This window comes from Sapajus apella, unplaced genomic scaffold (genome assembly GCF_009761245.1).
Source record: "Sapajus apella isolate SASKATOON/1434 unplaced genomic scaffold, GSC_monkey_1.0 scaffold22, whole genome shotgun sequence".
Classification (NCBI taxonomy): domain Eukaryota; kingdom Metazoa; phylum Chordata; class Mammalia; order Primates; family Cebidae; genus Sapajus; species Sapajus apella.
Genome location: NW_022436962.1, coordinates 8,171,584 through 8,295,053, shown reverse-complemented (window position 1 = coordinate 8,295,053; position 123,470 = coordinate 8,171,584). Strand labels below are relative to the sequence as shown.

Here is a 123,470-nt window from a genome sequence, read left to right as displayed (position 1 = left end):
CCTTCACTCCTCTGTCCCCCGTTACAGCATAGGACGCTCTCCCACCCGCAACGGTGGGGACCAGTTCTTGGGAGCCTGCAGTCTTAGAAGATAAACATGCATAGCTTTACTCCTTCCAGAGTGAGAAACAGGGATGGGGGTGGGGGGTTAGGGGGTAGGGGGTGGTGGAGGTTAAGTCCTACGGAAATTAGGAATAGTGCTAGGTAAGGGGCAGGAAGGAACTGGGAATTGAAGGGGGAGAGGGAGAGAGAGACACTACAACCATACCACCCTGTACACACCTGGCCTCCTCTGATCTGGGAAGCTAAGCAGGCCTGGGCCTGGTTAATGTTTGCATGGGGGAGAGGCAGAGGCTTTAGCCTATGAAAGGAGCAGAGTATGGGGTAGAGGAGAAAACAGGGGCAGCCCTCACTGTGGTCATGGCAACACAGATACATCCAACTGTGCCCATAAACTCCACTGTGTGTGAGTCTGTTCCTAAGCCAAGCCCCAGGACAGAAAGGAACAAACAGATCCCCAGGTGTGGGAATCACCTCCAGAGAGCCTACACCTCTCCTGACTGGGCACTGCCAGGGGCGGGAGTGGGGGATTCCTTTCAGAGGTCACCTCTCTCTTGGGGCAAACAGAGGGACGCTTTCCATGCCGAGCGCCTTCTTCTACAGAAAGGAATATAATGCTAGGCACGTGGTTTGTGCTTGAGGCATGGTCCGAGTCTCTGGGGTCGGGGGAGAGGTCTCCTATCAGGTGGGCACAGAGGGTGGCACAGCCCTACTCACACATCCCCGTGAAGCCCAGGAGCTCACCACCAGGACCATGCCACCAGGCAAGGCACATCCCTGCTTCCCTCTCCCCAGGTTGGGGAGCTCTCGGCTCCAGATGGATTTTAGGAAGGCAGATTCCTCAGTTGGCTGGAGGAGGAGTCTCTGCCAAGCACCCGCAAAGCTGAGCTTCCCCCACCCTCCTCTTCTTATCTCTCTCCTTTTTCATTTTCTTGCCCCCACTTCCTCTGCTTATCTCCTTTCAGCTCCCGTTTTCTTTTCTGCTCGCCTGGCCCCTCTCCCCGCCCACCAAGTCCCTCCTTCCTCTTCCTCTTCCCCTCTCCGCTGTCATCTGTCTCCAGTTCCTTTGGTCTCTCTCCTCTCTCCCCACCTGCCTTCTCTCTATTTAAATCGATACTGAAGCCAGAGGAGTAGGTGGAAAAATACTGCACTGGGGACAGCAGAGAGGAATGTTTTGGCTTTAGACCTTTTTCTTCCTGCCACAGTAGAACCAGAGCAGAGATCCCGAGAGCCATTACCACTCACCCACGCATCCCCCACACTCACAGCCCGCACCCCCAGCCGACACCACCACTGTCTGGTAGCAGGAGGCAAGAAGTCAGGGGAGGAGACAGCGGTCACACCCCAGCCCCTTCTTGTGTACCCTGCAGCCAATTGTGATTTTCAACCCATGAGGAAAGTGGAACTTTCCTGTCTGGTCCATCTTGGGGTCAAGCCTCATGGAAACCCTAGTATTCTGCCATTTGTAATTTGTCCAAAGCCAAAGTTAAGTCATCACCCCTCACCCACTTCACACTGAATTGTGTACTGATCACCATGGTGGCAGGAGGGCTGGGTGCCTGCCTGGTCCTGAGGAATACTGGAACGGCTGGAACACCTGCCCCAGGCCTGTGTGCTCGATGGTCCCAGAGCTGGGGCTGGGAGGACAAAGGTGGGCCTGAACATCTGGAGCTGGACAGGTTGGTTTAGAAGACTTTTCAGAACTGAAACCAAAGTTCAGAAATGAGGACAGTCTTTTAACTCCCATTTTGCTAACATGGAACTCCTTCATATGTTGTAAGCCCACCCAGTGAGATGGAGGCTTTTCCTAACGGTCCATAAACACATTTCCTGAAGCTCAGGGCCCTCCCTTGGGGGAGCAGTTACCCACCAAGGAGCCCCTCTCCTGTGGACAGCTATACTAGGAATAGGCTAGCCACAGGTTGCCCCAGGATGTCAGCCTAGTGCCCCAAAGGGAACTCTTGACCCAGGAAACTCCTTCAAATGCATGCAGATTGACATTCAGTCACCTGAACGGCTCCTGGGTCTGGGTGCAAGCTGAGGGTGGTAATGAATGGGGCTGTCAGCCCAAGAGCCTTCATTCATGCTCTGGGAACCCACACTGTAGAAAAAGATGGGTCTCTGGGTGCCACAGGCAGCAGGGGGCGGGGAAGCGGTCAGCCATCAGTCATCCGCTACCGGGGCTGCACGTGTGTACTTCACTCACGTACATTCTTGCCCTCACTGGCTTGCACGTGTTTGGGAGATTCTTTGTTTATCTGTGTGTGCATGTTCGTGAGTGTTTTTATCAGTGTGGAAAGGTGTAGCTATGCATATATCTTACATATCTGTGTTTCGGGAATCTATGTGGGTACAGAGGGATCTGGACAACTGTGTGTGTGTCTGTGTGTGTGTGTGTGTGTGTGTAAAATGAAACACACACACACTACACAGAGAAAGAGCCCTAGAGAAGAATGAGCGGGCCAGCACAAGTGGTGAAAGAAAGCACGGCCTACGTAAGGCCTGATGGAGTTCTTAGCTTCCTGCTAGTGTTCACCATGATCCAGCTCTGCCAATCTTAATGGTTGTTATAGAATCTTAATCATTCTAGGGCACTTTGACTTTTCAGAGCTGTTTCTTACCTCATTCGATCCTCATAACAATTTCACAGGGATCCCTTTCCTAACTTCCAAGATAAAAGCTCTGAACTCAGAGAGGTTAAGCGACTTGCCTAAAGTCACACAGCTCCTTAGATTTGACAAAGTACTTCCTAGACAGTTCCAGTAGGTGAGAAATGTCATCTATGTCAAAGAGAAATGGTATATTGCCTTGCAGCTCATTCATCTAATATACAGCAGGTCTAAAAATGGTCTAATACAGCCTGGAACTTGCCCCTCTAAGACCTCCTAAGCCTGGACTAGGGTCAGATGTGAGTGCAGCTGCCCTGCAGGATAAGGGAATAAGTAAAAAACTAAAATGCCTGGATAAAACCAGCCCCCGCTAGACTCGTGTCTACCCCTCAATGTCAATTTATTTGCATGCATGCACACACACACGCGGCCTGGGTACCATTTCCCTGTGCACCCCGGGTTTCCTCTCCCTGCCTATTGGCACCCTTGTGACCAGGCCTGCTCCCAGAGCAGAATCCCAGATCTAGAAGAGGGAGCAGTTCCACTTCCTGCTCTCCAAGCTGTCCTCATGTGGGCAGGATGCACATGCAAAATGACTTCACACCATCAGAGAAAACACACAAACAAATGCGGAGTAATAGCCCAGCTGTAGGAGCTTTATACAGCCATGCCAGGGGGTGGATGGATGAGCGGAGACACAGAACTGGGGGTGCTGAGTCAAAGCAGCTGTGTTCTGTGTTCAGGAACTGAACTCTAAGGGCAAGCTCTAGCTGGTACCTACACCTCGAGGCCTCTCGCATAGAGTCTGGCATGGAGCACTATTTATGGAGGCCTTAGACCCCATGGGCTCTGACCCAGGGTCTGAGGCACCTGTAGGGCCTGGAGCAGAAAGGTGAAATGGCAGGAGACCAGACAGACTGTACATGCCAAGGGGTAGAACAAAGCGCCTCCACACAGGCCTCAGGCCAGTCTCCTCCTGTAGTCACCGATGCAGTCGGTGGCTGTCAGAAGATCCGGCCTGCCCTGGCAGTGCCTCAAAGCTGCACCAGGACTCCATCCTCAGTTCTGCAGAGCTCCTCCATTAGATCAGCTGGTCTCCTGAGCAAGCTGGGAGAGAAGAGGCCACTGTACACCGGGGGAAGCTGAGCCCAGAGCAAAAAGGAACCGAGCATCGGGTCACGCTGGACTCTGGAGAGCCAGACCTGCCGATCTTCTTCCAGCACTTCCTCCTCCCCACTGGCCTCATTTAAGGTCTCCTGGAGGTTGATTTAAACGAGGCCTTTACAAAAAGTCTCTGCCTTGTATCCCTTGGTTTATCTTCCCTAGGCTCCAGTTCCCGGCTTGTAATTTGGATCACCCTGAAAAGATATAAACATCTCTGTTTAAAGAGCCTCTGAGGAGCCAACAGCTGCTGTCCGGCCCTTCTGTGATCAGAGAAAGCACTTGGGAGTGGGGAGACATGGGCCCTCCTGCCCCTGCCCCTCTCTGTGTCTGAGCCTCAGGACGGAGGCCTGGGGGTGCTAGAGAGGATGAGGCCTGATGGGTCTGAGGAACGTGCAGGGAGCTGGAGGGCAGGGAGCACTTCCGCTCCCTGCACAGTGACTGGTGCTGCAGTTTACAGCCAGGCACCTAATTTATAAGCTGTTTTTACTGCTGTTGTCAAACAGCCACAAACCAAAGAAATAAAGTAGCCAGAGGAACAATGTCTCGCCGCCACCGTGGCCCTCCCAGCCTGTCTGCTGTGTCAGGGCCTCTGTCTCCAGGGCCGGAGAGCTGAGGTCCTCTGGTGACAGATCTTCCAAAGTGATTCCTTGGAGCCCTGAGAGGGTAGGAGACACACTTAAGGAAGCTAGTGGGGAAACCAAAGTCAATTGCAGGGGACAGCCAGGTGGGAAGCTCCCAGGGTCCCTCCAGAGAAAGGGGCACAGGTTCAAACCTTGCTGCCTCCTGGTCAGGCATATCTGGAAACTGCTTTCGAGCCCGTGTGGCTACCTCACCAGCTTCTCCTGGTGCCAAGGGGTGAAAGGCCAGTGACGATGTCCTGCAGAAGGAAAGCAGTGATGTTCACCCTGGGGCTCCATCCCACCCAGGGGCAGCGCAGCCACTACCCCGCTCACCCACAGCCCCCATGCGCCACACCACACTGTCAGCACCTGATGGCCAGATGAGTGCTGTTCCCTTGTGGGAATGGTGTATGATACCTTCTATACCATGATACCTCAGGGCCCCTTGGTGTCCCGTTTCTCGTCACTGTGGGCCAGGTCCACAATAAGCAGGTGATCAATAGATACACAGGGAGTGAACTGAGTGATTCTGGAAAGAAAAGGGGAGCCAGAGCACTGCCCCTGAAGAAGGCAGCAGGCAGGCATGAAGGTGCTGAGTGTGGAGTGTGAGGCAACCCCCCAGTGAGGAGCTAGGAACCACCCCAGCTAGGAACCACCCCGCAGACACGGCCATCCACACTGCTGGGAAGAATTGGGCATTTTCAACAGTCACTCTTCTATATCCCACTTCTACGGTGGGCCTTGAATTCATGATGTGTTTGGTCAGGTGCTGAGAGCTCCAAAAGGTCTCTGCAGTGAGAAATGTCAAGCACAGCCTCCCATTAATCATGCTGGAGGAACACAGAGGAGAGTGGCGGCCTCTCCCAGGGCCTCCAGGAAGGCATCATGGAGGAGGCAACACTTTGAGCTGAGTATAGAAAACTGAGTTTCCTAGCTACAGACTAGGAGACAGCTATTCCAAACCATGAAAAGCAGGGTGGGTCATAGCCACTCAGCTGCTGAATCCTGCTTGCCCACTACAGATAACCAGCTCCAGCCACAGCTCAAGGTCAAGACCATTCTCTCTCCATAGCCACCCAAACCACAGGCTCACCTAGACCAGTTCAGAAATCCCTCTCCTTAGGACTGCCAGCCTAAGCAACTCTCCTCTCTGCCTTCTTTATCCCAGACACAGATCGATGACAGAACCCCCTCTTCTCTTTCCCCTTGTCCCAGCCTGGGTATCCCTCTGCTGATGGCAACTGGACTTGGTGTCACCCATCTCCCTTCATTCCAACCCTTCATGCTTAACCACAGAATGGTCAAGAGTGCAGCTCACTCATCAAATACACACCAGGTCTAACATTGGTCTAGTACAGCCAGGAGCTTGCCCCTCTAAGACCTCCTAAGCTTGGACTACGGTGAGATGTGAGCGCAGCTACCCTGCAGGATAAGGGAATAAGTAAAAAAACTAAAGTGCCTGGAAAAAAACAGCCTCCACTAGACTTGTGTCCTGTACCTCAGTGTCAATTTATTTGCATGCAATAAGTCTCCCACCCCTCTCCTATCCACCCACCACAGCCTCAGTCAGTCTAACATCCATTCAACAGACACGTAGGGGTCCACTCCATGTAAGGAGAATGAGAGATGCTAGGGAAGTAACCTGGACTGATATTTAGTCTCCACCTTGAGGAGCTCACAGTTGAGTAGAAAATCATGACATAATGGCTAAAAGTGACATCAAAAACCACCTATCAGAACCATCTCATTACAAGAAAACTGGGAAAGATTAAGTGACTTGCAACATTGGAAAACAACACTGCAGAGAAGAAGCTGGACCCAGGCGCTCTTCCCAGAATCATATTATAACGTGTATGGATTTGTTATCAGATGGACCTGGCCTTGACTCCTGGTACTGCCATTTTCTAGCTGTGTGACCTTTAGAATGTTACCCAGCCTGTCTGAGTCTCGGTTTCTTCCTCTGTAAAACAAGGAGAGCAAGGCCTTGCTTACAGGATTAGAATAAGGATCAGGGTGGCTGGGTGCGGTGGCTCACGCCTGTAATCCCAGCACTTTGGGAAGCCGAAGCAGGTGGATCACCTGAGGTCAGGAGTTTGAGACTAGCCAACATGGTGAAAACTAGTCTCTACTAAAAATACAAAAATTAGCCGGGTATGGTGGCACACTCCTGTAGTCCCAGCTACTTAGGAGGCTGATGCAGGAGAAGTGCTTGAACCCAGGAGGCGGAGGTTGCAGTGAGCTCAGATTGCACCACTGCACTCCAGCCTGGGAGACAGAGTGAAACTCTGTCTTGAGAATAAAAAAAAAGAAGAAGAAAGATCAGGGAAAGATGCTGGAAAGTGCCAGGCAACATAATGAATTCAGTAGGAGCAAGCCTACAGGAGTGGCTGTGGCAGAAGGAAGAGCAACGGTAACAGCTAACATGTTGTGTGTCAGGGGCCCCACGTGAACCTTCTCACATCACCCCTCTGAAGTAGGCATTTTTCATTTTTAGGACAGTTGAAGAAAATGAGTCGGAGAATGCAAGGAACTTGTCCAAGGTTACCAAGGTAAGAGGCGGGGAGAGGCACCACCATGGGTCCCACCCTGCAGTCCTACCCCTGTCTCTGCTGGCCTGCTCTGACTCTCAACCTATAAACATGTATGGAGTCCCTGAGGTTTACAAGCACTCTGGGGATATGGAGCAGAACACTGTAAAATCCTGGCCCTCGAGGCTCACAGAAAGTTGAAATAATCAGGGAAGCCCTCAGAGAGGAGGCAGGGACTCCACAGGGGCTTTGAAGAATGGAAGTATTATAGAAAAATGGGGAGATACAGAAAGACATTCCCACAGATAGAAATGGCATGAGCCAAGGCCCAGAGCAGGATTAGGACCAGTATAAAAAGGTTTGTTTTCTTTATTGTTGTTGTTGTTTTGTAGAAATGGAGTCTTACTATGTTGCCCAGGCTGGCCTCAAGGCATGGCCTCAAGTGATTCTCCTGCCTCAGCCTCCCAAAGTGCTAGGATTACAGCCATGAGCAAGCACGCCCAGTCAGGAGAGGGATTTTTTGGTTTTTGTTTTTGAGACAGAGTTTCACTCTGTTGCCCAGGCTGGAGTGCAGTGGCATGACCTTGGCTCACTGCAACCTTCGCCTCCCGGGCCCAAGCAATCCTCAACTTCACCCTCCCGAGTAGCTGGGACCACAAGTGTACACCTGGCTGATTTTTGTATTTTTCGTAGAGATGGGGCTTCACCACATTGCCCAGGCTAGTCTCCGTCTGCCTCGACCTCCCAAAGTGCTGGGATTACAGATTTGAGCAACTGTGCCCAGCCAGGAGAGGGGTTATTGAGTCCCACATTTATGTATCACCTTTTCATTCACTCATTCATCTCTTTACTCATTCATTCATTCAATGCATATCTCTTGAGCACCTGCTATTTGTCAGGCATTGTTCTAAGCCTTGGGAATAGATAAACAAGGATGCGGGTCTCAACTCAGTCCAGCTGGCAAAACAGTGCAAGGTGAAATGTTAGGGTAGACAATACAGGGTGGTAGGGGACCCAGAGGAAGCGCTCTTAATCTATCCCTGTGGAGTCTGGCAGGGTTTCCTAGAGGACGTGGTGTCTAAGCTGAAACATGAGGGATGCATATATGGAATGATTTCCGAATATTCATACTCACTATCATCATGATCAGCAGTGTCAAAATCACTTCCATTTATTGAAGCCTCGCTAAGTGCCAGGGACCAGATTAGGCACTTTATATACATTCTCTTCTAATGCTCATAACAACTCTATCAGGTGATGCATGTTATTCATTACCCCTATTTAAAGATAAAGAAATGGAAGTAAAGAGTGTTTACAAGACTTGCCCAAAGTCACATGGCCAGGAAGCGGCAGGGTCCGGGATCAGAGGAGGTCAGATGGGCCTTACCCTTTGTGTCCTTAGCCACTCGTCAGGCTAGATGGCAGAGAGAAGCATGCTCAGGCTCATAACATGTGAGAGAGAGAGAGAGAGAGAGAGAGAGTGTGTGTGTGTGTGTGTGTGTGTGTGCTGGAAAGGTGTTTAACCCATCAAGTGATGTTTCCAGTATGCTCACAATATTCCTGAGTGTCACACCAAGTGTCTGCATCCTCAGCAGCTCAGCCTTTCTGCCCCTGGCAGGGATAATCCTTCAGAGTCTAAACCCAGTGCTCCAAAATGCCAGAGCATCAAAAGGCAAAGCAGCTCCCAGAGGGCCAAGGACATCTCCTTTTTCTTGAGCTTCTCTTACCCCTCAGCCCCTCCTGAGGAATTGGTCCATGGGAAGCAGAGAGTGGGCATGGACTCTCTAAGTTTTTTCCAGGGAAGCTCAGGTAGAGTCCCACGTCCTGTTGTCACCAAACTCTCCCAGTGAACAAACCAGAACTGCCCACCAGAAGTAATCTTCTGGAATGTGTACTCCAAGAGAGACAGCATGAAGTAGCGTGCTCGGTTGCAGACCAGTTCTGCCCAGAATCACTGTGGGGTCTCAGTCTCCTCCCCACAGAATGAGGTGTTCTGTCCAGGTAAATGCAGTCTGTCTGAAAGGAGATAGGAAAAACAGTGAGACGCCGTCCTGGCTGATTGTCTACCTTCCTGGAGCCCCACAAGATCAGGATTCGAAAGATGGGAGTGGGTCTAGATGATGATGCTTGGGGCCACAGTGTGATGGAACAGGAGAAAGTCTATGTCTTTCCCTTCCAGACATTTGGGCAGAAGAGTGATAGTTCTGAGCTCCTAGGTTGTTCCTGGGATGTAGGGAGGGGATGAGGGTGATTAAATGAATCGAGCCTTGGAATGGCTCTTCCAGCGCCCAGGGCAGGGAGCATTATGTACTCCCTGCCAACTACAGGGCCAAGCCTGGTATCACCATGAGCATGTCATGGGTTCAAGGAATGCAGACTTGGCCCCAAAACAAAGCAGAAGGCAAATCCTGTAGTAATTGAATTCAGGATCCTCCTTAAACTTGAAGGTGAAGCTGATTAGGCTTAGGATAAACAAATAAGCAAAATAAGTTTATAGTTCTACTTCACAGGGTAGATAATCCACTTAGAATACAATATCTCAAGAGCTGGCAGGGGCTGGAAATATACAGGGCTCCCAAATGAGATTACGATGACTTGGGGAAAATGGATTCATTGTAGGTTAGAAGGAGAAGTGAAGCATTTTCATGATATTCTTAATATTTGAGAATGCCAGAAGAATCTGGCTTTTCTGAAACCACCCCGAACGTCACGCCAAGATCAAAGGCAGACTGGAGGCTGACAAACAGCGGGACTATCAAAGCTGAAGTTTCTTTTTTAAAAAACATTTTGTTTTGAAATGATTATGGATTCATAGGAAGTTGGAAAATAGTAGAGAGCACTCCCATGTACCCTACCCCAATTTCCCCCACAAGTAACTTCTTACATAACTATAGTACAATATATCAAATTATATTGAGAAATATAATTTACTTATTTTATTGGTGAAAATATCAAAACCAGCAAAGGGACATTTGAACTGAATCTGTCCTCACAGGTTAACAAGAATTCTGGGCAAAAACAGAGTTATAATTAAGCATTAATCAGGGTGCACTTTGATCCACTTCATTGTAAGCAAAAGGCATGCAACACGGGGTACTGACCACCTGCATCCCCACCGTTCCTAGAGATGGGATTTCTGATGTTAGGATCTCTCAGCTTTGGTTTAAGAATTGCTCAAGATGTTCTTCAGATCCCAAATTCCAGTGAAACAGCTGATGTCAGTCAATTTGAAGACCCCCACAGAGGAACAGACTCATCACAAGAACACAATTTCTTTATCTCTCTGTCTCATGACTTCACTCTGTATTCTTTGACCAGTCAACAATCTCCCCACTTTGGCTCACTCCAAAACCCTTAAAAACCCTAGCCCCAGACTCCCTGGGGAGATGGGTTTGAGGCTTCCTCCCATCTCCTCCTTCTGTGGCCCCAAGATTAAACCTATTTCTTCAGCTGTAGCTTGGTGTCTCAGCATATCGACTTGCCGCACACCGGGCCATGGATCTGTTACAGTTACAATACCATCCACAGATCTCATTCTGATTTTGCCAGTTTTAAAGGACTCATTTGTGTGTGTGTGTGTGTGTGTGATTGCATGCATGCGTGCATGTGTGTGTGTGTTTAGTTCTATGCAATTTTGCCACATGTGAACATTCATGTTATCATGCCATAATCAAGACACGGAACCGTTCCATTCACAAAGATCCCTCATGCTATCCTTTTACAGTTACATCATATCCTTCATCCCCAAGCCCTGGCGACCATTAATCTGTTCTCCATCTGTACAATTTCATCATTTTGAGAATGTCATATGAATGGAGTCATGTAGTACCTCTGAAGTTGCCTCCTTTTCTTTTCTTTTTTTTTTTTTTTGAGAAGGAGTTTCACTCTTCTTACCCAGGCTGGAGTGCAATGGCGCGATCTCGGCTCACCGCAACCTCCGCCTCCTGGGTTCAGGAAATTCTCCTGCCTCAGCCTCCTGAGTAGCTGGGATTACAGGCACGCGCCACCATGCCCAGCTAATTTTTTGTATTTTTAGTAGAGACGGGGTTTCACCATGTTGACCAGGATGGTCTCGATCTCTTGACCTCGTGATCCACCCGCCTCGGCCTCCCAAAGTGCTGGGATTACAGGCTTGAGCCACCGCACCCGGCTGAAGTTGCCTTTTCTTCACTCAACATAATGCCCTTGAGATCTTTCCAAGTTGTTGCATGTATCAATAGTTCGTTCCTTTTGTTGTTGATGTACAACTAAAGATTAGGCAAAATATACCACAGTTTGTCTAATCATTCAACCATTCAGTGACATTTGGGCTGTTTTCCATTTGGGGCTACTACAAAGAAAATTGCTGTGGACCATCATGTACAGATTTTGGTGCGGACACGGTTTCATTTCTTTGGACAAACGTTTAGTGAGATGATTGTTGAATCATATGATTAAGTATATGCTTAGTTTTTAAGAAACTGCAGTTGAGGGTAAACAGACAGATAAGAACATCTGGGAACCATTGCAGGGGGTCTCCATTGCAGGGTCAGAGGTGTCCACTAAGTCTCAGCTAGCGCCTGGCGGGGAAGGGATAATGATTGCCCTAGAAAGACTGAGACTGCAGCTGACACAGCTGGGACATGACCAAAGGCAATTGGAAGGAAGAGCTATCTGAACTCCAAAGCTATTCAAAGCCACCTACGGAGAACTCAGAAACAAATTTTAATCAGCAGAGTGATACTGGCCTCCCATAAACCTCTAACCACACTAGAAAGATAGGCTGCCCAGAATGATTTTCAAGCCATAATAGTGTACTGGTAAATCAGAGCCCTGTGCACCAAGAGCACAATGAAAGAGGCTTAATTGTTCACTAAGGAGTTCTGTGGTCCAGCTCCAGCCTCCCCCAGGTTCTGCCTCACGTGACCAGGGCGGCTGCCAAGTGGAGGACACCAGCTCATTCCCTTATTCCCTCAATAAACATTTGCTGAGACCCTCCTATGTGCACAGGCCTCAGACAAAACAAAAGAAGCTAGTATCTGGACAGGTGGTCACATTTAGAAGTGAGTGGTAAGTTGTGCCGACCAAGAGGATGCTGAGGGCTTTGGTCTTAAGAAGTCCTAGAATACCTTAGGAAAATTAGCATCTCACCAGCTAGAGGTTTTGTTTTTTTTTTTTTGAGATGGAGTTTCACTCTTATTGCCCAGGCTGGAGTATAATGGAACGATCTTGGCTCACTGCAACTTCCACCTCCCAAGTTCAAGTAATTCTCCTGCCTCAGCCTCCTGAGCAGCTGGGATTACAGGCGTGCACCACCACACCCAGCTAATTTTTGTACTTTTAGTAGAGACGGGGTTTCCCATGTTGACCAGGATGGTCTCCAACTCTTGACCTCGTGATCCACCCACCTCGGACTCCTAAAGTGCTGGGATTACAGGTGTGAGCCACCACACCCAGCCTAGAGTTTCTTAACACAGGGCAGGCTATAGGGCATGTGGATGAGGCAGGGTGTCAGGGCCTTAGGAACAATGGCTAACACTGAGCACCTTGTCAAGTGCCAGGTGCCTGGTCTTTGCCAGGCGTAGCATAGTAATTCAAAAGGGTAAAGTTTATGCAACACTTGTTTATTGAATTTCCTACTATATATGGGGATGCCACACTATCTCTGATATCTCAGAATAACCAAAGAAGATGCTGATTTCACAGAATGGGGAAAACTACTTGGACAAAAGACAAAATGGTGCATTAACAGTCCCAGCCTAACATGGCCAATGCTTTCTTGAGTTCCTGTGCTAGATTAAGGCAGCCATTTAGCAGTTCTCCAATGGGGAGAGGTAAGGGAGCTAAATCTCCAAATTGGGATTTAAGTAGAGTTCAAAAAAGCATATTCGACATGATATTATAATTCTATATTTGAAATTAATGTTAAAATAAAATTAAAAGTATGTTAATTTAATTTTTATATTAAAAACTAGAGTAAGTCAGCCTTGATAAAATGGTCTTAGCTAGCGCAGAGATATAGGAAAGAACTAACTCTCAATTGAAGACAAATTCTGGAGCAAAGTGCAGTAGAGTCCCCAAAAGTATGTGTAGTATTTTTGTTTATTACAAAGAAAGTTTGTGTGAAAAGAAAAAAATTTTAAAATATTGTATTGGGGGGTTATTGTAATACCCTGGCCCTACCCACTTTCTCAAATGGCAGGCCCTCTCTCATCCGAAGTCAGAAAGTGTAACCTTCGGAACACCAGTCAGGGGGCCTTAGATGCCTCTCTTCTCATCTCTCTTTGAAATACTGTCTCCTTCCTCCAAGAAGTCTTTTGTGAGTGTCCGGTTGTTCTGCTGTTCTCTGAAGGTCATGCTAGGGAGCGAGCTCCCCTTGTTTTGGAAACTTCCTGGGGCCAGACCTGGCTGAAAACTCCCCTGTGTTGGTGGATTTGTCAGGGGGTCGGCCTGGGAAATAGGGGTCCCGCAGCGTGAAGCATTCCCTTCATCAAACGTGGTAGGAGGAGAGCAGGAAGTATGTTGCAGGAGACCGCAAGGTCTCCATCCTGAAGCACCCGCCAAACAGCATCTGGCAGCCCCTAAAGCGTTCTAAACCTCAATCAGTGGAAAAGGAGCAAGATCAGCTTCTTCCCTTTGTCCTTAAGAAAAAAAAAAAGATACATTCCAGATAATTTCACCGTGATGAAAGAGGAAGAAGCGCTGAAGTGGCAAAGGAAATAAATTAACGCCATCTCAGCTAAAATCACACACAATTAAAACCTGGATCTGAATGTACTTTCCTGTTCAGAGAGAGCAGCTTGAAAATGACATGCATTAGTCATTCACTCCAGCCATCTGACTCAGTATATGGGGATGCCACACTATCTCTGATGGCAGGGCTGTGGGAAGGAGAGGGGAAGGGTTCCTGACCCTAGTCTTCAGCTTTCTGTTCTCTTGCCTGGAGTCTGAAAATCCCACTCCTCTGTGGCAGAGGCATCCAAGTGAGCCAGGTAAGCCAGTTGGGAAGAGACCTCTCTCCAGTGGCCTTTTCACCATCTTCGCTTCATGGTCGGCCCTGCCGAGGCAGAGGTACGGGTCTGGGGCCTGGGAAGGGATTTGGTCCAAGAGCCACTTATATGGACAGACCCAGCAATGGCCGGAGCTCCTGCATACTCTGTCCAGGGTCCTGGCCTGCACAGAAGCTGCCCAGCGTTTTGGGGGTCACCACCTCATCTCCTGCCTTCAGACAGTCAATCTCCCTCAGTTCAGGGAGATGGGAGTTTCTTTTTCTCTTTTCCTACTGTTTTTCTTCCTCTCCTGTTTTAATTTTTCTTCTTTTAGAAAAAAAAAAAAAAAGAACAATCTTCAGCAAAGGAGACGAGTTAACGTGCCTGAAAAAAAGAAGACAGAAAAGACTTCACGAACCAAAAGGTCCTCAGGTGCCCACACACCGAGGCCAGTGACCAGTGACGGGCTGTTCTTCATGTCCCCTGAGGGTAAAACAGAAAGGAATGTGGTTTGTGGCAGGAGAAGCAATAAGAATAAAATATAAGGATGAGCTTTCTGACAGTCAAGATTTTAATCCCTTTGACAAGTGGCTCTCGGGGATGTAGGATCTCTTTTCCATGAAAGGCAGAACAGTTGTGGAAGGAAAATGAAGGGAAAAAAAAACAAAAACAAAAACCAGTGGACTTAGCGTCAGAGGACATGAGGCTGAGGCTCGCTCTGGCCTCGTCCTGGCCGAGGGACTAGACACTGTGAGCCTCATCAGGACCGAATGAGGCGACACTGACCGCTCCCAACACAGACTCAGGGATTCAGGGCCAGTTTTACCCAAGCTGCTTATCATACAGGCCAGCTCCTACAGACAGGAGAATAGGACAAGCTGACCTCTGCCTGAAGAGCCGCTTCATCTAGGAACAAGACTGTCTCCAGGCCACACCTCCCTCAGCCCTCTCTCTTGGTTCATTGTCAGGATCCAGGTCTTAGGATGCTTACATTAGGCTGCCCACCGGGTCTGGGACTAGGGTGAGGCAGGGGAGGTGCCTAGGCCAAAAGTTAAGGAGGCATTCACCCTCAGGTCCTGCAAGTACAGGGTCAGCACTTCAAAGTGAGTGCCTCCTTAAATTTTGTGCCCTGGGCGTCTAGCTTGCCTTACTGAGTTTGAGTTACAGTTCAGCCCTCTGCCTTGGCTCCTATTAGATGTGTTTCTGGACACAAGAAAGAATATAATAGCCTTTGATGAAGCTACAGTCCCCAGGGATCCGATCATCTGGACTCATAGACCTTGATGAAGCCACAATCTCCAGGGGGTCATCTGGACTCAATAGTTAATACCGATTCCTAAGGAGGTGAGAGGAAGGGACAAAGTCAGAGCCAAAAGCACCCAATCAACATTGCTATTTGATCCAGGGAATAACACAGACTCCCCCTTCCCTGAGCACTCCTGGATGGGGATCCCCACTCAGCAGGTAGGGGATAAATGGGAGGCTTTTGTCCCGTGCAGAGAGAGTTTATGGCAAGTCTGCCATGAGCAAGGCCCTCCAGTGGGCACTCTAGGGAAATAGCAATGAATGATACAGTTCTTCGGAGGGAGTCTATCATTTAATAGGGAGACAGGATACCCAGAGAAAGTAACTTTTCAGGCAAAATGCAAATGATTGCAAATAAATATAAAGTGGCATAAACCAAGGCTGTTCGTGCAGAAGGGAAGTGGAATGGCATGACCAGAATCAGGAGTGAAAGGGGGAAAGCTTTCTGGAAGGAGCTGAATTTTCTCCATGGTTTACAGTGTTCATCCAAGTGGGGGCCTTGGACCACCTGCATCAGAATCACTTGGGGAGATGGTCGAGAGTGCAGTTCGTGAGCCCCACCTGAGACCTACTGGGTGAAACCCAGGAATCTGCATTTTAATCGATTCCCCAAGTGGGTCTTCTGCACGCACAGTTTCAGAAACGCTAGTTTAGACAGAAAAAAATAGACCGAGGCAGTAGCTGCTGGGATGGACCTTAGGAAGGATCTCTGGACATCCCGTGAGCTCTAAGATGTATGCTGGAATTCATTCAAATATTGGAAGTAAGACCACAAAGACTTCCTTCTCTGACAGAAAATAAGAAGGAAAATATAGAGGTCAGAGACAGTATAAAGAGAAAAGAACAGGATTAGCATACATGTGAAGTCCCAGTTTCTCTGTCCTGTGAACCATTTCTGAAGTGAAATGTTCAAAAATGAATAGAATCTGATTAGAAAAGAAGACAGTCAACAGAAATAAAAAGCCTGGATTTGGGTAAATATTTTATTCTTAACATGTGGGATACCCTGTGTGTGTTTTATTTGTAGGCTTTGGAAATAAATAACCAAGGCTTGATAGTGACTTTTGGAAAGATGTACATTGAACACCATGACTCAGCACACACACATATGATTACATGAAAAAAAGTATTCATGAAATATGTCCTGTTTCATTTTCATTTCATCAAAAAAAAAATTTTTTTTAAAGTGCTTGCCATAACCCACTGACGGGTCTCTACCTGCAGTCTGAAAACCAATAAAGTAGATGAGAGGTGTGGGTGATGAGCACTTGGGGACAAAGTCTTGCTCCTTTTTTTTTTTTTCTCCTGAGACAGAATTTCACTCTTATTGTCCAGGCTGGAGTGCAATGGTGCGATCTCGGCTCACCACAACCTCTACCTCCCAGATTCAAGCAATTCTTCTGCCTCAGCCTCTCGAGTAGCTGGGATTATAGGCATGAGCCACCACGCCCAGGTAATTTTTTTTTTTTTTTTTTTTTGTATTTTTAATAGAGACAGGGTTTCTTCCTGTTGGTTAGGCTGGTCTCGATCTCCCAACCTCAGGTGATCCACCCGCCTTGGCCTCCCAAACTGCTGGGATTACAGGCGTGAGCCACCGTGCCTGGCCTAGGACAAAGTCTTCTTGACAGCTTATGATGAGTCTCAGTGAGGTGGGTCAAAGTCAACTCAAAAGATGCTTGTGGGTCCCTGGGGACTGACCTCTCAGAAAGTCCTATTTTGTCCTGCCTTCAAGCATCTTCTCAAGAGTTTCCTCCTCCAGAAAGCCTATCTAGATCAGCATTCCAAATGGCATTCCAACTTCACTCTTAGAGCCCTCTCAAGTGTCCCCCAGTCTTGGTGTATGTGTGGCAGCCCTTTACTTAAAAGTCATCACTTTGGAGTAGGCCAGATAGATCCACAAATGGTGATGGCTGGCTGGTCTGTTTTCAGATGTGCCATGGGGCACAAACCCTTGTTCCCCAGCTTCAGACCTCTGAGGCTCCCTTTTCACCCATACACGTTCTGAATGGGGGAAGGGGGTCACTCTAGTCCTTCCCATGGTCCCTTCTCCCTAAGACAACATTTCCTTCTGGAATCTTCTGAATATGTTAAACAGAATAGGAGTTGCTTACCATATTGCCCAGTTAACTGTTTTAGATACTCAAATTCAATTTAAGAAATACAGAGTACACTTTGGGAGGCTGAGGTGGGTGGATCATGAGGTTGAGGCCAGCCTGGTCAACATGGTGAAAGCCTGTCTCTACTAAAAATACAAAAATTAGCCTGGCATGGTGGCGTGTGCCTATAATCCCAGCTACCAGGGAGGCTGAGGCAGGAGAATTGCTTGAGCCCAGGAGGTGGGGGTTGCAGTGAGCTGAGATTGCACCACTGCACTCCAGCCTGGGTGCCAGAGCAAGACTCTGTCTCGAAAAAAGAAAAAGAAATACAGGGCTGGGCATGGTGGCTCACGCCTGTAATCCCAGCACTTTGGGAGGCCAAGGTGGGTGGATCACTTGAGGTCAGGAGTTCGAGACCAGCCTGGCCAACACAGTGAAACCCTGTCTCTACTAAAATTGGCCAGATGTGATGGCACAAGCCTGTAGTCCCAGCTACTCAGAAGACTGAGACAGGAGAATCACTTGAAACTGGGAGATGGAGGTTACAGTGAGTAGAGATTGTGTCACTGCGCTCCAGCCTGGGCGATGGAGTGAGACTCCATCTCAAAAAAAAAAGAGAGAGAGAGAGAGAGAGTACATGTGTATCACTTACTGTTGATTAAATATGGTGTCTGTGGTGCTTGTGCTTATAAAAAGTTGGGCACCAGGACATTGGTGAGAAATGTAATTTTTATGATCACGTTGTTTCTGGGCAAAAACAGGTTCAACCTACATCGTTTTTACCTGCAGTGCCTTTTCCAGGAATATAACCCAAGATAAATTTGAGGACTTCCTGCAGTTCCACACAGCTCTGCCATCTGCAGTGTGTGTCTTTCTGCCTTTCTGGTTCTCTGTGTTCCAAGGGTGTCTTTGGATCCTGGGAGCTTCCTGAGGGCAGGGGTTGGAGAAGATCCCAGGTTTGTGGGTCTGTCTTAAGAAAAAACCCGCAGAATTCCAAATACAAAATTAGGTATAGTAGTGATACTTACAGCCAGCAAGAAGATAACAATTTGCATGAGCCTCAGACATTCAGGTCCCCTTCTTCTGACATCTCTTCATTCCATTGACCAGAAATGCTTATATAAAAATGCTTTCTGTTCATAAACTGGCTCCCCTTCTTCACCTCGAACACTCTACAAGTCCCAGCTCTCATAGCCCGCCCTCTCCCCACCATCCTGCAATTGGAGAAGCCCTAAAGCTTGAGCTCCATTCCCTTCACCTCTGCCTCTGCCTCTGCTTTCACTTGTGCTCTAATTGCCCAGAGAACAAGGCTCTGCGCATGGTGAGCCCGGGCAGGGAGCGGGCAGAGAGCCATGGGCACCCCCAGGCCGGTCTGTCTCACAGTGCAGTCCATCCAACCGCCTGAATCAGAATCCCCTGGATGGTTTATCCAAAATGCAGGCTCTGAGAACTACAGAATCTGACTCTGGGGTGGGACCTCAGCACCTGCATTGGCCCACACTCTCCAGGTGATTCCGAGGACCACTGCTTTAGCACCATACTCTCCGCCTAGTTGGGTCCCTTGTGGGACAACAGTCCTCAGTGACTCCCCAGGTCCCACCCCACATCTCCTAAGGAGACTGCACATGGCACACAGCAGTGGAGGGTCCACTGAGGAAACCTCAGTGACCCGCCACATCCCAGGCCTCCTTTCTCTGATTCGGCTCATCTGCCAGGCTCCAGGAGGAGCTATCCCCTCCTCACAGCCCCCACCACACAAACAGCATGCTCACCAGTTCCCGGTCCTGACCCCTGCATGAAAGAGCCACAAGGAATTGAGTTAAGGATAATTTCTAGGGGCGTATAACCCCTGCATCCCTCTTCCAAGACACTCTGATGTCACAGAGTCCCAGGCTTCCTGGCAGGAAATTATGCGTGGCCAAGCCCAGGAATTAAATTTGGAGGTTAAAAGGTCAATAACAGGGCCATTAAATCCTTTGGATAATTACCTAAGAGCTTCCAAAGGACTGTGAATAGGGTCAGCTTTTCCCAAGAAAGTATGTGACTCAGAATGGCAGCAAGGGGAGCAGGGTTGGAAGAAAGATGTCGACCACGTACCATGCACCAGCCACCGTGCTCCTGCCCGTCATGTAGTCCCTGTTACATCTCATGGCAACCTATGAGTATGAATCCATTCCATTACGGCTATCTTCATCCTAAAGAAGTGCTAGGGAGACTTGGCTTGGTGTTTGGACTCTACCTTCTAAGGACCCTGGGTTCCCATCTTATTTCTATTATGTACTGGTTAGGTAAACACTGAACCTTGTTTTTCTCCTATTGCTAGAGTCCTAGTACTGGTCGAAGTTTTGATGAGATGATGTATAAATGTGCTAGCACCTTGCCTTGCATGTAGTAGGTGCTCAATAAGCATTAACTGCTATTACTTTAATTAATATCTTTACCTAGAAAAGAATCAGAGCTAGGGAAGTTTGATACTTTTCCTGCAGCAAGACAGAGTAAATGGACAAATAGAGTTCCAAACCCAAATCATTCTGGCTCTAAAAGCTACGCTCTTTCTGCTATCTCATTGGGTTGTAAGACGTTTGGAGTCAGCTCGAGAGAAGCCTTCCCGTATTTTCTTCCCACAGCTGATGAAATTCCCTTGTGCCTCACCTAGTACATCTTACAGGCTTTGCCACTCAGGATCAGCCACTTAGCAAATGTTACTTGCATTTATCCCATCTATTATTTCAATAATCAGTTATTGGTCATCTACTATAAGGGGCTGGTCTTGTCTCATTAAGATGTGAGCCAGTCGTAGGCTCCAGAAGCTTACCCTCTGGTTAGGAGATAAGACACATGAGTATGCTTAATTATTGGGAGGCTGGGGTGCTGGCATGAGTGCTCTCTCAGATCGTGCCGTTGGTAAAGGATTGCTAAAATGTCCTCCTTTTCACCATCAGTCTGTCTACATTGACATTGGCTCTTAGACTGGAAAGGTGGCTCCAGTGACTTGACAAGGCTAAAAGCTTGGAGTCAAATTTCGACCCCTTTCAATCAGTCAGTCTCAAAAGTTCTGCCAAGTCTTCTTTACAAAGGCTCATGCATTGACGCTATTCTCACTGCTCCCCTCCCTCTAGATTCCTGCCACAGCTACCTCAATTGTCTATCATCTTCCTGCCTCTTTCCTTCCAAATCACCTGAGCACTTGGCCACAGCTAAACTGCTGACCCTGGCAATTCAGACCCTTCATCAGCTGTTCCCACTCTGTATACTCAATGTGGCATTGTCGCATTGTGAAAGTGAGGTCTCACATTCTGCCTACAGATTTTGGGCTACTGCCTTAAACTCTCTGAGCCTCCATTCCCCTGTCTGTTAAATGGGGATGTTAGTCAATTCAGAGGCTAAGATCAGAGAGATGAGAAAAGGCTGGCATCTAATAGAAGCTCTATGATTTTCCTCCCTTGCCCATACCCTCCAGACAACCCATTCTACTCTGCTTGTCCCCACTTTCCTGCCTTTGCTGGTCCCCATATTCTCTTCCAGTTCAAATCCTATCCCTCCAACTAGGCTCAGCTGGAAACTCACTCCTCCATTAAACCTTTCATGAATAATGCTAGTCCATTATGGTGGTTTTGTTTTGTATTTCTATGGCACTTCCATTGCCTTGAAATGTTAAAATTGGTTTCATATAGGTCCAGCCTGTCACTCTGAGCTCCTTGAGGCCATTATGCTCCGCAGCAGGTGTGGAGGGTGGGAACATAGGGGTAGTTTAGTGGGAACTTAATATGTGCTCATTCAATATCGGAAGGTGAGAATCCCGTCTGTGCCTACAGAGCTCACAGACCTTCAAGATAACTTCACAAAAGCCACCAGGCATGGCAGTCACTGATGGCTGTACCCTTGGAAAAGAAAGGGCCAGAAGCTCAAGCACTGGATGATGGCAGGCAGCCCAGGGAAGCCACTCCTCGCAGACTCTACATCCTGGGCTCCACCGCATCCGTTCCCCTGTTGTTGGTCCGGCAGGCTCTGGTCCAGGCCCATCAATGGGGTGTGGCCTGCCATGGAGCTGAGCTTGTGATGTCTGTTCTGAGTGGTCCAGGCTGAAAGCCCCATCAAGGCATGGGCGTTGGGCCTTGGGCCTTTGCCCCAGCAGGAGACCCAGTCTCCTAAGCCCCCACTAGTAGCAGGCACCCAGCTTTTCTAAGCCACCAGGCAGCAGCCAGCACCCACCTTCGGCACCTTCTTACTTTCCTTCCCCAGTCTTCATGATGTCCAGCTGGCAGAGTGGGGAACCCTGAAGCCAAACCCCTGACTGGGCCTGCCAGTTTCTGACTGAAATTGACCTCCTTCATTGAGAGCCAGGATGGAATCTTCCAGAATGCTAGAGCTGCGTGGCTCAGGATGCAATGCTGGAAAGGCATGACAACTCAAGAGGTCTTCCACTCCATTCTTTAGGGTGAGAGGTGCCTGGGCCCAATGACAAATTCTCACCCACCCCACTGCATTCCTTACTCTACTGTTAACTTCAGGAGGGTAGCACCATGCAAAGCAAAAATGTGATCTTAGGTGCACGCTGTGACTGTGAGCTGCACCTGTCCTCCCAAAGCTGCTGAATTTCCCATCTGTCGTCCCGGCCTTTGCAAAAGGGTCCGAGGTAGTATCAGAGAAGCCAACCCCTCTCTTCCCGGACCCAGGCGCTGTGCCCCTTCTCTCAGCCAAGCCTTGTGCCTCTAGCCACAAGGACAGCTCAAACGTTAGCGTCTGGCCCCACCCAACTCCTTCCTCCGGGTGTGTGTGCGTTAGGTAGAGGGGGCCTCTGGCCACTCAGGAGTTAAAATGGCAGCGGGACTGGAGGGGGTTGGCGTGGCATGCAGACTGGGAGGAGGCGACCGGAGTGGGCTGGGGAGGTTGGGAGAGCAGCGGAGAAGCGAGTGAGGAGGGCGAGCGCCAAGCCGGGAGGACGGGCGCGCGCGGAGGGGGTGCCGGGCGCCGCGAAGGCCTGCTCCGGGCGCCTGCAAACGCGCGGCGCGCAGAGGGAGCCCCCGGCTCTCGCCCGCCGGCCTCTGGCTACGACGCGCCCAGGGCGCAGAGAGGGGGTGGGGACGGATTGGGATTCTGCCATCGCCCTCACCGGTTGGGCCCCGGAGCCGCTCCCAGGATAACTCCACGTTGGGGAGGGCGCCCGCTGAGCCTCCCCGGCCTGTGCAGACGGCGCGAGGCAGGAGGGCGCGGACCAGCGTCCCCAGCCCGGCCCCGGGCGGAGGACTAGCGGAGCCAGGCGTTGCGGCCGGCGGACGGCGGACGGCGCCCGCGGGGTGAGTGTGCGGCTCCGGGGCTGACCTGGGCAGCGCCGCCGCGGCCGGGGAGTCGTGGACATCGAGGTCGCTGGCGTGGCCGAGGGGGATGCGGAGGGAGCGGCCGGAGCAGCTGCTTCGGGGCTCCAGGCTCCTGTCCGGGCGGCACCGCAGCTCCGCCTGACCCGGGTGGGGGCCGGGGCGGGGGGCGGCCGCTGCCTTCCGCCGAGACGCCTTCAGGGGAGCCGGCGACTTGGGAGAGGGAGGCGGCCGACGGGGAGAGGGACAGAGGACTGGAGAATGCCCAGAAGCGGCCGGGGAGGGGACGCCTGGGCCTGCGCCCGGAGAGGCCAGAACCTCCCCCAAACTGTTGCTGGGTAGAGCGGAGCCCTGGAGATGTCGAGGGGCCGGGAGGCGGCGGCGAGGTTAGGGAGGGCGTGACACGGGCGGACTGGCAGGCTGGAAGCGCTCCAGAGCCTGAGGACTTTCTCCTCCTTGGAGCTCGGATGTCTGGGCGGAGGGACAAGGTGGCCTTGGGTCTGTCTGAAGTATCTGGAACCAGGAGCCAGGTTCCTCCCGGGCCAGCCGGCTGGGGTCAGACCGCAGCCTGGGATGGGACACTGTGGGTGGGGGATGGGCCGGCCTGGGGCTCAGCCTGGGGGCTCTGGCAGGGAGAAGCGGAAACGGAAGGGAGGCTCTGAGCCCACCGCGGCATCCAGGAGACAGGATGGGCTGGCCAGCCACAGGTGGGCCGTCTGTCCTGCTGGCAAAGGGCGGCGCAGGCTCTGGCTGCCCAGCCGGCGGGGAGCCGCGGGGTGAGGGGGAACTGAGCTCCATCTGGGGCTGAGAAGAGACGCTGAAGAGGTGCAGGAGACCCAAACCCTGGGGAGAGGCCCTGGGGGTGGTACTGGGCTCCCTACCCTTCCTCCCCCACCAAACGAACAGGAAGGAAAATGTCAGCTGGGCTTTGTGCTCTGTTCCTCAGGCTGCCGCAGCTCCCATCTGTTGGAGCCAACGCAGCTTCTAATTGGGCGACTGGCAGGGTTGGAGGGGGTGGGCTGGGCACAGCGCTCAGTTGCCAGAGATGGACTGACAGGCCCTCTGCTTGAGAATCCCAGGAGGTGGTGGGGAGAACAGCCTCCCTAGGTCAGGGCAGTAGATAGAGGTGGGCCCCCACCAGTTTGGTCACTGTCATCCGGGAAGATCTAGGTCTCCCTATGCACCCAGGCTGATGGCAGGCTCCGTGCCCCCCTTTCCCCCCAGCCTGGGATGGGCTGTGGCCCAGCATTCTGTCGCTGAATAAGATGGCCAGGATCTCCTCCCATTGCCCATTGCTTTTGAAAGGTCCCTCCAAAAAAGAGCACTGAGCATGGGGGCGGGGGTGGGCTTTGTAGTGGGCACGGGAGCCTCCTTGCCTGCGAGCCCTGTTGCTACTAGAAAAAGTCACATGTGGGTGGCCTGACCCACTTTCCTGGCCAGTTGCCTATTGTGGTGAAACGATGGCAAGAGAAGGGCAGAGCTAGGGGTCTGAGTCTCCTAGGCCTCCTTCCTTCCCCTGGGCTGGCTCACACGTCTCCTTCTTGCGGAGCGCTCTCTCCGGACCTGGCATGGGACCTCATTATTTACAAGGGATGGAACTAAAGGCCTCAGTGCCTGCTAGATTGAGATCTGCCCGGGGTCTGGCACCTAGGAACACCCCCAAATCCACTCCCTCTACCTAATGCAGTCACCTCCCAGGGAGACACCGATTGGCAGTAAGAACTCAGAGACCTGCTCATTTCACCCAGGCTAGTACAGCAGGTTCCCTCTCTAATTCAACACAGGTCTTCCCCACTCCCCATTCTCTTTTCCCTGTGCCTCCCTCTCCCTCCTCCCCCTCCTCCTCCTCTCCTTCCTTCATTCTTCACTTTCCTCCTCTAACACTCTTCACTTCCCTTTTCCCCTTACACTGCTCTTTCCCTTCTCTCACCCTCCTCATTCTTCCCCAGCCATCTCCCTTCCTTCCTAGTCTAGCTCCACCTTTGCCCACTTCTCCTGTAAACTGCAGCTGAAATGGTAAGCCAGGCGTGCACACACTCCCGCTTACCCTGCCAGTGGGAGCACATGCACTGTCGGCTTTGCTGCATCCCCTTTGCAGAGGAGCCTGGGCTGGTGGGCCTGGCAGCTGCATTTGCCTGGCCCTGGTGTCCCTTTCGCCCTGCCATTTACACACCTGCCCCTCCTCCTCCCCACACCCTTATGTCATTTATTTGAAAGGAAAAGGAAACACAATTGCTTTTTAAAAAATGTATTCATTCAACAGCTATTTCTCGAGCACCTACTGTGTGCCTAGCATGATTTTAGAAGCTGAAGATACAGCAGTAAACAAACCTCCATGTCTCGGGCTGACCACACTTGTATCTGGACTTGCCAGCTATGCCCACCAGGCTCATTCAAAGACCCATAGCTTGAGGGGGCGGAAGTGAGGAACATAAACAATGCTAGTGAATTACCACACTGAGTGACCTCTAACATGCCAGGTACCACTTAAGTCATCCTGTCCTTTGGATACTTTTCTGAATGGAAAGAATGGACCAGGTCACATCTCACCATTTATCTGGCTGGCCAGGGCTGAGTAGAAGGCTGTGCTTCAGGCAGAGAAGGAGGAAGGAAACAAATTTATGATTGAATACCTACTATGCACCAGTCCATGTGAGGCACATCATAAAAGTCATTTTGCTCAGTCCTGCTGACAACCTTCTAATGTCTACATTGACATCCGCTGTTTTCTAGCCAAGGAAATTGGGGCCTGGAAAGGACAAACCACTTGCTCCAGGTCATGTAGATCTCCATTTTGAAATCACTGATTATCTGCAGTTCATTCAGTCCTATGATATCTGTGACATCTAGTAACTTGTACACTTATACTAAGGTTTACATTCTAAGCTAACTTTACATGGGGCCTTATCTCCCTGTTAAACTATTATATATAAGGATTTGCTGAATGGTTGCGTGAATAAGCTTTCTTAAGTGATCAAAGAAGGCTTCCTGGAGGAACTGGGACCCTCCAGGAAGGAGGGAGGAGGCAAGGAGGGCAATGACTCTTCTGTGTGATCCCACATAGGTATGTGACACGTTGTAGGCAGGCAGTCCCTCACTCCACACCACACCTGCATTCAGGTAGAATTGATTCGGGGTCAGGATATAGAAGCTTGGTCTATGGCCAGTCTAATGAGTTAGTGTCACCTGTGTTCTTAATCTATAAGCTTGGACTCTATAAAAGCTCCAAGACAAAGGATGAGGGCCAGAAGCTTTCAAGCCCACAAGGACTCCAGGGAAGGACAAGGACAATGGTTGAAGGCTGCAATGGGGCAAGAATGGGGATAGCGACCCAGGAACAGAAGAGAAGGAAGACAAAGGCAGAAGATAAACTGAGAAACAAAAAAACAAGTTTGACAAAATGAAGTAGCTAAAAAAGACAGCAAAACAAAACAGAAGACAAGAGATACGCAAAAAAGACAGACAGCAGCATGAGATTAGATTGCTGAGAGAGGACGAGTCAGAAAGATGCGTTTTTCTGTTAGTTTCCTGGGGCCTGGGTCTCCCTGGCCTGCAGCTCAGAGGCTGAAATTTCTCCAGGTTAGCCTCAAACAGGCATTTGCTTATTCAGTCAACCCATCTTTTCTAAGCACCTACTGTGTGCTTGGCTCTGTGCTAGCTGCAGGGGACAAAGAGACAGATCAGATATCCCTGCCTTCAAGGAGTTCACAGTAAGAGTGAACTAGAGCCACACAGCTGGAGTTCAAATCCAGGCTTCACCACTTCTAGCTGGCTGACATTGAGCAAATCATGTAGCCTCTCTTTGTCTCGGTTTCCTCATTAAATGGGATAATAACAGTATCTACTTCATAAAGTTGTCATGAGGATTACATGAGGTGATACATAGAACAAGCTCAGAACAGTATCTGGTATATAAAGTAAGTGCTATGTAAGTAATATTATTATTGCTATTATTATTAGTTGGGGGAGTCAGTCCCATAGACAGTAATGAAACAAGTGTTGAAATATAAGGATAAGCAGATAAAAAGGTGACTCTCAGCCAGGCGTGGTGGCTCACGCCTATAATCCTAGCACTTTGGGAGGCTGATTCGGATGGATCACTTGAGGTCAGGAGTTCAAGACCAGCCTGGCCAATATGGTGAAACCTCATCTCTGCTAAAAATATAAAGATTAGCTGGGCATGGTGACACGTGCCTGTAATCCCAGCTATTCGGGAGGCTGAGGCAGGAGAATTGCTTGAACCCAGGAAGCGGAGGTTGCAGTGAGCCAAGATCGCACCACTGCATTCCAGCCTGGGCGACAGAGTAAGACTCTGTCTCAAAAAAAAAAAAAAAAAAAAAAAGATTCTGTTTGCAGATTAGGAAGGAGTTGCCAAAAGATGTGATATTTGGGCCAAGGCTTGAAAAGGAGTCAACCAAGCAGAGGTGGTGGGTCTGGGGATGCTGGTGCTGAGGGTATTTGGGGCTCAGGCATTGTGTATGAAGATACTAAGGTGTGTATGTGTTGGCTGCCCTTTGTGGATGTCACCATCACCGCTGACAGGTCCCCCTCAGCCTCTTTGTCTCTAGTGCTGGGAGCTGGGCTTCCTGTGGGGCTGGCCCGTCGCCCAGAACATCCCCACATGTTTTGGTGCAGGGGACCTGGTGCATCCCTGCTGGGGTTCAGTCTCATGACCTTGCCCTCCTGAATGTTCTAAGCTTTCATCAGGCAGACTCTCCAAACCCAGAGCTGCTGGGCCTTGCACTCTGGCTTCTGGCACCTCCTAGGGACGTGGCAGACACCTTGGTCTGAGGGGACCGCCTTTTAGGAGATGTGTTTAGCCAGGTTTGGTTTGGAATTCAGTTTTTTTCTGCATGTTTCCTCCACCCACACCTTCCCTGCTGCTCAGCATTTAATGGACTTGAAGTGAGTTCCAAGATAAAGCGCAGGCAGAGGGCTCCTGGGGCAATAACTGTTTCTCAGCTTCTACCTCTCACATGGTAATGACACTAATTATGATAGCTACCATTTATTGAGCATTTACTATGTGCCAGGCACTGTACCAACTGCTGTACCTGCATAATCCCATTAAGCTTTCAAAAATACCCCTGTTAGATAGGTAGTTAACTCTCATTATCCCTAACTTAAAAGCCAAGAAACAGATTCAGACTTGCTCAAGGACATATAGCTGGGAAAGATTCAAGGGAGGGAGCTAGCCCTTCTCTCTGACTTTGAGACTCCTCCTGCTTCTTCGCCACCCCCGAATCAGGTGTTCCTTGGGCCTGGAGGGTGCTCTGGGTCATCCAGCCCATTCTCCTCCTTCCCTCCCTCCAGGAAGAAGCTCCCCAAGCCAGCTGTGTGCGAGCCAGTGGCTGCCTTTCTCCTTACTGGGATCTTCAGAGAGGGTCTCCATGACCTTTTTTTTCCTCTGGCTCCTGCAGGTTGTGACATTTAAGATCCAAGATTGTTTCCCTCTGTTTCAGCCAAGTGCCTCAGGGCCACATGGAGCCACTAGCCTCCGAGAAGCTGCACCTTAAGTGTCAGTGCCCATGGACGTACGGTGGGAACCAGGGCAAGGATGGCTCGCTGGGAGATGTGAGAATGGGACCCAGACCCCAGATAAGTTGGAGGGAGATGGGGAAGGCTTGAGATTTGCACTGTCAGTGGGATATCTCTAACAAGGCAGACTCTTGTGTTTCAGGAAGAACGGGTAAATTATTCCTATTTACAAACATCTCAAAAGGCAGGTTCTTCAGGGAAAAACATAAGGAAGAAGGGGGCAGGGCAGTGATTATTAGGTAACCAGCCTGGATTCCCCAGGAAGAGTGAGTCTGTCCTATCTGATCCTTTCAGAGGGAAGGAAAAAAGAAGAAGAGAAAAGACAGTCAGCAAAGGTTACTTTGCTCTCTAAAATGTTCTCAAAATAAGCATTCAAATGTGGTCGATGAAAGCATCTGTCTTTGGCCTGGGAGGGCAGAGGTGGTGATGCCCAGAAGGGGAATGACCACGGAGGGGCAGCTGGTGGGAAGTGAGACATTTAAAAGCTGTGTAGGAGGAAGGAGAGAATTTGACACTTTACCCTGCCTGGCTGTCACCACTCCTCTTCCCCTACCTTCTGCTGGGGCTCAGACAGCTTCAGGCCTCAAGCTTGAGAAAGTGCCTGCCTAGAATAGGGTCCAGGGGTTGAATGGCAGAGTCTACACATTGCTAGGGGACCTGCAGAATCATCCTATCCACTGCCCATCTCTGAGCACCACCATGCCTCAGCCATCTCAGACACGGGGTGGGGCTGGAATCTCTTCGTTCAGCAAGTATTTGTGAAGCCTGTAGCCAGTCACTGAGGGCAGACAGCAGTGAACAGCCAGACAGACCTCTGCCCTTCAGGAGCTTTTAGTGTATTGTCTGGGGATGCAGTCAAATAAACTCATAAAGGAAATGGCATATTAGAGGCTGGTAAGTGCTAAAGAGAAAAAACAGGGAAGGGAAATGGAAGAGTCATTTGGGAGAGGGGGAGTTTCTTACCCTGTGCAGGGTGGCTGCAGAGACCTGAGAAGGTGACATCTGAGGAGAGATGAGGGGGCAGCACAGCAGTCAGGGCAAGCCGGCCAGAGGGGACAGCAAGCGCAAGAGCTGGGAGGCAGGGCCGTGCCTGGAGAGTCAGAGGCAGTTTGGAGGCCGGCATGGCTGGAGTGTGGTGAGCACAGATAGCTGCAGGAGATAAAGTCAGAGGGTCAGGAGGAGGCTAGCTCTGGGAGAGTTCTGGAGCTGGTGAGGAGTGGGGTTTTTCCTCAGAGTAAGATGGGCTCCTGCAGGGTTGATTTAATTTTTTTTTTTTTTTTTTTGAGACAGAGTTTTGCTCTTATTGCCCAGACTGGAGTGCAATGGCATGATCTTGGCTCACTGAAACCTCCGCCTCCCAGGTTCAAGCAATCCTCCTGCCTCAGCCTCCTGAGTAGCTGGGCTTACAGGCATACACCATCATGCCTGGCTAATTTTGTAGTTTTAGTAGAGACGGGGTTTCTCCATGTTGGTCTGGCTGGTCTCGAACTCCCAACCTCAGGTGATCTGCCCGCCTCAGCCCCCCAAAGCGCTGGGATTACACGCGTGAGCCACTGTACCCGGCCATGATTTGACTTCTTAAAACCCCTGGGCATCGGCCATCCATTCTAGTGTTTCCCCCAGTAGCTAGTCAGGAAGTGCTGCCTGGTTAGCCTCTGCAGCCATTGGAGCTGTTTCAGCCAATCAGCACATCCCAACCAAGGATGCTGTGAGCACTGTCCTAGGCAGTGTGGGGTGTGAGATTGGGAGGACATAAAGAAGCATAGGACACTGTCTTTACTTGTAGGGAAACCTACAGATCAGCTGGGGAGGCAGAACTTATACTCACAAGAAATAATGAGGGAATAATACCAGACAGTATTTAAAACCAAGTGCTAAACTGTGTGATTTAGACTATAAATGTTATCAGAACTGTGAGCTCTGTGTGGGAGTTATATAGGGAACGCTTCCTCGGGGGGGCGCGGCTGATTTAGGCCTGGAAAACGGAGTGGGTTCGACGCTGCAGAGGGAAGGAGCTGGCAGGGTGAACTTGGAGAGAACTTGGAGCTGGCAGGGTGAGAGGAGATAAGGGTGGCGCTGCTGGAGGGGAGGGCACCAAGTGGGAGTAAGGCAGCCCAGTGGCAGCTCACAAGGGCAGGGTCTTCTGTCTCTGAGCAGTCCCTGCCTCCTACCTGGGTTTCTGATGCCTCCTGTACTCTCTCAAGAGACACAGAGAGCCACCCTTTCCAGAAGGAAATCCATTATCCAGTGTCCTTGCCCTCTTCTGCCCAAGACCAGATGATCTCTGCTCTTGGAAGTCCTCTGGCTTCAGGGAGTCCCATTTCCAACTCCGGCCATTGTCCCAGGTCTGCACGTTGGAAATCTTGGCCTCCTAGCTTGCTGGTGTCTGGAGCCATGTTTTCTGAAATTCCCTTAGGCTCCATGTGTTTATCCAGGCTGCAGGAGCTCCTCTTCTCCCTTCTTCTCACTGCCTGGGTGGGCTCCTGTTGGGTAGGTTACTCCTGTAACGTTCCCAGTCATTTCAGATATTGTGAACTGGAAATAAAATTGCACCAAAATGAACAAACTTCTCCCCCATGAGGGGTGAGTGTATCCTCTCCCTGAGTCTTGGAGGTGTGAGCTCACCTCTAAAGTATAGGGAGAGATCGCCAGAGTGGAGCAGACTAGGATCCATTGGTAGTGCCCTAACCCATCCAAGACGCAGGGGAATCACCTACTCACGACACTGGGGGATATCCTCTCCTCCCTGCCCCACCCCCCAGGCAAAGGGCAGGAGGCAAAAGGCCCGTAGGCAAAAGGCCCGTAGGCAAAGCAGTCCACTACTAGACAGACTTCTCCCTTCCCCTAGGTACTTGGAGCCTGAGAAAGGTGGGCACCCCCCCGGTACCCCAGCACAACCCCGTGGAAGACACAGAGGCTGAGCCTAAGGCTTTTGTCCTTATGGCTCACAATCAGGAGGAAATGGGATCAGGTGGCATTGGGTCAGAGTCCACAGTCCCTAGACACCTGCCCTTGGGCATCTTATTTAACCTCTCTGAGCCTCAGTTTCCTTACCTATAAATCTGGGTTAATAACATCTACTTCCTAGGGTTGTTAATAATAGTAAGAGCTAACGTTATTGAGTGCTTACGAGGTGCCGAAAGCTTCACTACGTTTATCTCATTTCATCCACGTAACGCTGTGAAGTAGGTATTATTTTCCCCCGTTCTGCAGTTGAGGAAACTAAAGCCTGGAGGCCACACACAACCAGCAAGTGACAGAGCCAGAGTTCAGCCCCCAAATCTTTCCGACTCCGGAGCCCTGGTTCTCAACGACCACATTAAATGGGCTAATCTGTGTAAAGTACCTGCTACAAAGCAGAAGCTCAATAAATGTTAGTTCCTTTTCTCATTTCCCCCAGGGCCACTCCTCTAGAGAATAGCATTCCCGACCACATCACATTTCTCTTCCGGGATCCCCTGGGACATATGATAAAGTGGGAATGGGAATGAGCTGCCAGTTTATACCAAAGGAAAAAAAAATAAGGCGGAGAGAGGTGAGCAATTTGCATAAAATAATAAAACACCAGGGCTGTGATTAATACCCAGGGCACCTTGCTCATAAGAGTTATTGAGCCCCACTGGGTCCTGAGCAGTTGGCAGAGGGTGTCTCAGAGATGAGAACAGGGGTTATGCTGTATGGAAGAATGAGAGGCCACTATCTCCCCTGGGGGTGAGAAAGAGCCTTTGTCACCTGCAGAGGCCAGAGTTGATCATTATGGGCCTGTAAAGTTGCTAGCAAAAATAGTACCTAAGCTCAGACAGGTCTAAGACCCTCTGCTTTCTGAGCTTAGCTACTGTTTCTAAAGTTTGTTCTAAACAATCTGGGACTATTCATGAATCTTGGAAGAGGACAGTGTTGAAGGTCAAAATGTGGAATGACAAGATGCTGTCTCACCTTTATGACAGTTAGATTGGCATGCCTTTTGCGACAGTTAAAGTGCATGGGTGGGTACACACACACACACACACACACACACACACGCACGCACGCACGCAGCTCCATGTAACCTTGACTGGAAATAAAAATGAGCAGACAGCTGGGCATGGTGGCTCATACCTGTAATCCCAGTACTTTGGGAGGCTAAGGCGGGCAGATCACCTGAGTTCAGGAGTTTGAGATCAGCCTGACCAACATGGAGAAACCCCATCTCTACTAAAAATACAAAATTACCCTTGTGTGGTGATAGGCAACTGTAATCCCAGCTACTCAGGAGGCTGAGGCAGGAGAATCGCTTGAACCCAGGAGGTGGAGGTTGTGGTGAGCTGAGATTGCACCATTGCACTCCACCCTGGGCAACAAGAGTGAAACTCTGTCTCAAAAAACAATGAGCAGACAACTGCAGGGTCATCTGAATTTAGGCGTACCTAGGGAACGGAGATGAAGGAGCTGAGACAGGGCCATTCCCCCAAAGTAGTCCTCGTTCTTTCCTCCCTAGAGACCTCTTTTCTGGTGAGCATAGAGACTCATCCCTCTGCACAGCCCATAGAACAGCCTGAGCCTGCCAACATTCACCTCTGATGGGCAGACCCAGAGCTCCTCTGCGTATCCCCCGGGAGAAAAGGGGAAGAGCCTTGGTCATAGTGCTTCAGAACTGATGGCAACAGAAGGCACTCTGGTCCTGTGGCTTTCAGACATTTATAGAAGTTAATCCATTTTTCAATGTATGGTAGGCAGAATAATGGGCCCCCTAAGATGTCTGTGTAATAACCCCTAGAACCTGGGAGTATGTTATAGTCCATGACAAGGGGGAATGAACATTGCTGATATCTGACTTTAGAATAAATTATCCTGGATTATCTGGGTGGGCCCAGTGTAATCACATGGGTCCTTTAAAGGTGGAAGAGGGAGGCAGATGTCAGCATCTGGGTAATGCCGTGTGTGAAAGGCTGGGCCTGCCAGTGCTGGTGTTGAAGACGGAAGGGGTCATAGGCCAGGGCCTGTGGGCAGCCTCGAGATCCCTGGCTGGGAAGCTGGGAAAGGCCAGGACATCGTCTGCCTTCCAGCCTCCAGAAAGAAACGCAACCCTACCGACACCCAGGTTGAAGCCAGGGAGGCCCATTTTGGACTTCTGGCCTCCAGAACTGTAAGAGAATGCATCTGTGTTGTTTGTAGCCACCAAGTTTGTGGTCCTTTGCTCACAGCAGCATCAGGAAACTAAATACAAGGCAAAAGCCAAGCGGTGGACCAGAACCCAGCTGACCTCCTGGCCTGCCAGCCACCCTGTAGGGATTGCTTCCTAACTCGGTGGCTCTGAGGAACCTGGTTCGAAATACACTGTGTCTGAAATACAACCTGCTTATTTTCCAGACAATGAAGTCGAGGCCCGGGAAGGAGTGGTTTTGTCTGAGGTCACGCTGATGAGACAGTGTGGATGAGCTGGGACTGCAACCCAGGGTCCATTCCTGTTTTGTCAGAAATCCCAGACGCTTACATGAATTCTCTCATGAACTCATTCGTTACATTTGTATGTGTATATTTTTACAGTTTCAACAAATGTGTGCATATAAAGGCCCAAGCACTGTGTTAAGAACTGGGCAGAGGCGATGCCAGCACTGGCACAGGAAAAGGAGCAGCCCTGAGTTCCAGTCCTGACCTCAGCCCCTCCCTGGGCCTCAGCTTTCTCCCAACATCCGCAACCGGCCCAAGTTGCACAGGCCTGTCTTCGTTTTTTGTCCTGGAATTGGTCCCAGGTGGGCTTTCTCACAGCCGCCTGCTGTGGGTAGACACACAGCTCTGGGAAGGGAGAGGACCCAGCCCACTGGCCAAGGCTGCACCTGCCCTTCAGAAGCCTGTGCAGCGTGTATCACCCATAACAAGCTGCAGGTGGGCAGGACCCAGGGCTGCGGGGAGGGGTGGGAGAAGAAAAGCAGGCAGAGGCGGAGCCTTGCCTAAAATCAGCACCCCAGTAGTGCATATACTCTCTGCCAGGCATTTTGACCTTCCCAGCTCTCCCTGAAGCACACCTGAGCCACAGACCGGCACCCAGGGCTGCCAGCTCCCCCGGTATTGGTCTCCATGGCAACCCCACATTTGCCGGTCTGGTTTCTAATGACTTATTGGCATGTGTGGTAATTTACAGAGCTTGGCAGGCAGAGCTAGGCGAGTAGTGATGGAGGTAGTGAGGGGGACTTGGCAGTCGGGGGCGGGGGCTTTGGGTTTCGGATGGAGACAGAGGCACACTTGTCCTGCCCCACCCTTCCTAGCTCCTGCTGAGTAACCTCCAAAGTAAGGGAGCTGCTTCAGGTCCAGGGCCTCCCCTCCCTGAGGGGTATTGGCTCTCTGCAGGCCCCTGAGAGGGAGACAGATGGACAGACAGATGTGGTGCACAGCTGCTCACCTGCCAGGCAGATTCCAGCAGGCATGGAGGGCTGACAGCTGCGTTCTATCGTGGCAGGTCAGACCACTCATGGTTGCCACCACTCTCCTCTCTGTTTCCTGGGCCCTGGGAACAATGGGGTACCTCCCAGACCCAGGAGTCGCTTGGCCCTGCGGGGAGAGGGGTGGGAGTAGAGTATCCAAGGAGAGATCCTGGCCGCTTCTAGGCCTCTTACACACTCAGAACCAAGCAGCACAGCCCTAAATGAAATGCCAGATCACATGGGTAGTCGGGGAAAGTGGGGAGGGGGGAGCCAGCCTAGTAATCACAGGGCCCAAGGGGAGCACCGACCACACCCCTGTCCACTCTTCTTCGACAAAGTTTAGCCAGCCTCAGAAAAGATTTCCCCAGGGCAAGGCAGTGGGAAGCCTCAAATGTGCTGTGTGGCTGCAGTCTTCCTGCACACAACTTCACTGTCTCTGTCTGCTTCCATCACTCTTGATGCTGTGATCTGTTTGTGCATTTGTGGGAGGCAGCCTGGTATGCTGAAAAGAGCACCCTCTTGAAAGTTGGATCTGGGTTAGAATTCTGTGACTTCTGCTTCCCAGCTCTGTGACCTTGGATGTGTCTCAATCTCTCGTTGAGCCTCAGTTCGCTTATCGATAAAATGGGTTTAACACATCCGGTTCACAGGGTTGTGAAAATGAAACCAGCTCATGCTTGTAAAATGCTTGGCACACAGTAGGTACCAATAAATATTAAAGAATTTAAAAAGTCATCTTTTAATCGCCCAAATAAACAACAACAATGTGATGGATAATTTAAAGAATTCTGATGGACTTGGTAGGGTATTCTTTTTTAAGTATTTGAGAATAGTCTTCATTTAGTTCAGTAGATGTTTACTGAACATCCACTGTGTGCAAAGTACTGGGCCCAGTGCTGAGTCTTTCCTGGTGTTTTATGATTAGGGTGAATTTAAGTTGCCAGTGCATTCTCTAAGCATATATCATATGACAGAGGGAGAGGGAGGGCCCCTAGGAGGGCTAGTAGCAGAGAGGGGGTGGCCCTCGGTCAACCATGTAGGTGGATCTTATATGGATTTCTGAGAAGTGGCTGGCCCTAAGAGAAAGATCTGCATTGTGACGGCTCTGTCTCGGTGCGGTGCAGTGAGACATGCTGCCCAGCTTCTCAGAAATGGTGAGTCTGTTTTTAGAGCTGGATGAAGTGGATGATGGATGGAACTAGTGGGTGGTCGCTCCTTCACTTTCACAAGCTGCTGCTGAAGCTTGAGGGGGCCGGTGACCACCCAAACTATCAGCTGGAAGAGGAGCAAGGTGCACCTGCTCTCACCTGGGCGTCTGAGCAGATCACAGCTCCCTCAGCTAGTGCTGGGAGGGAGGGGAGAGCGAGAGGGAGCTAGGAAACTTGGCTTCCATCTCTGCCAGCAGATGGACTTCTGCCTGCAGCAGGAGTCTGTCTGTTCTTCTATCAGCCTCCCTGCAGCCTCCTCCAAGACGGCGCGACAGAGATGAGCAAACAGAACGTCAGAGATAGCTGCGGCCCTGGACAGCGTCTGTCCTGTTGCTTTCTCACTGTCCTCATTCACATTGTAGCACAAAAACACAGTGAAAATGGCTCAGGGACCCCAGTTCACCCAAGAGCTAAGGGGTCACGATCTCAGCACACCTGTACCCATTTGTTGCTCCCTAACACTACTTGGGAAACTCTACCTTAGCCAGTTCTCCCAACCTATTTTTATCAATGAGAAACAAGCCTTGGGGAGGGGAAAGGACTTGAGATCACATAGCATACTAGTGCCCTTGGGACTAGACAGAAAGGTCCTAACTTCTGGCTTTGTTTTATATCTACTACCTCTTCTCAAGACTCCTTCTTCCATTGTTTTTCCTGATTTTTCACCCTGGAGGGCCTACTTCATCTGCAAGAGAATGTAATGTCTTTAAGACACCATTATTCTCCAAACCTCGCAAAATAAGGCAACGTCCTCCCCACCCACCTTTATCCTCAAGAGCCATCCTCTTCATTCCGGGAAGCCTTTGGCATGTCCGCATAGAGCTTCTGCCTTTCCAAGTCTGTGTCTGTCCATCATCCTGGGTGAGATTAGTGACTACATAGACAGCTTCTTCTACCCCAGACCCATCAGTCCCTTCATGGGCTCACCCATCTCAGCCACTCACTTGCAAGCTCTGTGTCCTCCCATCCCCTGGAAATTACCTCGCAGAGTACCCAGCTTCCTGGTCGCCACCTTCTACACCTTCTAGTCTCCCAGCTTGCTTGTCCAAGGACTCCCACACCACCACTTTTTTTTTTAGCCAGTCAAATTCAGCAGCTGAGGGAGGTTGTGTGGCATCCCCACTCTTTAACCTCTTTGGAACCTTTGCTCCATTGGCACGTCTGCTTTTTTTTTACCATGCATTATCTTCCTCTGCCTTCTCTTCTCTGAGTCCAGATAGAGTCCATGGTCCATCATTTTAAGAATCCTGCCAATATCCTAAACTCTCTTGAGCCTCTGTCTTTTTATTGTCCCAGTTTGGCCAAGTCCCAGTTCTGGATTAATTGCTCTATCTGCTTCTTTCTACCTGCATTCAGGAATCTGGACCCTGCTGACACACACACACACACACACGAAACAGACTCACCATCACCAACCCAACTTGCTCTTCAAAAGTGCCTGGTGTTCCTACCACGTTCCTCTGGTTCTCTCTCCCCTCACTGTCCACAATGACTATTTCACACCTTCCTCCCGAACCTCCACCTCCACCCTCATGCTCAGCTGAGGACCTCACCTCCCACTTCACACAGAGAGAGAAGTCACCCGGAAGAACTCCCCAACTTGTCCCCACCCAACCCCCAAACTACCTGCCCCTGGGCCAGTCCTCTCCTCCTTCCCTCCTGTGTCTGCACAGGCTCACATGGCCATCACAGGCCAGGTCTTCCACCACCCATGTTCTAGATCCTCTCCTCTGCCTTCTCAGAAACAGCCTTCTCACCATGCTCAAGTTTCTCATGTCTCCAGCAAACAAAACAACACAAGAAACCTTCCTGAAGCCCCACTCCACTTGCTGCCACCACGCTGTCTCTCTTCTCCGTCCAAGCCAAATGTCTGAAAGGGTTGGCTGCAGCAGCATTCTCCATCTCTGTGCCACCCACTCCTTCCCCAGCCCCGCTTCAGTCTGGCTTCCTCCCCCATCACTCTGCTGAAGCAGCTCTCCAGATTGCTAAAGCCAGGGAACATTTTTTAGTTCTCAGAAGCATTTTTCACCCTTTTTTTTTTTTGACACTTTCTTTTCCCTTGGCTTCCCTGACCCCACATTCTTGGTTTCTCTGATACTCCTGAGTCGTCTTTGCTGACTCATCCTTCCCTTCTTTATCTTTAAATGTTGCTGTCCCTTATGGTCTGGCTCAAGGTAGTGTCTTCTGATTGGATATTCTGTCCCTGGGCCATCTCAGCCACACGAACGGCTTCTGTCGTCCACATTCAGACAACACCCAGCTCCCTAGTCGGTCTCTTTTCTTCTGAGCCCCATATCCTTATATTCACCTGCCTAGTTGACTGATGCCTCCAGAAACCTCAGACTGGGACACACTGAAAGCCAGAGTCGTGATTCTCCTGCTTCATCTCCCACTGCCTTCTCACCCGCTGCCTGATCCTCCCCAGCATTGCCTATGTTGTGAATGGCGTCACCTCAAACCTCAGTTCTGCGTGCCATCAACTGGGAGTCACTGTCAGCTCTTCCCTTCTCTCCTCTCCCTTACATCCAGCCCCTCACCAGGCCCTGCCCACCTCGTAAACAGCACCTGGGTCCATCCACTGCACTCCTCCCCATCTCCACAGCCCCACTCTAGTTCAGGCTGACTTTGCCTCTTGCCCAGGCTGCTGGGATAACCTTCTCATTGGTGTGGCTGTATCCACTCTTGCACCTCCAATTGTCAGAGAAGCCAAGGGAGAAGAAAGTGTGAAAAAAAAAAAAAAAAAAGAGTGGAAACGCTTCTGAGAACTAAAATATGTTCCCTGGCGTTAGCAATTGGGTCTCTGAATTGCTGCTGGAATGACCTTTGAAGGACACAAATTTGACCTAGTCATATTCTGTCATACTCTCAAAACTCTTAAGTGATTCCTGTGCTCTTTAGGATGCCCAGTGGGCTGGCCTCCTGTGGCATCTGACCCGTGTCTGCACTGTGGCATCCCCACGCCCCTCCCTCACGCTCTGCACTCTGTACCCTGCACCTTGGCATTTTTCAGTTCTTTGACTGCTGAGCCCCGTTTGGCCTCACGGCCTTCACATGTGCTGTTTCCTGACCCTTAATCACTGTTTTCATCCCATGCTTCTCCCTAAATACTAGTTATCCTTCAGATCTCAGCTCAAGTAGCCCTTCCTTAGAAAAGCATCCCGGTACCTTCAGACTTTTACCAGGCCACTGTTAAACACTCTCACAATGTCCTGTATGCCTTCTTCATGACACACATGATGATGTCTAGTTATACAGTTAGGTGCTTATTAGAGAAATGTCCATCTCTGCCACCAGGCTGTGACCCAATGAGGGTAGAGACCCTATCTGTTGTATTATTGTATCGTTGGTGCCCGACACAGCTTTGACATCCAGAAAATCTCGGGAGAGTGAGTTCATCCATGGGAGGTCCTTAAATACAAAAAGGATCCGTGAAAAAGTCCAAAGGGAAAGCTATTCTTTGTGTGTGACCAGGAGATCATGCTCCTGCTCCCCTCCCTTCCCTGTCTTTCCCCAGCCGAAGATTCCAGAGTCATTCACTTTGAGTTTCCAGTGTAGGCGCCTCCCCACCAATAGATCTGTCAGAAACAATAGCATTAATCTTCCACATGCGAAAAGCTATTCACAGCCAGGCACAGTGTCCCATGCCTATGATACCAAAACTCTGAGGCAGTAGGATGACTTGAGGCTGGGAGTGCAGGACCAACCTGGACAACATAGTGAGACTCTGTCTCTACAAAAGATTTAAAAATTAGGCCGGATGAGGTGGCTCATGCCTATAATCCCAGCACTTTGAGAGGCCGAGGCTGGCAGATCACAAGGTCAGGAGCTCAAGACCAGCCTGGCCAACACGGTGAAACCCCGTCTCTACTAAAAATACAAAAATTAGCTGGGCATGGTGGCACGTTCCTGTAATCCCAGCTACTCAAGAGGTTGAGGCAGGAGAATTGCCTGAACCGGGACCCAGGAGGAGGAGGTTGCAGTGAGCTGAGGTCGCACCACTGCACCTCAGCGTGCGCAACAGAGCGAGAATCCGTCTAAAAAAAAAAAAAAAAAATTAGCCAGGTATGGTTGGTGGCCGCCTCCTGTAGTTCCATCTACTTGGGAGACTGAGGCAGGAGGTTCACTTGAGCCCTGGAGGTCAAGGCCGCAGTAAGCTAGGCTAGCACCCCTGCACTCCAGCCTGGGCAACAGAGTGAAACCCTGTCTCAAAAACAAGAAGAAAAACTATTTACAACCTACAAAACTCTTTCACATACATTATGGTGTTTGATTTTTTTCTTTTTCCTTAGAGCCACACCCATGAGGAAGCTGGGTTGTGTGTTATGATCACCTGTTTCACAGCAAAGCACACTGTAGCCCAGAGAGGAGTGGTGGCTTGCCCACAGTCACAGGGCTGATCAGTGAAGAGCTAGACTTGAGCCTGGTACTCAGGCCCCACTTCCATGCACTTTTTTTGAGACAGCGTCTCACTCTGTCACCCAGGCTGGAGTGCAATGGTGCAATCTCAGCTCACTGCAACCTCCGCCTCCCAGGTTCAAGCAATTCTCCTGGCTCAGCCTCCCAAGTAGCTGGGACTACAGGCATGCACCACCTTGCCTGGCTAATCTGTATTTTTAGTAGAGATGGGGTTTCACCATGTTGGCCAGGCTGGCCTTGAACTCTTGACCTCAAATTCTGCCTGCCTCAGCCTCCTAAAGTGCTGGGATTACAGGCATGAGCCACCATGCTTACCCTTCCATGCTCTCTCTACTGCTGCATATCCATGCTTCATAGAAAAGATGCTGCTGCAAGTTCAAATGATGCACAGTGGTGGAAGGAGGAGTGGCACCACAAACAAACACCACCACTCACAGGGGCTGGGAAGAAGCGGGGTTTGGAATGTCATGTGCAATTTAGTTTGGAGCAGACCAAGTTGGTTTGGTGGGGCCAGCATTGACCTCTTACTTTTCTCAGATCTTCATAGGTCTATGAGGATTATTTCCTTGCCAGGAATGAAGTACTCTGGAACAGGAATGCCCAGAGAGTCCACAGAGTGAGGAACAGGGATGGTCAAAGCTGATGGAAGACAGTGGCTCCCCACTCCAGGCTCTGGGAGAATAATGTGCGAGCTCTTGAGACATGCACGTCCTCCCTGGTGTGGCTTCTGCCTACTTTGCCAGCCGCTTCCCCTACTCCTCACTGCCTCCCAGATGCCCAACTTAAACCAGTTGCCCCCAGTTGCTCAGCCATCCCATGCAGCTTCACACCTCTGAGCTTTGCCCAGATCGTTCCTTCTGCCTGGGTGCCCATCATAGTCTCCTCTCAATACTCAGCTCTAGTGGCATCTTTTCCAGGAAACCCTCCCTAAAGCCTTGAGAACTCCTCCCATGAACTGAGCATATTCAGCACATTCTATTAAAAGTCTCTCTTTGCTGGGTCTTTCTCTTCTGCTGGATTAGCAACTCCTCAAAAACAGAGACTATGAGCTATTTATATGGGCACTCCCAGTGTCCCGCATGCAGTGGTAATAAAATCACAACATGCATTGAAGGTTTGCTGTGTACTAGATGCTATTTAAGTGCTTTATATTAACTCGTGGAATCCTCAAAATAACCATATGTTCTGTACCCTATTTTTTAAATTGTTTTTTAACTTTTTTTTAAAAAAGCATGGATTAACTGGAGATGCAAAGAAATGTACAGGGAAGTCCACAGTACTCTTCACCCAGCATTCGCCAGCACCAGCATCTTGCATAATTATAGTGTAGTGTCAAAACAAGGAAATTGACATTGGTATAACCCATAGAGTTTATCTGAATTTCACCAGTGACACACGCACTCCTTTGTGCATGCATGGTTTTGGATAAATCCACCACAATCAAGTTACTTAGCCGCACCATCACAGCACTCCCTTGTGCTGCCCCATCTCACACCCTGTCAGCCACTCAGCTATTCTTCATCTCTATAATTATGTTGTTTCACAGTTGTTACATAAATGGGAACATTGAGTCTATAATTTTTTGCTTTTGGCTTTTTTTTTTTTTTTTGAGACGGAGTTTCACTCTGGTGCCCAGGCTGGAGTGAAGTGGCATTATCTGGGCTTACTGCAACCTCCACCTCCCAGGTTCAAGCAATTCATCTGCCTCAGCCTCCCGAGTAGCTGGGATTACAGGTGCGCACCACCGTGTCTGGCTAACTTTTTTGTGTTTTTGAAGAGACAGGGTTTTACCATGTTGACCAGGCTGGTCTCAAACTCCTGACCTAAAATGATCCTCCTACCTCAGTCTCCCAAAGTGCTGGGATTACAGGCGTGAGCCTCCATGCCTGGAGGCTTTTCTTGTAGTCAGCATAATTTCCTTGAGGTTCATGCAAGTAGTTGCCTATATCAGTAGCTATTTCTTCTTTTTTGTCACCGTGCAGTATTTTATGATAGGGATGTGCCACAATTATTTAACCATCCACCCACTGAAGGACACTGGCATTACCTCGTTTTGCAAATGAGAAAGCTTACTGGCCCAGGGTCACATGACTAGTAAGTGGCATTTAATAAATGTTTAGCAATAAGTGCCTAATAGACATTTATTGTACGAGCTCAACTGAATGAGGGTACTTTATACAATTCACTTAGCACCTAGCATGGTGTTTTACACATAGTAGGTGCTCAACAAATGTTTGCCAGTGAGGATATAGAGGAGATGGCATTTATATTTACATAGCTAGTATTATGACCAACTTATTCCTATGCCTAGACATTTACAGGAGAGGAATATGTCCCACTCAATAGCCTACACTTTCCATTTTACTTAGAATATCAGGAAAGGAAAATTGGGGCAGTAAATATGATCACATACAGGGCTGGCATTTTATTGCCTAAAATGCCCAGAGCTTTTGGTTCCAAATTAATATATGCCATCTTTTCATAGTATTTTGCATCTAATTTGCAGGTTGCTCATTTTATCAAAATGCAAAGCAACCCTTCCGACTCCTGCTTCTTCCCGTACCACCACCTTCCAGCAGGTGCTGGGTCAGGTTGCGCCGATGCAGTCTGCGGAAACAATTGGTTGGGTCCCGAAAGTGTCCATGCTAAGCTGAAAAGTCTACTGGGCTGTTTTTGCTTGTGGAAACGGCAAGTTATTTTCACTCAGCGGGGGCCTCAGGAGGTTTAATTGCAGAGGATGTGTGGAGCTGTTGGAAGTCCTCAACCTCAGGTGTGAAGAGCCAAATGTGATTAAGTGATTAGAAAGGACACAAGTTATACTGGTCTCTGTCCCGGGCACAGTGCCCAGGAGATGGGCTTGCCCAAGCAGCTCCCGCGATCCCTCTCTTTGAATAGTGAGGTACGAGAGAGCCAACCTCAGACTCCAGGGGCATTGGAGATAAGTGGGGACTCCAGGGTGGGCCTTTCGTAGAGGGTGTCCTGTGGCCTCAAGGGAAACCCGTGGCTTTGACCAATCAAGGCCTTACCATGGGCCACAGGTAGGACGGACAAATGAAAAGGGTAAAACTGTGGGCCTTGCCATCAAGAAACTGCTAATGATGTTGACTCACCCCCGAAGAGCTTTTAAATGCTGGCTGTGGGGGTGCTCACACCTGTAATCCCAGTACTTTGGAAGGCGGAGGTGGGAGGATCATTTAAAGCCCAGGAGTTCAAGACCAGCCTGGGTGACAGAAGGAGAACCTGTCTCCAAAAAAATAAAAATGAAAAAGGAGACTTTAAAGTAGTTTTGGCCTTTTGGCCGGGCCATGTGGGTTTGTGCCCTCAGACTCCTGGGAATGCATGATCGCTGTGCTGTTAGGGGCAATTCTTTTAAAAATTTTTAAAATTTTTTTCTTTCATGTTCATCTCTGATCCAAGTTACGGGGCAATTCAAAGGAAGACTTGAAGCATCATCTTCCTAAAGAGAATGGAACCTCAGCTGCAAAGACAGAATGGACTGTTGGGGAGGATGGACTGGTGAGGAAGTGAGGCCACTATCAGGGTAGAGGGGGTGACGTGTGTGATTTAGAACACCGTTCTAAAGACTCACGGGGAACTCTGGTACTTTAGGGAACTGAATGGGATTTGATTAAAGAGCTGACCACCAGACTACTGCAGAGTCTAATGAGAGATCAGATGAGGCCATGAAGAGGGACTGTAACTGGGAGCGGAGGACGGGCTGCCGGCGGGCAGAGGACTGACTCCAGAGGGAGAATGGGCACAAGGCAGGTACGGAAGACGGGGAGGGAGTTCCAAGAAGGAAGTTTGTAGTGTGGTAGATGATCCCATCAAGAGCTCCCCAAGGCTGAAAGCTGCAAAAATGCTGTTGGATTGAGAAGAGCTGTGAAATTGAAAATTAACTCACAGGGGCTTAACAAGAAGGGTCTGTGCTTAGAAGCAATCACAGGCGAAAAGGGGGATTTTATTGTTATTTTTAAAGGTGGAGAGAGGGTAAGCAAATGAATGAGTTTCCTGAGGAGGTGGGAAGAGATGAGGTTGGCTTTTCAATTCCTCTTCCCTTAAATCAGAGTGAAGGGAGAGAGAATGAACGAGCTGTGCAGGGTTGTGGGAGGCACCACGGTGGAGGGCAAAGGGGTCACATCACCATCTCCATCTCCATTGGTCTCAGGAGCTCAGGCAAGGCAATCTGTTCTGACGACAGGGTGCAGATGGGGAGCACGGTGACGGGCAGATTCAGAAAGGGACTGTGCAGAGCTGCCGGGGCAGCTGCAGGAGGCGGATAAAGGGATTGCTGAGGAGAGGATTGTTGAGGCTGGAATCATGAATGCATAATAGGGCTGGTCTGGCGGCTTCCTTATTTTCTTCTACAGTGCTTTGGGAGGACAGGAACGGAGCTGGGTGGGGAGGGTTTCTAATTTTTTAACTGAGGCAGGGGCAGCAACGACCTCAGTAACCTTTGCCTCATTTTGTGGGGCCGAGGCTGCCCAGCCTTCAGCAGAGAGACTCCCTCCTACCCTCGCCAGCCTGGCCTCTTCCTGTGGACAGCCCAGTGGGAAAGCCCACTCACCTGGCTTTGCTGTCTGGGAGAGCTCTCCACTTCTCAGAGCTTGTGGTCATTTCTCCTTGGCCTGACACATCAATGGATCCGGTTCTAAAAGAGTCCCATTTGCCCTCCATTGCTCCCTGTGCACTGTTTTCATTTTTCTCCCCTCCTCAATCTTGCAATAGCAGCGTAATAGCCCCCGAGAGGGTCAGGCTGGGAAGATGAATGCTGGCCTGTGGGGGACTGCATCCTGCCTCTCCATTAGCGAGGTGATGGAAGGCAAGGAGCAGAGAATGGATAATCCGAGGAAACACAAACAGACACAACAAGCAGCTCACAGGATAACCCACACCGCGTTTCCTCTTGTGCTTGGAGTGTGCTATGATGACTTGAGTGCCACCGATTTGCTGGTCTAATTAGGTCTGACTTGGACAACGTGGGTTGCATTTCCCAGAGTAGAGACGGCAGTGAGGAGAAACCAGGATAAGCTAAAAGTGTTTGCTGTGGGGAAGCCCCCAAGTGCAGGATCCCCGTGTGCACGTACAAGCAGACAGGAGAGCCTGCGATGGCTGCCACTATTTGAAGACTTGGTGCATTAAGTGGACCCAGAGACCCACAGGTCACCCCAGAACACAACTTCCTTCTCAGTGTACTTCTTACATGTGTGTTGACTCCTTCCTGGCTAAGTCAACCCAGCGGAATGGCTGGGAGAGTTTCTCTGGGTGGTACCAGGCGGTGATCCTGTATGGTTTATCCCTGTTCCTACCTGGACCCTTGCTGATATGCTCCAGGTCCATGAGCTGATGCCTCCAGGTACTTTCTGCCAGAGGAGCCCTGAAAACTCCCAGGGGCCACTGCCCTGCCCTTCTGCCCAGCATCAGTTGATGCTTCCTTTGTGCCATTGGCATCAGTTCATGGTCCAAACGGGGGGTGGAGGGGAGAGCCCCTGAGGCAGAGGACAAAAGATAGAAGTAGCCTAAAAGGCCTCTGGAAATGAACTCTTAGTGGCCAGATAAGAGATTGTGGCAAATTTAGTCATCAAATGTGGATTTAGGCCCCAATTCACAGACACTTAGCAGCTATTTGACCTTGGACAAGTTTGTGTGTGTGTGTTTTGTTTTTGTTTGTGTTTTTTTGAGATGGAGTTTTGCTCTTGTTGCCCAGGCAGCTCACTGCAACCTCCCCAGGTTCAAGCAATTCTCCTGCCTCAGCCTCCTAAGTAACTGGGATTACAGGTGTCTGCCACCATGCCCAGCTAATTTTTTGTATTCTTAGTAGAGCTGGGGTTTCACCATGTTGGCCAGGCTGGTCTCAAACTCCAGATCTCAGGTGATCCACCCGCCTCATCCTCCCAAAGTGCTGAGATTACAGGCTTGAGCCACTGTGCCCAGCCAAGTTGTTCTTTATCTGAAGATCAGTTGTTCATCCATAGAACAGAACTTATACCTGACTCACACATGTTGGTGAAAATCAAATAAGATAATGTGCAAGAAAGCATTTTGCAAGTTCAGAAATGTCTGTGGGAGGCTGAGAGGAAGAGGTAGCAGGGAACATGGAAAGATCGTGGGGCTCGAGTCATATGGAGCCAAGCTGAGATTCCACTGTGAGCTGTGGCCTTGGACAAGTTGGTGAACTTCTCTTAGTCTTAGTTTCATCATCCGTAAAGTTGACATAAGTAAATTACGTCAGAGAATTACTGGAGGATTACATGGGCTGGTGTTTGTAAAGGGTCTGGCATATGGTAGATGCTCCCCTCGCTTTCCCCACACCCTGTATGTAGCTCCCCCCACTATATCATAGTCCTCCCAGGCCCCCAAGTCAAGGACAGCTCAAGTCATCATTTGCCCACATTTTCAGATGCTCAGACTACGCTGGCATTTATCTGTGGAAGTGCCGCTTTGTCTATACCCTCCCAAGGTCGCGCCTTCAGTTATGGGTCTTCAGTCTTGGGTTCCTTCTTCCTGTTGAACAGAAGGTGCCTGCTGAGGACACAGAACTGATCACATCTAGTCTCCAGACCCTGCAGAGGGATCAGGCCATTCGGTGAAACTCCACCTCTGCTGGGGGCCAGCTTTCCGCAGCGGCTACCCTTCCTGAGCCAAGGCCACTCCATGAGGTTTGCCCAGCCATCCTGGGGCAGGGTGCCCAGGGTGCAGGCATGCAGGAGAGCATTCTTTGCTCAGAGAGATTCTCATCCCTGATGAGAGGATCCACTCCCTGTCCTGATCCTTCTTCGCCCAGAGAACAGCCCCTCATTTCCTGCCACCGCTTTTGCCATCTTGATCATAGTTTCTCTATGCTGCAGTGTGGCCAAACTCTAACCTTCCCTACCAAGGTCAACTGGGAGCCCTCAGCCACCCAGCTGCCCCTCATGGCTCCCAGCAGGATGGCGCTTAGGCCAGCTCACCGGGCAGAGGTTCAAGCCCCTATGTGGTCTTTTCTGGTCTGTGGAACACCTGCCTCAAGCTCACCCTGGGGAGTGTGGGGCCCTGAGATGCAGATTCCCAGACAGCACTTCAGACCAACTAAATAGATTCCAGGCTGGCCAGAAATGTGCATTGTACATAAGCTCCCACAGGGTTCTTATGTACAGGAAAGTTTGAAAACCATTGGTGTGACTTTTCCCCCCGTTTTTATTGAGGTAGAACTCATAGAGGCAAGCAAACAAATCATGTGGGCAACTTGAGTTGGTATATGGGGCATACAATATCCCCATATTACCACCCCCGAATCAAGATATAAAATACGTAGAACATTTCCAGCCCCCTAAAAGTCTCTCTTACACGCAGAGTTCTAGCAATGTAAACTAGCCTGTTTCTGAATTTGATGTGAATGGAGAATTTTTCTTCTTTTGCTCCACATTATATCACTGCTGCCCACTCTTAAAAGTGAAAACAACTCCTCTTCTGGCTGAGCATAGTGGTATGGCTGGGCACGGTGGCTCACGCCTGTAATCCCAACACTTTGGGTGGCCGAGGCGGGCGGATCACGAGGTCAGGAGATCAAGACCACCCTGACCAGCACGGTGAAACCCTGTCTCTACTAAAAATACAAAAATTAGCTGGGTGTGGTGGCACATGCCTGTAATCCCAGATACTCGGGAGGCTGAGGCAGGGGAATCGCTTGAACCCGGGAGTCGGCGGTTGCAGTGAGCCCGGATCATGCCACTGCACTTCAGACTGACATCAGAGCAAGACTCTGTCTCAAAAAAAAGAAAGAAAGAAAGAAAAACTGCCAACAACTCCTCTTTCATCTCATGTACCTTACCCCCTTCTGATAGAGAGAGAGAAAAAAAAATCAATCAATCAATCAATCAACTAAATTTTCCAGGACCTAGCCCTAAGTCCCTCTCATTGCAGTTTCCTCCGTCCTCCCCTCCAGGCCTTGTGGAGATCACATTCAGCTGCCATCCTCCAAGCATTAGTGCCTCCACAGGCCCAGGAGCCATCACCAATGCTGCTGTAGGGGACCTGGGCTCACTCCCCTGCCAATCCCTCTGTAGACAGCTACTGGGACACTCATTTGTAGTATATGGCTTGCCAGAGAGTCCAGGCACATTCCAGAAGAAATTGGCCAATTTAAGCTACAAATGAAAGGACAAATGAGATGGAAATTGCACAGAACAAGCCTGCTTCTCATCAGGAGGTATCAGTCCTGACGTGCTGAGCTGTGCAACCTATTTAGGCCTCTCCCTGCCACTCAGGTCAGAAGGGCTTTCCCGCGGATGGGAAACACCACCTCCTTCACATGCACAGCCAGGCAAAGGAGCAACCCAGAGGCTCTAAGATGAAGTGAGAGAGAGTGTGTGTAAAGGGGAGGAGAAGGGGAAAAGTGGAGGACACAAGGCAGGTACCTCAGAAGCAAGGCAACACAGAGAGGGGATTTGTCATTCCAAAAAGGAAAAAACTATTTTGGACACCTGCTATTTACTAGCAGATGACAGGGCTGCTGGTACGTTACACAACACATCAAATCATTCACTGGACATAGCACATCCCAGGCAAAAATTTCCTCGTCAACGTGCATATCCCCTACCAAATTTTGGTCTCTTTTTTTTTTTTGGAGATGGAGTTTCGCTCTTGTCACCCAGGCTATAGTGCAATGGTGCCATCTTACCTCACCGCAACCTCCACCTCCTAGGTTCAAGCAATTTTCCTGCCTCAGCCTCTCAAGTAGCTGGAATTATAGGCATGTGCCACCACGCCCAATTTTGTATATTTATTATTTTTGTATTTATTTTTTTGGTGGGGGACGGAGTCTTGCTCTGTCACCCAGGCCAGAGTGCAGTGGCAAGATCTCAGCTCACTGAAACCTTCGCCTCCCAGCTACAAGTAATTCTCCTGCCTCAGCCTCCTGAGTAGCTGGGATTATAGGCACATGCCACCATGCCTGACTAATTTTTTGTATTTTTAGTAGAGATGGGGTTTTACCATGTTGGCCAGGCTGGTCTCAAACTCCTGACCTCGTGATCCACCCACCTCGTCCTCCTAAAGTGCTGGGATTACAGGCACATGCCACCACGCCTGGCTAATTTTTTGTATTTTTAGTAGGCATAGGGTTTCACCATGTTGGTCACGCTGGTCTCAAACTCCCAACCTCAGTTGATCCTCCTGCCTCGGCCTCCCAAAGTGCATGAACCGCCGCACCCGGCCAAATTTTGCTCTCTTAATTTACCAAATTTTTGACTGGGATGTGCTATGTCCAGTGATGATTTTATGTGCTGTGTAATGTACCAGCAGCCCTGTCATCTGCTAGTAAATAGCAGAGGTCCAAAAACCTCCAAGAAATCATCATCCTGCTTGGTGTTCAGAGCCCATTCTAGGTGTTCAGCCTGTGAAGATGAACAAGATCTGCCCTTAAGGAACTCTGAGCCTGGAGGAGGAAAAGAAAGAAAGTGAGATGATGGGCATGATGACAGACAATGCAAGGAGAGATGGAGGGACATCTATAAACAGGAGGAGGGGCAGCTGGAAGAAGAAGTGAGGGTGTACGGGAGACCTGGAGAGGAGCAGGAGCCCTGTGAGCAAGCCAAGGGTACGGGGCTTCACCTGCCTGTCGCCCCCTGGACCAGGGAGAAGCAGCCTTGACGGTCCTCTGGAAAGAGACAGCTCACAGATACCTTTAAAGGCATCAACTCATTGGTTCTTGGTAAAGTGTCAAGGAGTGGGACTGGCAGGGAGTGAGTTCACCAATCCAGTGAATGGGGCAAACCAATAAACAAAATATTTGGATGGCAGCTTATTCTCTATTATGTAACGAGGGGTCAGTGACCCAGGAGTTCTTAGTCCCTGGGTCTCTGTCTCATCTACTATTTTTTATTGAGTTTAGTGAGTTGCAAAGAGTCCAGGAATGCAAATTTGTCTTCATTTGGATCCAAGCTAAATACAGTTTTAGTAATAATAATAGCAAACACTTATAAGGCACTTACTATGAGCCAGGCTGTTCTAAACACTTCACACATATTTAACTCATTTGCACAGTAAATACGCTGGGGAAAAGAATCCTACAATGCATTTCAAAGCCAAACACAAGTCACTTTTGAACTATCTGTTACACACACACACACACACACACACACACCCCAACCAAAAGTGGATCACGAACTGTTGACCACCTTAACCCTCTCTCTCTTAGGTGGCCATAAGGCAGATGTCCTGGGAGGCTGGGTTCGGAAAGCCATTCCAGGAGCCCTTGAATGATTACAGATTTCAGTGGGCTACACAGGCTTACCCTCTCCTTCCTCCTCCTCTGAGCTGGGGCACTTCAGGCCAGGCTCCATTCAGGGTGCTCAGGCTGGACGGAGACCCTGGAGATTTTCATTAGGGTAGGTGTGGCTCTCTCTCCAGGGACTGCTCCCTGTCCATTACCAGAGCCAGAATCCACGTGCATTGCACCATTGTGGTTGTTGCTAAGCCTAATTGCTACCAGGGAACTCGTTTCCATAGTGACAGAGGTATAGTAGGCCCTTGACATTCTCAAGGGATACATCATAGCACTTCATGAATCCATGGATTAGAGACTACCCCATAATTTCCTCCATAAAACGTAGTAAAGTATGACTGAGAACTATAATGAGGATGGCTATTGAGGGCAAAGTCACTCAACGCTCAGCTTGCCAGGAGGTTTCCCTGCTTGGTCTCACAGCACTGGCAAGTCAGCATACACACTATTTCATGTCAGACTGAGGTTGGTCATAATGGTAGAATCCACCTTATGATAAACAGAGAATGCCAGTGACTGCCACTTTTGAATGACAATAGCAAGGAGGGACTTCTGGTTAAACATGATGGACTAACATCTGTGGTGCTCTGTGGCACCTCCCCAAACCACACTAAGAGTAAAGCAGTAAAAAAGATGCAGGCCTGCAGGGGCAGGGGAGAAGAGATCAAAGGGAATAATCAATGTCAGTACAATTTTGGAACTTGAGAAGGTAACTGACCTGGCTTGACAGAGCAAGAAAAACGTAGAGACTCCCAAAGAGGGGAGTCAATGAGAAATGGGCAGATTCCTGCTATAGAACCACAGAGAGGTGGAGAAATGGTTGGCATCTGAAGACAGGGCATGGAGTAGGGCCAGACACAGTAGACTGATACTCAGATCGCTTCTTCACCCCATTTCACCCCATGACTGTCCCTGCCTTACCCTAGAGCAGCCTGAAGAAAACTTTACTTTCCAAAGAGACTGAACCCAACGAGTGCTGACTTGGGGACATGGGTACAACTATGGGTAGAGATGAGGCAGTATGTTGGAAAAATGAGCATTTGCTCAAAGTTTCCAAGCCAAATGGGGAGGCCTTTTGCTTATTTCCTCCAGATGGCTCTAAAAATACTGATAGTTGGCCAGGCGCGGTGGCTCACGCCTGTAATCCCAGCACTTTGGGAGGCCGAGACAGGCAGATCATGAGGTCAAGAGATCGAGACCATCCGGGCCAACATAGTGAAACCCCGTCTCTACTAAAATATAAAAAAAAATTAGCTGGGCGTGGTGGCACGTGTCTGTAGTCCCAGCTACTCGGGAGACTGAGGCAGGAGAATTGCCTGAACCCGAGAGGTGGAGGTTGCAGTGAGCCAAGATCGCGCCACTGTACTCCAGCCTGGTGCCTGGCAACACAGCAAGACTCTGTCTCAAAAAAAAAAAAAACTGGTAGTTGAACAAATGATGACATTTGGGAGACTCTCTCCCTCTCAGTTAAGCCCTGCCCATTCCAATCAGCTTTAAATGCCTCATCTGTAAATGTGAACCATTGGCCAGGCACAGTGGCTCACACCTGTAATCCCAACACTTTGGGAGGCTGAGGCAGGCAGATCACTTGAGGTCAGGAATTTGAAAGAGAGGACATCATACCTACAAAACAAGATTATGTGGCCTTATTAAAAAATTGAGATATCATTCACATGCCATAAAATTCACCATTTGAAAGTGTACAATTTGGTGGTTTTTAATATATTCACCAGGTTTTACATCCATTGCCATTATCTAATTCTAAAACATTCTCATTATGGCCCCCCAAAAACCCATACCCGTCAGCAGCCATCCCTCATTCTCCCCTTCCCCCAGACCCTGGCAATCACTAGTCTCTATAGACTTGCTTATTCTGTGTGTGTCACATAAATGGAATCATACAATTCATAGCCTTTCTGTCTGGCATCTTCCACTTAGCATATTTTCAATGTTCGTCTAGGTTGTAGCATGTGTCATTGCTTTGTTCCTTTTTGTAGCTAAATATCATTGCATTTGTACGGATAGACCATATATATATAAATATATATATATATATATATATATTTTTTTTTTGAGATGGAGTCTCGCTGTGTCGCTGTGCTCATTGAAGTACTATGGCGTGATCTCAACTCACCGCAACCTCTGTCTCCCGAGTTCAAGCAATTCTTCTGCCTCAGCCTCCCGAGTAGCTGGGATTACAGGCCTGCATCACCATGCCTGGCTAATTTTTATACTTTTAGTAGAGACAGGGTTTCTCCATGTTGGCCATGGTCTCAAACTCCTTACCTCAGATGATCCACCTGCTTCAGCCTCCCAAAGTGCTAGGATTACAGATGTGAGCCACCATACCCGGCAGATATACCATTTTTTTAAATCCATCTATCAGTTGATAGACATTTGGGTGATTTTTATTTTTTAAGGAAGATGCAGAGAACAAGCTCTTGGAAACTTAAAGTACATTGTTTCCATCAGTAAAGATGATTACTTTCCAGATGGTGAGGGTCTGTTAGGTACCTAGCACAATTAATGCAAAAAAGACCCTCACAAAGACATAATATTTCAGAACGTCAGGTATAAAGTGAAGATTCCACAAGCCAGGAAGAAAAAGACAGGCTTTAGGATAGCAGCAGATTTCTCAACAGCAGCCCTGGAAGCAAATAGGTCATGGAACGGTGTCTTCCAACACATGCGGGAACGTTGTTTACAATCTGAAATTATATTTTCAGTCAAATGGTCAGGCATGGAGGCCCCATAAAGACATGCAAACATTTGCAAAAATGTTCATGCAAAAATTTTCAAACACGCAGATTTTCAAAAAACTTACCTCTTCTTGAAAAGCATCTCGAAAAAAGACATACTCTACCAAAACGAGGTGGAAAACAAGAAAAGTGACATGAACCCCAGGGGAGACAAATTGTCAGAGTATTTGCTATGATAAGAAAAAGCCTGACGAGATATGCATCAAAATGTTAACAGTGGTTAGCACTGGGAGGTAGAAAAGGGAATTGTTTAGATTTTCTCCATGTTTTTCTATATCTTCTAATTTTTCAATAAGAATGTCATGCTGTACCTACCAATTACTATATATTTGTCACACACGGATGCAGAGAGTCAGGGGCAGGCCAGAGATAGAGAAAAGACAGAGAAAGAACAGAGGGAAGGAAAGACATGGAGCTCTGACGGCCGCTGTACTGCTCTCAACACTTATCCTGCGTTGTGGCACCTGTGTTGTCGGCAGCCCTCAGGGCTAGTCATATCTGTGTCTGTCTGTCTGCCCTGCTAGGTACACAGCTTCCTCAGGACAGAGGCTGAATCTTGTTCATCTTGTATCTATTCCCAGTGCCTGGCAGAGAAAATGCATGGAATAGGTGCTTGAATGAATCTACAGAGAGGAAGAGAACAGAAGGAGGAGAAAAAAAAGGACAAAACCTCACCTGGCTGGGCATGGTGGCTAATGCCTATAATCCGAGCACTTTGGGAGACCAAGGATAGCAGATCACTTGAGCCCAGGGGTTCTAGATTTTCAAGATCAGCCTGGGAAATAAGTAAGACCCCTTCTTTAAGAAACAAAAACATCTTTTAAAAAATTAGCTGGGCTGGTGTCACATGCCTGTTAGTCCCAGCTACTCGGGAGGCTGAGGTGGGAGGATCACTTGAGCCTGGGAGATGGAGGCTGCAGTGACCCCAGATCTCACCACTGCACTCCAGACTGGGTGACAGAGTAAGATCCTGTCTCGAGTAAACAAAAAACAAAAACCCACCAAATATAGAGTATAAGCTGGGTGAGACCTGAAGTAGGGATGCCACAAAGGTTTTAGCATCACTAGCTGGGGTGCTCAGTTCCACTGTCAGAGACCTTGCGTCAGCTGGGTCCAGCCACCTGTGTCCCACTCCCACCTGGCTGCAGCTTCAGCCAAGGCCTGGGGGAGCTGGGAATGTCTACAGGGGCTAGAGAATGGAGAATGTCTTTTGCACACATTAAACTTTCAGAATAATACACTCAGACCACAGCTCCCAACTACTGGTAGCCCTGGAGCTCTTGTAAACTTCCTGGGGCCCACTGGAAAGGAACACTTTGGGTTCATGGCAGGGGTGTTATGCTGGTGTGGTGAGGAGGGAAGCCCTGATTTGTAGTGTTTGCCAATTTTCATAGCTTTCCGTATTTCCATCATAGCCAATGTCAATCTACTATGTAGTATTATTGAGGGTGGAGCTGGGAAGAAGTGAGCCCGGTCAGCTCTCATGGACTGGTGCATGCTGGTTCCAGCACGCACTGGTTAATGGCAATGATGGGTGTGACTACCAAAGTGCCACTTCCGCATGAGCACAAAGTTGGAAGACTTGAATGGTTGGATGGAATCAAAGGGCTTCTGGCCCAGGGAAGGATGCAAGTAGCCACATGTGCTGTTAGTACCGCCAGGGAGAGTTTGGTGGAGACTTTTTGATTGGGGGATGCAAAAAGAATGAAGACAGCCGGATGGGACCTGCTATATAAAGAACGAACTTTGTACAACTTCCTTATCAACTAAGGAAGCAGGCTTTCATTCTAATTGTTCTAATTTGCAGATGAAAAAACTAAGGCCTAACAAGCTAATAGTCACACAGCTAATAAATAGGCCACAACTGGGACAAACCCAAGCCTTCTGATTTTTCATTTAGATTAAACTTGTCTACAGTATTCAAACTCATAAATCTTAAGTGAACAGCTTGAACATTCCAGTACCCAGAAGGCTACTCATACCCCTTCTCGGGCAATTGGGCCTTCTAATTCTTAATCCAGTCCTCTTTACAGCAGTCCTTCGTGACTTTGGGTTGGCAGTATATCATGTGCTTGTAAGTATGGCGTCAAGGACAGTGTTTCTCGGTGGTTAAGCACACAGACTTTGGGGCCCGACTGCCGAGATTCAAATCCCAGCTTCAGCTGTATGACCCTGGGCAGATTACTTAATCTCTAAACCTTTTTTTTTTGGGGGGGGTCAGGGTCTCACAATGTCACCAACGAGGGAGTGCAATGGCACAATTATGGCTCACTGCAGCCTTGAACTCCTAGACTCCAGTCCTTCCACCTCAGCTTCCTGAGTAGCTGAGACTACAGGTGCATGCCACCATGCCAAACTAGTTTTTCTTTTCTTTTTCTTTTTTTTTTCTGAGATGGGGTCTCACTCTGTTGCCCATGCTGGAGTTCAGTGGGCACTACCCTGTGTCACTGTAGCCTTGACCTCCAGGGCTCAAGTGATCCTCCTGCCTCAGCCTCCCAAGTAGCTGGGACTACAGGCGCACACCACCACATCTGGCTAATTTTAAGAATCTTCTGTAGAGAAAAGCTCTCACTATGTTGCCCAGGTTGGTCTTGAACTCCTGGCCTCAAGTGATCCTCCTGCTTCTGCCTCCCAGAGCACTGGGATTACAGGCATGAGCCACTGCACCTGGGCCAATCTCTGTATTTTAGATTCCCATTTATAAATGAGGATAAAGGCATCACAGGGTTGTTGTGGGCTTACATGGGTTAATACAAATAAAGTGCTTAGAACAGTTCCTAGTTCATACCAAGTGTTCAGTAAGGGTCACCCTGTCGTTAATTGGCAAGGGAGGAGTAGCTGTCCTGGCCCAGAAATCAGAGAGGTGTGAAGAAAAAGTTAATTAGTCATCAAGAAGGCAATCAGCCTCAGCTTCCCTCACCCTGGGGCCAGTGGAGCCAACTCCTAGAGGAACTTAGAACTTTGAAGTTGAGAGGGACTAGCCATCCTGTAGCCATGAACTTGTATCTTGCATATGAGAATCATAAGCCCAGAGTTCAGTGTGTGCCCTCATATTAGTATTAGGCTGGTGCAAAAGCAATTGCGGTTTTTGCCATCGAAAGTAACAGCAAAAACCGCAATTGCTTTTCCGCCATTTAATGCTGGTCACTTCCCTGCTCTGGGACTCCGTTTCTTCCACTGAAAAACAAGGAAGCAAAATGAGGCGGATGCCGAGGTCCCTTCTGCAGAAGCTCTGATCAGAGGACCAACTCACTTTGCTTAGGTGTGGAAGCTGCCCTGGCACAGACCCCCACGTGAGGTAGTAGGTTGGTGGGAGAGGGAAGACCTCTCCTCCCTGCCAGCTGCCTCCATCCGTAGGGGAATGGCTTCTGAAATGGACCCAGGTGCAGGACTGCTGTGGGCCAGCTCTTTTTCCCAGGAGGCAGACCCAGCTGCCTGCATTGAAATCACCTGCTTGGAAGCTCTTCCATCTGCAGGTGCCTGGGCTCCACCCTGAGGAGTGGGATGGGCATTTGCATGTTAACAAGCTCCCTGGGTGATTCTTGGGCACTCTCTGAGTTTGAGAAATATTGTTTTGGAGGGCTGGGATCCAGGATGGGAGGTGCAAGCTCTCCTAGTAGGAATAGCTGCCGTTGGTCCAGCTCCTACTCCACGTGGGGCACTTCCTGACATCTCGAATCTTTACTACCACCACCCTGCAAAGTAGGCATTATTACTCTGATTGTATGGAAGAGAAGACTGAGAACCAGCGCAATTAACTTGCTAGGCATCACCCGGATAATGAGACAAGGAGCCAAAACTTCAGCTCTGGTCCTTCTTTGCTCTTCTGCCTCCTTGCTGAGCTTCTAAACAGCGGCCTCTTAGCTGACTCAAAACAGCGCTGGGAGGTGACCAGCTGAACTGGGAGGCGGGTGGGTTAATGTAAAGGTGGCTGCAGCCCGGGTTCAGGGAGGCAAGGAGGAGGGCAGGGGGCAGGGGGGAGAGGAGGGGGAAAAGGGGAGAAGGGAGGAGGTGGGGTCCCATGGCCCATCTCTGTTTTTCCCTCTCCCTTTCCCTCTCAGGCATTCTTCAGGCTCACAGCCGCTGTTTTGACAGGGCGTGAAGCCATCCGCAACCTTTGTCTTCTCTGCTTCCCAGCCTCCTATTGTCTCCCTAATTAAAGACATCTTGAAAAAGTCCCCCTGCTGTGTGCTGCTTGGCAGAACACCAGCATCCTGCTCGGGAAAGCCACAGCAGGCACCTGGTACCCGGGCACTGGGAGACACCTGGGCCCTGGCAGGGGCCGGCTGGGGAAGAAGGGAGTTGGGCCAGGGGAGAAAGGAAGCAGCCTGGGGCAGGGCAGGCAGGGGCTGGTCATTCTTAGGCCCTACAGCAGGAGGATGGGGTTCTGGAAGGAGGGTTGGGAGGTATCACCTATCCTCAGCTGGAGTTGCTCAGTCCCCATTCGGAAGAGTTTTCTGAGCGATTCTGCAGCAGCCCCCATCACCTGCTCCTCTGTCTGACAGAACTTCCCTTGGGATGCTTTCTGTGGCAACTCACCTGAAAGCTCCCACCCCCCAAGTCTTTGCCCAGGCCGTTCCCTCTGCCATATGGTGACCAGCCATCTGGTTTGCCTGGGGCTGAGGGGTTTTGGGGGAATGCAGGACTTAACTCCTAAAACTGGGAAATGGGGACAAGTCGGTCACCCTACTCTCTCTTTCCTTATCATCCAGGTATCAGTCCTTTCCTCAAAGAGGCCACCCATGTAACATAGCACCAAGTCACTCTCCTGTGACCCTATTTCGTTCCTGAAATAGCTTTCTATTGCTGCCTTAACAAATCACCACAAACGTAACAGCTTACACAAACACACGTTTGCTGTCTCACAGCTCTGTCGGCCAGAAGTCTGTCTGGGCTGGCTCCGCCTATTTCTCTGCTGCAGGTTTCAAAATGGCCCAAATCAAGGTGCCAGCCAGCCAGACTCTACCTAAAGACTGGAGGAGGATCCACTCCTGAGCTCATTCAGGTGGCTGTAGGACTGAGGTCCCTGTTCCCATGCGGGCTGGCCGCTGAGGGTGGCCCTCAGCTCCTAGACGGCGCCCTCCAGTCCTTGTGCACTGCTTCCCACATCTCAGAACCAGCAGCAGGATACCAGATCATCGCACGCTTGGAATCCCCTTCTGCCTGCCGCTGGAGAAAGCTGCTTTCACGACTCACGTGACTAGATTTGTCCCACCCAGATAATCCAAGACATTCTCTTAAAGTTCATAACTGTGATTACATCTGCAGGGTTCCTTCTGGCCTGGCAGGTGACCGATTCCACAGGCTCTGGAATCAGGGTGCGGGGTCTTTGGAGCCTCATCCTTCTTGCTGTCCGTCATTCCTTCCAAGCCCACCCCCACCACTCTCTGTTGTCTACTTACACATGTATTGTCCATCTACCCCCCCAAGTAAAATCCTTGTTTGGAGGGATTGTGTTTAAGTTGTTCAGTGCTGTGTCCCCAGCCCTCCTGAAGTAACACCTGGCACGCAGTGGGTTGTATATGTTTATTGAATGAGTGAGTGAACTTTACAGGGGCTTTTGGATGCACAGAGGAAGTGGGAAATTCCAGCAGGTCCAAGGAGGCTTCCTAGACCCACCCCTCCACAGAGCTGATGGCAGGTGGCATCAGGTAGACAAACCACCCCTCCCGGATGCCAGCCCCCAGCCTACCTCTCTGCCAATGTTCTCCCCTCTTTCCACCTGAGGGTAAGACTAGTAGGACCCCTACCCTTACCCCTGACCCTCAGTTTCTCCCTGCTTGAGAATCCTTTGGGATTCTCAGTGGCTTCAGCAGTGGCAGAAGCCACTGCTGATGTGTCCCTGAGGGGTGGTGACGAGGTAGAGGCAGTGCCTGTCTAGCCTGTGCTGGATTCAAAGCCAATCCACCTGGGACTTCAAACAATTAATTTCCCCAATCTGCAAAACGATCAGCTTCTGAGGGAAAACAATTAGCCCACTGCAAATTGTAATTGTCATCTCACTCCAGATTTTAATTTGGACTAATGAGGGCTAAGTGATTCCTGCTCCCTCCCCTTCCACTGCCCCTGAGCCCTGGGCCCTCACCTGTCAGCGGGCATTTAACCCTCAGCTTCCCACCTCGCAGCAGAGGTTGAGGAAGTTTGCGAGCTGGCACAGGGCCCAGGACTGGGCTGGGCAGGTGCTGGCAGGAAGGAGGGAGGGAAGAAGAGAGCACCTCCAGCCCACAGGGGAGCTGCCTGTTTACAAGGCTCATAGACAATCAAAGTTTTATTGAATGGAATTGACTACTGGCTCACTCCTTGTCACAGCCATTTACCTCTGGCAGCACAGTCTCTGGGGACCCTGCTTCCAGGAGTGTCTGTTTGCCTCCTTCGGGCCAGGGTGCCTCTACCTGGCCTTGCTCTCCCCATACCCGCTACTGCCGTGGTGGGGTGAGGACGTGATTATCTGCAACCAGAAGAGGGCTCACGTCCATGTCTGCCAGTCATGGGGGTCAGTGTGGGAAGTGAATCTTGGACCGTTAAGTCTAACCCCAGTTCCTCTAAACAAATTAAGGCCTAGAGAGGAGAAGGATCTGGGCAAGGTCACACAGGGATCAAGGCTCAGGAGGAACACACAGCCCTTCATGTTTCTTCTTATTGCTTGCCTAATTGTCTTCCTTCCTGGACACTGCTTTCCTCTCTCGCCTGCACAATGCCGGGCATGTTCAGAGATGCAGGAAAGAAGAAAGAATGCATCCCAAGGCATCCCCGTCCATGTTCTTCTACCCACCCCTACTTAGCCCGTTTCCAGTTGGGTTGGTTTGGTTCATTCATGTGCATATCCATTTGTTCATACACTGTAGCTGTGTGCTGAGAACCAGGCTGTGAGCTGGAGATACAGAGATAAATAAGACACATCCCTACCCTCCAGGACCTCACAGTCTAGTAGTTTCTGAATGTGGGGTCGTTCAGCCAAGAGCCCCCGACCCTCAGCAGGCTGCTCGTCAGTGAGAACCAACCCTGCATCCTAAGCAGCAGCAGGTGAGGGAGTCAGCTGTAGATCCTGGCTTCTGCCCCTGGCTGCAGACTGGCCCTGTGCTCATCCACCTCCTTAAGTTGCCACTGATTGAGGAGTTAAGTTTGAAGTCAGAAAGCCTGAGTTCTAAACAAAAGGAAAGAAAGAAAAGAAATCCTGAGTTCTTGTTCTGGATTTGATGCTGATTTGCCCTGTGGCCTTCCACAAATCCCTTAACCCGGTGTCTTTTCTGAAGCCAGGGTCTCGGCTCTGGCGTGTCCACCTAACTTTTGGTGACTCTAGCCTGACCTCATTCCGGCTCCATTCAGCTGCCTCCCCCTCCATGGGCCAGTGGAGGCAGCTCTGCTAATGGAAAGGCCTCTGCTCCAGCCAGGAGCTGTCTGTCTGGGCCTGCCACCACCACTGGGTAGCCTCAGTTAGCTGTAAGGTGGGGAAGGTCACCACCTTGTGGGCCAGGGGCTGTAGACTCAACAGCTCCACATTTGGAAACGACTAGACTGTGTGGTCCTGGAGGGCAGGTATGGGTCTCATTTATCTCTGTATCCCCAGCTCATGGCCTCGTTCTCAGCACACAGCTGCAGGGTATACATGGATGAATGAATCAAACCAACCTAACCAAAAAGTAGGCTGGGTGTGAGGCTAGAAGACCAACTGGGTGGTAACAAGTCCTTTAGGGTGAAGGCTCCCTTGAATAAAACTCTCAGCGCCATACAAGAGGATGCAGCAGTTACATCTTGGATACCATCCCTCAATTCAGTGGACATACTAACCGGAGGCGCTGCTGGGGAGGCAATGAAAAGCACATGGAAGGAATTTCCCTACTTTGGGCCTATTTTCCTGGGGCCCCTGGATTGAATCCTCTTTCAGGCTTCTTCTAACTCTTGACATGCTGGGATTCAGCATTGAGATGTAGTCAGTAGTGAGGGCAGCCTTGGGAGAGGCCACAGCTGCTTCCTGCACCCTGCCCAGGCCTTCTCTCACCATCTCCTGTGGGACAGTGCACACAGGAGAGGCTGCACCTCTCTGATATTTTTCTCTTCACATTTTCCCCACTGTCTGTTTCCACACATGCTGCCAACCCCAGCCCAACCTGTTCCAGCCCTGTGTTCTTTCCCTATGGCTTGGCCCATTTTGTCTTTGGTGGCTGTAGCTGGGTTCACCTGCTAAGTGTCCCTGAGTAAGTGGTGGAGGTGGGATTTGAACCTGTCTTTCTAATCTACGGTCTGTTAGAATATAGAAATATAGAGCCAGGCACGGTGGCTCACTCCTGTAATCCCAGCACTTTGGGAGGCTGAGGCGGGTGGATCACCTGAGGTTGAGAGTTTGAGACCAACCTGGCCAACATAGAGAAACCCCATCTCTACTAAAAATACAAAAAATTAGCTGTTCGTGGTGGCGGGCACCCAAAATCTCAGCTACTTGGGAGGCTGAGGCAAGAGAAGCGCTTGAAACTAGGAGGCTGAGGTTGTGGTGAGCCGAGAGGCACGCCATTGCACTCCAGCCTGGGCAAGGAAAGCGAAACTCCATCTCAAAAAAAAAAGAAAGAAATGTATGTTCAATAGAAATATAATGCACGCCACATTAAAAAGGCAAAAAGAAACAGGTGAAGTTAATAACATATTAACCCCAATATAGCAAAAATATCATTTCAAAATGCAATCACTAACAAATTCATGAATGAGATATTTCACATTGTTTTTTCATATTAAATCTTCGAAACTGGTGTACATGTACATGTCCAGCACATCTGCATTTGAACTGGCCACTTTGCAAATGCCCAGTGACCATTTGTGGGGCTACTACCTTGGACAGCTCTGGTCTTTGTTCTCGATACTGCGCCTTCCTGCTGAGTCATAGAGTGACTCAGCATAAAAATCAGAGCCATCCTTCCGGGCTTTGCTTCTCTTTGACTTCCTACTGCTCTCAGGGACCAGCCCTCCTCCTTTGGGCTCTCTTGGAGTTGGTGCTCTCTCCCCTTCTCTCTCACCTGCCCATCCTCCACCTTCTTTCCCCTCATTCCCTCTCTCCCTCTCCTTGTTGTCAGACAAGAAACCTTTAAATAGGTGAGACAAAGGTGACAAATGTTCCTCATTTACATTCGAGTTCTATCTGGTTTTTCTGGCCCTGTTGAATGGCACCTCTATCAAAACATCTCATCTGGAAATGTCAGAGTGGCTTTTGATAAGTCATCAGTCACTCTGATGGCGGCTGACAGATGTGGGTAACAGTGTGGTGGTATCTAATATACTGTGGAATGCATCTTTTGCAATTGTGTGGTATTTTATTTATTCAACGTGGCATGAAATCTCTATTGAAGGAAAGAAACGATTAACCCTGCCAGACCAGTCTCTTTAAGGCCTTCTTTTCCCCTTAACTTTCTAGCTTTTTTTTCTTCTTCTTTTTTAACCTCCTTGCTTCCTTTCCTGGAATCAGAATCTTGCAATCCCAGTCACTGCAGGCCAAGTTCTCAGGCACCCCTCGCCTATTCCAGCAAAAGTCAAGCCAGCCACCCTCATGGATGCTCTGCCACCTCTACAGAAGTGGGTAAAATCTTCTGGGTTGAGACAGAACCCTGGCTTGGAATCCAGTTGCTCTTTCCCTATGGCGGGGCTCATCTTGTCTTTGATGGCTATAGCTGGGCTCACTTGCCAAGTGTCCCTGAGCAAGTAGTGGAGGTGGGATTTGAACCTAAGTCTTTCTAATCCACGGTCAATGTTAGAATATAGCGATCTATGCCCAATAGAAATATAATGTAAGCCCCATTAAAAAGGCAAAAAGAAACAGGTGAAATTATTAACACATTAATCCAATATATCAAAAACATTATTTTAAAATACAATCAATAAAAAATTCATGGATGAGATATTTCACATTCTTTTTTCATATTGAATCTCCAAAAGCTGGTGTATATCGACATGTCCAGTACATCTCAGTTTGGACTGGCCCATGAATCTTGCCTGAGTTCTGGCTCCCAGGTTCTCATGAAGGGAGAAAATCCAACCTTAGCAGCCCTTGTTCCCTGGATATAACCGCTTCCTCCTCCACCCCAGCTCCTCCAGCTGTCCCAGAGTCTGCTACTGTAGCTGCCATCCCTGAGGGGCTGCACTGCTCCTGGGTTGTACTAGGGGACCCAGGTGCCTACTATTCCTGTTTCCCCATAATCTCAACTCAAAACAAAAGTAGTTTTTTTTAAAAGAACATTCACTAAAAACTAAAAGAAACACAACACACACACACACACACACACACACACACGCACGCACGCACGCACACCCTACCCCAAGAAAGCATGGAAACAAATCTCAAGTTTTTTCAGGTCATATATTTCTGATCTAAATTACAAGCAGTCAGGTCTGTAATGAGATGGGCTGGTTCGGTCCAGGCAATCTGGTCCCCTCCCTTTCACGATTTCACCTGTCTGGAGTCCCCTCTCCCCACCTGTTCTCACCATGGAGGTCTTCCTCCCCTGCTACCACTCCTTCTCCAGTCCTCCTCCCACTCTTTTGGGGTTGAGACCTTGGCCAGGTAGTGCAAGCAGCCAAGCATGGTGGGATGACAGGTCTCTAAAGGCCAGAAAGAAATTACTGTGCTAACACAGAGATGTGGTTTGGCTCTCTCTCCCCACCCAAATCTCACCTGGAATTGTAATCTCCATAATCCCCACATGTCACCAAAGGATGGAACCAGGTGGAGGTAATTGAATCATGGGCATGGTTTCCCCCATCCTGTTCTCATGATAATAATAAGTCTCACGAGATCTTATTATTATAATTTTATAAGCACCTGGCATTTCCCCTGCTTGCACTCACTCCATCCGGCTGCCCTGTGAGGAAGGTTCCTGCTTTTCCTTTTCCTTCCACCATGATTGTAAGTTTCCTGAGACCCCCATAGCCATGCACAACTATGAGTCAATTAAACCTCTTTTCTTTATAAATTACTCAGTCTTGGGTATTTCTTCATAGCAAGACAAGAATGGACTAATAGCCATTCTTAATTTTCCTCATCAGTATACGGAGATGGTAATACCTGCCTCAGAGAGTTGCCATGATGATTCCATGTACAATCAGACATGTGAAAAAGTGCCTTGTCAACCTAAACCCTACTGTGAAATCATTCTTTGACCCACGTCCAGACATGACAGAGGAAAGGCTGCCCAGTGCCACCTTAGCAACTGACCCAGCCCATTCTCCACCCATTCTTTAAGGAGAGATGTCAACACACACACACACATGTTTCAGCATGAGCCTTTCCCTGTTCCTGTTTCCTTGGGGTGCTTTTTGCAGAAGGCAGGATCTTATAAAGAAAAAAACTGTTCTGGCCAGGCGCGGTGGCTCAAGCCTGTAATCCCAGCACTTTGGGAGGCCGAGGCGGGTGGATCACGAGGTCAAGAGATCGAGACCATCCTGGTCAACACGGTGAAACCCCGTCTCTACTAAAACTACAAAAAATTAGCTGGGCATGGTGGCGCGTGCCTGTAATCCCAGCTACTCAGGAGGCTGAGGCAGGAGAATTGGCTGAACCCAGGAGGCGGAGGTTGCGGTGAGCCGAGATCGCGCCATTGCACTCCAGCCTGGGTAACAAGAGCGAAACTCCATCTCAAAAAAAAAAAAAAAAAAAGAAAGAAAGAAAAAGAAAAAACTGTCACTCTAGGGCCAGACCAACCTGGCTCCAGTTTTAGCTCAGTGCAACTTCTTGTATGGCTCTGGGCAAATAAACCACCTCAGTTTCCCTCTGTATGATTTAAGTATTCCAGTCGCACAAGAGTTGGACCTATAACACTGTCAGTGCTCACGACTATGAATTCCCTTCTTCATCCCCACTCCATCCTCACCCTCTCCCTCTCTGCACAGGTGTAAGGTGGAGAAAATACCTGGATGGTTGGCAAAAGCCCTCTACCCTGCCCTGTGGCTTGGAGTAGACAGGTGCAGAATCCTGATGGGATGAGCCTATCAGTCCTCTAACCGTCAACCTTCCACATACCTAGTCTACACACAGTTAGACCTGCTCCAGCAGGACCCAAGCTGGCCACCCTTGGGAAGGGACTGCCACCTTTACAGGAAGCTTCTTTTAAGGGGGTCCCACTGCCAGCCCTGGGAACCATGTTGTTTTTTATTTACCCCAAGCCGCATTTATTGAGCACTGATCATGTGCAGACCCTATGCCAGGTGAGGAGATGCTAGGGATGAGGGAGGCCCAGCCGGCCCCTGCTCTTGAGAAGCTCAGCCTGGGGAGGCAGATGGACTCCCCATGGCTCATGCTAAACTAGGGTAGGTGTTGTGAGAGCAAGAGGAGGGAAGCAAGTTGTCACAAAAGAGATGACAATTGAGCTGGCACTTGGAAGATAATTATGAGCTCCCTAAGCAGAGAATGGAAGGACATTCCAGAATAACAGGTTCAAAGACCTGAAATCACAAAAGGGAACAACCAGCTCCTGTCCAGGGCAGGGGAAAAAGAAGAGGAGGATCTGAAGAGGTGGGCAGGGATGGGGCTGTGGGGGGAGCTGCCAGGCCAGCCAAGGGGTCTACCCTTTGATAAAGGAGAGAAGACCTCCCCTATCATCAGGAGAGGAGAGATGGAGGGAGGCTGCATGGTACAGACGGAAAGCCCAAATGGCAACTGTGGAATGTCAGGGAAGAGCTCTGTAAGGATAGCTTCATGGCGGAGAAGGGGCCAGGTGTGAGGATTTGGTAGAATGTGGTCAAGTGTAGGGGGAATGTGGCTTCTGACCACCATTCCCATTTTACCAAGCAGCTCTTCCCCCTGGGAACCCTGATATTGCAGTGGTGCAGCAGATGGTTAGAGGTGTGCATGTCCCCGCCCATGCCTGCTGGGAAAGGGAACCCATGTATTGAGTGCCTGCTGTATGCCAGACACTATGCCAGGTTCTCCGCCAGCATTATCACATGTAATTCTTATGATAACTCTGTGATATGTTATTCTTATTTTACAATGTAGAAGCTGACACTCAGAGAGGTTGAGTAATTTGTTCAAGGTCACACTGGTGGGAAGAGGCCAGGGCAGGATTTGAACTCAGGTCTTTCACATTCTAAATGCTTTGTTCTTTCCACTCTGTGGTGCAGAGCATTTGGTTCCCAGCTTCCTGAACCTGATCTTCCTCTAGCCGCTGGGTTTCTGGAGGAATTTATATGACATCGTTGCTGCCTTCATCATTAGAAGGCTGTCACCAGGGTGACAGGGAACAGTAGATATGGAGCTGTCACAATGGGAAAAATGAGGTGATGAGGAAGGCACTCCATCACCACCTCTGAATTAGAGGCGGCCACGGCTCTGCCTGGCACATTCTCCTTGTCATGATTCTGCTTCAGCTGCACCCCAACTCATCCTCGCCCCTTCTTCAATGAAGGGGTGGAATCCAGGCCTCAAAATCCACCCCTGAATTCCAAAATATGGAGTCATCTTCATGGAAAGGGGCCAAGCCACCGTCTTCAGAACGAAGCAAGGAACTAAGCAGCACTTAACATTTCGGGAGGTCACAGACCTCGCTCAGAAGCTGAGAAAAGCTATGGACCTTCTTGCCGGAAAAATGCACCTGTGCACACACATTCACACACATATCTGTTTGCATGCAATTTCAGGTAGTTCCCGGACTCTGCAGTCAAACTGAGGACTTTAAATTTGGAAGCTTTCTCTCTGGAAATGCTGGGGGGATACATTTATAAAATACATAGTTTCTGACGATGTCTCCTTTTCTGACCCCTTCCCTATTCTTAAGCTCCTGGAGAAAACAAAGGAAATGTAACTCAAATGTGGTAACTGTTTTAGAAGAGTGTGTTGGCAACACCCTGTGTGGGCAGGTTGAAGCAGGGGCCACAGTGAGAGCTTTGGGTTATCTGTCTGTTTACATTGCTCAGAGTTCTTCATGTCCATCATGGTGCAGGTGGGCTGCCCAGACAATCAGGAATGGGCTCCGTGTCTGAAAATCAGTCTGTCAAGCTCTAAGACCCTCAGGGTGCTGGCTCGTGAAATGCTTAGGTGCTGCACCTTACAGGGGATGGGCTGGAAAATGCTTTGTAGAAGAGCCCGTTGCTGCAAGGCCCTGAGGTCGTCCTCCCTTTCACCCCCAGCTACCTCTGCAAGTTCCTGTTCCTCCCTCACAGGAAGCACGTGTGCTCTTAATAGAGCTGCCTAATCACTTGTTTAAACTAGACATTTTGTGGGTAATGACTCCTGGCTGGGTCCAGAGAAAGCCATCAGCTATCCCCTGTAGGGACGAGCCCTGCCGGACATTGGTCCCTGCTGGCTGCAGGGGCTGGGGCAGTCCTTGCTGAGGCAGAGCCAGCTGTGTGGTGGGGCATAGAGGGCTGATGAGGACTGTCTGGAAGTTTGGCAAAGAGAGCTGGCACCTCCCTCCCTCCCTTGCCTACCATGCTACTCCTGGGCACAGGATGAACCCAAATGTGAGGGCTGATGGGAGTGCAGAGCTGGGAGGCAGGGTGCCTGAGGTCGTTTCCCCCTCTGCCAGTGGCACTCAAAGGACAGCTCCTGGCGCAGGTCAGTCCCATGTACACCTGCACCTGTCTCTCAGCTGGAGAAGACAGAACATCTGGCAATACCTACGGTTTTCCAGTCCCAGGGGTGCGACTGCAGAGCCAGCAGATTCACTGTTTGCCCAAAGTTTTGAGGTCTGGGGAGAGAGGTGCTAGAGAAATATAAGTTACAGCCATGTTAATTATTATTATTTTTATCATCATTACAGGAGAGAATGTTCCCCCTGTTAATTCCCTGGGAAAATGACTGTGAAAATGAGCTGGTACCATCCGGGCCTTGTGCCCAGGAGAGCAAGAGCACTGGCTAATACAGCCTCCAAATCTGCTCCCCTCCAAGCTGCTTTTCTGGGTCCGCCACTACGCCCCTCTGCCTGCCACCTCCCCTAACACACACATGCACCCACGTGCACGATACACAACACCCACACTCTTACACACCTGCAGCCCCAGCTGCAGAGAGGAGCGTGCATAGCTCCTGTAGCATTAGAGAAGGGATTTGGCCCTTGTTCCTATTTCACTGGGCGAAAACTGACTGAGCTATAGTAGAACCATGTGAAGGGGTGGGGGAAGACCCCTGCTTTCGTTCTGGAGTTTTCCACTTACAAACACTTCCACATGCATCATCCCATAGGCTCTCTCAGCTTAGGCAGCACACAGCACTGAATTTACATGGTGACTTCTGTCAATACATGTACTAGCTGTGTGACCGTGAGTCCGTTGCTTAACTTCTTCAAGTCTCTGTTTCACTGTCAATAAATATAATACTACTCTCATAGGGTTGTTGCGTGTATTAAAATCTTTTTAAAGCCTTGTGAGGGGTCCAACAGATAGTTAGCATTCAATAAATGGTGCCTATTAAAATTCAAGGCAGATATTTTTTATCCCCATTTTATAGATGAGAAGAAACTGGGGTCAGTGAGATCGTCCTACAGCTGGTGTCAACCTAAGTAATAAACAGGCTCTCCAAAAGAAAAAGATGTTTCTTTGGGAATAGAGCATGCAATGGGAATTTGCATGCCATGGTAAACTATGTGTGTGTGTTCAGGAAGGTAAAAGAAGACAAAGATTTTTAAAAGAAAAGATGAGGAGGAGTACATAATTGTTTTGAAATAATTATCCTTGGCTACAAAGATCAATAAGAAGGGTGACACCTGTCTGAGGTTGGATAACCAGCTGTGGACAGATGTCCTTGCAGAAACATTTTTTGTGTAAGGTTTCGATGGCCTTTGTGCAAGATTGTGGTTTGTGCAATCTTTTTGTTAGTTTTTATCAGGCATCCAAGCATGAGAACCCTCTGTTCATGGCCTTCCCTGGCTCTATTTGTCAGGGTGGTATTTTTAACCCTGGTAAGTGCTAGAGCTGTTATTACAACTCCTGGATTTCGATCCAGATTAACTCTCTTAATGCCAAGCCCTCAAATGCCGCTGTTTTCCTGGGGGACTTGGGTGGTAATGGTGTGGAACTGCATGGTCGCTGTTAGCCTTTTGGCTTCCCCTGAAGCCAGCTCTGTCCTCCCTAGCCTGCCCCACACACATGACCATCCATCTGGGGGCTTCTGAAGGTGTCACCTGGTGGCTGCAGCTGTTGCTCAGTCTCTGCCAGGTGGGGCAAGGGAGTGGAGTTGGTTAGAGGAGCTCCCAGAACCCCGAGGAAACCTCAGGGCCTCATGGGGTGAGAAAAGGTGGTGATGGATGGAAAGCAAGGAAAGGGAAGGGGTAGAGAAGAGACAGGAGAGTCAAGAAAAGAGGTGGGGCAGGGAGAGAGGAGCCAGGCCTCACAGTCTCCTGGGAAGGAGCTGCACGCCTGTCCCACAGTCTGCATTTGCTACAGGCCGGGAATGCCCTTCCAGGAGGGGGCAAAGTCCCACATTCAGAAACCTGTTTCTCTCTGATAATAACACATCCTTATGTTTGGTGGCCACTATGGTCTGAATGTTTGTGTCTCCCCAAAGTTTCTATGTTGAATCTTAAGCCCCAGTGTGATGGTGTTACAAGGCAGGGCCCTTGGGAGCTGAGATCATGAGGGTGGAGCCCACCCGAGTGGGATCAGTGTCCTTGTAAGAGACCCCAGAGAGCTCCCTCTCTCTTTCTGCTGTGTGAGGGCACAGTGAGAAGATGGCCCCCATCTATAAACCGAGAAGGGGGCCTTCACCAGACAGCAAATCTGTAGCTCCTCGATCTTGGGTTTCCCAGCCTCCAGAACTGTGAACAATAAATTTCTGTTGTTTATAAACTACATAGTTTATAATATTTTGTTACAGCAGTCCAAATGGACTAAGATCATGGCAAATCCAGCTATTTAATTTACTTTTCAAATATGATCTGCTTGTGAACTTATATGAATTATATTTCAAAGCTATTGTGAACATATATAATATATACATATGTGTATGTCTGTGTATAAAATCATAATATGATTTGTTAAGAGCATAGATTCTTGCTTCCTACTAGCTGTATGATCTTGGGCAGGAGACTTACCTTTTTTTAACCTCAGTTTTCTCATCTGCACAATGGGGATAATAACATAATAGAGTTTTATGAGGATTGAAAGAGATAGTGAATGGCCTGGAAGAGAGATAGTGAATGGCCTGGAAGAGAGATAGTGAATGGCCTGGAAGAGAGTCAGCCCTTAATGAAATGAGTGGATTTTATTGCATCCCTTTTAGCTACACAAGGCATATGTCATTACCTAAATTTTATTTGTTTATTTACTTACTTTAGAGACAGTGCCTTATGTCTCCCAAACTTGAAGTGCAGTAGTGCAATCATAGCTGACCACAGCCTCACCTCCTGGACTCAAGCAATCCTCCTGCCTTAGCCTCTCGAGTAGCTAGGACTACGGGTATGCACCACCACAACAGGCTAACTTAAAAACAAATTGTTATAGAGATGGGGTCTCACTATGTTGCCCAGGCTGGTCTTGAACTCCTGGCCTTAAGTGACCCTCCCAACTCGGCCTCCCAAAGTGCTGGGATTACAGGCATGAGCCATCATGCCTGGCCATTACCCCTATTTTAGAATTGAGGAAACTGAGCTCAGGAGGATGTTTCTCCGTACAGGTCTGGAGGGCAGGCACCGTGTCTTATTCATCTCTGTGATCCTGTGCACAGGGTTGGGCTCAGTGACTCTTTGTAGAGTAAAAGACATTTCCCCCCTTGCTCAGTGGGGAACTGGCACTGGAATGCCAGGTTCTGGCTCCTAAGCCCAGGTTCTCCCCATCAAGCCCAGGTTCCTAAGCCCAGGTTCTCCCCATCAAGCCAGGCTGATCAGCTAGGGAGGTTGAGAAGGCCCTACAGCGCAGGAGACTCCTGGAGGCCTGTGGGCCTCTCCAGAGCTACCCAGGGGACCATGCCATTACATGCTAGCAGGGGAAGGACTTCCAAAGGTAGGAGCTGAGGATGCTCTGCCAGGGGATAGCCGCCTCAGGGCAGGGTCATTCGGCAGGCTCACAAAGCCCCCAAAAACCCTTACCCAGCCTGGGAGCAGGAGCCTGGGGGGTGGCGTCCCACTAGACAGGCAGATAGACAGCTTCTTCAGCCTGGGATTCCGCTGAAAGCCCCCCAGCCCTGAAGCCCTGCTTCATGTAGCACAGATTAGGCATCATGGGGTCCTAAAAATCTCCGCATGGCCTCTTGGCAAGTCTGGGATTGCTTCCTCGCTTTGCACTACTTAGAAGACCTTGGGCAAGTTACTTCACCTCTGCAGGCCTCAGTTTCCTTATCCGTAAAATAGGGGTGCCAGTGGTCTAACTCCAAGGGTGTGGGGGATTCAGTGAAATGGTGCACGGAAGTGCAGAGCTGAGCCCTGTTGTGAATAACGAAGCAGGTCAGAGGCCTGGCCCTGAGATCACAGAGATCACCACGACTGCACTCTGGCTATGCCAGCAGTAATGGGTGAGATCATCGCTGGTGATTGTGTTCCCCAGGCCTCTGCCTACAGGCCTCATGCCAAGGCCTGATGCTGGGGGCGGGTTACAGGGGTGAGCAGGCAATCACTGTTGTGGTCCCCCTATGCTCAGTGAATGCTTTCACGAAGCAGGAGGGAGACCAGAAGAAAAGCAAGGAAAGGAAAAGAAAACCCTAGCACATTCTCCTCTGTCCTCCCCCAGCTCGGCAGCTCCTGGGGGAACTGAGCTGCATAATACAATGGGATTTAATAAAATGCCTTTAACTCACAAAGTTTGTCTGCTGCCAGCTCCTTAATTAAATTGCCTAATGCAGCTTTGCAATGGCAGCACAAACTCCTGTGTTTAAAGAGCACGGTGTTGCCATGGCACTCCCCCACAGGGTGAGCGGGGTGTGGAGGAGCATACAGATGAGGCCCAGGGGTCGGGGCCTTCCTGCAGAGTCCTTTCTACCACCCGCTCACCGACTGCCCCCAGACACACGCACGCACACACATACATACACACACGTCACATGCTGCAATGGGCAGATTCTGGTCTGGTCTGGTCTGGGAAAGGATTTAATCCTTGCTAAGGACGCTGAGCTGCAGTTTAGAACTGGGAGACTCCGAGGCATCCACACAGAGCAGAGCTGGTCAGCTGATCTGGCTGTGGACAGTGGGCTCCAGCCACAGCCCTTGGCACTCAGGGCAGCCCTGTAGGGCCTGGGGCAGCCAAGTGTCTCCCCAAGCCACTCCTTCTGGCTGCCAACAGCCACCACCCTCTTCCCTGGTGCACTGTACAAATACACTCATCTATGTGTGCCCCGATGAGAAGGGCTGGGAAGCACTGGGCTAGATCTGATTGGTTTGATGAGAAGGTAGGGATGTTCTTTCACATGTGGACGGTAGAGGAAGGAGAAGCTCATTTGCTTTATGGATATTTTTCTTCAGAAGTAATGGTTCTCAGTCCTAGCTTCACATTCAAACCAGTTGGGGATTTTCCCCCCAATATTTTATTATGAAAAATTCCAACAGACAGCAAAGTCGAGGGAATTTTACAGTGAGCAACCATCTACCTACCACTTAGACTCTGCCATTAACCTTTTATTAGATTTTCCCTACCCGGCTCTCTCCGTCTATCCACGTCTCTATCAATCCGTCTTACTTTTGGTGCATTTCAAAGTAAATTACAGCCATCCATACACTTTTCCCTAAATATTTCAGTATCAACAACTATGGGGTTTAATTTTTGCTTATAATATTTTTCTTTTGATATAAAATTTACAAAGAAATTCTGGAAAGTTTTTTGTAATACGATGTGTGGATCCAACACCTCAGAGGTTGGTTTAATTGGTCTAGAGTGGGAGGTAGGCATCAATATATTTTATTTTATTTTGTTTTATTTTTTCTAAAGGACAGAGTCTCCCTGTGTCTCCCAGGCTGAAGTGCAGTTGTGCAATCATGGCTTAATTCAGCCTTGACCTCATGGGCTCAAGGGATCCTCCTGTCAGCCTCCTGAGTAGCTAGGACTACAGGCATGCACCTTGTAGCCCAGTGTCCATCACAAGACCAGCTGGCCAGCTCTGCTCTGTGCGGATGACCGTAAGTCCTCCAGATCACCGTGTTGTCCAGGATGGTCTCAAACTCCTGGGCTCAAGCAGTCCTTTCACCTTGGCCTTCCAAAGTGCTGGGATTACAGGCATGAGCCACTGTGCCTGGCCAGCATTAGTATATTTTAAAAGATCCCCATATAATTCTTTGGCGCAGCCAGAGTTGAAAAACAGAGATAACAGGAAGCAAATGATTGTCATTTTTATGTCCATGATCATCTTTCCTTTCATGTGCCCCTCTGTGTGCCTGTGAATCCGCTTATTCTCACATTAGCATTGTTGGGGGTCTCATTTTCCAATGTGTATTTCCCAGTGACAGAAGCCGCGTCTGTTTCAGGTTCTGTACACATCATAGCAATGAGGCGATATGCATGTTCTGATGGTGATCAGGGCAGCTATAATGACCAGGATTGTGACAGTGGATGGAGGAGATGATGATGCTCACGGAAGGTGTTAAATGAGTGTGGTCATGGCAGCGAGCAGGGGATTCATAAGGCAAAGATGGGCTGGTGACATTAACAGAGAAGGCAGGCTGCAGGTGGACTGACCATGGTGATGGTGGAGGTAAATCTCACGATGGCATTGTGATAATGAGATGGTCGTCTTGGTGATGCTGCTGCTGTGGCCTGTCCCTGTGAGGGCGATGTGCCAACAGATGCTCATTCCCTGCAGTGATTCTCGTCCGGGAAGAATGTTGGTCGTTGCATGGCAGGAAGGTTGGTCCTTCCATTTGGGATTCTCACTGCTGCAAGGTGCAGCTCCTTCCAAAATTCTGAGGCCACCTGAGAACCTTCTACCCCTGGAGCCAAGGAAGAGGCTCGGCAGAGCTGCAGCAGCTCCTTGCTCAGCTGCCCCTTTCTACTACACTTTAAGACAGCTCCGGTGTTAAGTACGAGTGAGTCATTAGGAACATTTATTTAAGATGAACTGTTCTGGGAGCCAGCCGGGCTTGGGATGCCAGCCATCTCGTGATCGATAGTGATTTTATTTGCTGCCTGAACAGTTTCCTGTTCCCTTCGTGCCTGGTACTCTCAAGGGAGGACTGAAAAACTGCTGTGGTTCCCCCTCCCTTAATCCATGCAGCAGGGGGCAGAGGTGAGGAAAGCCCCAGAGTAATCCTGACCTCTCTCTAGGGACTGGGATGATACCCTCTCTGAATTGTACTGGGCTGCGCAGAGAGGGTTAAGGATGAGAACAAGGTTGGGGCTGCCAAGACGCATTACGTTTAAAATATTTATATATTAATATTTACTTATATGTAAATATGTATAAGCCCAGGGAATAATGCTGGAAAATACCTTTAAAATAATATTGTCCAACGCTTTTATTTTACAGATGAGAAAACCAGAGTTAAGTGGTCAGCAAATAGGATCGTTGTTAAGAACAATAAAAACATACTTTATGCAAATATCTCTAAGGAAGCAGAGTGAACTCACACCTGTGATCTGATCAGATCTTTAGAATGGTCCTGTGAGTTGGCAGGAAACTTCCTGCCCATCTTCCCAGATTTTTTCCACTATGCAGTGAGCCTAGGTCACATCTGTATAGCACTTCTCAGCTCACCATGCATATTTCATGTCATGTTTTCATTTGATCTGTACATCTCTAAAAAAGAGATGGCACTAGTCTTATTCCTATTTTTCAGTGGAGAAAACTGAGGCTCATGGAGATGAAGCATCTTGCCCAAGCTTGCACAGTTAGTGAGCAGCAAAGTGGGAACTAGAACTCAGGGTGCCGATGTTACTGGATGGCTTAAAACAACATAAATGTATTGGCTCACAGATTTGGAGGCTGGAAGTTCAAAATCAAGTTGTCGGCAGGGCCACCCTGGCTCTGAAACTTGTAGAGAGGGATTCTTCCTTGCCTCTTCCTGCTTTCTGGTGGTGGCCATCAGTTGGTGGTGTTCCTTGGCTCACAGCTACAGTGCACATGGCATCTTCCTGTGTGTCTCTGTCTTCACATGGCTTTTTTTTTCGTATAAGGCTACCAGTCATATTGAATTAGGGCCTTCTATAATAGCCTCATCGTCAGGTGATTACATCTGCAAAGCCCTTATTTCCAAATAAGGTCATGTTTACAGGTACTGGGGCTTAGGGCTTTAATATATCTTTTTGAGGAACACGATTCAACCCATAACAGTCCCTGACCTCCAAGCCAAGGGCCTTTTCCAACATGCTGTTTGCATACTGGGCTCCATCCCATTCATTCTCTCCTCTGTGTCTTCTATTCCCAAGGACCAGGTGCTCCCCTCCCCTGCAATGCAGGATGTAGGGCTGGCTGAGAGCCCTTTTCATTTTCTGCTCTTCCCAAATTATTACAAGCTAATAAAGTAAAATCATGAAATATAGGTGGGCTTTTTGTCTTTTTTATTCCCAGACAGTAAAAATCATTAACGCTTGCTCTTAATTAGTTTAATTTCAAAGCTTCTAAATATTGATTTAACCTACACTCTTTTGTACTTGCTGCAGTCACTGAATTATGCCTGTTATTGATCGCAGATGGAAGCATTTCCTTCCACAGTCTTGGGGGCCCTGGGAGCCGCTGGACCTGCAGCGAGTGCACTGGGCTCGGAAGGCGTGGATGGGTGTGGAGGAGAGGAAGCCTCTGCCAGATTGGAAAGGGCCTTCTCTTGAAGAAGGACTGCTGAGCTTAGGCCAGGGGCCAGTTTCTTTCTCTTGGGTTGGCCCACGCCCAGTGGAGCTTGAATAAGAAGTCAACTGGGAATCTCATTCTATTCCAGCCTTGAGGAAGTCGGAGGAGAGCTGGGCAGTGGGGGCTGGAGGAGGGGGCTGAAGGAGGGTGATGTGGGGTCAGGGTTTAGAGCACAGGTGTTAGGGCCAGCCAGGAGCAAGTCTGAGCCCTGGCTTTACAGCTGAATGTTCTGGGCAGGGTACCTTACCTCTTACGTCTGGGAAGTGAGGCTAGTCATTTCCACATTATGGTGTTATTGTGAGCATTTAACACCATCGCTCTTTGTCAGGCACCTAGCCCAAGGCCTGGCTCATAATCAGTGTCCAGTCAATGGCTACCATCATCATCATTGCCCTCTCACTGGAAAAACAAAGACTGGACTTGGAAGCATACTGTGGCTTCTAGCCTCAGCGTCCTTACTTGTTTAGGTGTGATCTTGAACAAGTCACTTATCTCCTTTCCACTAAAATGAAGATAATGGACCCTACGGCTTCAGAGGGCTACTGTGAGAATCACATACTTCGCAGTCCGTTTTTGCTGCTGTAACAGAATACCCCAGAATGGGTAATTTATAAAGAACAGAAATTTATTTCTTATGGTTCTGGAGGCTGGGCCAAGACAAGGTGCCAGCATCTGGTGAGGGCTGCTCTGTGCTTTCAAGATGATGCCTCAAAATGTTGCGCCCTCATGTGGCAGAAGGTAGACAGGCAAAAAAAAATAATAATTCCCGCTGACAAGCCCTTTTGTAATAGTGATTTATCCCTTCATGACCTGAACACCACCCAAAGGCCCCACCTCCCAACACTGTTGCATTGGGGAATAAGTTTCCAACACATGAATTTTTGGGGATATAGACCATAGCAACATAGGATTGTGGATATGGAAGATTTAATTTTTTTTTTTTTTTTTAAGACAGAGTCTCACTCTGTCACCCAGGCTGGAGTGCAGTGCCACAATCTCAGCTAACTGCAACCTCCACCCTCCGGGTTCAAGCAGTTCTGCCTCAGCCTCCCAAGAAGCTGGCATTATAAGTGCATGCCACCACGCCCAGCTAATTTTTGTATTTTTAATAGAGTCAGGGTTTCACCCTGTTGCCAGGCTGGTCTCGAACCCCTGACCTCAAGTTATCCACCCACCTTGACCTCCCAAAGTGCAGGGATTACAGATGTGAGCCAGCATACCTGGCCAATATGGAAAAATTTTAATTGCAAGGTGTGTTTGGTCTGAACAGATTTTATTATTGATGGCTGTTGTAGTTATTCCCTTTTTTTTGTTTGGGTTTGGGTTTATTTTTATCGTTAGAAACAGGGTCTTGCTCTGTTGTCCAGGCTGTAGTACTGTTGTATAGTCAGAGCTCACTGCAGCCTTGAACTCTGGGCCTCACGTGATCCTCCCACCTCAGCCTCCAAAGTAGCTAGAACTATAGGTATGAACCACCACACCCAGATAGATTTTGTTTTGGTTTTGGTTTTGGTAAAGACAGGGTTTTACTGTGTGGGCCAGGCTGGTCTCAAACTCCTGCGCTCTAATGAGCCTCTCCTGGCCTCCCAAAGCACTGAGATTATAGGTGTGAGCCACTGCACCCAGCTGGCTCCTGCGTTATGTACTTCCTTCGGCTGGTCTCTGCCTGAGTATTGCGTGCAGACTGTTCTGCCTCTGGCTTGCTGCTCCTACGTCTTCATCACATCACTCACACTCTCAGGACCCAAGGGGAGCCGCTCACTGCTTGGAATTCACTTCATATGTTTTAATCTTGGGACCTTTCCTCCTAGTGTCTCCTATCTGTGCATCTACTGGCCTACGGATTCTGGCAACATTCCCATGTGAATTTTTCAATGGTTTTATTGAAGTATAATTTGCATACCATCAAATTCAGCCATTTTCAGTGTACAGTGATTTTTAGTAAATTCCCCTGAATGTTTGTCTAGCTTCCTATAGGAGGGAGAATCAATGCTCTTTCCCCTAGTTGTGCCCTGCTGCCCTCACTCTGTAACAACTTTTATCATCCTCTAGTAGACTGATTTAGTTTTCTTTTTAACCTGTGAATTCCCACCTGTCTTCCTCATAACTTCACATATATACGGTGCCTGGGAGAAGGTCAGGGCTCTATTTCATGCTCACAAGTTCCCTTGTGGCCAGGACAGAGGCAGTGAGGGGGGTCTTGAATACCTAGCCTAATCTGTCAGGGTATAAGCAGATCATCATACACACACACACACACACACACACACACACACATACACACATATATATCATATACATATGTGTGTGTGTGTGTGTGTGTGTGTGTGTATACATATTACATTGAGCATTCTAGGTGTCACTGTTCTTGGTGTGTAGAATTCTGATCTCAGCTGGAGAGGAGGTTAGAGATGAGCTAGCCAGCAATCCTCAAACTTAAGGATGCATCAGAGCCACCTGCAGGGCTTGTGCAAACACAGGTGACTAGGGCCCACCCTCAGGGTTTCTGATTCTGCAGGTCTGGGGTGGGCCACGGGACCCGCATTTCTAGCAAGTTTCCAGGTGATGCAGATACTACGGGTCCAGGGACTACAGTATGAGAACCACTGCTGTAGCCCAGCCCCCTCATTTGGCAGAGGAGAAACCCAAGACCTAGGGCAGGAAGAAGACACCATCCAAAGTCTGTCCCCAGGCCAGGAGTACAGCCAGCCCTGTCCCCTGCTGCGTCTCGCAGCACTGCTTCCCCCACCTGGCTTTGGAGGTGGGTACGGAGTGGGAGGTGGGAAGCAGCCTCTGACGAACACTGTCCACCGGTCTGCCCTGGCAAGGGATGCAGAGGGACTGCTCGGGGAGAGGCCGGTGGGGTTGGGGAGGGGCCGGGGAGAGGGCCTGGGGGAGGGAATGGCCAGGACACTGGAGGAGGTGGCCAGGAGGGACAGACCATTGTCTTGCAGTTATCGGGGAGGAAAGACAAACCCCACCGCTGGGCCTCAGCTGCAGCCATTTATCTCCCCGCTGCCTGAGACAGCTGACATAGGGAGCAGGCAGCCCGGGAGACTCCTTCCTCGGCGTGATTTATCTGGAGCTTCGTCTGGCAAACCTGCTGATGAAATGAGGCTCCTTTTCTCTCCGCCTCATCAATTTTCATTCTGATTTCCTTTTCCTTTTCCGTTAGAAGGGGCTTCGCCTTTCTCCGTGTTTAACTGGGCTGCTCCCCATTCTCTGCCTCCCTTTCTCCTTGGCCACCAGGGCCCAGGCCCTCTGACCAGGCCTCACCCACCCCCACCCAGCCCTGCCCTGAGGGTCCTTCCCTCAGTACCACTGACACTGGGGGCAGGAAAGCCAAATCTCCTTACCTCAGGCCTCATTCACCTTGAAAGCAGTGGTGCTTCCCGCTAGTCATCCAGGTCCTAAAGCCACTGTCCCTGCCCTTGAGCAGCCCGCAGTCTGAGAGAGAGAAGGTGAGCATCATATTCGATGTGGATTTTTTTTATTTCAACTTTTATATACAGGGGTCCATGTGCAGAGTTGTTACTCTGGAATACTGCATGATGCTGGGGTCTGTAGTATGGCTCCTGTCGCCCTGGTAGCGAGCGTATACCTGATATGTAGGTTTTTAAACCCCACACACACCCTCTAGTAGTCCACAGTGTCTGCTGTTCCTATATTTATGTCCATGTGTGCTCAATACTTAACTCCCATTTATAAATGAGACCATGTGATACTTGGTTTTCTGTTCCTGTGTGAATTTGCTTAGGACGATGGCCTCCAGCTCCATCCCACTGCTGCAAAGGCCATGATTTCGTTCTTTTGATCTTGTTCTTCTGATGGCTGTGTGGTAGTCCACGGTGTATGTATGAGTCTGTTTTCGCACTGCTGATAAAGACACACCCCAGACTGGGAAGAAAAAGAGGTTTAATTGGACTTACAGTTCCACGTGGCTAGGGAGGCCTCAGAATCATGGTGGGAGGTGAAAGGCACTTTTTACATGGTGGTGGCAAGAGAAAATGAGCAAGGTGCCAAAGTGGAAGCCCCTGATAAAACCATCAGATCTCATGAGAATTACTCACCACCATGAGAACAGTATGGGGAAAATCACCCCAGGATTCAAATTATCTCCCATGGGTTCCTTTCACAACACGTGGAAATTATGGGAGTACAATTCAAGAAGAGATTTGGGTGGAGACACGCCAAACCATATCAGTGTATACACAGGACATTTTCTTTGTGGATGTGGATCCTTGAGGGTGGAGGAAGGAGCAAGGGATTGATTATTTTGAGTGGGTGGTGGAGCCTGGCTGTCAGGGAAGACCACAAAGGGGTACAATATAAACTGTGACTTCAGAGATGAAAAGGAAGGTCCCAGATACACAGGTGAGGAGGGGGACTTGTGGGCAAGATCCCTGCGTGTGCAGAGTCATGGGACAGGAGAGACAATCGCTTGTATCACTCTTAGAGTTTTCCCTCCCCTTCCCCCTGCCCTTGCGTCTGTCCCAGGGATCCACTGGGGCTAAAGGGATGTGCTGGGGCCCAGGCTGCTGGAGGAGCCTTTGAAGAATGCTGCGGGGTCTGTTCAGTGCCCCCACCTGACTCCTGACGCAGAGAGGCGGAGAAGCTCGTGGGTCAGCACTGGGCTTGGCTGCCCATCTGAGGCTCGCAACTGTGGCCAGCGTGGAACATCTGTGGGAGGCCAACAGCTGCGACATTTAGAATGCTTCTGGGAGGGGCACTTTTGACCCTTCTGGAGAGCATGTGGGGAAGCAGAGGAGCTGCTCCCCTAAGCCAGGAGGAGCTGGAGCTGAGTTGTTTATTGGGTGAGAGTTGTGTCTAACACCAGTGATCTTTAAATGAACTGAGTCCTAGGGCTGTCCTGAAGACCAGAACTACACCCCCGGTTGAAGACTCCAGGGAGTGCTTATAGCTGACATCGGGCAGGGCAGCTCCATTAGGAAGGAGTGTTGCCTGCACCAGGAAGGTGCCAAGGAAGAGGCTGCCCACCTTAGAGACTGAGTTCCCTGATAGCCGGCCTGATGCTGGCCTGGTCCAAAGGTGGTCTTGAAGCGCAGCCAGGGAAATATGCCTCCAACAAATGGAAGTGGATAAAAAGGGAAAGAGACTCTAATGAGTGCCAGGCACTCTCTAGACATCTTTTCCAGATTCCCCTTCTCTATGAGGCAGGTCTCTCTCCATCTTGCAGATGAGAATCTCAGTGAAGGGGCTCAGGACCACACAGCAGTGCAGGTCTCTTGTACTGCACCGTCCCCAAAGCCTGCAGTTCAACCACTCACCCACACCCACGCTCTCAGAGAGGTCGGTGGAACCTGCGGGCTTTCCGGAGGGGGAGCCTGAGAGAGCTTCAAAAGGCTGAAGGCTGTCACAGGAGCACGGCAAATCCAGAGGCAAGAACCTGAGTCAGAGAAAAGTGCCCTCTTCACCCGGGGCCAGTGACCAAGGAAGGGCTAAAGAGGCCATGCCTGGAGTGGCCGGGGTATTGCCCAGGGAAGGCAGGCTCTGGGGTGATGCTTGTCTCCTTCCTGTCAGGAAGAAAGGAGGCAGGGGATCTGAGCCCAGACACTGCCCACCTGGTAGGCAGTGGAGCCGCCTGAGCTCTGAGACAGCCAGCCCCCTCCCTCTCCACTTGCTTTGCCTGCCTTGCCTTTCTTTTCTTCCCTCCCTCCCTCTTTCTTTCTCCCAATATTCTCTGAGCTACCACTGTGTCCAGACTGTTGGAAGAACTGGCAACTTGGAGCACAGCTCCTGCCCTAGAGGAGCTCACAGTCTGGTCAGGGAGACAGCCAGCCAGCCAATTTAGGATGGAGGCACACTAGGGCACCATGGGAGCCCAGGAAATGGGTGCAGGGGATCAGCAGAAGCCTGGCAGCGAGCGGCATGAGGCGCAGCCTGGAGCTGCCTCCTTGCCCCCGGCCGGCTGGCTCTCTCCCCTGCAGCCTTTTGGTGCAGTGCAAGCAGACAGCAAGGACTCTGTGCGCTACCTACTGGTACCCTCTACTCCTAATTAAGAAATAATGAGGCAGGCTCCCTTCCAGGCAGCAGAGCTCTAACACTCTCTGCCTGGGCCAGCCAGGAGACCTGGGAAGACAGAGATTCCTGCCTGGGGACAGTCCCCTTGTCGTGGCCTCTCCTCCCAGGCCCAGCAAGCGGGGTTTCCTGGAACCCTGACCCCTCTCATTCCAGAGAGGAGGGGAGGGTGAGTGTGAACAAAGAAGCCTCACCTTTGCCCAGCAGATGCCCTCCAGTCTCTTCATGCCATGACAGCCCTGGAGGTCAGGTGAGTGCTGGCACCAGAATCATGGAACTGGCAAGGGCTGGCGATGGGGTTCAGATCCTGGCTCCTCCACACGCTCACTGTGGGACTTCAGTCCCGACTCTCAGCTTCACGAAGCTTAGGCTTCTCATCTGAAAAGTGCCTCCCTCACAGAAGGCTGGGAGGAGGAATGCCACGTGGCTAGCAAATAGAAGTGCTGGCACGTGGAAGACACTCAGGAACGCCACATCTTTCCTCTGAGACTTTGCTTTCTGTTATCATCCCAGTGGCATCAACCAGAGTTGAAGGGACTCATTTTCCCAAAAGAGAGATTCTCAGAGTAATGGTTTTCAAGCTTTTATAGCTATAGCCAAAGGCCAAAAAAAAAAAAAAAAAAAAGCCTTGTATCACATCCCAGTGCCCAAATGGGTATATATAAAATGGGTAGGGGGTGAAACCATCTCAAAACAATGCTTAGTCTGGCTGCACACAATGCAGTCTGATATTTTTGATTTTGTATTTTTTTTTCTTTTTTTTGAGACTGAGTCTTGCTCTTGTTGCCCAGGCTGAAGTGCAATGGCGTGATCTCGGCTCACCACAACCTCTGCCTCCCAGGTTCAAGCAATTATCTTGCCTCAGCTTCCTGAGGCATGTACCACCACGCCAGGCTAATTTTGTATTTTTAGTAGAGACAGGGTTTTTCCATGTTGGTCTGGTTGGTCTAGAACTCCCGACCTCAGGTGACCTACCTGCCTCAGCCTCCCAAAGTGCTGGGATTACAGATGTGAGCCACTGCGCCTTGCCTCTATCCTTTTTTTTTTTTTTTTTTTTTGGAGACGGAGTCTCGCTCTGTCGCCAGGCTGGAGTGCAATGGTGCGATCTCAGCTCACTGCAACCTCTGCCTCCAGAGTTCAAGCGATTCTCTTGCCTCAGCCTCCCAAGTAGCTGGGACTACAGACACACACCACCACGCCCAGCTAAATTTTGTGTTTTTTGTTTTGTAGATACAGGGTTTCACCATGTTGGCCAGGATGGTCTTGATCTCCTGACCTTGTGATTCACCCACCTCGGCCTCCCAGAGTGCTGGGATTACAGGCGTGAGCCACCGTGCTGGCCTCTATTCATTTTTTTAATGTAGATCATGGCCCACATTAGTTTTCATGACCTACTAATGGGTTGTGATTGATAGTTCACAGCAGAGCACCCCTCAGGCCTGCAAGGGAAAGTGCACAGTACTAGGCTGTAGGGACACAAAACTCCATAACCATCCTTTCCTTAAGGAGCTTTCTGCCTGGTTGGGAAGACAGACTCACGGCCTAACAGTGAGGAAGCTGCCACTGTGGTTTGTTCAGAGTCTCCGGGGCAGCTGTGGGAGGAACCATCCTTCTCTAAGGGAAAGCGTCACAGATGAGAGGGCATCTGGGATGGGTTTTCACTGCTGAAGAGGAGTTGCATGGTTGAATTTGGGGAAGGGCATGGCAGGCAGAGTGAGAGGCCCAAGGTGTGGAAGGAAAACGGCGTGTCTGGGAATGAGAGGCAGTGAGGGGAAGTGAGGCTCTCTCAGGTGAGCAGGAGAGCCCAAAAGAGGCCATTGTACACGACAAGGCCAGAAGTGAAAGGAGAAGTGAAAGCGGTGTGAGCGTTTTTCGGGGGTGTGAGGTGGGAGAGGGCAGATGAAGAGGGCGGGCATTCCCAGCCTTTGGTGGACCGTGATGCTGACAGCAGTAGGACCAGCGCAGCACGGCCAGGGGGTGGGAGGAGACGTGCCGGGCAGGACAAGCAGAATGGCAGGAGCCTCTGAGACTGCCCAGTACAATGGCCCAGGGGCTGGACGGTTAGGAGTGCAGGTCGGGCTGCTCCCTGGCCACCCCCAATCCATCCTCTTGCCTATGCCCCAGAACTCTGTGATGAGAAGGCCTAGGGGGCAGGGGGGCCAGGAGGTCACCCGCATCATCCTCCCTTGAGGCAGCATGGCACTCCCAGGCCCCGGCCACAAGGGTGCTGGCCAGAGCTGGGCCCCAAGGCTTAGAACCATTTTTAGATATGGGAACTCTGAAACGAGAGAGAAGAATCAGTCTTTCTTCCTGGAGATCACTGGTTAAACATGAGACTCTGAGAAGCTATAGCCCCCTTTGAAGTAGGAGGAGGAATGAAGTGGATTTAAAGTTCCCTCACACCAGAGTAACCTAATTCCAAAGACCCGGGTCTCAACTTGTCATGGAAAAGGAAGGGGAATTCTGGGTTTTCAAAAGGAAACTGCTTGGAGGCAATAGGAGTCTGGACAGTGGCCAGCTCCAGGTGGGGGCTGGATATTGAGTGGGAGGGGGCACACAGGAACCTTCTGGAGTGCTGGGAATGTGTATGTATTGATCTGGGTGGTGGTTGTACTTGTATCTACGCATGTTGGGATCAGGGACCTTCATGTACTCTCCTGTACATACAATATACCTCAACAGTTTTTTTAAAGTTTATTACAAAAGTTGAGAGATGAGAAGTATTAGGTTGGCACCAAAGTAATTGAGGTTTTGGCCACACTTTTAATGGTCAAAACCACAATCACTCTTGCACCACCCCAATATATTATAAGATGGAAGGAGAGGCCACAGTGCCGGGAGGAGTGGAGGGAAGTAGCAGGCACTTCCTGCGCCTTCCGTCCCGCCCTCCTCACTGCCATTCCAGGAGTGCAGGCATTATCCCCATTTCCCAGCTCAGGCATTTGAGGCTCGAAAGGTTAAGTACTTTGCCCGAGGTCACACAGTGAGCAGCAGAGCCAGGCTCACGCTCCACCACTCCTCCTTCACATAAGTTATTCATGGAATTCAGACTCTGGAAGAGCAGATAAAGGCTAAGGCTGAGGTCCCCTTCAGCTCTGAGGTTCTGGTTGTGTGTGATTAAATGGGAGGTGGGAGTGAGGGGCCGGGCTCACCTCCCAGGAGGAACTGGAGGCCAGGTATGCAGATGGAGGACTGGCCTTCCTTGCCCTCAGCATCCCTCCCACCCAGCGCTTATCTGCTGGTGAGGAGGCTGGAGTTTATCAATGCTACACTCAATTACGCCGCGCATCTGTCTCCGCAGCTTTGTGGGGAGAGGGGGGTCCTGGCACTGAAGCAGCCAAGGCCAGGCAATCGATCACCACCTGCCACCCTCCCTCCAGGCCCTCGGCTCCCGGGGTGGAGCAGGGAACCGCCAGGGAGAGGCGGGAGGAGGAGAGGAGAAGACAGAGAGAGAGACTCTGTGTCCACCAATACCAGGCAGGAGCACTGGGGCTGTGCTGGGGCCGGGGCCCGAGAAGGAGGGAAGGGAGAAAGCAGCGACAGCATCTCCAAACTCTTCCTTCAGAGCTTTGCCAAAGGTCTTAGTTCGATGAGGGGTGTAGCGGATTAATTCCAGTTTCTGCTAAATCCAGAGAAACAGGCTGGAGGACATAGGCCTGACGGCGTTTGCAGCACCAGCCCTTCCAAGAGGAAAACTTGCCCTTGGAATGGGCAACCAACCCAGCTTCTTGGAATATCGCTCTGGGGCGTTTTGTCTCCCGTCCCTGAACCCCACCGCTGGCCAGCAGTCACTGCACAAAAAGGAGCCCCCAGCCCCCCTTCAGAGGGCAGGCTGAGGTCTGTGTGCAGCGGCTGGCTCTGTTTGTCCCTGTGGTTCCAGGCCCAGCCACACTCACACAGAAACAGTGTCCTTCCCCACACTGTCCCCCAAGGGGGTAGTTCTAGGCAGGAGTCAAGGAACTGGAGCTGAGGGGCCCAGCAGGCGGCAGGTGGGGCAGAGGCGCTGAGGACCCGGGCTGTCTCTGAAGGGATTTGTACCTGAGGCAGCCTTGACCTCTGCTCCTTTACAACAGGCGCTGATCCACGTTGGCTGGGCTGGTGACTCTTCAAAGACCCTGGGTTTGAATCCTGACCCCACTCCATAGAAGCTGTGCAACCTCTGATGAATCACTTAACGTTTCTGACTCTCAGCTGCCTCCCTGGCAAAATGGGGCTAAATAATCCCTTCTTGGCCGACACACAGGGTTGTTGGGGGGATCAAATGCAACGCATGTTCTCTACACATTTCACTATAGCCACTCACAAGCACCCGCTACAGGTTCAGTCCTAAACTTGGTGCTCTGGGAACACAAAAGGCATGTAAGACATGGCCCCTGCCTCAAGCAGCTTGAAATCCAGTTGGGGAAAGTATACACTGACAGTCTGAACTCCTGATCACCTCTGGAGATTACGAATGAAAGACAATTAGCTTTCTCTGCAGCTCCCCAGTAGAAACTGCTAATCAGCCTGCATGAGCAGGCCATGTGCAAGGCAGCCTTAGATGGTGATGGCAGGTGAGTGGGCAGCTCTGAGCTCCGTCCTGGAAAGGGCTGCGTGCTCAGCAGTGAGGGGGTGGACTTGTCTGGGCCTTTGCCAAGCCTTGGGGTCAGAGGTACAGTGTGAACATGAGTCATCAAGTCACTGCCTCTCTGGATCCTAAGACCCAGACCCGGGCTCTTGGCCCAGAAGCCACAAGCTCTGCCTCATCCACCCAGCCCAATCAGGGGAGGGCAGGAGGGGGCAGCAGGCTGGGGTGGAGGGGAAAGGTAAGTGCCTGGAGGGTTTCCATTAAGTTCTAAATGGTTCTTTAAGCAGTTGAGCACTGACACAGCGCTTAGGTGTTGATGGAGAAGGGAACCTGGACTCAGACAGGATCTGAAGGTCAGGGAGATGCTGGGGCCCAGCTGAAGACCCCTCTCCACCTCCCCCAGCCCTCACCTTCTCTCCACTTGTGAAATGTCTTGGGCTCTCCTAGTAGTTTTTTGTTTTTGAAACTGCCTCCCCAGCTAGCATGGCACTTGCTAACTTCTCGAGTCCTAGGAACCAACTTCTGCTGTCTCCGAGGAAGTCCTAGAGCTGGAGCGCCTCCTAGCCCTGAGAGATGACTCGAGCTGGAAGGGAGTTAACATCCCATTCTTTCTGCGTGCAACACACTTGTTTAATTCTAATGACAATATCATGTAACACAGAAGGAAATGGCTGCTCAGAGAAGTCAAGCAGCTTTGCCTAGGATGCCCGGGTAGTGAGTGGTAGGGCCGAGATTTGGGTCCTGATCTATTTGCTGGTGGGTCTGCTCTCTCACAGCAGGTCTAGGTGGGAGTCAGGGGTCTCTGGTCTGCAAGTGTGGCGGGACTACTGGCCAGAGATCCAGTTCCACAGGGACCTCTCGGAGACTCAGCTTGTTCCCTACTTCCTTTCCACCCACATAGAACACCACAAAATTCCCTCCCTGCTTTCTGATCCCCAAACACTGGCTTGGATGGCTGAGTTCCCCTTGCACATGTATGCAGGCGTGCATGTATGTGTGCACGTGTGTTTGTTTACCCTGAGTTTTACGTGTCAGTGCACACACGCCCCGACACAAAACCTCTGTGTCTTTTAAGTCACGGTTGTTTTTCCCACCTTCAGAAATAGCTGCAGAGAAAAGTGGGAAGTAGTCAAATGTAAATAGGCTTGCTGTGTTCCTGCTCAGGGAAGGGTACCCTGCCTCCAACTGCTCCCCTCCCAAGCCCTAGCATCCTGGAAGCAGGATGAGGTAGGCGAAGCGCCCCTCTGGCCCACTCAGAGACAGCTGCCAGGATGGCTGCAGGAGACATGGCTCCAAGCTTTCTGTGGCTGCCTGGTAAGGAGTCATCACCCCAGGGGACAAGAACGGGCATGCAGCCTGCTGCTGTGGCAGTCAGTATATCTCAGACCCTCCAGGGGCCCAGGGTAGGCTTGGGCCAGACAGACCTGGGAGCAGAGATGGGAAGTGTGGACGGCACACAGCCCCTGGACTTGGGTTCATTCCTGTATCTTGCTGCTCACCAGCTATGTGACTTGAGCCCAGTTCTTTAACCTCTTCAGGATCTCAGTCTCTTCATCTGCAAACTGGTGGTACTAATGCTTATCTCACATACCTGTTATGAGGGTGATGTGAAATAAGACTTCAGAATCTTTGAAGAGTCCTGAGCAATTGTAGGTGCTCAGTGTTTGTGCATTTCTTTGACACTTGTAGCTAAAAACCTACCTGGAATCAGACTTCCACTCAGGAGTCAGACCAGGCTCAAGAAGGGGACACGGTCTGGCCCCTTTTCATTTCCATCTTTGGTTCTTGGCCAAGACTGGACTTGCCCCCACGGCCCTGGGATCTGAAAGAGAAACTGGGTAGGTTCCTCACGCCGGATAGAGGAAACAGCTGTGGCTTGGATTCTCAATTGTAGGGGTGATGTCCAGGCTCCTGGGGAAAAGGGCTCTGGAGTCAAAGAGACTGAGTCATACAATCAACACTCACTGGGCACCCATCCTGTACTACAGGCATGAGGCAAGACAGGTCTCTAGTTGGAGACTTTTTCCCACAGTGTGGTCAGAACTGTGACAGTAGGAAGTGTGAGTACTGTAAGAGCATAAGGCCAGCCCCTTAGCCAGGCAGGGAGGTTTTAGAGAAGCTTTCTTCTGCAGGAGATGACTGAACTTAAAGCTGAGCATTGAAGAACAAGTAGGAGTTTTCTGGAAGACAATGAGAAGGAGATATTAGAATGGGTGGCATGTCACAGTAACTTCAACCCAAAAGGTTTGTGTGGAATGGGTAAGTGGGGTGGTGACAAGAGAAGCCAGGTGAAGGGGCCAAGCCAGGTCATAGAAGGTCTTACCTGCACAGCTAAGGAGCTCAGACCCAGGCTTCTTAACTCCACTACCTTGTCCTGGGCAACTCTGCCAGGCTGTTGGGAAAGGGGAAGAACTCCTGCCTCCATGATGGGGAAGCTGGCAAACACCAAAGCAATACCCCCACCCAGAAACGCCAAGGCAGCAGAACACCCGCTTCCCCAGCCCGCCTGTATATGGACCAGACCTGCTGCCTTTCACCTCTAGAGTCCTGGGGAGTCCATCCCAGATTTTAGAAGCTGTACTTATTCCACCAACCCTCACCCACCTCCCACATACACTGCCAGAGGAAGTTCTGGAAACTCATTTTATCTTTCATTTACCCAGTGAGCCAAGCAGGTAGGGAGGAAAGAGGTAAGAAAAGTTAGAGAACCTACCTCACATCTCTCTAGGCTCTGAAGGACTCTGAAGATGACAATAATTTCAGCCCATCCACTCTCCTTCCCTCCCAAAACACACACACACACACACACACACACACACACACACCCCTACACCTTCCTCTCTTTCACTGAAGACTCACAGACACTCACTCTGTGAGCAGATCTTAGAAACCAACACTAAAGCCTTAAGGACAGGCCGGGCCATGACCTGTGCAGCTTCTTTGGCTTGTTGAGTCAAAAACATGGGAGGGGCTGGGCACGGTGGCTCACGCCTGTAATCCCAGCACTTTGGGAGACCAAGGTGGGCAGATCCCTTGAGGTCAGGACTTCAAGACCAGCCTGGCCAACATGGAGAAATCCCATCTCTACTAAAAATACAAAAATTAGCTGGGGATGGTGGCACATACCTGTAATCACAGCTACTCAGGAGGCTGAAGCAGGAAAATTGCTTGAACCTGGGATGCGGAGGATGCAGTGAGCTGAGATCGCATCATTGTATTCCAGCCTGGGCAACAGAGTGAGACTGTCTCGAACAAACAAACAAGCAAACAAACACAGGAGTGGGGGTAGATACTGTTTCTCTGCAACCTCCTTAACTCTGCATCCTCTTCTTCCAGGGCTGCCCCTGATGGGGCCGGGCAATGAGTGAGCAGGCCCCGCCCCAGTGGACAAGGAGGAGGAGCTGTATCCAGGAGGGCGAGAAGTGAAGCCCGGTGTCGAATGACTGCCCTGGCAGGGTGGTTCCTCGGACCCTGGCAGGGTTGCTGACCCTCACCCTGCAAAACACGAAGAGCAGGACTCCAGACTGTTCTTGTGAATGGTCCCCTGCCCTGCAGCTCCACCATGAGGCTCCTCGTGGCCCCCCTCTTGCTAGCTTGGGTGGCTGGTGCCACTGCTGCTGTGCCCGTGGTACCCTGGCGTGTGCCCTGCCCGCCTCAGTGTGCCTGCCAGATCCGGCCCTGGTATACGCCCCGCTCATCCTACCGCGAGGCCACCACTGTGGACTGCAATGACCTATTCCTGACGGCAGTGCCCCCTGTGCTCCCCGTGGGCACGCAGACCCTGCTTCTGCAGAGCAACAGCATTGCCCGTGTGGACCAGAGTGAGCTGGGCTACCTGGCCAACCTCACAGAGCTGGACCTGTCCCAGAACAGCTTTTCAGATGCCCGAGACTGTGATTTCCACGCCCTGCCCCAGCTGCTAAGCCTGCACCTGGAGGAGAACCAGCTGACCCGGCTGGAGGACCACAGCTTTGCAGGGCTGGCCAGCCTACAGGAACTGTATCTCAACCACAACCAGCTCTACCGCATCGCCCCCAGGGCCTTTGCGGGCCTCAGCAACTTGCTACGGCTGCACCTCAATTCCAACCTGCTGAGGGCCATTGACAGCCGCTGGTTCGAAATGCTGCCCAACTTGGAGATACTCATGATTGGCGGCAACAAGGTAGATGCCATCCTGGATATGAACTTCCGGCCCTTGGCCAACCTGCGCAGCCTGGTGCTAGCAGGCATGAACCTGCGGGAGATCTCTGACTATGCCCTGGAGGGGCTGCAGAGCCTGGAGAGCCTCTCCTTCTATGACAACCAGCTGGCTCGAGTGCCCAGGCGGGCACTGGAACAGGTGCCCGGGCTCAAGTTCCTAGACCTGAACAAGAACCCGCTCCAGCGGGTTGGGCCGGGGGACTTTGCCAACATGCTGCACCTCAAGGAGCTGGGGCTGAACAACATGGAGGAGCTGGTCTCCATCGACAAGTTCGCCCTGGTAAACCTCCCCGAGCTGACCAAGCTGGACATCACCAACAACCCACGGCTGTCTTTCATCCACCCCCGCGCCTTCCACCACCTGCCCCAGATGGAGACCCTCATGCTCAACAACAACGCTCTTAGTGCCTTGCACCAGCAGACGGTGGAGTCCCTGCCCAACCTGCAGGAGGTAGGTCTCCACGGCAACCCCATCCGCTGTGACTGTGTCATCCGCTGGGCCAATGCCACGGGCACCCGTGTCCGCTTCATCGAGCCGCAGTCCACCCTGTGCGCAGAGCCTCCGGACCTCCAGCGCCTCCCAGTTCGCGAGGTGCCCTTCCGGGAGATGACGGACCACTGTTTGCCCCTCATCTCCCCCCGCAGCTTCCCCCCCAGCCTCCAGGTGGCCAGTGGGGAGAGCATGGTGCTGCATTGCCGGGCACTGGCCGAACCCGAACCCGAGATCTACTGGGTCACTCCAGCGGGGCTTCGACTGACACCTGCTCATGCAGGCAGGAGGTACCGGGTGTACCCCGAGGGGACCTTGGAGCTGCGGAGGGTGACGGCGGAAGAGGCAGGGCTGTACACCTGTGTGGCCCAGAACCTGGTGGGGGCTGACACTAAGACAGTTAGTGTGGTTGTGGGCCGTGCTCTCCTCCAGCCAGGCAGGGACGAAGGACGGGGGCTGGAGCTCCAGGTGCTGGAGACCCACCCCTATCATATCCTGCTATCTTGGGTCCCCCCACCCAACACAGTGTCCACCAACCTCACCTGGTCTAGTGCCTCCTCTCTCCGGGGTCAGGGGGCCACGGCTCTGGCCCGCCTGCCTCGGGGCACCCACAGCTACAACATTACCCGCCTCCTTCAGGCCACGGAGTACTGGGCCTGCCTGCAAGTGGCCTTTGCTGATGCCCACACCCAGTTGGCTTGTGTATGGGCCAGGACCAAAGAGGCCACTTCTTGCCACAGAGCCTTAGGGGACCGACCTGGGCTCATCGCCATCCTGGCTCTCGCTGTCCTCCTCCTGGCAGCTGGGCTAGCGGCCCACCTTGGCACCGGCCAACCCAGGCAGGGGGTGGGTGGGCGGCGGCCTCTCCCTCTAGCCTGGGCTTTCTGGGGCTGGAGTGCCCCTTCTGTCCGGGTTGTGTCTGCTCCCCTCGTCCTGCCCTGGAATCCAGGGAGGAAGCTGTCCAGATCCTCAGTAGGGGAGACACTGTCGCCACCATTGTCTCAAAATTCTTGAAGCTCGACCTGTTCTCAGCAGTAAGGAAATCACTAGGACTACTTTTTACCAAAAGGGAAGCAGGCTGGGCCAGATGCCCTGCCCAGGAAGGGGACATGGACCCACGTGCTTGAGGCCTGGCAGCTGGGCCAAGACAGATGGGGCTTTGTGGCCCTGGGGGTGCTTCTGTGGCCTCCAAAAAGTTGCCCTTACCTTCCAGGGCCACCTCTGCTGCCATTCTGAGGAACATCTCCAAGGAACAGGAGGGACTCTGGCTAGAGCCTCCCGCCTCCCCATTTTCTCCCTGCCCAGAGGCTCCTGGGCCTGGCTTGGCTGTCCCCTGCCTGTGTCCCCAGGCTGCACCCCTTCCTCTTCTCTTTCTCTGTACAGTCTCAGTCGCTTGCTCTTGTGCTTCCTGGGCAAGGGCTAAAGGAGGCCTCTCCATCTCACCTCGGAGGGCAGCCCTCAACATGGGAGTGACCCCAGCCAGATCCGAAGGACATTTGGGAGAGGGACGCCCAGGAACGCCTCATCTCAGCAGCCCGGGCTTGGCATTCGCAGCTGACTTTCTATAGGCAATTTTGTACCTTTGTGGAGAAATGTGTCACCTCCCCCAACCCGATTCACTCTTTTCTCCTGTTTTGTAAAAAATAAAAATAAATAATAACAATCATACGGGGGAAAGGAATGAGAGGAAAATCATCCTCTGAGGATTGAGTGTAGTTAAGGAGCTCTGCTCTGGACTCTCCTCGGAGCCTGGAGGGTGATGGGCGTGGGGGGCCGCCTGGGATATGAGAACAGGGACAAGAAAAGGGACAGGGTGAAAGAGAGGACAGTTTTTCCTTTTCAGTTTGAATTCTGGCTCCGGGGCCTGCTCCTGGCCCCCAAGAGTCTCTGTGGCTATGACAATGACCAGAGCGAGGAAGGGAAGGAGGCAGAGTGCAGGAGGCAAGGAGATGGGTGGGAGAGAACCATCAAGACATACCCCAAGATGGAGAGAGCGGAAATTTCCATCACCAAATGCTGTCACCCCTTCTCCTTCTCTGATAAGCAATTACCATGCCAGAGCATAGGAAGCACTTCCCAGCCTATTTCTAATTAAACAAACCCAAGAGGCAGAGTCATGCAGAGAACTGCAAATCATCAAGACAGCAAGAACTGGCTCACTGGGGCAGGAGCGGGACGTGGGGTGATAGAGGATTTAGGGAGGTGAGGGCTATGGGATAAGGAGGTGACTGCATTTTATCTTTCTGTTCCATTTCGGTATAATTTGCAATGAGCATGGTTTGCTTTTGTAGTTTTTTTTTTTTTTTCTTTTGAAACTGATTGAGTTCTTAGGACTCCATGTGAAGAGGAACATCTGTTGGGAAGCCATTAGAGCCAAGGGCAGAGGGGCACTGTGGGCCCATCAAGGGGCCGTGCCAGAGCCCGTTGCCACTGGGCCACTGCTCTCCATTTCTGAGCTACGCTGGGAAAGGAATGGGTTTCCTGAGACTGACAGCAATGCACAAGCCCCGAGGGTCCCCCTGTGTTACACAGCACATTTGGCAGACTTGGTGGAAGCAGATCCTGAGCCGCCATCAAGACTGCAGGTGCATACATGGGCGGAAGCCAGACCAGTGACAGAGCACCAGGCCCCATGGACCTGAAGCACTCACCTAAACCAGAGGGTAGTGTCCCTCCCTCAGGAAGCTCAAAGACAGCAGGCTCTGCGAAGACCATCAGCAAATAGCCACGGTAGGAGACTTCTTCTTTTGGCCCAGGTCCTCACTCAAGGCTACATCAGAGTCACCTGTGGGGCTTGCTAAACACAGATGGCTGGTCCCGCCCCCAGAGTTTCCCATCTAGTAGAGCTGGGTGGTGACTGAGAACCTGGATGTCTAACAAGTTTTCAGGTGACACTGATGCTGCTAGACTGGGGACAACACTTTGAGAACCATTGGGCGCAGGCTTGCTGTGGCTGGGATTTTTCACTCCTTCTGCTCCAGGCCTCGGCTTTTTAATAGACAGTGTTGTGGCCTATGGCTCCAAAAGAGAATTGGGAAGGGGCTGGAAGATGGTCCCCCCTCCCCACTCTTCTGACAGGTTACTCAGCCCCCATTTCAATGACACACTGCCCTGAGGTCAGCTGCTACTTTCATGACTGCTTTTTTACATGGGCACGTTCTACATTATTTAGGGGAGGAGAAGGCAGAGATGCTTTCTACATCTACACACGTTCCCCTTTCCTTTCCCTGCGGCACCCTGGCAGACATTCCTAGCACCCCACACGGTTCTCTTCTGATGAGTTTTGGGATCATCACAGCCATGTTCTAGGCAGCCCTTCCAACGGACTGGAGCTGGCCTGTGCAGTTTAGCCTATTCTCCATTCTCAGGATCCAGAAGCTCTGTAGGGAGGAGGTGGGACAGAGCCTGTGCTGATCATGGAAAACTGGAGTCAGAAATCAACTCCTCAGGCCAGGCGCAGGGGCTCACGCCTATAATCCCAGCACTTTGGGAGGCTGAGGCGGGCGAATAACCTGAGGTCAGAAGGTCAAGTTCATCCTGGGCAACACAGTGAAACCCCCTCTCTACAAAAAACACAAAAATTAGCTGGGCATTGTGATGGGTACCTGTAATCCCAGCTACTTGGGAGGCTGAGGCAGGAGAATTGCTTGAACCCAGGAGGCGGAGGTTGCAGTGAGCTGAGATCGCACCATTGCACTCCAGCCTGGGAGACGAGCAAAACTCTGTCTCCATAAACAAAAAAGAAAGAAACACCTCTTCTTTCCTCCCAGAAGATCCACAGTGCTGCCTGAGACATGGAGAATCAAGGTGTTCCCTTAAATAAGCTCCTGACCCCTGTCAGAGCCTGTGGAGCCCTGTAACACCCTGTCACCACCTCCACTGCCACCCCAGAACTTACTGAGCTATCAAAACAGGAGTACCTGCAGATACAGAGGTCCCAAGGCTTTAGATCCCTCAGGCTCAAAAGACATGCACATGCGCCTGCAGTTGGAAGGTAGGAAGAGGGAGTGTTCCCAGCCCTGGAGGAACACTTGCCTGCTCTGATCTCTTTGCTACCCCCATTTCCACCAGACTCCTCAGTTACAGAATGATTGGAAGCTATGAGCCCCTGGGGAAAGGCAGAAATCATCCAACCCAGAGGATGCAGCTCTGGTTCCCAGGCTCCAGGTGCCTGTACTTGATGCCCTGTGGCATCTCAGCTACTGTGGGGCTCACAGCTGCTCAAGCCCTTGAATGTGAATGCTTTCTTCTCAGAAGAAAGTGTCAGTTATGAGCGATTAATCTGTGTCTCACCTGAATCCCCAGGTCCTGAACTGTTTGTCTGCACCAGAGAAGTTAGATGAGGTGGGAAAAGGAAAGCAGCTCATGACATCTCTTCTGTAAAGAGAGACGACACTGCAGGGACACTCCCCAGTTGGAGAGAGGGAGGACAAGGCGCTCTGTGGGTTGCTGTGTCCTGGAATAGCCAGATATGGAGAAGCTGAACATAAGCAGCCTCTCCCCTGGTACAGAGCTGGACATGTGGCCCTGGTGTGTTTCGAGCAAGAGGAAGGACAGTAGGACCATCCCCTGCCCTCCTCTGGCTCTGTGTGTCCATTAACACAGCCTAACAGGTGACATCTGAAGTGTTAGCTTCAACACTAGACCAAACATGTGGGCAAATAAATGTACTGGGTTTAAAACAAAACAGCTATTAAGCCTGGTGTCTTCTGTACATTTCAGATTGCTTTTCTTTTAATCCTAAATAGAAATAATACTTACCACCAGGTGCAGTGGCTCATGCCTGTAATTCCAGCATTTTGGGAGGCCAAGGCGGGTGGATCACCTGAGTTCAGGAATTCAAGACCAGCCTGGCCAAGATAGTGAAACCCCATCTCTACTAAAAATACAGAAAAATTTAGCCAGGCATGGTGGTGGGCACCTGTGGTCCCAGCTACTCAGAAGGCTGAGGCAGGAGAATCGCTTGAATCCAGGAGGTGGAGATTGCAGTGAGCTAAGACTGTGCCACTGCACTCCAGCCTGGGCAACACAGTGAGACTCTGTCAAAGAAAAAAGAAAAGAAAAGAAAGGGAAGGAGGGAAGAAGGGAGGGAGGGAGGGAGGAGGGGAAGGGGAAGGGGAAGAGGAAGGAGAAGTGGAAGAGGAAGGAAAGAGGAAAGGAAGGAAGGAAGGAAGGAGAAAGAAAAAGAAAAAAGAGAGAGAGAGAGAAAGGGAGGGAGGGAGGGAAGGAAGGAAACTTGCTTCTGTTTAAAATTTTAAGCTTAGGGCCTATCATTTCTTTCTCTTGAAATGACTTCAAAGCCTAACCCAATTTGTTGAGGGTATTAGTTTTCCCTCCCTAGTGCACTGGCAAATTCAGTCCTGCCTTCTGTGTCCTCATACATGGCTCAGATAGGTCACAGAGCAGAACTGGGCCAGGACAGTTCTGCGGCTCACCACTGCAGCCTTCCCGCCAGCCTGACATGGGTCCATTAATCAACGTGTCTGGTGTGGCCGCTCAGCTAGCTGCAAACCACCCAAATACACCGTCTCGCAGCCTGCATTTCTGCATCTCATCTGTAGGGTTGTCAAGACAAACTCTGGGAGAGGCTGAGCTGAAATCAGGATGTAATGAGTGTGTGGCGTTCCTAGGAACCATCAGTCTAATCACCGTATCACAGAAGTAGAGAAGTGGTGTCAGGGACCAGGTGGGACTCTCCTGATCTTAGCACTGAAAGTCCCATGTTTCAGGAAACTCTCTCAGTCCTGGGGAAACTGAGATGGTTGGTCACCTTGTCTAGTGAATGCTAAGTCTACCCAAGCCATCTTCCTCCCTCCCTTCCAATCAATAAATATTGAGTGAAGATGACCATGTGATAGGTGCCATTCTATGGACTAAGGGTACAAACAAAAGTCGCAGAGGCTGTAGACCCCGCATTTTAGTAAGGGGAGAAAGCTGATGGACGGGAGAAGTAAGTTAAAGTATCTAATATGTTGAACGGGGATGAGTACTAGGGAGAAAAAAACGTCAGGAAAGACGCGTGGGGCCTCGATAGGGTGGTCATAAAAGGCCTCACTGAGAAGGTAGCATTTCAGCAAAGAGATGGGAAAGTGAACCAAGCAGCTTTTGAAGGAAGTGTGATCCAGGCACGGAGAATAGCAAGGGTGACGGCCAAGAGCAAGGAGGCTGGCGTGGCCCGAGCAAGAGGGGGTGGAGGAAAAGTACCCGTGAGACCTCCTGTCAGAGAAGCAGCAGCTGGCGGTGTGGGCCCTGCAGACCACGAGAAGGACTGTGGCTTTTCCTTTCAGTAAGAGGGGGAGCCCCTGGAGACTTCTGAGCAGACATGATTTGACTTACATGGATCCCTCTGGTTGCCAGACGGAGAACAGAGCATGTGGGTCTGGGGTGCACAAGGGCAGAGGTGAAGAGGCCAGGTAAGAGGCTACCAGGACTGTCACCTCGGCTGAATAATTTCCTCTAGAACTTTGCCAGGATGGACATGAAATGCACCTTTGTACTTTCTAAATCTATCCTTTCCCTTATTTTAGAAAATTGAAGCCACATTTGCTCTTTTGCAGGCTTCGGACTTCTTTCCATTTCCACATGATTCTTCCAAGTACTTATGCAAAGTAGTTCATGTAGATGAAGCCTCCAATATCACATCTGTAAGCTCTATCAGTGCCCTGCAGTGAGAATGACACTCACTTAAGATGGTGAGGAATGATCTTGATTGGCCTTCAACTCCATCTTAATCGTGTTTGTTGTTAAAGCACATCATTCCAAGGGAGACAACAGTGACACGCACAAGTCACCATCCTGCTGTTCCATCAGCCATCAACAACGCCTTGACAGGTCCAGGCATGATGGCTGCCTTCCTTGTGATTTTACCCAAAGAACTCTTGTGTGTCCTTCACAAGTATCACAAGTGTCACAGCAACCTGTCCTTTAACCCAGCCAGTATGATTCTTACCCATTTACACTATTTTTTTGCAGTTACCCTTTAAGAACATCTCCCATATTTTGTAGAATGGCAATAATGGCTAATATTGATGAAGCATTTACTACATGCAAGTCACTGTAGTAGGCATTTCACAGGTGCCATTTCATTTTATTCACAGCTACCTTATTCAAGTGGGTACAATTATCCCCATTTTACAGATTTAGATATTAGAGCTCAGAAAAGTTAAATGATTCATTCATCCAAGGTCGCACAGCTAGTAGGTGGCAGAACCAGAATTCAAATGCTGTCTGATTCCAAAGGCCGGGTCTTCACCACTCCACCCTACTGTATTCAAATTTACATACTTTCGGCCAGGCGTGGTGGCTTATGCCTGGCGGGAGGATCACCTAAGGTCAGGAGTTCGAGACCAGCCTGGCCAACATGGCAAAACTCCATCTTTACTAAAATACAAAGATTAGCTGGTCGTGTGGCGGATGCCTGTAATCCCAGATATGTGGGAGACTGAGGCAGTAGAATCACTTGAACGCAGGAGGTGAAGGTTGCAGTGAGCTGAGATTGAACCACTGCACTCCAGCCTCAGCAACAGAGCAAGACTCTGTCTCAAAAAAAGAAATGTACATACTTTCAAAGTATGTCAAAAGTTTTGGGAGAGCAGAAGGACTTCTAAGATCTGTGTGCGCTGGAGAGCTCCCTGTGCGGCCACTTTTATTTTTAGAGCCTGCCCTCTTTTTTTTTTTTTTTTAAACTCAGGATAATTTGCGACTTTATTGTAAGGACTTCAGTTTTAAAACCTCTTGAACTATTTTCTCTTGAGAACCACAGCTGATGATTCCTTTCTCCGAAGTTTTGAAGCATCCTTTGTAGAAGTCTGACTCTATATTCTCACCTTTTCATTCCCTGGATCCTATCAACTCTAAAATTCTGTAGTGGCTTCCTCTGGAGGCTCTGATCACTCCCCTCAGTAATCAGTTCTTTTGTGTTGGTCAGAATTAAGTCCAGAACAGCTTTTGCCCATGGGCCTCCTTTGCTTTTGAGCGTAGATGTCAGCTGGGCAATTCAGGAACTCATCAGAGGCTTAACGCTGAACTCAGCCCTGCACCAAGCAAGCGTCTAGATGGCAGGAGTCGCCCCTCACTGCCTCCTAATCTGCATGCCTATTTTACAGCATTGATGAGAAAACGTGGTCCCCATGGTCTCCTTCTAGCCAAGTGGCCCGTGTAATTCTCATAGACAATGTCCTCCCAAGCCATTCTCCTTTATCCTCATCCAAAGGCTGGTTCTGCCTATTATTGACCTTCTGTGGCCCTGTTACAGACATGAATCAGTACCCCCGCCCTCCACATCCACCACATACTAACTCCAAATCTTTCTGTTTCTCTAGGCTGCTTTATCTACAGCCCCCAGCCAAAGAAATTCTGCTTGGTTAGAGAAATTTCCAGTCACCGTAGCTTCCTACCCCCACCTTCAGCACCACTGCACACTTAAAGAGACCTTATTTGTGTTGCTTCTGGATGTGTTAGAGCTCTGAAAGAGCCATTGTTTGAAAATGGCAACTTCCGAGCTGAGCGTGGTGGCTCGCACCTGTAATCCTAACACTTTGGGAGGCCGAGACAGGCTGATCACTTGAGGTCAGGAGTTCGAGACCAGTCTGGCCAACATGGTGAAACCCATCTCTACTAAAAAAACAAAAATTAGCTGGGTGTGGTAGTACATGCCTGTAATCCCAGCTACTTGGGAGACTGAGGCAGGAGAATCACTTGAACCTGGGAAATGAAGGTTGCAGTGAGCTGAGGTTGCACCATTACACTCTAGCCTGGGCAACAGGGAGAGACTCTGTCTCAAAAAAAAAAAAAAAGAAAAAGAAAATGGCAATTTCCTTCACACAGAACACTAGTAGGTTGGGAGAACGCTAAGGAGCTATTCCTTAACTTTTAGTTGCCACCCTTACAAATCAAAAGGACCAGGCTGCCAGCCTGCAAGGGAGGAAGAAAGGCCTAGACGCAACCTATGTGAAAAGGATCCTGTGTGGTCTATTTTGGAGGACTACTAAGCTCACTGATCTCGACCTTCTCACTTGCTCTTAGTATAGCTCAATAAATAAGGCCCAACAGATATTATCATCCCCATTTTATAGGTAAAGAGGCTGAGGCTTGGAATATTTAAATAACTTACCCAAGGTCACACAACTAATAAGGTTACAGCTGGAGTTTGAACCCAGATCCTCTAATTTGGAATTCCCTTGCCCTGTTCAGTTACCACGACACCTTCTACATAAAGAACAAGGATGTGGATGGCGGGTGCTCCTCTCAGGGGCATGTAACACTAGACAGAAACAATCAGGGCTAACTACAGAGGACAAAGAAGAGATGGTGTCACTTACGCCGATGGGGATTATAGGGCTGTGTGTGTGGTAAGCAGGAGCAAGAGCATACAGGGTGGTCCCAGGAGGCATGGGGGTGGCACTGAGCTAGGCAGAGCCATAGCTCAGTGTGTGCTTCACCATCCCAGAGCTCTAAGACCATTGATCAGTAAAATCCCAACTCTCACAGCTGAAGCCAGCCTCAAGGAGTCATCTGGTTTAGGCCCCTACCTTCTAATGGCTCAAATACCATTATCTCTATTCATTTTACAGTGAGTGATGAAGGAGGAACTAGAACCCGGGTCTCCTGACTCAGGGAAGGGCTACATTAAGGACCACTGGAAGACGGGTGGTCATTTTTCTCAGGCTCCTCCACTAGAGTCAGTGGGTCAAAGATGGACTTCCATGGATTGCTGAAAAATTTTCCTATGTACATGTAGAGGTAAAATGTCTGGAGAGAGGGCACCTTAGATTTAATAAGATTCTGAAACAGGTCCAAAATCCAGAAAGGTCAAGAACTACTGCTTTAAAGGGCACAAGAATCAGACTCACAGCTGCGGGACTCGAGACCACCGCTGGGAGTTGCCAAGGGAAACAGAGCCACCCACAACAATCTGAGCGTCTGCCAGTGAGTTTTAGATTGATGAACATTCACCATCTCTACACCTAAATGGGACCCAGATTTCCGTATAAAGACATTTCCTTTAAAACAAGGAAAATGAAGTGAATTCCCAGTGTTTTCATTTGCAAAGCAAAGGCTCTTAGGTCGGCTCTTAACCTCCAAGCTTTCGGGAATTTTACTGCAATCCCCCACATCATCCATGGGTCTCTGACTCCTGAGAGCCACATTAGAGCTCACTCAGCCAGTGAACAATACCTGTCCCACCACCATGTGCCCAGTGAGGGCAGTGGCTTCAGCCAAGTGCCATGAGAAACCTAGACTAAAGCTCTTCTCTTCTTTAATCTTGGGTAGATTAGAATCACCCATCCTGTTCTGTTTCTCCTTTTTGCCCCTGCCCCAATTCCTCAACCTCTCTGACCCCACCCTGCACACATGCAAATATATGGGCTGTGTTCACACGTGCCTGTACATGTGCTCGCACAAACACACACAACTTTGTAAATGTCATGTACAGCTCTGCTCCAGTACCCCATTCTACACACCATCTGCCAGAAGCTATTTTAAGCACGTAATAAAACTGTTTTAGAGTGAATCCTGGGGTGTTCTGCCCTTTGCTTCTCCAGGGCAAGAGCAACCGAGCTCCAGATAGAGCTAAATTTTGCTACCAAGTGAAGAGGAGGACAAAGAATCAACCAAGGGCTATGGAGAGACCCCAGTGACCTCCCCACAAGCAGTATGGTGTGTCTCCGCTTTGTACTGACTGTCCCTTGCTGTAACACCCTTGGCTGATAACCAAACCTCCCCACCTCATCCATAGGCGGCTACCACCTTACTCAGTGGTTCTGAAGCCTGAGCACGCATCAGAAGCACCTGGAGGGTGGCGAAAACACAGGTTGCTGGGCCTCATCTCAGAGTTTCCAATTCCCTAAGGCTGGAGTGGGGCTTGGAAATTTGCATTTCTAACACAAGTTCCCAAATGATTGCCGGTTCAGGGACTACACCAAGAGCCAGTAACCTAACTCATGAGCTTGTTGTGAAGATTAAATGAGAAAACATGTAAAGCACCTGGCACACAGTAAGGCAGTGGGTCTCAACCTTGGCTGTGCATTAGAATCACCTAGCGAGCTTTAAAACATCCGGATGCTCAGCACTGCAGACCAATTAAATCCAGGTCTCTAGGGGTGAGATATGTAAATTATCACTTTTTTAAAAGCTCCCAGGTGACTTCATTATGCAGCCAAGGTTGAGAGTCGCTGAATTAAGTGCTCGATAAATTTACAATGCCCTTTATAAGCTACGCAGCCACCCCCATCCTAAGAGACTCCCTCTCCTCCTCCTTCCTCTGGCTCCCACTGGAAGACCTGAGTGAAGCTTAACCTTGGCTTTGGCTTCTAGAATGGATGCTGAGGACCACGTGGAAGATGAGTGCTGGTTCATCCACTCAGCGGCTCATCCACTCAGTCATCATCAGCGCAGCTGCCATTATGCACCCACGAGGTGCTCGGGGGATGCAGGCATCAAATCCAGTGTTGTCCTCAGGAGTTGGTAACATAGAACAAAAGATGTAGAATAATAGACTCTCAGATCCTGAAGGGTCCTCCAGCCCCACCTCCCACCCACCATAGAAGTTGTCTTTACAACTTACCCATTATCTCTTCCCAGCATCAATACTTTAAGTGACAGAAAGCTCATCATTTCACAAGGCAGCCCATCCAGCTTAACAATGCTTCTCGTTAGAAAGTTCTTCCTTAGAAAACTGAAACACACTGCCCCATAACTCCCATCCGTTAGCTCTGAACTCTGGAAGCTCCTCATCCCAGGCTTCCCCTCCCACATGACTAGACTGCAGCTATCAGATTCCTTCCATGGTCAAGAGAAAATACAGCCTAAAAGTCAAGGGTGCATTAATCCCATCAAAGTACAGAGTTCCTCGTTATGAAAATTTACTGCCAGGCACGGTGGCTCACGTCTGTAATCCTAGCACTTTGGGAGACCAAGGTGGGCAGATCACCTGAGGTCAGAAGTTCAATACCAGCCTGGTCAACATGGTGAAACCCTGTCTCTACTAAAAGTACAAAAATTATCAGGGCATGAGTGGTGGGCACCTGTAATCCCAGCTACTTGGGAGGCTGAGGGAGGAGAATCACTTGAACCCTGGAGGCGGAGGTTGCAGTGAGCCAAGACTGTGCCATTGCACTCCAGCCTGGGCAACAAAAAAAGAAACTGTCTCCAAAAAAAGAAAGAAAAGAAAAGAAAAGAAAGGCCGGGCGCGGTGGCTCACGCCTGTAATCCCAGCACTTTGGGAGGCCAAGGCGGGTGGATCACAAGGTCAAGAGATCAAGACCATCCTGGTCAACATGGTGAAACCCCATCTCTACTAAAAGTACAAAAATTAGCTGGGCATGGTGGTGCGCGCCTGTAGTCCCAGCTACTCAGGAGGCCGAGGCAGGAGAATTGCTTGAACCCAGGAGGCGGAGGTTGCGGTGAGCCAAAATTGTGCCATTGCACTCCAGCCTGGGTAACAACAGTGAAACTCCATCTCAAAAAAAAAAAAGAAAGAGAATATTTACTTTCTGGCTCTCACAGATTGTGCTGGGAAGCTAAATTCAACATAACACAAAAATATTCACTAATGAACCAACCACAATTTACCCTTAACCCCTCACTAATAGATTCTTTCAGTTTAACTCCAGCCTCAGCCTGACCCAACCTATTGTGTCAAAGGTCTTTGTTGGTCTCTGCTGGTCACAGGTGGCTACCACTGCACAAACAAATATACAAACCAATTGCAAAGTGAAATTGCATATCCCGTCTCCCAAAATGCAGATTTTAATTATGTTGATGAAATCAATGTTAGAGAATTTTTTCTGCATCATCCACAAAGCCACTGAAAAAATAAGGAGCTGGGGGCAACCAACTAAACTGACGAAGAGAAAACCTGCAGGGATCATGACAACACAGTTACCTCCAAGTCAATGACCTGCGTATCAGAAACTGAGAGGCCTTTGGAAAATGAATGAAGCATTGCAATATTTTTGCAAAAACAGAGACCCTCTTTAAGATCCTGCTGCAAAAAATCAAACAGGCAACGAAGACTCCCTCCAGGAGTCTGCCACTTGGTTAAGGAGTCTAGTATTATCAGGGAAAGAGTTTCTATACTATATCAAGTACAAGTCAGCGATGATCAAGAGTTAGATTAAGGGGGACGTAGTAGATTAATGATTCAGAAGGGGAGGTCCAAGAAGACTCGAATGGTTGGTGAAGGCTCTGCTGAGGAGGAGGAAGTGGGCTTGTTTTTGAAGGAGGATGTACATCCACCATCACCACCACCTGTCGGCCTCCTGTGTGGATACCCACCACACTCCAGTCAAGAGAGGCCCAAAAATCTACATCTAACATGCCAGGCACATTGAGGAATTAAATTGTGATGTGTATGGTCAAGATCTCAGGAACACAGACATGCAATGGACCAGGATGCGTGGCAGGGGAGGCCAAGGGCTAGAAGCACCCCTGGAGGTAGAGGAGGCGGGCACATCTGAGAAACCACTCGAGCCCCTGGCTGCCCTGTGTCCAACCCATGTGGGTGTGTTGCCAGCAGGCCGGTACTGAGGGTCCCCCATAGGTCTGGACACTTCAGCCAGGAGGAGGACGGAGAAGAGCAAAGTCACGTTTTGCTCAGTGAAAGGGAAATTGACAGCAATTAGCCGCCTTTCCCTCCATGCTGACGTTCCCCTGTATGGTCAGGGATGCTTCCCAGCTTTCATCCCGTACGTCCTCTGACTCCAGTGGGACCCCAGAGAGCAGAACAGGTCACAGGAATAGGAAGGCAGAGATTCCCTTCATGGGTGTGGGACCCAAAGCAACATCGTGTTTCCCACCTCTCAGCCTCCCCACTATTTTTATAGAGAAGAAATAGGCTAAGGTGAATGCCAAGGGGAAAGTAACTTACAAATACATGCAGCGAGGAGAGAAGTGGGGTATGCGCAGGAGGTGCAGTCAGGGAAAACGGCAGTTGTGATTCCTGGCCATTTTGGTTCCAGTTAAGCCCCCGGGGCCTTCTCCTCCAGCTACCTCTCTGGGTCCCCACCATCCTCAGGCAGGGGAAAGAGTGCCTGGGAATCCAATGCTACTCAAATAAGGAGAGTCTGAGTCAGGACCGACCTCTCACTTCCTACTGCCCCCAGGAAAGGAGAGCTGTCCATACCTCAGCCCCACCCTTACCTTCACTTTGCTTTTTTTTTTTTTTTTTTTTAATTTTAAAAAAGCAAGGGTAGGTTCTATGTTTGGTTTTTGTGCATGTGTGTGGTTTGTGCGTGTTTTAGTTTTTTGTTTTGTCTTATTGTTGTTTGAGACGGAGTCTCACTCTCTTGCCCAGGCTCACTGCACGAGGTTCAAGTGATTCTCCTGCCGTAGCCTCCCAAGTAGCTGGGACAACAGACACATACCACCATGCCTGGCTAATTTTTACATTTTTAGCAGAGATGGGGTTTTGCTATGTTGGTCAGGCTGGCCTCGAAATCCTGACCTCAAGTAATCTGGCCACCTCAGCCTCCCAAAGCGCTGGGATGATAGGCATGAACCACCACACCTGGCCTTGTTTTTATTTTTGGAGACAGGGGCTCACACCGTCACCCAGGCTGGCGTGCAGTGGCACGACCATAGCTTACTACGGCCTCAATCTCCTGAGCTCAAGCAATCCTCCCACCCCAGACTCCTGAGTAGCTGGGACTTATAGGTGAGCATCACCATGCTTGGCTAATTTTTGTATTTTTTGTAGAGATGGGTTTTTACCATGTTACCCGGGCTGCTCTCAAACTCCTAGGCTCAAGCGATCCTCCCTCCTTGGCCTCCCAAAGTGCTAGGACTACAGACATGAGCCACCACTCCCAACCCTGCTTTGCTTTTTAAAAAAATGTAAATCATCTAATTTCTTTTTATTTTTAATGGTGGTAAAAAGCACATAACAAAGTTTATCTTTCTAACCTTTTATAAGTGCTCAGTGGTATTCAGTATGTTCACGTTGTTGTAAACCAACAGCCTGAACTCTTTACTTTGCAAAACTGAACTCCGTACCCATGAAACAAACACTCCCCATACCCCCAAGCCCCAACCTCTGACAACCACCATTCTACTTTCTGTCTCTATGAATCTGGCTGCTTTAGACACTTCATGTAAGTGGAATCACACAGTATTTGTCTTTTATTTCACTTAGCTTCAGGTCCTCAAGGTTCCCCCATGTTGTAGAACATGTCAGACTTTCCTTCCTTTTCAAGGCTCAGTAATATTCCCTGGTATCTATGTACCGCATCTTGTTTATCCATTTATCTATTGATGAGCATTTGGGTTGCTTCTACCTCTTGTCTGCTGTGAATAATGTTGCTATCAACATGGATATGCAAACGTGTCTCTTCAAGACTCTGTTTTCAATTTGTTTGGATGTATACCCAGAAGCAGGATTGTTGGATCATATGGTCATTCTATTTTTAATTTTTTCAAGATGGCCATATTGTTTTCCACAGCAGCTGCATCATTTTACATTCCCACCAGCAGTGCACGACAGTTCCATTTCTCCACCCTGCTTTGCTTTTGAGTATTTGAGAACTAGGGGCTGCCCCAGCACCTCTGGACTTGAAATGAGAACCCAGGACCTGAGTTGGGTTTGGCAAGCAATCTTAGTCCTTCTCTGCCTTCTCTTCAGAGCCCCCTCTTTTCATTTCTGGAGAAATGTCATTATCCAGCCTGAGGGGTCATGCGCTCCAGCAGGCCTGAGAGGAACAAAGAAAACCAGGGCTTCCAAGGCAATGAGTAAAACAAACACCCAAGAGCAGTGGCCTCAGACGGCAGCTCCCACAGCAATGAGACAGATTTGGGGTGAGACATAGTGGGTCACCACCTCCTCCTGAGCTGGCTGCGTGGTCCACAGCAAGGGCGAGGAGATGAAAGGAGAGGCTGGACTTGGGGGAACAGGTGTGGAAGTGTGATGCCACTGTCACCTCTCCCCCATCCACCATGGCATCCTCCAACCCAGCCTCTCTGCTGTGTGTGGAGTCAGCAGCCAATGGTCTTATTCTAAAATCCAAATCTGGTGCCACCACGTCCTGGCTTCGAATGTTTCTGCGGCTTCTTACTGCCCTCAGACTGAAGTCCAAATGCCTTGCACGATTACAGCCCTGCATGACCTGGCCTTGGTATCTCATGCTGACTCTTTCCCGTCACTCTGAGGTCCAGCCACATCAAATGTGTTTCAGTTGCTAGAGCCAACCACACTCGCTGTCTCCTTTGGGCCTTCATACACAGTGTCCTCTCAGCTTGGGACATTCTCTTCCACACCACCCTCCTTCTCTCCTTTTCCTCTGTTTAGTTCTACTCATCCTTTAGGTTTCAGCATAGATGGCACTTCCTCCAGGAAGCTTTCCATGACGTCCTCCAATTCTGAGTCAGGGCCTCTTCTCAGTACGGCCACAGAACTTATTAAACTGAGGGTGCAGTCTGTTGACTTGGCTTTCTTAAAATACTCAGTTCCATGAGGAGACCAGAGTCTTGTTCACTTTTTTCCCTAGCACTCAGAATACAGCCTGGTTCAGTGTAGGTGTTTATTAAAAGCTTTTTGAAGTGTCAGTGAATGAGTGAATACGTGAAGGACTGAACCATGAGGATGATGAGACCTGGCAGTGGTGGGTGGGCATCAGACTTCCACCTCCCCTCCCACCCACATGACCACAGAGGGCTCTAACTTGCCACCAAGTCAAGTGAAAAATTAACCAGACCTTTTGATTTCTTTCTTGGCTTTTGGTGTCTCCCCAAAATTATGAAAAATAGGGGTAGGCAAAAAAGGGGCGGGGACCACATAAATGAAACACAAACCCTTGAGTTCCTTTGGAGAGCTACTCCAAAGCTCTGGGTCTGAGCAGATTTAAATTTACCTGGCTTTCCCCTGCCGCGAGGCACTTAGTAATGAAGAATGCACAGTTTCTTCAAGCCCCTCCCTGACTTTCCAGCTTCTGACCAAAGATCACCTTCTGCCCCCTCCAGCCCTCACCACCTCCCACCACCCCACCCGCCACCTCCTCTTCCTCTTGCCAGGAGATGGCTGTGATCTCTGGATGTCTCCCTGGGAGTCGGCCCACCCCTGAGGCCCAAGGAGCCAGGTGTGACAGTGATGTATGGGTCCGGGCTGGACTCTAATTGGCCATTCCCTGTGGTGCATGGAGACTTAGCAAGACAAAAATCTCCCCTATAGCACTCTGAATCTTTTCCTGTGGCTGATAAACAGCAAGTCCCTGAACTGGGAACATTCAGAAAGGAAAAGCAATGATTCAGGGGAGAAGAGGGAAGGAAAGCTTCCATCCAGAAGTGCTCATGCTCGCCCCAGGGCACTAGAGCTTCATGTTCTAGGGACACAAAGGATTGGAACATTTTATGTAAGTACTATTGTCATGTCATTTGAACTAAAAACAGCATGCAGAATCCCAAAGAACTTCCACACCTGTTAGCCTTTTCACTCCCCTGCCGTCCAGGAGTGGGCAGGGGTCTCTGTACAATCAGAGCTACTATTATGGCTTATTATTATTATTGCCCCCTGTTATTACATTATTTATTACACTTTATCTTCAATCCTCCCAACAATCCCAGCAGGTAGGGAGTTGTCTGTGTCATCTAAAGCTGTATACAAACTTAACTTTTTAATAAGAAGAATAATTCTGGCCGGGCGCGGTGGCTCACGCTTGTAATCCCAGCACTTTGGGAGGCCGAGGCAGGTGGATCACGAGGTCAAGAGATCGAGACCATCCTGGTCAACATGGTGAAACCCCGTCTCTACTAAAACTACAAAACATTAGCTGGGCATGGTGGTGCGTGCCTGTAATCCCAGCGACTCAGGAGGCTGAGGCAGGAGAATTGCCTGAACCCAGGAGGCGGAGGTTGCGGTGAGCCGAGATCGCGCCATTGCACTCCAGCCTGGGCAACAAGAGCGAAACTCCGTCTCAAAAAAAAAAAAAAAAAAAGAAGAATAATTCTGAATTAGTGATTCACGAATAATTCATGCTCTTGTTTTATTTTGCTTTGTGTTTGTTTTCTAATGGACTTAATTTTTTAGAGCAGTTTTAGGCTCAGGGCGAAATTGAACAGATGGTACGGAGAGTTCCCCCCAGCCCTGCCCTTGTGCGCACAGCCTCCCCCGTGCCCCACCAGAGTGACCCGTTTGTTACAGTCAACGACCTACATGGGCACATTGCTGTTACGCAAAGTCTACAGTCCACATTAGGGCTGCTCTTGATGTTGTACATTCTGTGAGTTTGGATAAACGTACAATGACATGTATCCACCATTACAGTGTCCTACAGAGTACTTTCGCTGCCCAAAACATCCTCTGTGCTGAGGTCAAGAGTTTTAACCTCACATCTAGACAAAGAAACAGAGGTCCAGGAAGTTTTGTGACTTACCCAATGCCCGGTCCAGGATTCAAACCAGAGTCTATTACATTCCCGACCCCAGGCCCTTTCTCCCCTCTAGCACCAACGTCTCCCATGGCAGGTGGGTGAACTGTGGACCCTCATTACCCAGCTAGCCAGGGGCAATGTTGGAATGGAAGCCCAAGATGCTTGCCCTCGTCCCAGACGTCTGCTGGGTCCCTCCCTGGCCTGGTGGTCAACCTCAGACATTACCCATGACCAGGCATGATCCCAATGATAGACTGGGATCATTGGATCAGATCCCAGAACATGAAGCGGACCTTTCAGTTCAGAGAGAAAACCTTGCCATCCAGTGTCCTCTTGGGCTGGAGCCAGGCTTGGAAGTTCAAGTCCATCCTTCTCTTGACTCCCAGGCCTTGCAGTCCCACTATGGCAGAGCAGAGCAAATCCTCTCTGTGCCATTGAGAAGAAGGGAGTGAGGTGGTTACACATTTAATAGTAACCATGTATGTCAAGGTTCTCTGACGCCAAAGGGCCCAGACTAGAGGTAGCCAGGTGGCCTGGCCAGGGCTGGAGTCTGGCCAGATTTGTCTAGCATCAAAGGTACCCCCAGCCCACCCCCCTCAAAAACATGCAGGGGTGCACATATACATGCTCTTAATTACTGCTGACCTGGTACCAGCCGCATTGTTGTGTCCTTTTCTAAGGGACTCTGCCTCCCACAATAGCCATTAAAACTGACAATTCTGAATGCAAGCTGTGGCCAAAAAAAAAAAAAAAAGGTAAGCTCCCAGCCCACCATTTGCTGGCAAACTGGCATGTCAGTGCTAACACCCTCATCACCACCGCTGCAGTCACCCTCATCCCTACAGCCCCTACAGTTGGAAGGCCAGTCACAAAGCCTTTTCCCATCCACACCACAATCCCATGAGGTGAACAGAGCAGTATTTGTCTCCCCAGTTGGCAGATGCAAAACATAAGACTCAGAGAGGTTAGGTGATTTACCCATGGTCACACAGCTGAGACTGGAATCTCAGCCTCTTTCTACTACCACACATAAAATTGCTTTGCTGTTGACAAAGCAGCAAGCATTTCTCCAGTTGCAGGCAAAACACCAGGCTGCCAAGCTACGATGCTTCGGGAGCACGAAAGCCTGTGATGAGAGAGAACACAGAACTTCCCTTCCCTCCCCTAGGCGGGGAGCCCCAGCAGGAGTCTCCGAAGGTCTCTGAGGACTACAGCTCTTCAGACTCCCTCTCACAGTGGCCACTCTGAGTCCTCAGGAGAGAGGGACTCGACAGGGCAAGGTGGCAGGTGAGGGAGGGCAGGGCCTCACCCGTCCTTCCTCTGCACCCCTTGTCCCCTCACCTCCTGAATATACTTCGGCTCCCCTCTCCCTCCCTATTTTGGGGCTTAGGAAGGTCAGATAAAGTATCCAAGACCTCTCGCCCTCATTTCTTCCTGTCCTTCAGGAGCCATGTTAAATCTTAATTAGAGGAAATCCGAGGCCATTCCCATGGAGCTCCATTCGAGGATAGCAGGAACCCCCAGTGCACACACACACGGTGGGTGGGGCAAGCCCAGGCAGCGCACAGGTCTGGGGCTCAGGTGAGTCCCCCAGGCACACTGCAAGCTGCCAGAGCTGGCCTTGTGGACCTGCTGGGTGTCCCAGTAGGTGCAGCCTCCTTATCTATCTCTTTGCACTGGGGGTCAGAAGAATGGGGGAAGATCCAGGACCCATCTGATACGCTGAGTTCAGTTCAGTCTGCCAGATGGTTTTCCCAGTGAAATGAAATTCAGTCACACCCAAAGTGAGAACGGAAAGGCCCAGATAGATGAGGCTAAGATACGCGCCCATAGCTGTTCTAGAAACTGACCCTGCTCCATTACACACACACACGCACACAGACATGCCAGTACATGAACACACACACGTGTAGTGTACATGCCCCCACAGACTGCAGCTCCACTCTAGAAGAAACGATTGTCAAGCATCACCCCACAAGCATCACTCCCAGCTCGTGCGTTACCTCCACCTCCCTCACTGCCCCGGCACTTAGACTCGGAGACCATAGTCACACGTGACTCCATCCAGACCTAAGGGAGCCTGCTGTTCTTGCCCTCTCATATTATTTCCTGCTGTGAGCTAAGCTCCACAGTCATTCAGCCAAGCAGTGAAATAACTCCTCTTGCCAAAAAAGCTAATGCAAGGTGAAATGGTATTAATAACAGCACAGCGTCTAGACAGGAGGTAATGGTCCTGAAACGCTCTGTACTGGTCCGCCTTCACCTTGCACAGCCTGAGAGCCACACACATTAATAAACTTGAGCGCCTTCAGCAAGGCTTCCCAGCATACAGGTCTAGACGGGATTCTCCCAATCTTGATGGCCTGTGAGAGCCATCCTTAGACAGTGTTGGATGATCGCATGGAATGGGGAGGAGAATCGTTCTCAGAATTTTTAAAGGAGACATTTAGAACAGAGTATGTGAGTTACAGGGAGCTCGGTTTTAACTCAATGGAAGACAATTTTCTAACAGCAAAAGCTGGCTAATGATAACATAGGGTGTCTTGTGAGGTCGTGAGAGCTCTGTCACAGTATATATTAAGACAGCATAGTGTTTAAGAGTTTAAGCTATAGAGTCAGATATACCTGGCTTCAGTTCCTGGCTCTGTCATTTCCTGATTATGTGACTTTGAGGAAGTTACTGGAAACTCAGTTTCTTTGTCGGCACATAAGCGTAATAATACCTCCTCGGGTTTTGAGGCTTATTCGAGATTAAAGCACATAAACTGGAGTGCCTCCCATGAACTATTATTATAAATAAAAAGCAGAAGCTAGGTGGCTGCCAGTCGGGGATACCAACAAAGAGACTCCCATAGTGCTTGGGGAGGAATTAGGGAATCTCTGAGATCCCATCTGACTCAAAGGATATACATATTCATTCTTTCTTTTTTTCTTCTCCTCATTCAACAAATGAAACTACACTGTGACAGAAAATATGCTAGACCCGGAATAGACAAGGGGTCAGAGACTGCCTCACTGCCTCACTCATTCCTTGCCTTAAAGTTGTCCCCAGGCCAGGGACGGTGGCTCACACTGTAATCCCAGAACTTTGGGAGGCTGAGGCAGGTGGATCACCTGAGGTCGGAAGTTCTAGACCAGCTTGGCCAGCATAGTGAAATCCCATCTCTACTAAAAATACAAAAATTAGGCAGGTGTGGTGGTACATGCCTGTCATCCCAGCTACCCAGGAGGCTGAGGCAGGAGAATCACTTGAACCCAGGAGGCAGAGGTTGCAGTAGGCCAAGGTCGTGCCATTGTACCATGCTAGCCTAAGCAACACGACCCAAAAACCAACCCAAAAAAAAAAAAAAAAAAAAAAAAAATTCCCCATCTGATCAGAAAGATGAGATGTTGGCATGCAACACACACATGTGCGCGCACACACTGCCACGCTGCCGTGGCCTCATCAGCCTGACAGACACTGAGCCCTGCACAAAGCATGAGCGTGTCAAGACTTGGCTATTCACTTCTTCCTGTAACTGACTCCGGATCACGTACCACTTCACAGGCTGTCTCCAGACCCTTTTGATGCTGCGTCCATTGCAGCAAGATCTATCTGCCACAGCCTGGTGCACCAGATATCTATTCCCTAGGCCAAAAAAAAAAAGCAACAAAAATTTGTCTGCAGGCTGGCCTCATCATTACAGAAGTGACCGGTTGGCAGAGATCATCATTCCACTGGGAGTGTACGTTTCAGAAGGACAAAGCATAAGTCTTCCACGGGTGGGATCTGAAATAAACAGCCTAGCCTGAAACAGCAGGCTGGTCCCCCGCAGTATGGCACCAAGTCAGGAGCTCAGGGTTGGTTTCTGCTGTAGAATGTTGGACATTCAACAATGGCCGTAACCAGGTTAGTCTTGGTGAGTCCGTGTGGCTAAGCCTACGCCAAGCCCTCTACTGAGCCATCAGGGCCACTCTGTCCATAAGCCCACTGAGCAAACCCTGGGTCTCTAAAGGAACAAACTAATCAGCATCCTCAAAGTAGACCACCTTGTTTGCCTGTCTACCTGACTACCAACAGGAGCCTGACTGATGTCCACGTGAAACAGAAATATTCTCATGTTCTTTGCCCATTCTAGGAGGCCAATCCACATCTCTTTTTTTCTAAACTTCCTTGTCACCAATCCCTGAATCTTACCACTTCCACATTTTTGACCATCTGGCCAAACCACTAGCAAAGCACATGCATTAATAAGGGCCTTACCTCAGGCCATCTCTCCTCCAAGTAGAGTGGTCAATAAGTTGTACTGCTCAAAGCACAGCCCACTAGAAGGATGTCTGTTCTCTACTTCAGAGACTCTTCTGAATGGAGAGGTAAGGCAAGAGTAGTTTACTCTGGGTGAGGGCCAACATGTCATAAAGAGTTCTGCAAAACAGTCTTGAGTGTCTGCCTCCTCAGTCAACTCTGCATGCCACCCTAGGGGCAGATTGAGGGAGAGGCAGCAGTGCAGCAGAAGAGGGCACACTGGAACTTACATGAGTGGCTCATACCATTTTCACCAGCCATTGGCACCTACTCAAACCAGTCCCACTCATATCACTTGCACTTGATTATGGAGTGTGGCTGGACATGCCTGAATTCATGGCATGGTTCATCATGATGGTTAGCTTGGGTCGCATGCTCATGTGGTGTCCAAAGATCAGGGGTTTAATTTATTAGGGCCAATAAAAAGCCTAAACTGGCCGGGCGCGGTGGCTCACTCCTGTAATCCCAGCACTTTGGCAAGTCGAGGTGAATGGATCACAAGGTCAAGAGATTGAGACCATACTGGCCAACATGGTGAAACCCTGTCTCTGCAAAAAAATGCAAAAATTAGCCAGGCAAGGTGGCACGTGCCTGTAGTCCCAGCTACTTGGTAGGCTAAGGCAGGAAAATCACTTGAACCCAGGATGGGGAAGTTGCAGTGAGCCGAGATCATGCCACTGCACTCTGGCCTGGCAACAGAGCAAGACTAGAATAATGACCTGAGAAAGAGTATGTCCTTCCTTCCAAAGCCTCTGGGTCTCTACATGAGCAGAATAGGCAATAAAAAAATTAATTAATTAAAAAACAACAACAACAAAGCCTCAGGATCTCCACTGGAGATCCTGTATCCCAGGTTCCACATAGCATCTGAAATTGGTCTACCAAATCCAGAGACTGGCCTTCCACCAAAATGGATTAACAGAGACAGAATTTAGCCTCCCACCTAAAACAACCAAAAACCGACAAAATCTATGAAACAACTATTTATAAGACACAGTGTACCAGATAACGAAAGGCAATAATCCCTGAGAGATGGGAAAGGAACAAGGTCACTCCTGTGACTGCCCCAGCTTACTGACTTAAGGAAGTTTCCAGGCCTCCTTCCAGGAGGGAGGAGGAACCAAGTGGAGCCTGATGGATTCCCTGAGTGGAGGAGACAATGCTGAGATTCTAGCTACAAGGCAGATAGAATTCACAGGAAAGAAAACTGCAGGGGAAAGCACTGCACAGAGAGAGAACCCTGAGATCTAAAGAGACCCCCCCCCGGCCCCAGCCTTATGTATTCAGATGAGTACCAATCGGCACATGTAGGTCAGGAATCTATGAGAGGCTGGGGAAAGAATCATCTGTAAGGATGAAAGTTTGCTGGGTGTAATTCCAGCACTTTGGGAGGCCGAGGCAGGCAGACCACTTGAGGTCAGGAGTTTGAGACCAGCCTGGCCAACATGGTGAAACCCCGTCTCTACTAAAATTACAAAAATAAGCTGAACTACACCTGCGGTCACAGCTACTTGGGAGGCTGAAGCAGGAGAATCGCTTGAACTTGGGAGGCAGAGGTTGCAGTGAGCCGAGATCTCACCAGTGCACTCCAGCCTGGGTGACAGAGTGAGACTCTGTCTCAAAAAAAAGAAAAAAAAAAGAAGGGTGAAAGTTTAGCTGGGTGCAATGGCACATGCTTATAGTCCCAGCCATTTGGGAGGCTAAGACAGGAGGAATGGCTTGAGCCCTGGAGGTCGAGGCGGTAGTGATGATTGTCCACTGCACTCTTACCTGGGTGACAGAGCCAGACCCTGTCTCAAAAAACAAACAAACAAAGAAGAATGAAAGGCAGCAGTGGGAAAGGTGCCTGTTCCTACAGGCCAGACTGGAAAACCCCATGATTCATGGGGCATCAGATAAGTACGTACAAGAGTCTTGCTTCCGGAGTGTGTAATAATTAGCCCTAGACCCTAATTTCTCAACTTTCTCAATTAATACTTAGGCTGAATAGTTCTTGATTGTATACCTATTCTAAGGGTTTATGTACTTTTTAACAGAGGTCCAAAACACATGAAGGAAAAACTGACAGAACTGCAAGGAGAAATGGACAAATCCAACTCATAATTATAGTCAGAGATTTTAATACCCTCTCTCAATAGCTGATAGAACGAGTAGTCAGAAAATTAGCAAGGATATAGAAGACTTGAGCACTATCAACCAACTCACCTCATGAACATTTCTAGGACACTCCATCCAACAGCAGAGGACACATTCATTCTTTTTAAATCTACATGAAGCTTCTATCAAGAAAGAACATCTTCTGGGCTGTAAAATAAAACTCAATAAATTTAAAAGGATTTATGTCACACTAAATGTATCCCCTGACCATAGTAGAAATAAATTAGAAATCGATAACAGAAAGGTAACTAGAAAATCCCTAAATATTTGAGAACTAAATAACAAATTCTAAACAATCCAAGGGCCAAGGATAAGGGAAATTAGGAAATATTTTCAGCTGAGTGAAAAAAAAACACAACATACCCAAATCTGTAGGATCGGCCTGGGTGCAATAGCTCACACCTGTAATCCCAGCGCTTTGGAGGCCAAAGCGGGAGGATCACTTGAGGCCAGGAGTTTAAAACCAGCGCCTGAGCAACAGAGCAAGACCCCATCTCTACGAAAAATAAAAATAAAAAACGTTAGCCAGGCACATGGCACATACCTGTAGTCCCAGCTACTTGGGAGACTGAGGGCGCAGGATGGCTTGAGCCAGGGAGTTCGAGGCTGCAGTGAGCCATGATTGTGCCACCGCACTCCAGCCTGAGTGACAGAGAGAGAGAGTCAAGGCTCTGTCTCTAAATAATCAAAAACAACAACAACAACAAAACCCTGGGATGCCACAAAAATAGTTCTTATGGAGAAATTTGTAGCATTAAACGCCTGCTTTGCAAAAGAAGGTTTCAAATCAACTCTCGTTCTATCACTGCTCTGCTATAATCTGTGCATCTCTCCCACAAGATAAGTGCTCTGAGAGCTCTAGACGTATCTCATCCATCCTGAGTCTACAGAACCTAACACCTGGTCCACCGCAGGCCTCCAGAAACACAACTTAACTAGAATTCCACCCTTACTGGCTTCCCTGTCACAGCAGCTGGGAGAACCCCTCTAGAGCTGGGCCTTCTATCCTATTCCATTTGGAATAAACAAAATTCTGGTCCCCAGACATGGCCCAGGAAGACCCTGAGAACTGGAGAAAGGCCTATTTTTCAAGCCCAATCTGTTGGGGGAAAGCAGAACCCAACACCCTAGCCCTTGAAAACCCCCTTTTAAAACCTTGTTGCATTCGGCCGTTCTTGCACTGACACAAAGAAATGCCTGATACTGGGTAAGTTATCAAGAAAGGAGGTTTAATTGGCTAGTGGTTCTACGGGCTATTCAGGAAGCATGGCAGCATCTGCTTCTGAGGAGGCCTCAGGGTGCTTCCAATCAAAGCAGAAGGCAAGGGAGGAGCAGATGCAATCCATGGCAAAGCAGGACCCGAGTTCTTTCTCACACGGGGCTTCTGCACCTGCTGCCGTCTCTTCCCCAGTTCTTCACGGGCCCGGCTCCCCCCATTGTCCTGGTTACAGCTTAGAATGGCCTGTGGTACAGTGTACACTGACGTTTCAGCATGCCCACACTCATCACCTGGAACCCCTTCCTGTGGCATCACCAGATCTTGCTTTAGATAACTCCCCCTGCTCCAGTGGATACAGTCCTGATGAAACTGTCAATCATAGGTCCCTGGTCTTCATCCTGCTCTCCCCTGGCCAAAGAGTGAGCACCCTTTGTCCCTGGATTGTGAATCCTGAACAAAGTGTCACAAACCCAGAACACCATTGGGAGACATTTGTCCCAGTGGCCACCCCCTGAAGAGACTGTCTTTGAGTGCCTGCCATAAAGGTGCCCAAAATAACCCAGGTTCCTATGCCTTCTTTTATTCCTTTTCTCTTTTCTTCTTTCCTTTGATCCTGTGAACTCCCCTTATTCTTCCAGAAATGTCCTTTTGCTTAAGTTTTCCGGAACCAATTTCTATTGCTTGCAGTAAAGAACTCTGAGGTCCCATTCTCAGTCAACATCTGTGTTTTTCAAAATTTAAACTGATTTTAAAACTTCTCTTTGTTTCCTTGTGTACTGTCTGTCTCTGCCACTGCAATGGAAGTGCCATGTCAGCAGGGACCTATTCTGTCTGCTCTCTCCTGTCCCTCAGCACCTAGCCCCTGCCTGGCACATAGCAGGGACTCCAGAGGAAGGGAGAACCACACTTTGGTCTGTATATTACCGTAGGCCACTTAGAACACAGGGCTAAGTGAAAGAGAGGGAAAGGAGAGGGCTTATGGAAACCAGTGAATGAGCTTCCATCCCTCCCAGGAGAGTGAATTCCAGCTTTGGAATTCAAGCAGCAGATTCCAAGAATAGAGGTCTCCTCCCCTCCCCTTTGATCTCTACCAAGCCTTCCTAAGTCTGGTGCAGTGTCTTGTAAATCTTTAATTACAAGAAAATTGCAACCCAACCAACGAACACACGAATAGTGTTGATAAATATTTAAAGTTGCTACAGCAGCAGATCTGAAGGGATTAAGAAAAGATATATTGGAGTGACAGTTATTAAACACTAAATCCCAGTAAATGTTACCGAGCATATAAATAATGCAAACTCCTGACAGCCGCGCTGTTGCTGACAAGACAGGAGAGACATCTGCTCAGGGACGTGGCGTCGGGGGAGGCAGAGGGTCCTCAATGCCCGTGGCAGGGGTTTGGGAAGAGAGAGGACAGCCATGCACTTACCTCCCTGCCCCCTGGAGTCATGCCCTGCCTCACAGTCCCTTGGCGCCACTAGCTCCCTGGAGGGGTGGCAGATCATGGCTGGAGGCAAAGAAGAAGTCTCCAGAATGAGTACATTTGGAGGGCCCCAGTGGCTGGGGTGTCACCAGGGCTGTCTGTCGGGTGGACCAGCTCTGACTCTCCCCAGGGCTCTGGAATGGGCCCGTTTGGATTGCCACCAGCACAAAGCCATTCGGAAGACAGGTAACCAGCTTTGCTTCATTCATTCCTTCATCTTCACTCCTTTAACTCTCTACTCATTTCTTGATTCACCATTCACCTATTTCCCCTACTTATGCACTAATTGTCTCATTCTATTATTCATACATTCACTAGTGTATGCATTATTTCGTGCATTTATTCAATTACTCATACATGTACTAATTTTCTTAAAATTTACTCATCACTGGTCAAATGCTTATTGAGCACTTTTGACAGCTGGGGAGAAGCAAAGCTGAGAAATACCCAGGCTATACCCTCAAGATCTGAAAGCCTAGGAGAGGGTGGGGACCAGAAAGATAAAAACATTCTAATATAGTAGGCTCTTGGCATTTGTAGATTCCATATTTGCAGTTTGACTATTCAGTAAATACCCACAAAGGTCTGTGACTGTCAAAGATCTGCACTGCTACTGTTGACACGCAGCTTTGAATGACATATGCATGGAGGCTGGTGTGTGGAAATGAAGGTACCTGACGAGGTCTGGTGAAGTCAGGGAAGGCTTCCTGCAGGAGGAGCTGCTTGGGCACCAGCTATATGCCAGGCACTTTACTGTGTTAGTTCATTTTATTATGACAGCACTCTCCCAGCTCATTTTAAAGATTAGAAAATTGGAGATCAGCTTGTCCAAGGCCACAAATGGCAAAACAGAATCAGAATCAGGCCTGTCTCCAAAGCCAATGTGCTTTCTACAGCATTCATCTGCCTCTTGGAGGCCCCAGCCATCTACCTCTCTGCAATGAAGAGTGGGAAAATCTCTTCTTCCCAAGGAGAGCGAGGAAAGGTTATTTTGTTTATTTGTTTGAGATATAATTTATGTTCAGTAAAATACACAGATTTTAAGTGTACAATTCAACATGTTTAGACAAATGTACACACCCATGTACATCAAATCAAGGTAGGAAATATTTCCATCACCCTAGAAAGTCTCCACCAGAGACCACCGTTTTAATTTCTATCACCAGATTTGTGTTGCCAGTTCTTGAGTTTCATATAAATGTATTTAACGTATGAATGGCTTCTTTCCCTTAACATAAGAAGACAAATAATATAGTTTGGATATTTGTCCCTGCCCAAATCTCATGTTGAATTATAATCCCCAATGCTGGAGGTGGAGCCTGGTGGGAAGTGTTTGGGTCATGGGGGTAGATCCCTCATGGCGTGGTGAGTCCTTGAGATAGTGAGTGAGTTATCATAAGATCTAGTCATTTAAAAGTGTGTGGGGGCCAGGTGCAGTGGCTCACACCTGTAATCCCAGCACTTTGGGAGGTCGAGGCGGGTGGATCACCTGAGATCAGGAGTTTGAGACCAACCTGACCAACATGGTGAAACCCTGTCTCTACTAAAAATACAAAAAATTAGCCCAGTGTGGTGGTGGTAGGTGCCTGTAATCCCGGCTACTCGGTAGGCTGGGGCAGGAGAATCGCTTGAACCCAGGATGCAGAGGTTGCAGTGAGGCGAGATCATGCCGTTGCACTCCAGCCTGGGCGACAAGAGCAAAATTCCATCTCAAAAAAAAAAAAAAAGTGCGTGTGGTCAGCTGTGGTGGCTCACTGCTGTAATCCCAGCACTTTGTGAGGCTGGGGCAGGGGGATAACTTGAGGCCAGGAGTTTGATACCAGCCTGGCCAACATGGTAAAACCCCATCTCTACTAAAAATACAGAAATTAGCCAGGCATGGTGGCACAGGCCTGTAATCCCAGCTACTTGGGAGCCTGAGGCAGGAGAATTGCTTCAACCCGGGAGGCGGAGGTTGCAGTGAGCCAAGATGACGCCACTGAGCTCCAGAGCAAGACACTGTCTCAAAAAATAAAATAAAATAAAATAAATTAATAAAAGTGTATGGCACTTCCCCCGCTACCCTGACTCGCTCGGTCCTGCTTCTGCCATGCATTGTGCCCGCTCTTCCTTTGCCTTCTGCCTTGATTGGAAGCTCCCTGAGGCCTCCTCAGAAGCAGATGCTGCCATGCTTCCTGTACAGCCCGCAGAACCACGAGCCAATTAAACCTCCTTTCTTGATAACTTATCCAGTAACAGGCATTTCTTTATGGCAGTGCAAGAATGGCCGAATACAACAAGGTTTTAAAAGGGGGTTTTCCAGCTGGGTATAGTGTCTTAGGCCTATAATCCTAGCACTTTGGGAGGCCAAGGCAGGTGGATCACTTGAGGTCAGGAGTTCGAGATAGGCCTGACCAACATGGTGAAACCCTGTCTCTACTGAAAATACAAAAGAAATTTTCCAGCCTGGTGGTGCATGCTGTAATCCCTGCTACTCAGGAGGCTGAGGTGGGAGGATTGCTTGAACCCAGGAGGCAAAGGTTGCAATGAGCTGAGATCGCACCACTGCACTCCAGCCTGGGCTACAGAGTGAGACCCTGTCTCAAAAAAAAAAAAGCAGGTACAACTGAAATGCCTGACTTGCTGAATGAATAAGCGCAGAGAACCAGCCCTGTCCACGGAGGTTATGCTCTCCAGGTGTCCCCTGGGAGGAAGAGAATATTCCCCAAGGCTTCTCAATTATATGTTCACTGTCAGGGAAAATTACTTTTATACATTACAATTGGATAGCAAAATTTTCTGACACAGGGTGACTGGGGAAGGCTGAGGAAATGCCTCAAGGGTCTGTGACAACAAGGCTGGGGAAGTGGCCAGGGCCTGCATCAGATGCAGGTGTGAGGGCAAGGGCCTTGGGGGCCTCCTGAACAATCCAGTGTCTTTCTCTAAAAAGGGCTGTGACTGAGCCAGAACCGCTGGAGCCAATGGACTGAAGCTTTTTCATTGATCTATACATCTCAATGGTCATTATCTGCAGCCCAGGCTGTCTCTACCCCAGGCAGCTCACTACTGTAGCACCCTGTGGCATCCTTCCAACATGCCCCTTGAGAAGGAGCCAGGCTGTTCATCCCCAGAAGGAAAGAGAGGCTGGGGCAGAATACATGTCCGTGTTCCAGACTACATCAGTCAGTCGATCAACAATCATCAAGGAGCCTTTCAGAGGGAAATGACAATTTCATTCACTCTGGTCTTTAACCACCTATATTTTCTTAGCATTTCCTAATTGTTTGTCTCTCTTTCTCTCTAATGCTGTCATTGAGTCTATGAAGATATACTGCATTTGAGAAGCAACCCAATATTATAAAGAACATTAGGCTGGGTATGGTGGCTCACACCCATAACTCCAGCACTTTGGGAGGCCAGGCAGGAAGATCACCTGAGGTTGGGAGTTCAACACCAGCCTGACCAACATGGAGAAACCCTGTCTCTACTAAAAAACACAAAATTAGCCAGGCGTGGTGGTACATAACTGTAATCCCAGCTACTCAAGAGACTGAGGCAGGAGAATTGCTTGAACCCAGGAGGCGGAGGTGTGGTGAGCCGAGATCAGCCAACTGCACTCCAGCCTGGGCAACAAGAGTAAAATTCCATCTGAAAATATATATATATATATTAACACTGGAGCCAGATTGTCTGGGTTTGAACCCCAGCTTTTCCACTTACTAGCTGTGTGATCTTAGGCAAACTGGGCCTCAGATATCTTGTCTATAAACTGGCAATAATCAAATAGTCACAGAGGTATTGTGAAGAGCAGAGGAGCTAAATATGTAACCTGTTTAGAAGGGTTTCTGGCACATGGTGCAATAGATATTTTTGCTATTAAAATAATAATTGTTACTGTATGCAAAGCACAGTGCTAGATTCTGCACATAAGACAGTGACCAACAGAGAAATTCCACCTGCTCTCATGGAACTTAACCTGGAAGCTGCAGGGAAACTGCATCTTCTGACTGTGATACATGGAAGGAAATAGAAGTACAGTGGCTGGGGGAGATACAGTCGGGACCTGAGCTGGACTGAGACGTCAGGGAAGGCTCTCCAGACAGTGATACCGCGTTGAGTTTCAAAGGATGGTGGGAGTTGACTGGGGAAGAAGGGCACAGCAGGTGCAGTCTGTGGGGGGAGGGGCCCGGCTGTCTGGAACTGAAAGGCCAATGTGAGTGGAGTTTGCAGAGATCCTCAAAGTGCGGAGTGGGGAGGGCAGAAGATGAAGCAACGCAGAGGAGTCGGGAGTCGGGAGGCCTCTCCTGGTACCGTGCACAGAAAAGCAGACATAATGCCAAAGGCACCATCCATGACAGAGATAACTGATAAGGCTCCATTCAAATGAAAAACTGCTTTGCAAAACACGCTGTCAAGAGAAGGAGGAGACAAGCCACAGACTAGGAGAAATATTTGCCAAAGACATATCTGATCCAAAATACATAAAGAATTCTTAAAACACAACCATAAGAAAACACACACCAGATTAAAAACTGAGCCAAGGCAGGGTGCGGTAGCTTATGCCTGTAATCCCAGCACTTTGGGAGGCCGAGGCAGGAGGATCATCTGAGGTCAGGAGTTCAAAACCAGCCTGGCCAACATGGCAAAACCCCATCTCTAATAAAAATACAAAAATGGGCCGGGCGCGGTGGCTCAAGCCTGTAATCCCAGCACTTTGGGAGGCCAAGGCGGGTGGATCACGAGGTCAACAGATCGAGACCATCCTGGTCA

At 49.6% G+C, this 123,470-nt stretch overlaps 1 protein-coding gene across 3 annotated transcripts; it reads left to right on the top strand.

Annotated features, from left to right (window-relative positions):
- The first annotated feature begins 21,938 nt into the window (after positions 1-21,938).
- Positions 21,939-94,253, top strand: LRRN2 (leucine rich repeat neuronal 2). 3 transcript variants are annotated; one of them, XM_032288898.1, is made up of 3 exons: positions 21,939-22,646; positions 88,661-88,772; positions 89,865-94,253. In XM_032288898.1, exon 3 carries the CDS (start codon positions 90,091-90,093, stop codon positions 92,230-92,232), a length of 2,142 nt encoding a protein of 713 aa, XP_032144789.1. In that variant the 5' UTR covers positions 21,939-22,646; positions 88,661-88,772; positions 89,865-90,090; the 3' UTR covers positions 92,233-94,253. The 3 variants fall into 3 exon arrangements, with proteins under 3 accessions (XP_032144789.1, XP_032144790.1, XP_032144788.1); XM_032288899.1 differs by lacking the exon at positions 88,661-88,772; XM_032288897.1 differs by lacking the exon at positions 21,939-22,646 and having other exon boundaries at positions 86,755-88,772.
- The last annotated feature ends 29,217 nt before the right edge of the window (positions 94,254-123,470 follow it).

What these genes read in the sequence shown, in the direction of transcription:
- LRRN2 (XM_032288899.1), top strand. Translation starts at nt 90,091, where the DNA reads ATGAGGCTCCTCGTGGCCCCCCTCTTGCTAGCTTGGGTGGCTGGTGCC.